The sequence below is a fragment of the Erigeron canadensis genome, chromosome 8, assembly GCF_010389155.1.
Source record: "Erigeron canadensis isolate Cc75 chromosome 8, C_canadensis_v1, whole genome shotgun sequence".
Classification (NCBI taxonomy): domain Eukaryota; kingdom Viridiplantae; phylum Streptophyta; class Magnoliopsida; order Asterales; family Asteraceae; genus Erigeron; species Erigeron canadensis.
Window position 1 is genome coordinate 20,106,959 of NC_057768.1, and position 114,689 is coordinate 20,221,647.

Sequence of the window (114,689 nt, forward strand, 5' to 3'; positions counted from 1 at the left end):
CATCCTGTCGATTGGGTGGAACACGAATAGGTGGTGGGCTGAAGGGTGGAATCGGGTCAGGCCTCACAAACTCCGTCCCTGTATACTAGGCCTGCCACATTGGCTGGTAATAGTCAAGAGTGTAGTTTGTACGGGTCTGCTGCGAACCTAACCATGGTACCTCCTGATCCATGCGCCGCTGATAGTCATCAAAAGTCTGGCGGCTGGCCTGCTGCCCCTCATAAATCTGCTGGAGCTGGGTGCTCAAAGGGGTCAAATCAATACCTACCGGACCCCGCCTCCTCTGTGGCTCCTACGGAGCATCCCCCATCTCAACATCCTCAGGCGCCTCCACAACCGGAGCCGGCGCAGCAATAACCCCAGTATCATCAAGCAACCTCGAACTCTCATTCTTCGTCATCTTCTTCACTATCTTCCCCCTCACCAACTCACCCTCAGTAAAAGTCTCCTGAATAACCTGAGGAGAAAGATCTGTCTGGCACTCATCCGTGTCGAAAATACCCATCCTCCTGTAGATCTGGGTGATGAAGTGCCCCAAAACCAACTCCAAGTCGGAGTGGTTACACATCCTATCAAGCACAACTATGGGGGCCAAAGCAAACCTCCAGGGTGCCCCCTCTGAGAACAACTTAATCAACCATAAATCAGTTTGGTACGCCTTGTCCCAGTGAGTGGACCGCTGTACCAAGAAAGTAACAATCATCCGGTGGAGCATTCTCAGTTTCACACTCCTAATCTTGGACACACTAACGGTCCCACCAGATGGCCAAGCTTAGCCCCCAGAAATACGAGTCCAATAATGGGGAATGGACTCACCATCAATAGCCTGCTTCACATACAACTCTTGCCTCAACAAAGCCCTAAAATCTTTGTTCTGCAACTCATCCAGTGAGTACATACCAGTATAGTACCCAAATTGTGCCACAGATATCTTCCTCTGAACCCCTCCACAATAAAACGACACACATCTTTCCTCAAAAATATCTTTAACTTTATTCAACTCTTTCGAAAGTTTGAACGTTGAATAAAATTCTAAACATAGCTCCCTATATACCGGTTCCCTATTATTAAACACATTATGCCACATATCACTAACAACTGACCGGTCACCCACCTGAGCCTCTACCCGAAACCATCCATTAATATCAGCTTGGATGCTAAAATGTTGGGCTGTAGTTGGGTGGAGATACCTGGGAGGGCACTACCTGCTTGTGCAAAGAATACAACTTATTGAGGTAGATGTTTTTGTGTGGCTGCTTCACCCTCGTAAATTGAAGCCACGTATGTTTTTCGTTTAGTTGGCCAGGCCAAAATGTGAGTGCAGGTGGCTCAACCGTCTTCATAGCTACCTTAGCGGGTACCTCGGCGGTCCCACTTGATGATCCCACTTCGGGGTTCTTTCTTGTCGACACCGGTAGCATCCTACAATCACAAAGCATAAACATTTAAGCATGTTAAACGAGGAAGACAAAATGGGAACCATATTAATAACAAACAAAAATTTAGTCAGGAATGTGCCTCACTGCGGCGCAGTAGGAATCAACATCCCCTCACTGCGGCGCAGTGAGGCAAAGGTCACTGTGGGTCGAGGATAGTTACTGCGGCGCAGTGGGGTTCAAATCACATGCTGGTCACGAGTGATCGACTGCGGCGCAGTGGCCTAGAGCCAACACCACCGCGGCGCAGTGACCGGATTTTTTGGGTGAGTTCATCATTTGTTCATCACGATTTTCAAACTAAGGGGGTACAACAAATCAACATAATAGGCATCTTTCAGCAATTAACATCACATAATCACACATTAACCTCCCCCACACTTGTTTATCAAAAATCCCCAATTTTTTTTAAAAAAAACCCTAGTTTTAATTTAGGATCAAATCCGGACTAACAAGTGTTTGAATCGTGAAATTAAACATTACATTATCATCTATACCCCTTAATCAACGAAACCCACCAAACAATTTAACAATTACAACCTAAAAATTGAAAAACAAAAGTTAAAGAAAAGAAAAAGAATTAGTCAAGAAATCTTACTCCTCTTCCCATGATAGCTAAGAAAGGATGATAATCTAAAAGATAGAAAAGAAAAGTGCAAGATTTTGGGTGATTAGAGGATGATTTTCGGAAGCAAAAGGTGTTCTTGAGGAGGTTTTTTTTTCGGGTGTTTCCTATTTAGAGAAAAAGATAAGAAGTTTTGTTTGAGTTTGTGGTGAAAAACAACTCCTCTTTCCTTTTTTACTTTAAACCCCGCTCCCCCTTATGACCAGTCAACTTGCCCACTGCGGCGCAATGGGCTAAGGCCTTCCTCACTGTGGCGCAGTGAGGTTTAATGCTTTTGAGTGCCGAGCATTTAGACTGCGGCGTAGTCATCTCTTCACACCCCCACTGCGCCGCAGTGGGGTGATGGTCAAATCTGGACGAGGATATGGACTGCGGTGCAGTTTAAGTCACCACCCCCACTGCGGCGCAGTGGGGGACTTTTCCAGAAATTTTTTTTTTTGTTTTTTCGTTTTTAAACACAAACTTACCTCAATCCGTTTCACACCATATTTGAACCTGCACATTCTTGACAAAACAAAGTAAAACTATCTAGCAATATGAAAATCAAATTTGACAAAACAAAATTAAACACGGGTTGCCTCCCGAGAAGCGCTTAATTTATTTACGAGTCGTGAGCTAGACTCGACCATTTTTAAGTTTCTGAATCAAAAATGGGGACCTCCTCAATTGTCCCCTCCTCCTGCTCTTCTTCCAAATACAGTTTTAAACGATGACCATTAACAATAAAAGACCCATTTCCATCCCTTTTAAATAATTCAACATAACTGGACGGATAAACATGCTTAATCACAAAAGGTCCTATCCACCTAGAAGTCAACTTGGGTTGTTTGATTTTAAACTTTGACAAGAACAACAAAACCTTTGCCCCAACCTTAAACTCCTTTCTACGGATCCTTTTATCGTGATAAACCTTGGTTTTTTCCTTATAAAGCCTAGAAATTTTCATATGCTCCCAACCGAAGCTCATCGAGCTCGTGGAGCTGCAACATTCTAAGATCACCGGCTTCCATCATGTCGAGGTTCAAATATTTCAAAGCCCAATACGCCTTATGCTCTAATTCAACCGGCAAATGACAAGTCTTGCCGTAGAGCAATCGGTATGGCGTGGTGCCAATCGATGTCTTGAAGGCGGTCCTAAATGCCCACAAGGCATCATCAAGCTTTTTAGACCAAATTTTGGGGTTATCCCCGACTGTTTTCTCCAAAATTCTTTTTAATACCCTATTGGTGTTTTCCACTTGACCACTGGTCTGTGGGTGATAAGAAGTAGAAAAATAATGAACAACACCATATCTTTTTAAGACCTTAGCTAGTTGATGATTTGTAAAATGTGTTCCACGATCACTAATTAAGGCTCTAGGGCAACCAAAATGACAAAACAACTGTTTCAAGAAATCAATGACTACCCGAGCATCATTTGTAGGCAAAGCCTTGGCTTCAGCCCACTTTGACACGTAGTCAACAGCAACTAATATATATTGAAACTTATTAGACGGTGGGAATGGTACCATGAAGTCTATACCCCATATATCAAACACTTCACAAACCTGAATTCCTTGTTGAGACATTTCATCCCGTCTAGTGATGTTCCCTTGTTGTTGGCACACGTCACAAGTTTCTACCAAAGTCCGGGCCTCCCGAAAAATTGTAGGCCAATAGAAACCTGCATCAAAGACTTTCTTACCGGTAACTTGAGGACCGTACTGACCTCCAGTTGGACCATAATGACAAGCGTCCAAAATCTCTCTGGTTTCAGCTTCAGCTACACATCTCCTGACCATGCCATCTGCACAAATACGAAACAAGTATGGTGACTCCCAAAAGTAGTGCCTAGCATCGGTCTCGAGCTTCTTCTTCTGTTGCTTTGAAAAATCATCTGGTATCTCTCCTGAAACCAAATAATTAGCAATATCTGCAAACCAAGGACCATCATTAGTATTATAGATCACATTTACCGACTCATCAGGGAAACGATCATTGATCTCCCCCTCTTGAAGTTCCTCCCGGTGAGGATCTTCCAAACGACTCAAATGGTCGGCTGCCAAATTCTCGGCCCCTTTCTTATCCTTTATTTCTATGTCAAATTCTTGCAATAACAAAATCCAACGGATAAGTCTAGGCTTAGCATCTTGTTTCAAGAACAAGTACTTTAAGGCCGAATGATCAGTAAATACAACAGTCTTGCTTAAAACTAAATATGATCTAAACTTATCAAAAGCATAAACAACAGCAAGTAACTCTTTATCAGTAGTGGTGTAGTTCTGCTGAGCTGGGTTCAAGGTTTTACTAGCAAAGTAAATCCGCTTGAAATGCTTATCGACCCTTTGCCCAAGCACTGCTCCTACGGCATAGTCACTTGCGTCACACATCAACTCAAATGGCAAATTCCATTCCGGTCCAATCATGATGGGTGAATTGGTCAGCTTCTCCTTCAAAACCTGAAACGCACTTAAACAAGCATCATCAAATATAAAAAGAACGTCCTTCTCCAACAAGTGGGTTATAGGACGAGTAATCTTGGAGAAATCTTTAATAAACCTACGGTAAAATCCAGCATGTCCAAGAAAACTTCTCACCCCTTTCACATTGGAAGGCGGGGGTAGCTTGGCTATAACATCAATCTTAGCCCTATCAACCTCTATACCGGCCTTTGACACTTTGTGCCCCAACACTATTCCCTCGGTGACTATGAAATGACATTTCTCCCAATTTAACACAAGGTGCGCCCTTTCACACCGTGTCAACATTTCATCTAAATTATGCAGGCAAGACCGAAACGAATCCCCAAATACCGAGAAATCATCCATGAAAACCTCCATTGAGGTCTCAAGCATGTCCTGGAATATAGCTATCATGCACCTTTGGAAGGTGCCGGAGCATTACACAAACCAAACGGCATTCGCTGGTAGGCAGAAGTAACGAAAGGGCATGTGAAAGTGGTCTTCTCTTGGTCTTTGGGGTCGATGGGTATTTGGAAAATACCCAGAGAACCCGTCCAAGAAACAGAAATATTCATTACCTGCCACTTTTCCAACATTTGATCAATGAATGGGAGGGGAAAGTGGTCCTTACGGGTGGCATCATTTAGCTTACGGTTATCTATACAAACCCGCCAACCCGTGACAGTTCTAGTAGCCAACAATTCCTTATTCTCATTTTCAATTACGGTCATGCCCCCCTTTTTGGGCACACAGTGAACCGGACTTACCCATGAACTATCGGCAATAGGAAAAATTATTCCTGCATCTAACAATTTAATTACCTCTTTTTTAACTACCTCCTTCATATTCGGATTAAGCCGCCTTTGTCGCTGGACAATGGGCTTCACATCATCCACAAAATCAATCTTGTGTTGGCAAAAGTCGGGACTAATACCTGGAATTTCAGTAGTCTTCCAAGCAAAAGCCCGCTTATGGGCTTTAAGAACCGCCAAAAGAAGCTTTTTCTCGTCACTCGTAAGTGAGGACGAGATAACAACGAGCAAAGAGGACTTACCTGCCAAGTATGCATATTCTAAGTATGAAGGTAACGGCTTAAGCTCCAAATCTGTAGGGGGTACCATCAACCGAATTCGGTACCCTTGAGCTTATATCAGCTAATACCTTCTCAAAGCTCCCATCTTCCGGAGGCGTATCATACAAGCTGAGCACCATCACCTCTGCAAACAATTCTTCATCATCAATAATACCCGAACCTAAATCAGATATCTCTTCATTTTCCAAGTCAGCTTCCATCAACTCCTGAAATTCCTGATCCAAAGCATCATCAATAACATCAATCCTGAAACAAGATTCGTCAGTAGAATATGAATGCTTAATGGACCTTTCAATATTAAACACAATCCTATCGGTACCCACACCTAACGAAATTTCCTTATCTTTTACCCGGATATCAGCATCCGCGGTATTCAGGAATGGTCTACCTAGAATCAAGGGTACCTTAGTGTCTTCTTCCATTTCCAAAATCACAAAATCTACAAAAAACACAATGTGGCCTACCTGGACAGTCATATTTTCAGCAATCCCAATGGGGTACTGAAAAGAATGGTCTTCTAACCTTATGCTCATATGGATAGGTCTCAAGGCTCCTAACGCCAATTTACTCCAGACTGAGTAAAGCATTAAATCGATACTAGCACCTAAATCGGCAAGTGCCTTACAAGTCAAAGTACGAATAGAACAAGTGATAAGGAAACTCCCTGGGTCTTCCAACTTAGGTGGAATGTGGTTCTGAACAATAGCAGAAAACTCGGCATTAAGAAATGTAGCTTTAACCTCATTCAGCTTTCCTTTATCCGTCACAAGTTCTTTGATAAACTTGGCATAATTTGGCATACCCTGAATCAAGTCAACTAAAAGAACATTAATGTGAACATTTTTAATCATATTGACAAACTTATCATACTGTTCCTTTAGCTTAGCCTTCCTGAACCGCTGTGGAAATGGAACCTTAGGCTTATATGGCTTAGCCTCGGGTGTCACAGCCAGTTTTGGTTGAGTAACCGGAGTCTTCACAGTCAATTGATCTTCCATCCCAATTTCCTCATCAGCATCAGCATCTCCATCATTTCCTGTATCCTGCACATCTGAAACAATATCATTAGGATTAGGAGGAGGGGCATAGGATCTACCTGTACGAGTAGTAATGGCTTTCGCTTGCTCCTGACGAACAGGCGGTGGAGTGTACTTTTGTCCATTGTTAGGACCTTGATTCTGCTTCGGATTCTGTTGAGTGTTACTAGGCAAAGCACCCTGCGGCCTAGTGATAGCAGCCATCCTACTTTCAAGATCCTTAAAATTGATATCTTGATTTTTAGCATTCATTTCCACTTTACCATTAATCCTATCCAGCCTCTCACTCAACTGCCTAGTATCCTCCCTTATATTCTGGATACTTGTGTTTGCTTCAATTTGATTTCTCATCATCTACTTCATCATTTCTCTCAACTCGGCATTAGGATCGATAATAGAAGAAGAAGAACCCGATCCTTGGCTTTGTTGAGTCTCCTACTGTTGTGGCTGACTTTGATAATTTTTCCTTTGCCACCTGTTACCAGAAAAACGAGAAGCATTAGCAGGAAAAGAAGAGTTATAAGAATTGTTACCTGATGACCGGTTCTGAAAACCGGTGTTTCTCTGAAAACCTCCTTGTTGATTCTGCACAAAACTAACATCTTCAGGTCCCCGGTTGGGACACTCTTCAGAATAGTGTGTCTCTCTAGAGTGATCACACACATCAGCAAGGACCTTCACATCACGTTCAAGATAACCAAAACGAGATTCTTGAGCTGCAAATCCCTTATCTATACGTGCAGACAAAGCTTGAATCTCATCAATTACAATAGAGCTGTTACTACTATCAGCTCTTGCAACTTTACTTTGCTTAAATCGGCCCTCGTTCTTCAAAAATCTTTTATCATCCATGGCCGCATTATCTTTCACCATACGCTCCAAAATGCCATAACCTTCATTTGGAGTGATCTTGCTAAAACTTCCACCGAAAGCATACCCCATCTCTCTTTTAGACCCCTTATTCAAACAATCGAAGAATAATTCAACATAATTTTCCTTAGTCAACTCATGTCCCGGAAAATTTCTCAACATCTCCTTGAATCGGATCCATGCATCAACAACATCTTCCCCATCTTCTTGCACAAAAGACCTTATCAAGTTCTCCAATTGCCTTTGAGTTCCAACCAAATAAAACTCACCAATGAAAGCTTCCTTAAGTTGATCCCAAGTAGTAATCGAATTTTCGGGAAGATCATTGAACCAATCTTCGGCATCTCCGGTGAAAGTAATAGGAAAAGTCTCAAGTTTGACGGCATTCATTTGGTTTTGGCCACATTGACAAAGTCGTGCTAACTTCTCAAACCTCTCTAAATGCTTATAAGGGTCCCATTTCTTCTTACCATCAAATTTCTGATCTTCAATGCTTTTAAGATGGTTTGGCTTCAAGTTGAAATTTTGATCAACGCCCGGTGGTCTAATGGCGGAACCACGAGCCGCAGGAATAGTTCGGGTTCAGTCACCATACCGGATGTCATTTGGGTCTCTTGGTGGATTGTCACCCATTTCGTCTTTAACAAGTGCAAGATCAAAGAATTCCTCTAGATAGAAGCCTTCTTCGTCTAAATCTGGTGGTGCTGTAAAGTTGATCCTGCGTCTTGGTGGAGTTTTCAATGGACTAAAAAGAGATCGCCCCGAAGAACGCAAAATCATCAACTATGAAACAATCCTGCAAAACACAACTAACACCACACGTCAAATGCACCTGTGATAATACAAGAAAACAAATCTAAACTAATAAAGCAAATAACTCCCTCACGCGTGAGGAAAGGTCAAACCACTAAATTAACAACTAAATCGGCAAACAATCCCTGGCAGCGGCGCCAAAAACTTGATGTGCAAAATCGAGCTTTAAATTTATAAAACTTAAACTACCTAAAAACTCACTACTACGCACTCACGGGCGGTGGACCCGATCGTTTGTAATATAGTTAAGAGATAAGTCTGAGTTCGTCCTCATGGATTGGAAATGACTAGTTGCTTATGAAATGGTTTGGAAAACGGGTGTTGCTTTGAAAATCATCTTGATAATTAAAGTAAAATGGGTTTGCAATATAATTGCATAAATTTGTAAAAACTTCAGACAATATAATTAAAAGTCATTCACCTTGACTTCCCTCGACTTCATATGTGATTGCATTTAATTAAGAACAAATTCTCTAGAGTTTAAAGATAATCGTGACAAGATTAAGGTGCTCACGTGGTACCACCAACCGTAAACAAAATATCGAATCACCTAACTGCTAGTTAAATTACCCAAGCCGGTACCACCAAAGCAAAGACAATTCTTCTAACAATCAGTTTTATTGACTATCAAATTATCAATTGAACCTAAGTGACCATAACGTGGTACCACCAACCGATATCAATCACGTTGACAAAATTAATCTTTTCTTAAAATGATATTCACTATCATACCATGAACTAGTGATAATTACTCATAGACAAGTAACCGTTTTAAAATCACATATACATTCAACTGGTACCACCAACGAAGAAATATATGCAACCAATATCAAAATTAACTAATAAATAGAATTAAAGTCATCAAGATCTCAGAACAACGATAATTAAATAAACTCTTTTGAATTAAAATATTGCAATCACATTATCCGTCTCGTTTCATCAAGGTGGATGATTAAACGTTTAGCCACTCATGATCATTCCACAATAATAATTAAAATAGAAGAGAAACATGATGTACCAATCGTTTGAAGAAAATAAATTGCAAGACAGTAAGTAGATACGATCTAGATGGTGCCCGTGAATCTTCAACGAATCCGCCTAAGAAATTATCTTGATTGGAGATTGAAGAACCCTTGTAGAGCAGCTCCTAGAAAGATTTTTTGATAATCCCATTCGACCTAGGGTTTTTTCTTATATACTATTTGAGAATCTGATGCAAAACCGATCCATTGCTTCAGACCCCGTGTTCCCACTGCGGCGCAGTGGGCTTTGTCTTCCCTCACTGCGGCGAAGTGAGTCTTGTTTGACTTCGACTTCAAGGTGACTGCGGCGCAGTGGGCTTACGAACCCTCCACTGCGGCGCAGTCTTTTTCCACGTCCTATTTTCCTCTTGCAGTGACTGCGGCGCAGTCATGAAGATGCAACCCCCACTGCGGCGCAGTGGGGTAATCCCCGATTGTTTCCGTGGGATTTGGCTGCGGCGTAGTGGGCATAGCCTCCCTCCACTGCGGCGCAGTCATAACTTGTGTAAAAATTCTTCCTGTTGATCTTGAACTTGCTTAACTCGCCGTTTCTTCAACTTGAATCAACTCTCGATATTATAAATCACTTCTGGGCCAATAATTCTTTCAAAATTGCACCAATCGAACGCGTGACCTGTTTAGAGCCTGAAAACACTAACAAACCCCATAAACGCACCAAATGCATACGAAAACGACTTAAAACACATAATAAAATGGCCAATAATGTTGTGGGTAATGGGTATAAATTAGTCACATCAATTGGTCTCGCTTAAGTCCACCAAAAAGCTTGAGCCGACACTGATTATGACAAAAAATATCTTTTTTCCTAACGCCAAACAATGAGGATATGTTGCTTAATAGTATGTGAACTTGAACATGTATGAGACATTGTTAAACTTGGTTGTAAGCACGATATAATGTATTTGGTGATGCACATGTAAAATGTATTAGTCGGTGGACGATTATATTAATGAATTTAGCATGCTAGTTTTATTGCATGATTGTGGGAAAACTATATCCATTTAATCTTGGTTTTTATGCATATATAATGGAAATAGGTAATGCGGGTGCAGGTGTGTTAATCGACAAGCACTTTCATGAATGGATTGGTGGACTAGTTTGCTAGTCTTAGCATGTATAAATTATGTTGTTAAGCTAAATTATGTACATGAGATAAGTGAATACGGTGGTGCGTGTATAAATATTTACTCAATGGGCAGTTTTATGAATAATAGTGGTAGACATGTTTAATAATCCCAGTATGCCCAAAACTTTATTTCTTAACTTAGTTATAAGAACGAATTTATAATTTATGCATAGTTGTACCTAATATATGAGAGATCATATGTATGACTTGGTATGCGGGATTAGTTGATAAAACATGCAAAATCTTACCTCCTAACTTGATTATATGGATGAATTGTTAGGAGATGTGGTAGAACAAGTATGGTTGCCATGATATTCTAATTAATAAATATGCTTGAATTAATAAATATGCCTAATAATTTGGTGAGATAAATCGTTAGGACTTGGTAATACATGCGTAAAGGTAATCGAAATCTTGGGACAATTGTATGTATAGGTTGCCATGCTAGCCTATTTATTTGAATATGTCGGAATCTTGTTGCCTAACTTGCTTATTGAATATAGAGTTAGGAATTGAAGATGCATGCATATATATAAATGGTCACGTGAGCAATTGTATGTATAATTAGCAGGGCGATTAAATATTACTTGGCTGAGTTATCCCCCTAGTTACTTTATAACTTAGCTAGCAATGTAGAGATTATAAGTGTAGTTGTATTATGATTATGAGAATCTCATTGTATTATACGCCCTTAAGATTTAACCTTAGGACAATGCCTATGTTAACTAAGGTGGGTTGATTAGAATAAACGAATAACAGTGGAGTTAACTGCGGAGTCAATATCGATGGCGACAACGGGACGTAATGATTTCATTTTAAGTTGTTATACAACTATAAACTTATTTAGTAAGGAGGAACGACCTGGGTTAGGCTAACCATAAATTTGAACAAATAAATTAAAAATCTAAAAGTCTACCCAACACGTAATAATTCACAAACACGAACGTCGCAGAGATGAAGTTGAGGTCTTAACGATATTAGGTAGTATATATACGCGAATATGATTGGTGAAAGTTGATCTAATTGAATGCCTAGCTTAACGCGGAACCGAGAGTTCATAAGCATGGAAACGATGAGCCAATTAAGTGCCATAGTGCGAGTCACGCATAAGATGTAAGAAGCTCAAGTGCTTATAGTGTCCGATTCTCAAATCTTCTCGACCTTAAACAGATTGCTAGATCATTGTCTATCACACGAATGAGGTGCCATCAGGATTGGATGTCGTGGACATGAACCCTCCCATTGTCAGATAGATGGTCAGGAGTGGGAGCAAACACGTGATTTCAGCGAATGAGTCGCTGATCACTGGTGAAACACGTCACGAGTGCGCTGACTATGAGTCAAATCGTCATAATAGGTGTTACCTGTTTAGAACTAATTTCACTTAATGTTAATCCGAGCGGGAGAAACTCTAACCGCGATATGAAAAGTGTATATATATATATACATAATAATACATAATAAAATACTGGGAGTTGACAATAAACTCGTTTAAGAAAATGGGATTATAACCCGGAGATCGATGAATCATGGCAAAAGATTCTAACACTTGGCATGAAGGATGCGTACGACGTCACCCGGTTTTAATAATCTAATGAGTTATAAACTAAAAACTTGTTACATAATACGACTCATATGATCGTATGAACTTTACTAGTACAATAGTGAGATGTTTTTGAGACAGATGTGATGAATTTTAAATGAAAGAGACCAATGAGTTTGATAGATGTCTTTCGCAATTTTCAAAATCCAATTATGTAACAAATGGTAACTTATGAAAGGACTTTGATTAATTACATTATATTCCAAAAGTTTGAGGATTTTCGATCTTGTATGAGAATTGGTTTTAAGCCTACAAAGTGTGCAAATGTTAAGTTAAGATTGACAAGATAGGAACGTTAAAAATCTCCGTTTGAACAAAACAATGTGATGATGTCTAAGAACGAGCAAAAACTTAAAAACTAGTGAATACTGACACGAGTAAACGCAAACATTTGAGTCATACAAGTTGGATTAGTAAAGTAAGGTTCGGAAGTGAAGGGGAATTCTTTTAACTGGGGAATGCCCCATGGTGTCAAAGTAAGATCTCGGTCCGAGAAGATTTCCTCTTAACTAGGACTCAACCATGGCGTGCGTGAGACGAAGCGATTAGGGGTGAACGACATGTGAGTGAAAACTTAGACTCGCATGTGATAGTGAACGGGAGCACATACTACAGATGATTAGGACATCTTTGGATGTTTCATATAGTACTTGTTGTATTCATAAATTGTTGTGATGGAAACTTTGGACAAGTTTCCGTTTTGATGCTTGATTCCCCCGTATGATTGGTATTCCGTGGTGACTTGTGAGTTTGGTGACCATTGTGGTTGTGAACCTGAGAATTGACGAGTGTGGATACATCGAGGGAACTTAAACCTTGTCGAGAGAGAGAATCATTGTAATTTCGAGGATGATATTCTTTTAACTAGGGAATGATGCAACACCCGCTACTTTGAACGGTCAACTCTAGCGAACCCGTAAACGGAAATTAGTCAATTTGAAGTAAATAAACTTTTGTAATGAAAAAGTAGGCATATGAATAATCGTTAGAAACATAATTTCGAAATAGATAATGATATATCAACGAAGTATTTAAACGAGTTTCGTGTTAAAATTCTTAGCTAAACGAATCATTTCTCGGGAGAAACCGAAACTAGTCACGAGAGCTTAAGAGGGGAACAAAACCTCCCTCTCTCCCTTTCATCCTCTCATTTCTTCACTCACACTCTCTATCTACCCTATCTCTTCTCCCCCTTTTCTCCCAAATCGTAAGAACACACACACCAAAGACTACGGTTATCATTAAAAGTGTTAGAAATTAGTTTAATAATAATCCTTTCCTTTAAAACTTCAAGATTTGTGGGTATAATCAAGTGTTCATCCTCTTTGAAGCTCCAAAAATCGGATTTGAGGTTTCGGGTCTAATTGGTAAGTGTTCCTTAGCTCAAAATGTTCCTTATATCTTGTAGATAACTTCCTTGTTGTGGATCTAAACGATTTTCGGTAGATTCGAGTGTAAAATGGTTGTTTTTAGTCAAAAACGGGTTTGAAATCAAAGGTTGAGAAACCGGAAGTGGGTTTATGAATTGGTATGTTTTTATGGTGTGGTTATACTTGAATTTGGTTGTGTCAAAGTTTGAAGCTTTGATCTTTACGTTTGGATGGTCGATTTGTATCAAAAATAGGTCTTTCGTAACTGGCAATGTTGCACCGCAACTTTCCAAGGGTTCACCGCAACTTTTGGGTGTCCATTTTTTCTGAGCTCAAAGTTGCATCGCAACTTTGACATGGTTCGCCGCAAATTTTCACACTTCAGCAAAAACTTGATTTTTGATAAGATCGTTACTTTTGAACCATAAATCCGTTTTATACGAATGAGATATCAATAGAATCATGTGAGAGTCTACTTTATCATGGGTTCATCAATTTGGGATGATTGTAAATTCATTTCTTAAAATGTAATCCTAAAGTGTCATTGTTCTTGGGCAGGGAAGCGTTTAAAGCGTTTGTGGCATTATGACATGGCTTAAACTAGCTAGACCTTATCGTTAGAATATCTTGTGATAATTTGATATTGTAAAGTAGGTTGTGATCGTTGTTGAAGTTTCGGTTGTGGACATTTGACGATCGTTGGACATTCATAGCACGATCTTAACTTGTTATTGTTTGGCAAAGGTGAGTTCCGTAGCTCCCTACTCAATTGAGATTCGGGCTGAAAAGTGTACACATACGTGCTTAATTGTTTGATTGATTGGTTGATTGGTTTGAGTTACGATTTGTTTATTGCTTGATTGATTGTTTAACTAATTTGTGGAACGGTTTAACTTATTGTTGTTGGATTATGTTTTCGATTTGGATTATGAGATGTGATTAGGATAGTTGTACATACATGGAAGACGATGATACATTTAATGAGTTGTAGATGTGGTGTGAAGGCTGCGGGTGACCCTATATATAAGAATCTATGGTTCCTTAAATGTAAAGTTGTATGAAATGTATGTGCTTTGTGGGTTCGGTTGGTTGTGGTACGATGGACTTGTGAATGGATTTGGTTACGCATGAACCTATTGAATTGAGCGGTTTACACGCAAGCATACTTTATTTGTGCGAGTTTACACGCAAGCATACTCTATTTGTGTGGGTTACACGCAAGCAAACCATTTTGATGTAGTATACATTATTACATTTGCATACATACGATACCTGATTTGGTTATTGACGTCACTTGTGCTCATTTATTACACGTGCTTATTATTACATTGTGTGATCTTGTCGTGGTTGATACGTGACACTTTAAGGCTACTTGTAATACACTTTGTACATATTGTGACTCACTTATACTTTATACATATTGTGACTTGGATGGTTCCTTGTGAACCATTACTATGAAACTCACCAACCTAGTGTTGACCTTGTTTAGTACACTTTTCTGGTAATCAAGCGAATCTTGGACGTGAAGTTTGATTGTTGCTTATATTGGACTTGGATTTTGACTTATGTGGATCAAGGATTCATTAATTGCCCATTGCTTCACTTTGTGCTTAGGATTGATAGCCATCTTTTGATTGTTTTTTGTAGAGTTTGATGGTTACTTTGCTCCTCGTGCATTTTGTACTTTATATTTGATGTTTGGATTCACCTGATCCCTTTTATTCATTTAGACGTATTCTACGATAATTTCATGCATACACTATATCTTTTCGGTGATATTTCAAGCCTAGCTCGGTGTGTTACATGTAATTATATTCTAAACATAAGAAAAAATAAGTAGGAAATAAATACAAATGTTACCTTTGTTGTCATAAGCTTATTCTTTGGAAGTCATTGGTTATCGAAGTATTTATTTTGAGATAAATCTTTTCATCGGGAGAATAAAAAACTTGAGTTGTTTTGGTTTTTATTAGAAAGAATCAAAGAATGAAAAAAGGTTTAAAAAAAAAGTTTTCTCTATTTGAGTATTTAAATATGTAATACATTAATAGTGTAGCTATTTGTGAAAAAATTAATTTTTTCAAATTATTATATATATTTATCATATACAACTAGTAATGATAATCATAATAGTTATGTAGAAAAGATAATTTTACAAACTAATTATTTCCTAAAAAGTATATTTTTTTGGGTTTCGTACATTATAATTAAATACGTTTTTATTTAATAAGACCTTGTCCAACACATGTGGTCTTTATATATTAAAAACTGGTATAAATATGAGTGTTACACCCGGTGTGAAAAAATAAATTTATTTGAGGGTCCATTTTTTTTACATTCTCAGATATGACTTTTCTAAATATGACAAACAATTTTTAAAATTGATCCCTCACATAAAAATTCCTTGTTCCGTCTCTAAAAATGAATGTCTAATAATATCATGAAAAATATATGATAATCACTTAGTCACATATGTATTCCACCAATTATATATTGATCAATCATTTTCCATTTATTAAACATGATATATTGATATCCAACATTTTTAACATGGCACGAACGTAAAACAAATCCACACACGTTTGCATTTAGTCTAAACAGATTGAGATCAATCATAAATAGATCGATCCGGTTTTAAACATTTTAGTTCTTCAAAACTTAAAAAAGGAAGGGGAAAAATAATTATTAAGATTACTTTATTCTAGGGATGTGCATGGTCCAGTTTGGACGTTTTAGCCAAAAATCTTAACCAAACCAATGCATACGGTTTTGCGATTTTTTCAAACCAATCCGTCCAAGTTGTTATGTCAAACCAAACTAACTAAAACCAATTAATCCGGTTTGGTTTGGACGGTTAAACGGTTTTGTTGTTGTTGTTTTTTTTTTCTTGAAATTAAATGTATAAAGCATAAAATAATACGTAACATTTAAGATTCAATATTATGACATAACAAAATATTCACAAGTCCTATTAGACAAAACAAACATAGCAATTTAATATTCGAAATCATGTCTACAACTTTGACAAATAATAAGTATATATAAGTTACAATATTAACTATTAATATAAATATTAATTAGAAGTGTGAAACAATTAATATAAATATAAACTTACAATTATTATAGCTTATTGGTCCGGTTTAGTTTTACCGGATTGTATAATATCTAAAACCAAAACCAAATCATACAAATGGTTTATGGAAAAAACAAATCAATGGTTCAAAATTTTGACTTTAAAACCAACCAATCCGTCCAAATACCCCGATTTAAATGATTTAGCCGGTTTGAACCAAACCGTGCACGTCCCTACTTTGTTCCCAAACGTGTTGTGATGTCTATATCTTTGTGAAAGGTCGCGACATGTGTATCTCTGTGTCGTTTTAATTGGGTATTATAAATACACGTAAGAACTCATGAAAGTAGTGTTGTCATTACGTAACCTTCACCGAAGTAGTGATCTTCTTCGCGATCTTGCATGATGTTTCTCCTTGATCTTTGTCTAAAATTTTAGCCTTGTTCAAAGCTTTAAGATTGTTATTGTTAAAATTTTAGTTGATTTATAAAGTTTTTAGGAGGAAACTAGTTTTTTCTACACGGGCGATGTCCGGGAAACATAACAAAACATGAAACTTGTAACGTGTTTAGGTCGGTGGTACATATATAACGTCATAACGATAAAGGTATATTACAAGAGTATATTATTAAGCCAAAAACACGTGAGTATAACGTGAATCAAATCAACTTGTCTTAGTACAAACACCTTTGCAATAATTTATAAAAGAAATATAAGTTTTGATGAAAAATCATAAATAAAAAATGTTTTTTTAACATTATATAGAAAATGACCCGATATGTCTGCAATTGTGAAGTCCATACATTTTCTGTTGTTCGAAAAAAAAATATAAGTAGTCATTTTACATAATACGGATTTTAGACAACATAATTTTGGATACAAACAATAAATAGTAGTATAAGTGTAACACAAATTAATTTATGCTATATTTTTGAACCCATGTTATATATAAGACGACAATACAATAACAATACAAATAACATATAAGAATATTATGATGTATAAAAGCATAGAAAAAAATAATAACTGTATTAATGCGAACAATGACATTTTCATGATGGTGATGTATATCTTACTTTAAATGTTATATGAACGTAAGATGTAAATATAATACAAATTATTATAAATTAGAAACAGTTATATATACGAAACAGAAGAAATTAATCAAAACTAAAGGTTTACACGTGAAATTGTAATTGTTTGAAAGTTGTTTAATGTAAATATGAAAACACAAAAGTTTAATGTCAAAAACTGAAAATGATAACCTTAATGAGTGCAAAAGCTAGAATATAAAAACTTTAGGAGTTAAAAGGTAAAAAATTTAAAATTTAAGGTGTAAAAAAAGAATAGAGATTTACTATGATGCACGGAAACGGCAGTTAGAGTGGAGTACCCGTTTCGGGGACGTCATGGGGACAGATACGTGTAGATTTACTATGATGCACGGAAACGGCAGTTAGGGTGAATTTTAAAACTTTAGACGTTTTTTAATTATTTTTGTTAATTATTGGTATGTTAATAAGGTTTAATTATATACATTTCTCTGTATTATATGATATGTAGTACTAAATTAAGTTTTATTATAATAAACATTCATTTGTTGAGTCTTTACAATATTTATAATATGATATATTAGATAGATTATTATTTATAATTTAGTTATATATTATCTCTTTGGGGATTTTTTAATATATAGATATATATATTTATTGTCGTATCTTCGCCGTACCCGTATCTTGAAATTTTTAGTTTTGCCGTTTCCCGTATCGTCCCCGTACCCCGTTTCCGTACCCGTATCCGTGCAACATAGGAGATTTACATATATGTCTCATTTTAAAGACATAATTACATATATGTCTAAAGCATGCTTTAAAGCATTATATTTCTTTTATTAATTTTCATCCATTAATATGGTAAAAACAAAATACCATACTTTTTCACCATCACCATTGGACCATGTAAATATATAATAAAATAAAAGTCAACACGTTCGAGAACTAGATGCAATGATCACCAAACTGGACCAGCACACCGGCATTCGTAAGAGACGACATCGATGAACGGGCTTATTTGTCCAACATAATTGCAACAATTCAATAGTTATCAACATAATTGCAACACTTCAATGGTTAAATACAATACAAAGATCTGGTTTTATTAAAAGTAACAGATTTTATCCTTAATTCTTATAAATTACAAATTTGATCCATTATTTTGGAGTCCCATCAACAACTTTGGTTTATAAGTCCTTTAACCAATATTATTGACTTTTTGACTAAAATTATTAGAGCAAATTACATTTTTCGTCTTTAAAATTGGCACGTTTTTCATTTTTGATACCTAAACTTAAAAATTACAATTTTGACCCTAAAGTTGGCCAATTTTTTCAATAATCGTCCTTTGGCCTTACGGCGTTAAAAAATGGCCGTTAACGTACGCACGTGCTAGACATGTGAGGGCACTAATGTTATTTCACCTTCACCGAGGGACCAAAAGTGAAAAAATAGCTACTTGAGGGACGAAAAATGAAAAAATAACTACTTGAGGGACGAAAAATGAAAATCATACAAATAAATTTATCCTTTCATTCTTTCTTTTCCGAGCATCTTCTTCGATCATTTTTACCGATGGAATTTTCTGACTAGACATTTATTTTTCGATGATACCTAATAAAAACTCGATTTTGAATCCAAATCTAAACCACAAACAAAATCATTTACTCAAATTCATGACATTCAAAATACAACCAATCAAACAAATTATAGTTCAGACATGTCAGTCATCTTTTTTTTTCTTTTCTAAATTTTGATTTTAATTGAAAGGGGGACGGTGGATGGTGGTGATTCTAGGTGGCTGCGGTTGGTTGGTGGTGATTCTAGTCGGTGGCGGTTGGTTGATGGTGAATGTAGACGGCGGTGGTTGGAGGTAACTATAGACGGCGGTGTTTGGTGGTAATTGTAGGCAGCGGTGGTAATTATAGGTGGTGGTGGCTGGTGTTGATTATAGTGGTCGTGGCTGGTGGTAATTATAGGCGGCGGTGGGAGGCAGTGGCTCGTAGTGGTTATAAACGGCGGTGGCTGTTGTTGGTTATAGACGGCGGTGACTGGCAGCGGCGGCTGTTGTTGTTGTTATTAGGTGGTGGTGATTGGAGAGGCTTGGGGGTAAAGGGGAAATAAATGTCTAGTCGGAAAATTCCATCGGAAAAGAAAGAATGGAAGAATAAATTTATTTGTATGATTTTCATTTTTCATCCCTCAAATAGCTATTTTTTCACTTTTCGTCCCTCGGGTAGCTATTTTTTCACTTTTCGTCCATCGGTGTAACGTGAAATGACATTAGTGCCCTCACGTGTCTAGCACGTGCGTACGTTAACGACCATTTTTTAACGCCGTAAGGCCAAAGGACGATTATTGAAAAAATTGGCCAACTTTAGGGTCAAAATTATAATTTTTAAAATTTAGAGATCAAAAGTAAAAAACGTGAAAACTTCAGGGACGAAAAGTATAATTTACTCAAATTATTATTGGGTCTTCGAAATTAATGATTAAAATCGTAATTTATTAAATGTATGAATGAAACATGTAATGTTTAACAAATCGAAAAAACAATCTTTGTAATTAACTTACAAAAAAAAGTTTGTTCACTATTATTATTGGACCACGTAAAAAATTTAAATCTTATTTCCGCCACAGCAATTTCAAAAACTCTACGTGATGAACGGGATTATTAGCCAAAAATACCAACAATACAACGGTTGAAGATGGTCTAAATGAAGCGCGTGACAGTGATACGGGACAAAAAGAAATTACTGATTTGGAGGAGACGCGTGGGCATAGTATGTACCATTTGGTGGTACCTAAGTATTGGATATTGTGTAGCCACGTGGATTATTAATTCATGAACATTATCTTTCCAGCCAACCAAAACCCAATTAACTCACACACACTATCACTCCATTATCTCATCCATTTTTCCAACCAAAAACAACTTCCAAAATATCATACACACACCCCTACTCCTACTCCTACTCCTATTTGCTGCATTCCTGTTCCACACTAGCAGTATGTTTTCCTTTCTTTCACTTCATTATTATTTTTTAATTCAATTTACCTTTTTACTATTTAATCATATACCATCACATGGATATAACTTTTGTTACACACAATTACATTACAAGTTTACAACTTTATACTCGTATTATTGTTCTATGTTATGTTACTTTTGTTGGAAATTAATTAAGTACTATTTTTCTTTTTAGAAACTTTTTCATATTATTCTTGTGAGTTGCGATATATATACAACTTCTGTTACACACAAGAGACAAGTCATTACATTACAAGTTTACAACAATATTTTTGGTCTATGTTACTTTTTTTAGAAAATAAGTACTATCTATATTCTTGGAAAGCCTTTTCATGTTATTCTTGTGATATATAGGGAGTATTTGGAAATAGAGTGGTACTAAGGAATTTTAATCTGTAGTTTTTTGTTAAAGTACATATTCTTTTATTTAGTTATTTGAGCTAATTATTTTTAAGGTCACATCAACAATTTAAAATATTTTTAAATCTATAGAGATATTTTACAGACTGTGAACTTTTTTTAAAAAATAACATGGTCATAAGTAGAAGTTTGTCATCATCTTTCCATGCAATAGGTTGTGTCAATTTTTACAAATGATACTTAAAAAATTATATATATATATAATATAATTAGTATATTATATTTTTTGTTGCCGTAGTGAACTAAATAATTAAGTAACATCAATACTTTGAAATTATTACACGATATTGATTACTGTTCATATCATATTATATAAAATTAATTTTGATGATGGGAAACTTAGAAAAATAATTCTTATATTAACACGAGTTTAATAGTTTATAAATCATTTGGATGATTCGTTATCATTAAACATACTTTTATGGATTATCTTCTTACCAGATGAATAACTATTAAATTATTAACGCAATAATCACGTTGTGTTTTGGTTGACTGGCTGCTGGCGGTATTGGGTTTGATCTTATTTTGTTAGTATCGTTTTATTCTTTGTTTTATCATTTCATTTGATGCTAAAGACGCCTGTTTTTTAGGGATTTTAATATAATTTTGTCGTTAAAAAATATATTAGAAAGTTGTTTTTATCTTTTATTGCACTTTGTACCGACAAAGATGAGTTTTGTTAATTTGTCAAGATATATAACATGTTCATTTATGTTATTTCATTATCAACAAGGAGTGCCTTTCAAAAGAACTTGAGTGGTTCTTTATGCATGTACAAGAAAAAGCATAAGGCTTTCTTTTAAATGTTATATTATATTGTCATAGATTATAGTCTATACTCTATACACAATAAAGTTATATTAAAAACATTCAAATATATCAATTTTTTTTTTTAATTACAATGTAACATTTTAAACACAATACATATTTTTATATTTTAAATAATTACAAGTTCTAACAAGTAAATAATTTAAATATATGAATTTTGACATTAATGATTGAAAGTCTTTCATTTGACTAGAAGAAAAATTTTTTTTCGAACAGTTAAAATTAGAAGAAATGAGCATGGTACCTGTGCAATGCGACGGCAATAGTGGGGAAGACGATTTGCTTTATTAGGGATTTTAGGTAGTTACGTAAAGAAAAAAAACAATAAAGTCCAAGGGCAAATAAGGTATTTCAAAGACAGAAATATTTAATAGGGGGAGATTTTGCTTTATTTGAGAGTAGAGATGAGATGGGTAGGTTGCAAGAGATGTACAATGTCCAAGGGTAATTTGGGGTTTTCAAAGGCAGAATTTTCTAAATTAAAAAAAGGCCCTTTTGTGTTATTAAGTAGTATAGATATAGATAGTTTTATATAACGAAAATTAAAATCATTTAATACATCATCGATTTTTACTTCTATCTTTTAGCTTTTATTCTGTTTGAATTTATTTTCAAACCATCAGTTTTTTGACTTCATATGAGACGATCCGAAAATGCAACTCTACGTCTCTCTACAGTCAATGCATGCATTTGAATTTTTATAGGTGGAGGGACAGCAAACGTGACCAATGGAAAGGTCAAATGCTGAATCAAGTACAACAGGTGAGTTGACCAACAAATGGATGGCATTTGACCAAGGTTCGAACCAAAACAAGCCTCCAATAGCCAGAGTCACTCCACCGGAAGACGACGAATATGACATAACAAAAATAGCTGAAAGGACCGCGGAATGGCCTGGAGGGGCTACGGTAGCTTATGCAATTGGGGACGAGGAGCGTAACAAGAGGAGGAGCTCTTCAGCATCATGGAGGTCATCTCGTGACAACTCTTTGTCATCTGTCGAGCCACGAGTTTCCCAAGATTTGAAAGATGCACTTGCCACGCTTCAACAAACGTTTGTCGTGTCTGATGCCACAAAGCCAGATTGCCCGATCATGTATGCTAGCAGCGGTTTTTTTACAATGACTGGTTACTCTTCCAAAGAGGTCATTGGTAGAAACTGGTTAGTATATATCTCTACTACGTTATCAAGTAAGCAAAAATGTTAACTAGAGCCAAAAGCTGTGGTTAACGTGTATACAAAAAATTGTATCTTAGATATCAGAATTCCACCTCCAGAATTTTATGATAAAAAGTACAACTATTTATGCACGTTAACAACAACCCATAAGGCTGTCATTAACAAGACCCTAAGTAAAAAAATATTTGGCTAGGTATCGAATGATAATTTTAAAATCTTGATTTTCCTAGTAGATCCTTGTATAACTAAACTTTTTTTAACGTCTTTTAACTTATTTCACAATCCTTAAAACTTTACACTTGTTTGTCATAAAATACCAAAACAATTGATAATATTGTTGATATTTCGCTATTTTTCTAGTTTCATATAATTGTATATATTGGTGTTTTAAGTATAAACGAGTAAACTTATGAGGTTTTTCGTTACTAACTGGAGAAAGCAAAGTGTTTGACTAGATGTAGGTGGCCTAAATGTGTATCTAGTGACCATTTCCAAAGTCCAAATCTTTTCACTGTCCATCCCTGAGATGTTTATTTGGTAAGGTTCAAAACCGAGACCTCTTGTTAGGCCACCGTGGGGATGGTTTTAGGTAGTAGCAGACACGAATGAATGTTAATGTTATACGTTAATGTTATTGCATTGCTAAAAGAGATACGTACTGGCTGGTTGGTGCAGCCGCTTTTTACAGGGAAAGGAAACAGACCAGAAAGAAGTGGATAAAATCCGGCATGCAGTTAAAACAGGAACTAGTTACTGCGGCAGGCTCTACAACTACAAGAAAGATGGCACCCCTTTTTGGAATCTACTCACTGTCACTCCTATCAAAGATGAAAATGGCAACACCATTAAATTCATTGGGTATTTTCTTCATCTTTAAATCAAATTATCAGTTTTTGAAACCACTTGATCAGTTCAAACGTTTGCAGTTTTTATTACAACATGTCACTCATAACTTATTTAAGAAATGAAGTTAAATAGCAATAAATTGAATATCTGAATTCTTGCATCATATGAATATTTAGTATAGATTATGTAGCTCTTTAGCGAATCATTGTGTTAAAATGAGTGACATGTATATTATGTATAATTTGCACAGAATGCAAGTGGAAGTCAGCAAGTACACTGAAGGAGTGAATGAAAAGGAATTGCGACCAAATGGATTGCCAACATCACTAATTCGTTATGATGGTAAGTAAACCGGCGTTACTTCTCCATGAATTCCATAAATGTAAAATGTCTGTTGAAGCTTGAGTTTTGCCCATTGGCAGCTCGTCAGAAGGAAACAGCACTAGGTTCCATTGTGGAGGTTGTACAGACTGTGGAACGTCCTCGTAATCAATACCGATCTAGTCTAACTGAAATTCAGGAGAAAATTGTTGAATCACCGCTTGTTGGACCAACAGAAAATCTGAGCTTATATACACCTGGGAGAGAAACACCCCTATCAGACATAAAAGGCGATTTAACCCGTACAAGCTCCTGGAATTCATCTCACCCAAAATCCAGGAAATCAATTCGCAGTTCCTTAATGGGGTGAATGCTTTATACATTTGTTGGTGTTACTTATTTCGTTTCTAGAGGTCGCCAAATTGTTGGGGTTGGATTTTGGGTTAAAATGGTCTAAGTTCAGTAAGGTCTGGGTTGACCGGAAACCTCTTTTTTCCAATTTTCTAGGTTTTTACATGCATAATAAGAGTTAAACACTTAAATGTGATTACAAAAGTATATAACTTCAGTTATTATCTAAAGTTATTTAAATGTGATTTTGGGTTAATGGTTTGAATAAAGTTATTGAAGAATGCATTTTGGGTGACTTTCAACCTGTTTGTCCATTTTGATGCAACCCATATGACCCGTTATAGATAAACCATAACCCAAATATTGTCTGTGTCTGTCTTTACAGGTTCAAAGGAAGGTCTTCAGTCAATGAGCCAACTCCTCCAATTATTGAGCCAGAGGAGTTAATGACCAAAGATATAGCTCGCACTGATAGCTGGGATCGTGCAGAAAGATTTAGGGACATCCGTCAGGGAATAGACTTAGCAACGACCCTGGAACGCATTGAAAAGAATTTTGTGATAACTGATCCTAGGCTCCCTGATAACCCCATTGTAAGTGCATATAAACATCTGGTCCTCATCCATATACTTTTTTATCAGTTCTTACTAGTAGAGATGAAAACTTTGACCCATTTAGTTTTAAATGGTTCGCTTTGGGTTAATTTTAATCTCATCCAGTTAAAATAAAAGGTTTAGCTTTAAAGTGAAGGGTCAAATGGAAATAATGTTTCCCGGAGTGTCGTTTTTATGCGCACAATGTTTTAAATCATTATATCTGAAGATTTTAACAGTTATCGTAAGACTTCTTTGGTATATCATATTTGATGCGTTAATCATATACATATTAAAAATCTAAAAAAGAGAAAGTAAAGAAGAGAGCTTTTTAACTGGCCTTTTTTGACCAGTTATCCAACCCATCCGACCTGCCCACTTTGCACTTGTAAGGTTAATATGACATATATCAGTGTTTAAAATTAATGTACCAGTCTTTTACAATACACACAACAGAAAACTGAATTACTGCTTAAAATGCAGATCTTTGCATCAGATAGCTTCCTTGAATTGACAGAGTTTACGCGTGAGGAAATTCTAGGAAGAAACTGTCGGTATGAAGTTCCAGCTTTTATGATAGCTTGTAATGTGACAATATGCTTGTTCAATTTTAAGTGTGCTTCTGTGGTGTGTATGTGTAATCTTCACAATTTACATTGTACAGATTTCTGCAAGGTCCTGAAACAGATCAAGGAACTGTTGATAAAATAAGAGCTGCTATCAGAGAACAAAGAGAAATTACGGTGCAATTGATTAACTATACAAAGAGCGGTAAGCTATGCCCTCAATTAGAGGTGAAAAAGTGGGCGGGTTGGTTAACTAGTCATAACTGGTTAGGTTAGTTGCACTATTGTAAAACAATTTAACTTCTTTATTTACAGTTAGTCTGTCGAATACAATTAAAAGATACTTTTACTATATATTTTGACCCGTTAAACATTTATCCCATTTCTTTTTTTCTTACATACCTTTTATCTTACCCATTTGAGATATAACCTATTCGCTTGTTTTTAATTATATTGGTCGAAATGGCCACTTCTACATTCAACGTTTTGAATTTTTTATATCTGAAAGTATGGTGCTACATAATGGGGTTCTTGTGATTGATTTGTTTTCTCTGTATGGACTAAATCTGTTACAGGAAAGAAATTCTGGAATTTATTCCACTTGCAACCTATGCGTGACCAGAAGGTATAATGCAAGAATTATAATATTACTCATTTCTTTTTTATTAAACTTGAGCAGTTGAGCCAATCTAATATTTTCAATATTCAGGGAGAACTTCAATACTTCATTGGTGTCCAACTAGATGGAAGTGGTCACGTGGAACCCCTAAGGAATCGCCTTTCAGACACTACGGAGAAACAAAGTGCTAAGTTGGTATACTTATATTCCTTATTGTAATTCAATGGCAAGTTATACACGTCGTCTGTGATCAAAACTGTAAATCAAAGTTAAAAAAAGAGTTGAATTTCCCATTAAGAATGACATCAGACTAGACTGATCTTAGCACGGTTCTAGGTTATTTTTTTCCGAAGATACAATATAAAGAACAACTGTCAAGTGGTTATAGTATTTACTGTTAAAGATAAATGACAAATGGGTCATTCTGATTTTGGTTTACTTTTGGTTTTTGTTAAAGGTTTGATTTGCATCTCTTTCACCAGGTAAAAGCTACGGCAGAAAATGTTGATGAAGCTGTTCGAGAACTTCCTGATGCCAACTTGGTAAGGTACTCGTCTTTCCTTAGTGTTCTACTTGATCTTAATGTTTGTTTTAGCGATGAAGTATAGTACAAGAAATTTTACTTGAAATGGTCATTGCTCAGATTTTTCATGTATCATAGTGATGACTTTTTTTAACTAATATGTTTTACCAGAAAGTTTTATTATATTATAAAGGATTATAAAGCCATAAATTCATTATATTTCAAAATAAAGAGCAATAGTTTCCATATCTTATCCCCCACGATGGTAGCCTAGTGGTGGGGACATTTGCAGAGGCCGGGGATTCAAATCCCACTCCATGTCCCTTCAATCATCGTGTTATATGGTTTACCTTCTCTAATGTTGACCATGGGATCTGTCGGCGAGGGGCCAATAATGGGTTGGCTATCTTCTCTTTTTTTCTTATACCTGAATATAACAATAATAGATTAATGTTTTCTTATCTAACCAAAATAAATATATGTCACTTCAGAGGCCAGAGGACTTGTGGGCTATCCACTCTCAATCTGTCTCTCCGAGACCTCACAAGAGGTACAATACATCTTGGAAAGCAATACAAAAGGTAATGCTCCTTAAATTATGCATTTAGAATTCTCATTTCTGTAAGTTTTCTATAAGGTTACATTAATCAGATGCTTCATTCTGCTACCTCTGGCTTTGCAGATCACTGCAGGTGGTGAAATAATAGGACTTGGTCATTTTAAGCCTATCAGACCATTGGGAAGTGGAGATACTGGCAGGTGCATTTTCTAATATCTAATTGTAACTGTACTTTTAAGATGATTTTCAGTGTGACGTCAATTATGATCTCCATATTTATGATTTATCTGGATGTTGCAGTGTCCATTTGGTTGAACTGAAAGGTACTGGCGAACTTTTTGCTATGAAGGCAATGGATAAATCAGTAATGCTGAAGCGCAACAAGGTATGATCATCGAAAGCCATTTCAATTCAGTATGTAACTTGACAGATATAAATTTTGTAATTGTTACTGTTATATAAGTGTAGTTATCTATAATTGATTATTCATGTAGAGTATGAAACTTGGTTATTATCTTGTAAATGAAGGTTCATCGAGCTTGCATTGAAAGGGAGATAATAGCACTACTGGATCATCCTTTCCTCCCAACACTATACACATCTTTTCAGGTTTTAGATTTCCCTCTTTTGAATCTGTATTTTTACAGTGTTTGATACAAAACAGACAGGAATATATCTTATAATAAGATTCTATTGGAAAATGCTATTCGATCTAAGTACATAAGAAAGATATAATGTATTAGTACTTTTTAGTTTTAGGTGTACGATCCATAACAACGAGAATGTAGTATCATTGGATTTATAAAATCTAATGAGAATCATATCTTGTGATATGAATCTATGCTCCATCACTGAACAATTAATAGAATTTTATTTGTTTGATAAATTTATAATCAGATTATATTACATAGAACTATATACTAACCTGTCTTTGTTTGTGTCTCTGCAGACTCCGACACATGTTTGCTTGATAACAGACTTTTGCCCTGGAGGAGAGTTATTTGCTTTGCTTGACAAACAGCCTCTGAAATTATTTAAGGAAGAGTCTGCAAGGTACTCCCAAAAATACTATCATTACCTAAATTTTATTATCAACTTGAATATTCATACAACGAAATCTAAGCTATGAAATCTTTCTAAGCGATAATGGAAATTATTTAACCCATTCTTTCCTCGTAAGGATTACTTTAGAGGTCTGTCAGTGGGAAAAAGATGTTTAGCTCAATTAAACTCCGAGCATAATTCTTATTTTATGTGTATCTGCAGATTTTATGCGGCAGAGGTTGTAATTGGCTTAGAGTATCTCCACTGTTTAGGTATCTCTTCATTCAATGTTGTTAAAGATTGATTATACTTTCCGTGTAACTTTCTCATCTTGGCCCATCAAAGAACACCATCTTATCTATATAAATCAGGATTTTTATTACTAAAGAAATTCCCTTTGCTTTGGATCTTCATATAAGTGCTTGTCATTTGCAGGTATCATCTATAGGGACTTGAAACCGGAGAACATATTACTTCAAACGGATGGGCATGTTGTATTGAGTGACTTTGATCTATCGTTTAGGACACAATGTAAACCTCAAGTATGTTGTCAATCTATCTCAAACGTTTTATGTCAAATCTTAGAAGTCATCAATAACATCATTTTTTTACATGAAGGAAGCATTTCCTAGTTCATGTTTTTATAAATTCCGGTTTGTTGTCATATGTTGTAAATTGTCAGGTAATAAAACATGCTCCATCTAAAAGAAGAAGATCTAGGAGCCAACCCCCACCGACATTTGTTGCAGAGCCATCTACACAATCAAATTCATTTGTTGGGACAGAGGAATACATTGCTCCGGTATGTCACCACTTCTTATCCAAGTTGTATTGTTAGCCAATGTTCATTACAAGTATCTTAGTCATCTCAATTTTATTAAAGAAATCTCTACTCATGGTTTACCTGTGGCACACCTTCAATACTGAAACAATTCTTATACATGGCAATTTTTCAGGAAGTCATAACAGGAGCTGGCCACAGCAGTGCTATTGATTGGTGGTCTGTCGGTAAGCTCCTCAATGTTCGTACACTTTTGACATTTAAGTTCAATCTATGATCTTCTTACTTGATCAATTTACTTTTAGGTATCCTGTTATATGAGATGCTTTATGGCCGCACACCGTTTAGAGGAAAAAACAGGCAGAAGACATTTGCAAACATTTTGCATAAAGACCTAACATTTCCAAGTAGCATTCCGGTAAGAATAAAGTTTATATACTGATTACTCGGATTTTCATTTGGCTTCCATATCACATTATCTACTTGAGACTAATTTTTATCTGCCAATGGATGTTCAGGTAAGTCTTGCTGCAAGACAGATGATTCATGCATTGTTAAACAGAGATCCTTCCGCCCGGTTAGGATCAAACGGTGGTTCCAGTGAAATAAAAGAGCATGCCTTTTTTCGTGGAATAAATTGGCCTTTAATCCGTTGCATGGTATGTACTCTTGATTTCTACTTTAAGAAAAAAGTCAGGTGGAAAATAAACTATTTTACTCACGAACAGGTCAATTTGGCTAACCCTTATTTCTAGCTGGTCAAATTCTTTATAATTTTTTTGATAAAAAGGAAATGGGTCAAATTGTTCGAATTGGATGACAGTCGGTCAATATGTGTTTTATCATTCTGTATAAAAGACTGAAGCTATTAAAATAAAATAAAATTTGTAATCTTATACTATGACACTAGTTTTTAAAGCATAACATGTTTTTGACAACAAGTGTTTTGAGTCAACCCAACCTGTACACTAAAGTTAGCTTGTTTTGACGAGTTATCCAACCTGACCAATTTGCTATATCCGGAGAAAGCTACTACTAGCAAATAAGAACATATCAGATGGCATGATTACCTGTAATAGTACTTGATCATGTCCTTCCATGCAGATCCCTCCACCGTTAGATGCACCTCTTGAGTTAATTGAAAAAGACCCAAACACGAAAGATGTACAGTGGGAGGATGGTGCCTTGCTAGAAAATTCTTTGGATATATTTTAGAGGTTTGCTTTCTTATTTTGCCTGCTCCCCTTTTAAAATGTTATAATAATATCACCTTATATAATTATATTTTCAACATTTCAGCTGCAGGAAGCTAAATGTAAATCACGAATAAGAAACATTGTTGTTGCTCCTTCTTCGTTGTATCTCGTCTCTTGTATATGTGTAACCAGCCTTCATATTTGTACAAAGAACATGCCATGCCCCGTAGGTTTGGCGTTTTCTTATAGGTCTGTGGCTCTTATACATTCGGTCTTTTAGGCAGTTGTATGGGTTGTTTATTTTTCCGGGTTCACTCTCTCAGGTGACGTATTTAATTATGTATTTTTTTCAACTACTACACATATCGAATGTCATAAAGCAACATATGCATAAGTAAATAATGAATAAATGTGTTGTGAAATTAGGCAGGGGTCGTTTTGTAGCTTTTATTGGTAGTCTCATGTATCGCCGGTAGAGCCGCAGAGTTACGTAACTATGTATGACTGTATGCATCTCATTTTCCCCATATCCCGCCTTTCACGAGTTTGTTGTTGTCAGATGTTGGACTAGCTCATACGCTTCACTATATCATCAGTAGGACCATACTCAGGAATGTAAGGTTTATGGTGAACTACTCAAGATTGTATAATGGAGACATTTTGAACTTTCATCACTGATTATAGGCGTATCAAAAACTCTAAGATAATCATTGTGCAATAAATACTTGATTTTTAGATTCGAATGATATATTTGGATTTGTTAGCACTTGAAAACGCATGATCAAACACAGAACATTTGTCAAGTTCTCATTGAGCTATATTTTTATACTTTTACCTAGACGTTTATTCATGGAACTATGCTTTGGTTCTTCATTTATTTCTTAGGAAGGCAAGTGTGTATCAGTTCTTTCTTATCGTTAAGTAGCATTGACACATTTTGGCACATTGGACCATTGGTTCCATTGTTCCCTATTTATTGGCAAATATTGACAAGGAAGAATTGACACCATGGAGCCGTTGCACTTGCACATAACCGTTGTTAACATGCATTAATTAACTTTTTTGTTTTTATCTTTTTTATGTTTTGTCCTTTTTTTGTGCCAAAATTTATCATTTGGCATCGCAAACTGATTACCCCTCACAATTTGGTAAAACTTGGTAAGTTTTGGTTAGGAGTTTGGAGTGTCACGTGTAACACAATGATTGGCTTAAAACTTTATTAAAATGTGCCAAAATGACACTATACCCTTGTCCCGATATTTTTTTTTTCCTTCCAAACTTTATTATTATATTCAAGAATTTACGAGGTACAATCTGAAATTTAGAAAAGTACAGAAAACTAAGTTTGCTTTAGCTATGACCATTGCATGACTTTTATGGAGTTAGAAGATTTTTCTTGAAATTTAGATATTACTTCATTGGAATTTGAGGATCACCTTCTTTTTTTTTTCCATGGAACATCCATGTGTCCTTAACGTGTTATTCATGTGTCCTTCGCGTGTTATTCATGTCTCATGTCTTCTTATTGGATTTCTACATTAAGTAGTCATGCGTTTTATGAATTTTCACATTTTTGCAAATTCAAAATTCTAAAATTTATTATTTTAGTAAAACAATAATAAAGCACATAATTTTACCTGATGAATGGGAACTTAGTACCCTAATAGAAAAAGAATGTTTAGTTCTGATTTATTTGAAATAAGTCTAGAACAAAACTAAGCATAAAAACTCTATACAATGAACATTTTTACAGATGTAGTTCTGACTATATCATTTATACGACATTATATCAGTGTTTCAACATAATTTTTATTTGCATCAACGTAATCTCTTGATTTAGGACTAGTAATCGAAGATATGCTAACGTCAACTTCTTGGCTTCTTCGAAGTTTCAAAAAATACAACTCTGCCACAAACACATATTAAAAAAATACCTCGTTTGGTACAAAAGCAACCTAGTAACTAATTATAAATTCGTCTTTGGTATTGTGAATAAGATTGTTCCAGATAATTTCCAAGGTGCATTATAAGAACAAACATAACTTTAACCATCAAGAACAAGATTCAACAACAATCTATAGGCACATGTATTAGTAGTCAAACTACTCAGAAAGAGATCTATGGTGGTTTTGAAACTTGAAAGACCGAATTGCATCCTAACCAAGTGCCTTCACATTAAGTCTAGTGTTCGGTGATATCAATTCAACATCTCAAGGACTGATACAATTTCACAACCCATTGTCTAGGCTTTGGTCAGTTGTAGAAAAACACGCATTATTTTTTAAAATCTTTTTCCAAAAATACATGAAAACAGAAAACATGAGCACTTGTAATGCTGCAATTTTTATGCTTAATGCAGGTGACAATAGTGCTTCTAACATTTCCTTGTATTTTGCAATAATTTGATCTTGCATTTGTATTTATACCAGCATTTAGTCATCAACTTTATAGTTTATATTGTATTTCTAGTCTTGCATTCTTAAGGCCAATAACTTGTATTTTTGCTTTCAACGTTCATCTTGGATAGTCGTCTCTGGTTTCTTTTTCCTACATCAACAAAGCCGCCTTTTTAGCCTCATATACTCTCTCTTATTTGGTCTGAGGCAGAGGATACCAACAGCACACGGAGCTCCAAAATGAGTGAGACCACTTGGGTTTTGATTAAGCTACCGGTGTTGGTGAGATAACTAAGCTGCAGGTTCAATTTCCGCCACAAATTTGCGGCAAAAACGTGAGAGCACATTCAAGCAATTCAGAACTACTATGTATCTCCTAATTAATCGTCGTAAGAAGATGCAGTTGTATGAACTAACATTTGGGTGAAGGAGAAAACACATAAAACTATAAATTAAAGAGCATGACATCTTGTTATGATGTGTGTGCCTACAAAAAACTAGTAAACACATAAAACACATGATCTCAGTGGTTTTACTTTCTAAAACCCAGTTATCCTTCAAACTATTTCGTCAACGTTGTTTTGTAATAATCCATGCCAATGCTTAATTCATCAAAAGTTTATCATACAAACTCATTGTAAAACAAAAGGTTAATTACCAGTAAACCCACAAGGCCTCTTCAAAGCCAATCGAAGAGGAGACAAGTAGCACAAAAACACGCTCCGATATCAATGTGGTTAGCTTGATAAATTAAGATATTGGATAATGAATCAACAAAAGAACTGAATGTACAATATCCCTTTCCATAGAAATCGCGTTTGATCAGAATCAAGCTTTTGAAGGTAAGTAGTCAAAAAACCAACCTTGCGTGATAGAAGATCTACTATGAGTTTTGTAAGTGTTTGAACTCCTGACAATTAGCTCCTACTTCATTGAGTGCTGATAGAAGTTTTGGCACAATCTTGGCTAACATTAGTTTGAAACCAACTGAATTTGCATTTGCAATACTTGTTTCACATATAGAAGCGTCTTCTGTAAGAGAGCCGATTAGGTAACCCTTCATGTAAGCATCACAAGCCTTGAGAATGTAATAACCACGATCTCTGAAATGCTCACTCACAAGATCTTCAAAGTCCTGCATAAAAAAGAAGTTTAGTTAATGTAACTTCAAAACAGACTAAGGTGTTTGAATCGTGAGTTTGAAGTGGTTTGGTCATTTTTATTTTTTGTTTTGGAAAATGCAACTTTTATTAATCCCCTGCCCAGCTAGGAGAAGGGAGCCAACATTTCAAAATGGTTCTTCAAAGGAGAGAAACTAAAATCCACATAATACATGATCTTACATTAATTCATCAAAAAACGATTTTTGGTCTAATATAATGTAATATAAAATGGAAGTAACAATCTCCCCAAATAAGTCAAGGATACATAAAACAGCTTTATCCTACCATCAAATAATTAATAACTAGATTTTAGACCCGTGTCCAACAATGGACACGGGATTTACGATATTATCAATATTTAAAGCTTCATACATTTAAGTCATAAAGGCTTATAATTTTGAAGAAATACGGTTTTAAGTGTTATATCTTGCAAGTTGTAGTACAATAATAATAGGTTTATCACTGTCATTATTAGCCTAGACATATTGATGGAATTGTTTGTCGTGGTCATTCCACAAGGCATAAGCTATATATAATAATTTCTCCATTATAGAATATTTTAAAACCAGATGTACTCATAATGTTATATTATTATGAAAGATAATTAAGAATTAAAATATAAACATATTTGTGATCCTGTACTTGACATTCAAGTATATGTATTTAATTATGATGCGCGTCCATAACACGCATAGGTTTATTTTCAATCACTTGTTCTATGATAATATGATAACAATTAGGATCGTTTTTATATTCTTTGATAAAAATTAGGACTCTTGATTTGAGTGACAACAGTAACTTTAAACATTAAAATGCAAAACTAATATACAAAAAAAGAGAAAATTATGTACCTTTTTTATTGAGAGATAAAATGAATCTTGAATGAAGTTTATATTGATTTGGATTTAAGATTCAAGTAACCCTCTGTTGTAAATTATGTTTGGTTCTATGATCGTCTCATCTCATGTGATTCCTATTGTGTTTAGGATAATGATGTTGTATATCGTTATCTGTTATTATGTTTGAGATATGTATCTAGAGTTCACATTGTATTTATATCTAATATTCAACCAAATATTAATATTTATAATTATAAAAATCTAATCTAATATTTGTTAATAAGTCATTAGGTTTTTAAATAATTTTTTGTATAAAATATTTCATATGTTAAAATATTTTTTATTTAATTAAATGATTGTAAATTTTAAAAAATTCTCTCAAGTTGATGGCTAAAAATAAATATAAATTAAGTATTCAGGGTTAAAAAGTGTAAATTATTGATGGAAAACAAAAAAGTGTAAATTAATGAGACTTTTTCTACAAATTAATATAAATATTGATATAATAATATATTTGGACTAGCACGATACTCGCGCAATGCGGAGGTAGTCGTGGCGGCGACGGTGTGATGGTTGGGCGACGGTTAGTGATGGAGCGACGTTGAGTTGTGTATATAATTGATGTAAAGGGTTAATAGATATATTTTAAAACATAAAGGATTGATAGTGTAATTTAAGCATTAATGTTAAGGAGGTAGTGTATGTGAAAGTATTTTAAGGGGTGCCAAGTGAAAATATTACATATTTTCAACATTACCTAAAATAAAAAAGGCTATTCTTTCTATAATATAGTATATAGAAGTATAGATAATGATTATTAAGATTTTTAATTTGTAGCTTATCTAAATGATGACATCATCAAAAGTCAATTTGATGAAATCGAACGATGTGATTGGTTAATAAGTCATTAGATCAACTGTCTTATAGTATATATTAAGATTAAGATTAGGCTTTGTTGCAGCGGTATCTGACTGTGCCCGCCATATAATCTTAAAATTAGTGGTAAAATCTCTTTAGTTTACCACTAAAATCTGATTATTCGACTTCAAGTCATGATTATCACATATCTAACTTCAAAACACTAAAAGAAACAGTCCCTAAGAATTTCTAGGTTCGAATTCAACTAAATTGTCGACGCAGTGATCATCTACATAGCTTAAAGCAACATCTGAACCAACTTTAGCAACAACCTAAATGGCAATTCACTGTATGGTATAAACTACTGATACAATTCATATAAGAGAATATAGTTCTCGTTGTTGTTGCATTTTTCATTGTCAAATCCAAAGAAAAACAAGTAAAGCTATTTAGAATTATCAAAAAATTTTATAGTGCCAGATAATAATTATAGTTACAAAAACTAAAATGTAAGTATTAATGCCCCACCAGGAGTCCAGGACCTACCCCCAACCTAGAATAGCTAGGTGGGCAAGTAAAATTAATCATTGTTCACGAATAGGCTTCTCTGGTACCAGATAAATTGATAACTATCACACTGTGATCACAAACCGTATAATACGCAAGAATATATCACAGTAGAGATGGTATTTTCAGCCCCTCTACCCTGAAAAGACCAATGGGGGTTGCATATTCTCACAAACGGGTCAAACGAGACAAACATAATAGCTACCTACGAAGGAAAGGGATCAAACTCGATCAAACAGTTACTTTGTCCAAAAACACCCTAAATCATTTATTCATAAACTTGTTTTATTATTGCATGGGTATAGCTTTTGTGTGTGTATTTAATGTGTTAAAATTTTCAAATATAGACAAATGTCTATAGAAGAACCCAGTAAAACATGACCCAGCCCATTTGATCCATTACCTAGCCTGCTCAACCCACCTATCTTTCCACTTCTACTTGTAAACACACTTAAAAGACTTAGAAAAATGTAAAGACAAAAAATAAACTGGACGTAATGAATGTGTTACCTTGGGAGGCCTTCTCATGAGATACATCATCGTTTTGCAGTTAAGTAAGAAAGTATTTTCATTGTAGGACAGAGAATTTTTCTCTCCTTCTGCAGTACCAAGTTGTTTGTCATACCCAGCTTCATTGAAGTATGGTTTGGAATTAAGCACAAGACCCTGGAGTGAAACAAGAACTTGAAGGATGCTAGACGATGAAGGGTCCCAAACTTCATTACCCCTTCCTGACCATGTATTTAACAGGCTAAGGCAAACTTTTCCTTCCTCGTAAAGATTTGGATTGATTCGCCACCCCCCTGAATGATAATACGCTGACTGCATCAATATCACAAACAATTAATAGAAGAATGATGTTAAACAAATTATACCAAGGAATAACCTGACTGTAACCAGCAGAAGGGAAATAAGGTAAAAATATAACATCAACGGGGAACCTTTGAACTGATTTTTTACAAATAGATGGTCAGTTTTGCAGTTTAGTCCGTCTTTTTTACTGTAATATTTATGTAATTGTTTCTTGCTTTGGCGTTTTGCCGAAGTTTTGGTAATAAAATTTATAGCCGTTCAAAAAAAATAAGGTTACAAAAAATAGAAATAGCTAAAGAACAAACAGATAAATAGGTTGATTGTCATCCAGCATTTATAATGCAGAAAACATCGAAACCTCCTGGATCATTATATCAGGATAAGATAATAGATTATTACTAAAAATAAAATATTTTGTATAGCCCAAACTCCACCATGGTTTACACAAAAAGGGAAAATATAACACAAATAGTTGCTACATCTACAATTCCACAATTGTCCAAAATCACTCATTCTTGCAAGCGAGACTAATGGTTTTTAGCATTTACATAAAGAAAATGATAAGTTTGCAACAAAAAGACAATTAAATTAACTCAGAAATCCAATCACAAAAATATACTATATAAAAGAGAATAGGTGCCTTACAGGTGGAACATCAGGGTATTCTGGAGGAAGATGAAAGTCAAAGAAAAAAAGACCATTTTGATAAGGTGTTCCATATGCTCCAACTATCACAGCCCTTAATAGATCCATTCTATTTTCATAAACTCGAACATAAATTCCATCTGTATACAACACGCGAAAAACTCAACTAGCTGAAACCTCACAAATATGAGAAATGGAAATAGAGCACTAACTCAGAAAATACCTGGCAAATTCTTTTTGAGGCTGTTCCAATCTTGTTGGACTTTCTTTAGCCATCTCCTTCCAGCGTTAGTCTGCACATATTAACAATGTTGTACGCTATTAAACAAAGTAGTAGATTGAGAAAATTTAGATATGAAATCTTTGCTTTTCAATTAAAAATAGAATAGAATAAGAAGGGAGATAGAAAATTCGGATCTGAAAATGGTAGAAGCAACTGGCAAAGGAATGTAAATTTGAATTAGTTTAGGGACTTTAAGTTTCAACACTTGGTTTTCATATCTATTACTCATCATTTGCACGATTTTTGAATAATTACGTATGACAATATCTGAAGACAACAGCGGAGAACACACCTTTAAACTTGATATATGAAACTTTAACAATAAAATTTATAATTTGGTTAAATATTGTATAGTCAAAACAATGGCCAATTTTGTATTCTAGCGTGCCACAGAGATGAACCCGGGTAATACCAACCCTCAAATTTTATAACCACCATGAAATATTGTAAAACCATTAGAGCATATGGTTGATGAACTCAGAGTTTAGCTTTCTTAAGTAAATTACAACCTTCATCTTGAATTACCAACTTAAGCGCGTTATATCAATTAACTACCCAACACAACTAAAGTGATCTCGAAAACTTTAAAAATGCCTAATTAGAGGCAATATCAATGCTATTGAATCTATATATCAAGACTCTGATTACACCCTATACAAGGAGCCCAATTTCCAACAAAATGCATGAAACTCTTACAAAGTTGGCGGCAAGAGGTGAACTTGCATTGCTGTGACACTATAAGAGTATGAGAAACGGCTTCTTTAGGTAATTCTAATTATTTTAAGGAGATACTCTTTAAGCTGTAAATAAGAAGGATGATCTATGAATCCTCATGTCTTCATACCAATAAAAAATGAATTGCAAAACTAAAGATTGGTCATCTGTCATACATCAGCATCTCATTACTCTTTCATGAAGAAGTTCCTATAGATTGTTGGAAGCCTGCCCAGACCTCTACTTATCTATACTATCTTATAAAGCATTTTACCCCTTTTTAAAATCTCAAAAGATTATTTGAACTACCTATAATACCCTTAAATCTCAACCACTCATTTTTCTCTCTCCTCAAATCTTTATCACTCATTTTTTTCTCTCCTCCATAAATGATTTTATTCCTTTAATTTATTCAAAATCTTTTATCTCAAAAACCGTATATCGATAAATTATAAAAATTGCATGGGTGTTCTTAAAATTTCATGCTCTTTCATTAGAGATGTCATTCGATATACTTTCGACGAATTTTTAAATCCGAGCACAGAGTCCGTACGACTAAGGCATTTGGCTATTACACTGTATGACTTATCACCTCCTATGACCTATCACTCTCACCATCTCACCGCCGCATTGCACGGGTACTATTGCTCATCAATGTAACAGGCTTTCAAACTAATGTTAAACTTCATTTGGGTGTCATTCCTAAAAATACAATCTTCCCCTTCGCATGTTTTGAAAGCATAGCCTATACACATGCTCACTCTCAACTCGCATAGTCGCATTCTTTGGAAGCATAACAACCTATACACATATTCACTTTCAAATAGAGGGGACTCCATGAAAGAAAAGATGAGAGATGATTATCTACTTTCATCTAATGAAAAGACTTGGTAGCTTATATTTTCACAAAGGGTTGGCAAGTTAGGAATAGGAAACATCCAAGAATCAGTTTGAAGAGAAGTGTGAATATTTAATACATATATAGATGTTTGAACTTTGAATAAGACTATTGTGGTATTTAGCTGATAGAAGAAACTTCATATAGAGTTGTATATATCTGATCTTTTATGATCTAAGACAGCTTGGAGACACTATTGTTTCTATATGTATTATCTTACTCTCAACTAGGGTTGAGCAGAATTACCGTTGAGCAGAATTACCGAAATACCGAAACCGAACCGGTACCGCTACCGAAAAACGGTACCCAAAGGGATTCGATATCAGTATCAGTTTTTAGTTTGGTTAATTTTCGGTTTCGGTACCAATCGGATTGGTACCGGTTCGGTACCAGGGAAACCGATTTGGGTACCATTAGGGAATATTAAGGTTTTTTTAGGTACATGCTTAGTCTCTCTATTGTTTCTGCCTTTGCCATTTCATAAACAAACTGTCATGCATGAACCCATTGCATTGGTGTGCTAAATGATTATCTATAAAAAAAAAGATGCATGGAAAACTCGGTTTTTGTTTAGCCTTAGCTATTATACGACTATGCCATATCTGAATTCTTGTTAGTGACTTCTCCACAATTGAACTTAGCTATGTGACACACGGACACTAGAAGTTGGTGCAAGTCCAAGAACAAAAGAATGATCAATTAATGTTTCTGATCAATCACTTAATGCTTATGCTTAAACTAAGATCTTAGACATCTCAGACTCCTACTCATACAATATGCTTTTATGCATAAATCCTTATTGCCATTTAAAGAACTCTCTCTGATACTATATATATATATATATATATTCATCATGAAAGCCACCGTCATCTTTTTAAGATTTAAATTAACATACATAGAAAGCGTCATACGAGACGGGTAGCTGCGGTAGCAAGCCTATGATGTGTATCAGTTGATAGAATCACCCTTTTGTTATCCGATTTCTATAGTTTCGGTACGGTATCAGTTTTGGGTTTTGGATGGTTTCGGTTTCGGTACCAATGGGTTCGGTACGGTATGGTACCGAATACCATCCCTAATTGATGAAAATCTCACTGAATGAAAAACATTTTTGCACCTACCATGCATCGTAACTCTGTTTTAAAAATAATCAAGATGGGAGACATCACAGAAGGAACTAAACCAACAGGTAGTGAGTCTCAGAAAAGAACTAAGCTAGAATAACAAAAAATCAGTCAAATGTGATTTTAAAACCACTTCTTAACTATCAGACTTTCTAAAACACTTCCTAGAAACTGCATAAACCATATAATTCAAAGCTATAAAAAACTAAATAGATCCTAGATTTTGTTTTTGAAGTTAAAACTTCAAAAATTCTCGAACACACAAGGTCTCCCAGAAAGAAACCTTGTCTTCAAATGGAAATGTGCAGTATTACTTTACAAAGGTCAGAATATAGAGCTTTATAGAACCAAATATGAACTACTACACTGAACAGGTAAAAAAACCAACATAAACCCTAATTCTAGTTCTGCAGCACATAACAAGCCAGATAAAGCGACTCTCGTATTGAAAGTTTCAGAGGTGGATACTGAAGCGAACTTCAAAGCATAATAATTAATGTGCAACTTACCTGTCCGTTGGCACCAAGATAGTAATGATCAAGAGGGTCTTTAACTATATCAAATCCTTTAAATCTGGAATGGTCAACCTCCGATCTTAGGGAGTCACTGATTTTACTACAATTCATGCTATTGAGTTCTGCAGGTGCATTAGATAAACTTGATTCCTTGATAACATCATTCTCCACTCCTCTATCAGGATCTGGCATTTCAACAGATGCGTCTGTAGCACCATTTCTCTCCACCAATACTTCAATGTCACCCTCAGAAGTTATACTTAAATGATCGTTATTTCTTTGACCCCTAGAAAATATTCCACTCGCCAATCTTGTCATAAATCCAAAAGCAGCAAGAGGTATGGAAAGTGGACCATTCGTTTGAATATTTTCAGATGTATTCTCCTCCCCTTCAAGACTGAGGTCAGAGCCATTTTGTATCCCAAGATCCTGAGGAAAAATTATATTTTGCATCAGTCTTGGAAGCAACTAGTAAGAGAAAGAGAGGGTGTTTCGATGTGCATTTTGATAGTAACTATGTCAATTTGAATAAGCGGAACCAGATAATCAGGCAATCAGCTGTAAGAAAACAGGTTGCAAGATTTATCTTGTATGTGCATTCGGCTTTTGTAGTTGTAATAATCAAATAATCATTCATATAACTGTATGGAAATTATAATTATTAGAAAATTAATAAAACTGTATGACCAAGAGAGACATTCTTGTGAAAAAGAAAAAGCCTTCTGTGAGATGAGAGTAGAAGTTTCTTCAATAAGGTTACATGAAGTAATTAGGTATCTTCTTTAAAGGCTTTTTTGCAGCTAGTATGATAAAGTAGCTAGCACGAAATTGACTATCCAAAAGACTGAGTAATTAACACTAAAAACGAAGACGTGACAATTAGATAATAGGACTAGATTAAAACTAGTGATGAGGTTGAATGTAGTGCTTTGTTAAGAAATAATAGTAAAGCATAATCATTATATGTGTACAAAAAAAATATCAGAATAGATAAGGAAAAAAGCGTTCTAGACTTCTAGCCTTTAAATTAAAAAAGGTGATAAAAAATATGATATCGCATAAATAAATAATATATATAAAGAATATCATGGGCATCATAAGAACTTTGAAAGAAATGAACCTCTAGTGTCTTCTGAAGGTTTTCTGTTTCTGTATCCTCAACGGTTTCCCAACTGGCTGCATCATCACTGACTTCACTTGCACCAGCAACAGAATCATCATCATCATCACGGCCAACAACATAAATTGCTTGCGGACCAACCTGGTCCCACGCAAGAGTATATCAATAAAGACTGCTTGAAATTAATATCACAAAAAGAGTAACCTTATTCCATTTCCACAAGTACACACAACAGAAAACTTATAATTTGCGTAATGGTATAGAGAAAAAAAAGAATTCGTGCTTAATGACTATTGAAAATCTGAGTTTTTTGACTTATCTTGTTAAATTAAGAATAAATTTTATCATTATGAGTTGTACCTATACATAAGAGTGTTTTCTTTCTAATATATGGTGGATATTCCTGCACAAATCCCCATAACATAAAAGAAATTCCAAGCTTCGGAATTCCTACGAAACTAATATCTTATTTAAAGATGAATTTGTGCTTTTCTTATTCAACAAGATAATAAGGGATGACTGTAATAAAGATAATGTGATGTTACTAAAATATGCTAAATTTCAGCGTCAATTGTTAGGTTAAGACTTTAAGTCGTGCGTTTAACTATCTTTTATGCTTTCTAATTCTGCTGTAATTAGAGCTCAAGAATGTTGCCATGTGGTCCAACATCAAAGTGACATTTTATGGACTCTTAATGTCATGTTGTGTAGCCAACAAAGTGGTCATTTCATTAAGCTTCAATAGTAGATTTCAGCATTGTCTTAGACAATGTCAATTGTTTGATTGTAATTTGTATATCTTACACAAAAGATTTTTTGGTACTCAGTTACTCTTCTTATGTGAGGATGGCAAGATTTAGATTACAATTTTTGTAAGAGATGTTATTTTGTGGATTTTTTATTGATACTTTATAAACAAACAAAGAAGTGTGATTCAGCTCAGCCTGTTTCAGCCCATCCTAAATATGGCCTATTTTGACCAATCACCCTGCCCGCCAACCCAGCCATCTTGCCACCTTTATCTCGCAGCATAATATTCAGGTATCATGCTGATAATCTGGAGAATGTTAAATAGAATAATGGGCCTACGTTTCAGATATATATGGGAAAGCTTACCATTGATACCATTCCGTCAGCCCAAGTAACTTCAATATCACCATTTCTGAGCCCTGTAATATTTCCAACCCAAGTGAGGTCTGAGAAGTTAGTTGGTAAATCTCCTTTGACATCATTTCGATCAGTCAGCTCTGCCACATTCTCATTACCACTAGCACCTGCAGAAACAGAAGGCAGCCGAACAACTACATCCCCATAACAATAATCATAATCTTGATGCCCTTCAAGCTCATAAACACTCACAACCTCCTCTTTATCAAATTCTCTAGGATCTTCTGCTCTAGCAACCTGCTTTAACCACCTCACACAAGCTGTGCGTTCTTTTGCATTAACACTCCTCACAACCCCCACACGGCTGATCTCACCACTGTCATCATCATTGTCATCACTCGGTTTTTCCACCACATATTGTTCAGACACAAATTCATGATCTCCAGGGTTCTCAATTGGTATCAGAGAAATTGAATCTAATTCACGTTCAATGGTTCCATCCTGCCACGCTACATCAACTCTTGTTTTTGTATTGATAATTTGGAGGGCCCTTTCAAACTGTTCCTCTTTTTTCCGTGGCCTTTTATCCCTCTTAAGCACAACCTTACGAACCTTTTTCCGGTGTAAAGGCCAATTTTCGTGAGCTGGCACTTTTGAAACAGTCATTGAGCTACTGCATTGACTAGTTTCAATTGAAGGGTCAGAATTCTTGGTGGAATCCTCATCAAGGACCATTTCTGAATCACTCTCAGATTTATCCACGGAGCTTTTGCCATGACAAACTGAAGAGTTTAGTTTAAGTGATGGGAGAAGACACCAATCACCAAGTTGCCAATTCGTATGTGCAAAACAGGACAATAACCTTAAGTTTTTGGGGTTCTGCTCCTCAGGCGGGGTTATTGAGGAGTCAGGCCCATAGCCTGCAGAAGCAATCCAATAAACGAATGCTGAGCCCACTGTAACATTTGTTACGATTCCTTCCAAACGTGAAGCTTTCCACAGCCCCGATAACCATCTAGAATTCTTAAATACAGATGAGGAACTGGCCTTTACTCTCTGACCCGGATAATACGGAAAATGTACATCTTCTTGAACCTTCTTGCCGACTGCTTTGAGCCGCAGTGGATCAGCCTTCATAACTTTGCAAACAGAACCATCATCGAACATGACTGTTACATTATCAAGTACATCATCTATTCGTCCCAGCCATGGGCCAAAGACAACATAATCACCCACTTGAAAGTCCCTTACACGCTTTAAATCTTTTGAATTGACATTATTTATGCAAGTTCCATCAATAGATTCTAAATCAATAGACATATTGACATCAACCACGACACCCACTTGCCCTGTTGCATTAGAAGCAGCAGCAACATAATCTCCATGTAAGAATCCTCGGTCAATAACTGTGACGTCATTAAGACTTTGAGTTGTTTCTGTATCATCGTTCCAAAGTACTCTAACATGATCAGCAGGAAGTGGTATGCTCTCATCATCATCATTGTCATCATCGTTATCACTATTTTCATTTGAATCTTTGTTATCACCCTCATTGGGACCATCTGCTTCAGTTTCTTCATTCTCATCATCTTCATCATCACTGGAGCTATCCGAGTCCGAATCACCCGCAACTTCAGTCACTACCCCAGTCTTCCCTTCAGTTTTGCTAATTACAACATCTTGCCTGTAAATATACGTTATTGCCCCTGAAGGATTGTCCTTCTCTATCTTAGCAACGGAAGACGAATCATCCGGATCATGACCATGTTCTGTATCTTTATGAGAATCACAATCCAGTTTGGATTCCATCTACAAAATATGAAGAAAAAAAAAAGGGATAAATGCTATGAAAACGGCTCTTCAAAAATAGTCAGTATTGTCATATGTATGCATGTGAGAATGAAAGTAAACAAACAAATCCATACGAACTCATGCGGCGCCTTTACTTCAGTTTAAAATTTCTTTTTTCATACTAAGCATTAGGAAACAACAGACAATCAAGTAATTATTGCTAATTAAAGTAAAGTAAGAGGTATTGCAACTATAGCTACTATAACTGTAAACTTTCAGACGGCACTAGCCGTCATTTCTACTCAGATACATTTTTATATCATTTGTTGTACTACATTTATCTTAAAGGCATGCAACCTGCATCGGGTTATAACAATTTCTTTGACCTTAGATTCTATCATGCTCTTAATTTTCCATTTTAACAATAAAATAGAGCAAGAAGCTGTTACGAAAATTCGCAAATATTATATTTTTATAACTTTATTTAAGATAAACGCGTAAAAGTAAGAGAGTGTTTGGGATTACGTTTTCCGGCAGATTGTCTACTTACGGCATTACGCAACACAAATAATCATAAAACAGTGTTGGGCAAAATCACATTAAAATAAAAATGATTGTATTTTTATGGAAAAAAAAACCCCCGAAGATTACGATATGCAAATGCAATCATAAACAGCCTTAATTTCCATCACTAATTGTTAACTAGGGTTTCATATAAAGAACATATACCTCTAAATTGAGGCAGTCAGATGAGTATCAGATTTTGGGGGATATTTAAACCTAGATAATACACATTCAGATAACAATAATTATTAATTAAAAACTTTATAAAAAGTAATTATTCAATCTTTGAATGGATACAGCAAGAAATCAGCTGCTGCTGCTGCTGCTACTTTACAATTTACATACAGATATACACACACACATTAATTAATAAATATATACAGATATAGATATATGAAGGAAAGAAAGAATATAGACAGAATGGAGAAATCGTGTACGCTAATGAAAGAAGCAAGTAATATAGACATAAATATATAGATATACAGATATTTGCCTTGAACGCAACGAATCTTTTACCTTTGATATTAATATTAATTTTAATATAATGTAAAAAAATATATATTGATTGATCGATTGTGAAGATGAAGAAACAAAAGTAATCAAAGTAGAAGAAGCTCAACAATTGCGGTGAGGCTGTATCTATTTAATTTTATTTATGTTGTATCATGTATATATGTATATATGTATATGTATATGTATGTATGTGAGTTAATCTTTTTCGTAGTATTATATACTTTTCATTTAAATTTAATAAAAAAATTGTTAAATGCACCACTCCTAAGGGCTACTAGTAACTTTTGACTCGACCTGAAACTATGATTTTTTGACTCGTAACTCGAAATGTGACTTGACTAGTAAGAGTAATGACATTTTTTAAATGTTACTCGTATAAAATATAGTATTCCGTATAATGTATATGAAGAGGCATGTCACTGAGCCTAAATTTACCGTTCAAAAATTTATATATATATATATATGTATATGTATATATATATATATGACGTCTTTAAAACCAAATCATAAGTTGATTATCTTAATAAGTTTACCAAAATATTACATATTTGATAGTTTTAAATCATAAACTTATAATTAATCTCCTTATTCATACTAAAATGATCCAAAATACATAGATAATACACAAAATAATGTAGCCATAAAAATAATATATAACATATAGCCAAAAGTATCAAACTAGAATAATTATAAACTTGCAACTCGTATTGACTGGGTCCAAATTCACACTGTGACTCTGATATCGCCTATTTTATACATATTTATTTTATGTGATATCATCTTTTTATGTTTACATTTATTTTATGGACTTTTGATACTTAATATATGATTTATTGGATTGTAGGCACAAATAATCACTGATGAAACAAATGAATTAAAAGATGACTTAAAGTGTGATTAATTGTTCTTGACGGAGATTATACATATGGAATACAAAAGGGGTCGAGATTTTTATGAGCTAAATGCAAGTCTAATGTAAAGTGGGCTTTAGTATACCAACAAGCCTCATCCATTCGTGGGCTTCTATAACAGAAAGAATAGGTGCTAGGGTGGTCGGTTAGGAGAGCCGCGAAAAGGAGTACAAGTAAATCAATTGGACAATTAATTTGGAGGTGCTTAGTTTTGTGAGGGTTTTGGTGTACGAGGAAAAAAGTCAGCCGCAAAAGACAAAAGGGGTATACTTTGTTTTTGGTTTTCACAAGGCAGCAGCAAATCGTAGATACACCTAGAGTTTTTCTGTTCTGACTTCATCATCACAACAGCCACAATTTCTCGTTCAACTTCCCTTCTCTTTTATTACTATTATTATTAGTTACAATATTACAAGACTTTATTACTATACAATTAATTTTATGGATTTCATATATTTGATGATTGTTAGTTTTATTTATCTTGTTAAGAGTGGCTATATCTCTCGGTACCAACTTGGATAGTGAACATGTCATAAGGTTGTTCGATGTTACCTGCGATTGTTGAACAAGATTCCTATGTTTAATCGAAGAACCACATTTATTTGAGTTTAAATATTATTTTTATCTTGTATATTTATTGATTGATAATTGTAATTAGAAGTTCGGAAGAAATCTATGTCATTGTCAATTGGTTTATGAAACGGTTAATCGATCTTTAATTAACCTAAAGTCGTTGGAGTTCGGAAGAAACTAGTGATAAGGAATTTTAAACAATTAAATTCATTTTGAGAGTGTAAACATCTATCATAGAGGAATCTGATTAAGTGAATAAGCAGTTCGAAAAAAAGCTTTTTAAGATTAAAATCATAAAATCAACTTAGGTTCTTAATGCTTAATTGTATTTTGAGTAGAAATTATTCGCGGAAGCGATAACTATATTTCAAACAATTAAAGTTTCAAGTATAACGGAAGTTCATTTTGTCTACCTTTTAAGTCGCTCAACAAAGCAAGTAAACCCGATGATTGACATGTAAGCTGATCCAAGTAGATGTCATTTATTATTATTATTATTGTCATAAAAATCATTTTTACTATCGTTCGAGGACGATCCCTGCCCCGGTCATACCAGATTCTTTTCGATTAATCTTTCGGGATTACTAACAAATTTTCTAACTTTTGCAAAGTGACAACTCGGTCACAACCCCCCCCCCCTTTCTAAATTACTTTATTTTAACAATTGTTTTACAAAGTCCTTGTGTTCGACCTCGGATTTACCAAGTCAACTATATTGCATATAATCGGGTACATTGCCCGTAAGTGTGTAGTACAAAGTAGCTAGGTAGTTCGTGTTATAAATTTAAGACTCGAAATTACACATGAGACTCGTAAGAGTCTGGACAAAAAAGAGTCTCCCAACGAGTCAACTCGTTTTTGGTGTAAATCGACTCGACTTGTAAGATTTGACTCGTGACTCGTAAGAGTTTAACAACTATGACTACAAAATGCTCAAAAAACTTATACTTTTCATTTTAAAAACCACCTTTAAATTTTTGCTAAGTGTACAACTATTTAATACAGCTTCATCACAACTCTTAGTGCATTTAGCAAAACTTAAATTTAATATACTGTATTAAGTATTCGTTATAACAAGAACTAGCTTTTTAATTCGGACGTTGCCCGGGAAAACATAATGAAACATAAAACTTGTAACATGTTAAAAAGAAAATTTTTTAAAAATATTGCATTATAGTGTTATGTGATTACCTGGTCGTTGCCTATGCAAATATCAACTGTTTTCTTATATAAAGAAAACCATAGAAAGTCCGTACAAATTAATATATTAATAAATGAGTAAAGATTAAAGAATAAATGTAAGGTAAACACGGGGGAAAAGTATTACACAAAAAGGAAAAAGATAAAAATCAAAAATCAAATACGCATTCTTATAGGTTCTATGGTCGTAAGTTGTGGATTATCTGAACGTTGACCGGGGATAATAAATTGGGTTTTGTTAACGAAGGCACTTAGGGTTGTTAGTATAAACTATTTTTGTGCATTAAAGTTTGTACTTTGCTATGAGAAAGTTCTGATAGTGGTTTTTATCTATGAAGTACATGTAATATGATACTAATGACAAAAAGGGCTAGATACGCAACAACATGTCAGATAGGATTACAAATAAAATACACACGTTTAGAGCTAAATATGCAACATTAAGATAATTAAAAAACGAATTCTAAAAGAAAAAGTAAACAGACTGGCAGACTGCTGCGCAGCAGACAACTTGCTTCCTTCATTGACTTGTTTCCTTCACTGTTCGTTAGGTCATTAAATAGTAACAAGAAAACAAACGACCAAAATATATGGTACTTCAATGTAAAAAAACTAAATTTATGTGAAAAACGAAAAAACAAAAAAATAGAGGACAAAATGTTTATATATAAAAAAAGTTTGTGACAAAAGTGTAAGGGGTATCTAAAATATGTGACCAAAATTTAAATACAAAAAGCTAAGTGGCCAAACAAAAAAAAATCCAAACTCTGTTATAGTCAAGGTTGTAAATAATGTTTCGCGATCACTCGGCGGTCGACTACCTTTAAGGTTAAATCTCATTTTGCGGAGTTATTACGGCGTTATAACGGAGACTATACAATATAAAGGAACTTATATAAAAAAAAATATACATATTAGCAATTTTCTAACAAAATTAGTCAAAAAGGATGTCTTTTGACCGTTATTTGGCCGTTTAAATCCGTTATTTAACCGTTAAATTCCGTTATTTGACCGTTAAATCACGTTATAACGGCCGTTAAATCCGTTATTTGACCTTTATTGACTCAGACCTTGAAATTTACCCTCCAACACCCTTAACGTAACTGTGGACCTCCGTTACTGTTATAACGGCCATTAAGGTCGTTATTTACAACATTGGTTATAGTTAATAGCCTCTTCAAATGTATTATATAATAATAATGTGCGTAAATAATACTTTCCATTTACATTTAATTTATTTTTTTTTGAAAGAAAATGTGAGTAAAAAAATATCTTTTAGGTAGTGTTTAATTAATTTTAATTGTTTGTCGCAACATGCACAAAGGAATTCAATATATAAAAAATAACTTGATAAATGTATTTCTTAAAAATAATACTATCTTGTGGTAATTTACAAAACCATAATACAAAAATTTGACATGTTAACAAAAACTTAGGTGGGTTGGCCAGAGGTATCTTCTAAATCAACTATGTGGGCCTCGGAGGTGAGTTTTTTCCCCAAGGTTTCGAGTTCGAGTCTTGGGTTTCTCATCTCAAAGTATTTTTCATGAGGAGGGGGTTGGAGGTCCAACAAATCGTTGGTTAAAATTCCCTCCAGCACGTCTGAATCGAAACTAACTTTACAAAAAAAAAAAATTATTATCATCCGAGACACCACAATGAAATCTAATTCAACAGTATGTGGATCTCGAACCACACATGCTTGGATGAAACCCAGGACTCTCGACAACCCCATCTAATAATCCATTCCTATAAATGTAGGAAGTGAGATTCGAACCCTAGCTGATTTTTTGAAAGTCTTAGACCTTACCAATGTGCTACTAATGTTTAATGCGAAACTTAAATTATTGTTTATGCCATACAGACACATTACTAAATTATCACTAGCACATTATTCGTGCAATATGACGGTGGTCGTGGTGGCGACGAAGTGGTCGTGGGGCGACTATTGGTGGTAGATGAGGCGCCAAGTGATATAGATAATTGATGTAAAGGGTTAATAGATATATTTTAAAAGATTGAGAATTAATTGTATAACTTAACATTAATGTTAAGGGGGTAGTGTAAGTAAAAGTATTTTAAGGAGTGATAAGTGAAAATATTATATATTTTTCAACGCTTGTAATAACAAAGTGTTATTTTTTTATAATATAGTATATAGATATATATAAAATGTATTAAACTCTTTATACTAAATCAATAGTAGGATGAGAGATACGAGGGACAGGTTAAAATAGATATTTCTCATAGGTTACAAGTGGTGAAATCATTATAAGGTTACCAGTTTTGTTGGGTTGATATCTCATGTGTGAATAGCTTCAACTTGAACTAAAATGCACATTTGAGAAAGCAAAACAATACATGTATAAAAGTGGATGTAATGTTAAGGTATTCGACTATTGTTGTTATTCCTATCAAGCACATTAGGTTCGGTCTTGTCAATTCCTTATCACTTCAGCAATGTTGTTAGTATTGTTTCGTTGCTTATGCTCGTTGTTGTGTGTGTTGGATTCAAGTTATTCATACATTACATGATAGATTTGAAGATGACAAACAACTCAAAGAAATACTTAAGTCCTGGTTAGTTAGCCTAAACATCTTCATTGAAAGATGGTATCTCTCAAGCTGCATCAAAATAAACAAAGCACTTGGTCTGAATCAAAGATGAAGAACAAGGATAGAAGATCAAGCTGATGGGTGGAAATCAGCTTAAACCTTACAGTCAGCATGAAAGGTACATATTCAGCCTGGAGTCTTGCAAGTGCTCTAGTGTTGTTACAACTTTGTATATATCTTCAATCAACTGGATAAGCATCAGAAAGGACATTCTCGGTGCCAGTTGTTGATTGTAAACATTCTATGAGGTGTCCATTTAGTTGTTGTTGCACGATCAACCTTTGTATGCACATGGGGAACAAAAAGGACAATGTCACTATCACCATGTACTGATCATGCAGAGACCATTAGATCAAGACACGTAGAAAGAAATGGACGACATCCAAGGCATGGTTGATGCCTATATAAACCCTCCTTAGTGTCTCAAGAATGTGTCCATCCTTTCATTAACTCACACAACGATTAGAGCTATCAGCTTGGATCTGTGTTGTACTCAGCTTAGGCTAGTAGAGTTATTTGAAAAAGTTGTAGCTTGCTATTCAACCAAGTAGTTAGATTTGTAGGCTAATCTGTTCCACAACTACTTGTGATTTTTTTCTTTCATTAATAAAAGAATCAGCTAAAAATCAGCTTGCACTTTGTTTTTGGACTGCACTTTACTTTACTGTCTTTATATTTTGTTTATTTACCTTTTGTTTCATTAATATGTTTAATCTTAAGCTGAATATGGACAAATACTTTAATATAACTTAAATTCCGCATTAAAAGTATTTTCAGGCTGATTAAGTTAAAAGTTGTATTCAACCCCCCCCCCTTCTACAACTCTTTGAGACATCTTAAACCATCTTGTTATCTTCTTGGGACCTATCTCCTCCATTCCATGGTAGAAAAAATCCGTGTACCCCAAGTCATGGCAATATGTTTTCTTTCTTATCCTCATCACTATCAACTTCATCCGTTCCCATGACTCATCTACATCTTCATTCTCGTCTTGTTTGAAATTCTGCATTTCCAAGACCGGGTCGGTTGTTCCAAAGTTGAAGTCGAATTCTCTAAGCATGTGAGCATATTTGGGGAGGTTGTCTTCCTTATTGATTTTTGCATTCCCCGCTTTCTTCCCTTGTTCCATCCTCGCCATCCTTTGCCTTGCTGCTTCCCAATCATACTTCCTTTCCTCCGGTTTCAATCCTATGATGGTTTTCAGACTCCCTTTGTATAATCCTTCTTCCTTGAGTCGGTTTATGAATCCTTTATCCTCGTTGTACTCGAGCACCTCTCGATGCACTTTTTTATCCATGAACTCAAATTCATCTCTAGTCTTATTCAAAAACAGGTTATGGGCTGCTTCATAACTTAGTCTAGCTCTTTCTTCTTCGCGCAATCCATGGTAGAACCAAGGAATGTAATTGGTAGTCTTCAAATTCTTATCCCCGAGGAGGGCAACCATCTCTTTCATCCTAAGCCATGCGTTTTCCCAATTCTCAAACCATAACTGTTCAAAACACTCCACATTACGCCTAAGTACGTTTTCTCAGATGTTGCCACGAGGTCCTGAAGCTGCAGATGCGTGAAACAAGAAACCTGAAGCTCTACCAGTGTGCTCCAGCGGCTGGTGGGTGCTCCCAGCGGCGCTGGTTTCCCTTCAGCGGCGCTAGTTTGCCTTGTGCAGAATCTGGATTTTTGCTTTGCCATTTTCGCGTCTTTGTTCATGCTCCACTCGGGTCCTTCAGGTCCTTCCCAATCCATTGCACCTAATTAAGCTGAAACAAACTAGACAATTTCTAAAGAAAAGATAAACAAAGATGAAAACAAAACAAGAAAACACGAAAACGATTAGTAACTTCTAAAACAAATCAAATCTAAATTAACTAAAATGCAAACTAACTAACTTAAATACTTAAATGATGCAAAGAAAATATTTTTGGGTTTTTCGTTTTTAAGAAAATGAAATTACTAGCTAAACCTAATTTGAACTAAAATGAACTAAATTAATTAACTAGTCCTGAAATGCGAAACTGAAATTAACTATCTTGTGCCGAAACACAAAATAGGGTCGAGTTACACTAACTAAACTAAATAAAACAATGCGTCGCGTCCCCGGCAGTGGCGCCAAAAGACTGTGATGTGCGTTTGTTTTACGGGTCTTTAAATTTATATGTTGTACAAGTAACTAAACTAAACAAAACCACACTTACAGGCAGCGAACCCGGTTGATGTAGTATAGGCTAGTGGTAAGCTACAGTATCGTTCGCAGGGACATCTTAGATCTCATGGTAATCCTAAAGGTTGGGGGTTTGTCACGATTTCCTATTTTAACTAATTAATTGCAGAAAATTAACTCTAAGCCACACACTAGTAGTGAGAGGCTTAACCTGAAAATAGAATTGAAAAAAAGCAAATAACAGTAATTAAATTAAAATACTTGTTTGGACATCTCAGATCTCATGGTACGACCAAATACTAGTTCTACTGGTTTGTTAGATTGTTGGAAACTTCGTCAGGGCTCGGATTCTCATTAGATTCACCTTACCTAAGTTACTAGTGTTGTCGCTAGACTCACACTACTCTATAGACAAATTCTCGTTAGATTCATTGTCTAAGCATTAAACGACCTAAAGTTTGTGTTACTAGTTCATCTTTTAGTTACTCGGCTCTTAAGCCATGACCAGATATAATTCCCTCCGGTGACCACAGTGCTCGTTTCCAAGTCAAAGGATCGCGTTTGACATTGTTAAACATCATGTTCAATTCAATCTAGTTATTATGGTTCTGGATCCCTCGGTTACAAGTGAATCACTTTTTACTTCTAGTTAAAGACCGACTAGTCGTTTTCTGTCCTAGCATGTAAGTCCTAGTGTATGATTATAGACAAGCATCAGAATTAAACTAACATATTCAGATATAAAACCAATAATAACATGACCTACTAATAAATATGGATCTACGATGAACAGTAAAAATTACACTCCAACAGTAAACTAACAAACACAATAAAACAATAAACGTCTACATGATCACATCGATTCCAAACAAGTATCCAGCCCTTAGCCTAGGATTATTAATGGAATAACAAAGTCTGAAAATATGAAAGACATAGTTCAAACAAATAAAAGATAAATAGAAAGCTAGATCTAGACCGAGGATGAAGATCGAAAGGCGTTAGAAGCTCCAAAACCTTCTTGGAATCTGCAAAATCAACCTAGGGGTGTTGCTGAGCGGCTAGGGCTGCTGTTTCGGCTCTCTCCTTAGGGTTTTGAGGGTTAGTTCGACTTTAATAGGCAGCAGAGTCGGTCTCCTGAACTGGACTCACCAGCGACGCTGCTGGGCTTACCAGCGGCGCTGGTGAGTGGGCCTGATGGACCAGCGGCGCTAGTAAATGACTAGCCAGCGGCGCTGGTGGCTCCTGCTGCACCTCCCGCGTCTTCGTTCAGCTCCGAATCGCTTCCTTGTGTCTTGTAATCATCATAGGCTTCCTTCCTGAGTTACTTGATGCCATTTACCCTCTCTCGCATCTTCCGTGAACCTATATAAACATGCAATTCATTAAGTACCAAAAGTTCTGGAATATTAACTCATTTAGACATAGAAATGAAGCCTTTCAATAGGGGTTTTATCACAATTTGGACGCTCATCACATGCCATGTCATTAAAAATTCTACGTAAACATCCAATGTGGAATCTATTACATTATATATGTATTAAAAGAAGTTAAAATCAACTTCTCTCTTAGTCTTCTTTTCTTCCCCAGCTCTTCAAACATAAATCACAAACCCTGTCAATGGTGATCATCCAAACCATCTTTATCCTTTCACTAACCATATTCCTCACATCCGCCACTTCACATTCAGATCTATTAACAAGTTAACGGAACTCAAATCCCTCCAATCGCGGTTTCCATCCAACATCATCCACTTAAATGACAACTTTCTCCAAGCTTTTTCGCCCAAACAATAAATTTTGGTCAGCAAATTGTCAGAAAACGATATCTCGCCCTCGCCATTGATACTCTTTGGATCCAGATTTTGACTGTGTGCATGTATATACATATATATGGATTTTTTGAATCTTTTTTTTATTGTGTTTATATATATGTGAAATGTTCATTTACAAACTAAAAATTTTGTGAAAACTAGAAAACAAATCCTAGCCATTCAATTTATTGTTATAAGGGCTAGCATTAAATACCCTTTCTCCTCCCTCCTCTCCGGCCACCACCATCACCATCTCCGACCAGCACCACCACCACCATCATCCTACGGCGATGGCGACAGCAACTACCACCACCACCACCACGACCATCATCACTGATCCAGATCTGTCTCTCTCTTCCCTTCTATCCACAGCGCTGACGCCGGCAACGGCAAGGGCGGAGCCCGTACCGTATCCAACTGCCACCATCTCTTGGATCGCCGCCCATCAAATCTATATCATTCTCATATGCGTCCCGTGACAACCCGTTTAGAACGGATAAGGACAACGCCCGTACTGTATTCACCGGACAACGAAATTGATTCTCGCCGGAGATGTTGTCGGATTCTGGAAAACGAGATTAAAAGGGGAAGGGAAGAGAGATAATGTAGATTTGGATCTTGAAAATCAATGGTTGAGATTAATTTACTAGTTTTCATCAATTTGTTGTTTTCAAATGAATTCAACTCTTAAATATATAATTGTTACCATTATGATGTTAACCCTTTACTTTTTACACAATTAATGGTTAAGAAACGAAGATGATGTACCGGAAGGTCCGGAAACTGCAATTGTATTCATTGTAGGTATATGTAAAGTGGTTAAGAAATAGAGATGATGTATCAGAATTCGCCCTCGCTGAATTGTTGTCGGAATCTAAGAAACAGATTTTTGAAATATTCAATTATATTCTATATGTATATATAATGTGTCGACACCTCTCTGAATCGTGTATTAATATAATAGATACCAAATTGATATATTACATTTATGTTTAATTCATAAATTATTATATACATTTAGGGTGCATATAAATTTGAGGGAAAGGAGAAAAGGGGGAAAAAACAACTGGGAGGGAGAATAAGAGAAAAAAAATGAGTTATCCATATAAAAAACACATATATGTATGTCCACGTAAACATTATATAATGACGTGCCAAGTTGACTTGACACTTAACGGAAGGCTGGCGTTAAAAACTAACAATGTTACCTTCATTGAGAATGTTATATAAATGAGTGTTGGATAACCTTGACATTAATAGGTCTTTTATGGTTTCGTTTTCTAGTCTTTAAGTTATAACGTTTTTAAGTATTTTAAGTTGGTCTTGTTTGTCATGTCATGTTATGTCCTTAGCAAGTTAATTAAATTGAGTCTAGTAATTATATATCAATGTGATATATAGTGGTCAATAAGTTTTATTATTTAAGAAGTCATATGTTTGACAAAGTCAGAAGATGGTAAGTTGAGTGGGGAAGTGGTCCTCTTCCATGTACCATTCTTTTCGGATGATAGTTGTTTCGGTCAAAAATTACCTAAGATAATTTTAGAAAGGATTTTAGACAACTTAAGAACCAAAGATTTGTAAGTGGGGTTTGGTGTTCGAGGATCTTCAATTAAAAAGGAAAGTTTTCTTAATAAAAATAACTAAACTATGAATTTAGGTTTAAAAAGAGTTTTAAGAAGAACTTTGAGATAGAAAATACTTTGAGTAATTAAGAAAACGGTTGAAGATAATGTAAAGTAATGTAAATTAATACTAAAATCTTAAAGAAATGCGATAAAGAATAAAGACACCAGAATTTTGTTGACGAGGAAAAACCCTTGATCCAGTTAAGTGATCTTAGGTAAAAAACCCTGGGAGGATGCAATCGACCCTCCATCTGTCACTTTTATTATTGTTTTGGTTTGACTACAATACAATGAGAGTGAGAGTGATTTGATCAAGCTAATGAACGAAAAAGAAAGTAAAAATGCAGTGAATGAGCGTGTGTGAGTACAAGTGTGTGAACAGATAGCCTAATCTCGATCAATCACTCGTTATTTATAATGTAAAATGCGAAATTATTCAGCGTGTTGAATTTGAAAAATAGACGTTGAGTCTTCCTTGACACATTTATTCTTCAAGTCTGTTGCGATTTTCTTGGGATTATATGTTTACTTTCTCGCTGAATAAGCTGAATGAATGTAGACACTTATTTTCGACCGTTGGCTATGTTCTGAATATCCTGGATCTTGATGTTAAATTCAGGATCCTGCAAAGTACAAAAAGTATTATCGTGTACAACAAAACTTATGTTAGTAATATCATTGGTTAGGATCATAGTTATAGAAAATCTGACCTAAACAATAGTCCATATTCTTGAGTCAGTTTATTTGCATGGCTATTTATAGCCTTTATTTTGTTGAACGTAGTAAGCTTTTCCCTTTTGCATTATAGACACAATTCTCTGCACATTTCAGTTTCTGTAACACCAGTCATTTAAAAACCTAGATTTTCAAAAACTTTCGTCTCACGGCGTTTAATAATAGCGGAAAAGGATCTCATATAAATCTGCTCATTCGTAACCAGATGAAACATTTGAAAACATTTGGTGTTACTAAATACATCATCGAAATAATAAAGGAAAATCCAAGTATTGGCACCAACATAAATGCCAAGCATTACATAGTCTTTAATTATAATATCGTAAATGAAGTAGCCAAACAAAAGGCTAAGGGTATTTTAAGCATCAAGAACATAAATGCTATCGTCTTTAATGTCTCTACCCATCCTCACCAAGCTATACTTTCTCTAGCTCCAAACTCATCTAATCTGATGACACAACATTTTCAAAGAGCAAGTATTAACTAATAAATTAGCTAAGTAAAATTAACATATTTGAAAACATTTATCGATTAGATATATTAACAAAATCATATCATCGTAAGATGTTAATATCACATGAGCATCATAAACATAAGAAACATCATGAACATCATAAGCATCATATAACATAACACATTAGGAACATCATAATCCTAAGTGTGCCTAACTTTCTTACACAACTTTCTTTACTTCGTATTTTTTCTTTATTTATTTACCTAGACGTAGGCTAAGTGACTTATGCCACTTACATAAGGATGTGGGGTTGTATGTAGGAGCTCATAGACCATACAGGGAGCCCTCACACCCGACATGATGGGTAAACCCTAAGGTGGTCCATTGACGTCGTTAAGGAATGACAAAGTCAATCCAACTGAATAAACCGTTTATGCCTTTATGCAATGGTGGTTAGTTACTCCACCCGGAATACTCAAACATAACTATGCCACAAGGAGCAACTCAAGTGACCACATACGCACTAGCTTTACAACTAGCACGGGTTAAGCTTAACACAACTTTAAATATGCTCGAGACTTCTTTATTACATTAGTTTAGGCTACACTTTCACCTAAACTAATCACTTTTATCTTTACATTATATTAACGTAGGCTACACTTTCACCTAAGTTAATCACATATCATCTTTACTTTAGGGCCCTTAACGTGCACGTGAACATGGCAATCCTAATCAACTGACTAGTGACTAGGTGATCAAGCCACACATGTAATCATATCATAAACATGTCACCATTACGTGTTGACATATCAAAAGCATAACATTATATCATGATCATTTAGCTTAAGCATAACATCGTATCATGATCACATAACATAAACATGGCATTATATCATATTCACATTTCATAAGCATATCATCATTCCATAATATGGGAACTTACCTTATGCCTTTGCAACCTGCATATACATGTCATTTATCATAGAAAGGTAAGCATCATATCTCATATCAACCTCCTATAATCCCCTTTACTTTACTTTTATTCATACATAAACGTTTGGAAGGTTTTACTTATGAAAAACATGTTTTGTTGTACCACCAGGTGACAAAAGATGTTATCTTACCTCGGTACAGCTTACCAACCTGTTATGAGTTTCTTATAGTGCTTGCTAAGTGCTACCGACTACCTATAATCATTAAACGACATAATGAGCCAACAATTACCTGTTACTTATGGTCATGCCTTGATGTGTAAAATCTAGTCTTAAATTTATAAACAAGAAATACCTTAGAACTAACTACTACACACTCTCGGGCAGTGGACCCGTTCGTATGTAATATAGTTTAAAGGTAAGTCCAGGTTCGAACACAGGGACTGATAAAGAGCAAGCGAGTTTAATATAGCTTTAAAAAGAGTTTTGGATTTTAAAGACTCCCGTCATATTGAATTTTGAAAAAGCAGTTAGTAGAAAAGAAGTTAGTAATTCCGTAGAATTAATTGAAAAGAGATTTATTTAATCAAAATTAATTAAAAGATCATCTACTTCGACTCCATGACACAACTTATTTAGGTTGCACTAAAGTTAAAACCAATTCGATATATTGATTTAATAACGAGGTTAGACAAAGAACTCACTAGTTGGCCACCTAGCTTATTACCCTATCCGAACCAATACCAATTATTCAATCCCTAAGATCCGGTTACCACCTTCCCTATCAAGACCTACTAACTTGACTAATTTGATTTGTTATTGCAAACAATTTCATCTACCGATTTTACCAAACCGTTAACACTTTAAATTCTATTATCTATTGTTGTTTATTTTCTTGTTACCACAAGTCAAGACCTATTAATTGTACCCAATTAACTAGAACAATGTACTCCTAAACTTAGATACCTCTAAATCATTCATACATTATCAACAAATCAATAGATAAGATTACAAGAACTCAAATCATTAAGATCTCGACAAAACGTTTAACTATCAATATTAAATTTATAAAATATGCAACCTTAATTCATTGTGTCACTTCATCACAGTAGATGATGAAGCACTTAGCCACACATAATTAAACTATTAAGACTAAAAGAATTATTAACGTAATAGAGTTCATAAATTATATCAAAACGATACGTAAAAATAATAATTGTTAAGCTACTAGAAAAAAAAAGGAACAAACATATAATAATTATGATGATGATGAAGTACTCCTGTTGCAAATGTCGAAGAACCTCCAAGCACCTCACCCGTAAGGTACTTCTCCTTGTGCGGCTCCTAAATCCCCACGAAACAAGCACCTCACTTCCCTATTAAATTCTTGCCGACCTCTCCCTTCCTACGAATTAAAATAGAGCTGCTTCCTCTCAAACTCTTCCCCCAATACCCTTCTCGACCGACACCTCCTCCAAAATTGTATTCCATCTCCCTATTATTATATCTTGGGATATATATAGTAATTTATATATGTATGTTGTTTCTCGGCAGCAAGTCACAAAACAAGGCATCAGCCCTTTGGCTTTTCTTTTGGGCTCACGTTTCATCAAGCCAAAGTGGGCTGCCCCACTTTTTAGCCTATTTCTTTCTCTCTTCTGCTGGGCTACGAACAACCAGGCCCAAAGGCTTTGGGCTTTTCTTTCTTCTTTTCGGCTGGACACAAGCACGAAACACCACCATCATTTTTGGACTTATACTTTTATCAGTCCATATCATATGTTGCACAATTTAGCCTCGTCTTGCCGTCTTGTAAACTTCATTAACCAAATTATCTTCTATGAACATTTTTAGTCTTTCCAGCTCCAATCTTCATTTTTTCCGTAAATGATCTTTATTCAACATACTTTTGTCAACTTTCATCTTGTAGACCTATAATCATATAAAATCACATATTAAGTATAAAAGTCTATAAAAGTGACCATAATACAAACTTAAAATAAATAAAAGAAACGATATCACGTAAAATAACTATGTATAAAATAGGCGATATCATGCCTCAATCCTAGATACCTATAAACCTGACCCATGACAAGACTTGATCCATCGGGGTTCGTTTGATACTTTAGAGCTTACAAAACTCGACGAAACTCGGCATTCACTCACTAAATTAGCCTTTCTGGAAAATTGACATCATAATCATCTTTTAAAAACATTACTATTAGAAAGTATACTCTCTCACGATTCCGAGGATAACTTATTTGTCAAAAACGGAGTTACGGTTCAAAAGTTATAGCCATTTAAAGATTCTGTCGCAAATGCGTCGCAGTTAAAGTCGCGGAGAACCAACTGCGTCGTAGTTTAGTGATTGCGTCACAGTCATCCCCGATACTGCACAAAACACCTTGTTTAACCTCCAACACTTAACCAAACACACCCCAAACGACCCCTAACCTAATGAATGACTTTTGTACCTCAAAATTCATCATTTTAAGACCATAATGATGCAATGAAATCATTGATTAACCTCTACTTATTTGCATCACAATAACAAAGGTTTTAGGTTACCAAATCAATCAAAACACTCGTTTAAGACATCAACTGATCCTCTAATGACCTAGATCAACTATGGATCTGATTATATGATTGAAATGATATAAAATAAATGTGGTTATACCTTTACTACCCGGAGATTACAAAAAGGATATGAAAACTTGATCAAAATGCTTCCGAATCAACCAAACGATGATGAAATTAAACAAGGAATTGATTGTGACAATGGGTTGTGACTAGGGCTCAAAGAGAAAATGATATTAAAAGTAATTAGAAGCTAATGACCTGCTCCTATACCCTAATCCCGTTTTTTAGCTTTCACCCATGTCAAAATTAGTCCCTAGACTTTCTTATGGCTCATAATTAGCTCAAAACACCTATAGGGAGTACTTACAACACATTAAACATTTCAAGCACCTCTAAAGGTATATAGATACACCTTAAACGCATTAGTACATCAATCATTAAAGCATTAAAGTCTTACTCATATAGCACATTAAACACATCTAAGTATTAAACCACACTTAGGGCACATAAACTTAACGAACTTAACGTGAGCTAATGAAAAGCCAAATAGTCAAACACAAAATGTTTGGGATGTTACAGTTTCATTTCCTTATCATAAAAACATAAAGTTACACCTTAAATAAGAGTTTAGATCCTACATGTGGTATCAGAGCCTTATGGCTCGTTAATACAAGATGTAGAATAGCAAGTTAGCAAGAAAACAGCAAGGCAACAAGAGTTAGTAACCGGTTAGTAAGTGCAGAAAGTTCCAGCATTTAGAAAGAAGAAAGGCGCGCAATTGATAAGAGTTTGATTGTACGTGAACAAGAACAAGCGAGTGATCTACTTCAGTGCCCAAAATTGACAGAGCCAAAGTATGCATCGTGGTCCATCTTGGTTGAAACAGTGTTGAAGGCACATGGTCTTTGGAAGATGGTGACGGGAGAAGATGAAGATGAGAAGAGAAACTACACCACAAAAGCCATAATTTATAACACTCTTCCTAAAAATGTTCTTGCAGGTTGCTAAACACAAGAATGCACAAGATGTTTGAAAATCTATCAAGACTCGGTGTTTAGGAACCGAAAGGGTGCAAAAGGTAAGACTACAAACATTGAAGGGCGAGATGGAGAAACTAAACATGAAGAAGGGTGAGACGATCAATGATTTTGAGGGCAAGATGGGTAGTATAATTGAAAGGTTCAAGTGTCTTGGCTTGTGTGTTGATGAAGAAGAAACCGTGAGAAAGTTTCTCAATTTGGTTACAAAGAAGTATTTACCAATTGTTTCTTCTATCGAACAATATGCCCCTTGTTGAAGCCGTTGGGAAACTAAAAGCATATGAAGATACGCTTGACGGTTTTGAAAAAAAAAGAATAAAATCGTAACCAACTTATGTTCACACAAGGAGAAATTAGAGGTAGGCACTATGGACAAGGTAGAGGATGTGAAAGTGGACATGGTAGAGTTGAAAGAGGACGTGGAAGAGGTTCAAGTCGGTTTGATTAAAGTAAGTTTAGGTGCTATGAGTGTGGAGAGTTTGAGCATTTTGCAAATGAATGCACTAAATGGAAGGGTAAAGAGAAAGAAGCGAACTTGATCGAGATGGATGATGAACCAACTTTGCTTTGAAGGATTTATGGGTTGATGTCAAGATTATAAGGGTGATTGTTGGATAATCTTGACATTAATAGGTCTTTTATGGTTCTATTTTCTAGTCTTTAAGTTATAACGTGTCTAAGTATTTTAAGTTGGTCTTGTTTGTCATGTCGTGTCCTTAGAAAGTTAATTAAATTGAGCCTAGTAATTATATATCTATGTGATATATAGTGGTCAGTAAGTTTTATTATTTAAGAAGTCATATGTTTGACAAAGTCAAAAGATGGTAAGTTGAGTGGGGAAGTGGTCCTCTCTCATGTACCATTCTTTTATTTTGTTGAACGTAGTAAGCTTTTCCCTTTTGCATTATATACAAAATTCTCTGCACATTTCAGTTTCATTTTCTTATCATAAATAGGTTCACCTTATCAAAAACTTTGTATAAATATGTTAACTTGTTATGGATTTTTCTCAATACTAATGATACAGTGTATGTGTATTGAATTTACTTTTAGATGATTATTTTTCATTTGTAATCACTTGATACCTCGTTGGGTCGGCTCATGATTTGCTGGGTCAGGTTCAGTCCGACTTTGATGTCGGGCCATTTAACTCATGCTAGGCCCGAAGCCCAAACCAACTCTGCATAAATGCTTTGCACAACTCATCGATGTAAAGTAGCATAGCAGGTTGCTAATTGGTTTGTTAAACATGGTAATTGCGTAAAAAGGTAGCCTAACTTTTTGTCCGATTTCTATTCAAGTAATTCGTCACTTTTTTTATTCAAATAAAGGATTGAACATTCAAGGGAAAAAAATGATGATTTATAGTAACTCGAATACGCTAACTTCGTCCTTAATGTGGCACAATGATGATTTGAAAAGATATTAGATGGTAAATGTTCATGTGAATCCTTAACTTTTCTTGAAATCCAATGGCCAAATCCTGGCCATTTGATCATCTCAATCAATGGCTAGGATTGGAACTTATGTCTTAATTTAAAAAAAAAAAACACGGAGGGGCATTTATGTAAATTTCTATATAAAAAAAAACTCTTCTTTCCCCTTTCCTCCTCCTGATGGAAACGCACACATACACAAACACACACACACAAACACACACTTTCCCTCTCTATCCCTCTCCCTCTCCCCCACTCTCCTCTACTCTGGCGAAGGTAACCACCACCACTACCACTACTACCATCATCTCGCACTCCTCGTAGTGTCTGGATCTCCACCTCAAACCACTAACAACAACAACAAATGGATGATGATGTTCTAAATATTATTAGAATGAGATTTTATGTAGTTGATGTTTTTTATATAAAAAGTAGATAAACAAACCATTTTTATCCATGATTTGTAATTCTTTTCTATTATTTTTGTTTTTAGATAAGAAGTTGTATCATTGGTTGTTGTTTAAAATTTTTTTAAAGAATTTTTGCCCACAAAGTGTTTGATGAAATGTTTAAACCAAAGTGTATGTACTAAATCAAATTTGATTATATACGTTTTTACTGATTATACATCAAATCATACTTGATTGTACCTAGATCTATTCTAATATTCGAATTTGTTAACTTTACTTAGCTAAATAATTGACTTTGTTGTTTGGTACAATATTACCTACAAGGTGTATGATGAAATGTTTAAACCAAAGTATAAGTATGATGAAATGTTTAAACCAAAATTTAATAATAAGATTTAGTCACCTTTATGATACAGAACAAAATTAAATTTGATTGGTCAAATCAATCAAACTTGATAGGTTCTGACAAACACATATGATACGAAATACAAAAGATTTAAGCATACAAACAAATTTGATTGTGTATAGGTTTGTTGATATAAGCACAATTTGTTTGTTTAAATGTATGAATAAAATCAAATTTGTACTTTCATTTCAAAAAGCTACACAAAATCATATTTGATTTTATGCATACATTTAGAAAAACAAATGGAGTCCATATCAAGAAACATTTACAAAACCAAATTTGATTTTATGCATACAGTGTCAAAAAGCTATACAAAATCATATTTGAGTTTATGCGTACATTTAGAAAAACAAATAGAATCAATATCATGAAACCTAAACAAAATCAAATTGATACGGACAGTGTTAAAAAGCTATACAAATTTGATTTTATTCATACATTTACACAAACAAATGGAGTTTATATCATCAAACCTATACTCAATCAAATTTGATTGTATACATACGGTTTCAAAAAGCTATACAAGATCAAACTTGATTTGAATCATACATTAACACAAAACAAATGTAGTTTATATCAATAAAGTTATATACAATCAAATACACCTTCAAAAAGCTATACTGTAACACCCGTCATTTTAAAACCTGGATTTTCAAAAAGTTTGTCAAACAACATTTAAACGTAGCGGAAAAAAATCACTTAAAACTTCTTCATCCATAACGGATGGTACCTTTCATTAAAGTTTGGTGTTACTAATAGCATCATCGTAATAGTCAAAGTAAAATCCAAGTTATGGCACTAACATAATTGCCATCAACACTACAAGAGACATAGATCATAAATTAAGTAGCCGAACATATGGCTATGGGTGAAGTCTAATCATAGGGAGACTAATGATAATCTTCCTTTATTCTTCTACCCATCTCACGCTCCACGCACTTCACTAACTTATACCTGATTATCCTGAAGGACACAACATTTTCATAAAAGCAAGTGTTAGCTAATAAATTAGCTAAGTAAGATACACACATTTTGATAAAATGTTCTTCATTTTACTTTCATAAAAATTCATCATATTTTACTTATCAAAACGTAACCACATTACATATCATCCACAACAATCATAGATCAACCCATACTTCCTTTTCTCACATTGCATCACATTTCATTTCATATCAACATGTACATCTTATCATCATATACCCACATCTTAATCAATATCTTCTTAAACGTATTTAGCTATAGCATTTCCCACGTATTTATATCATTCTTACTCTTACGCACTAACACTAAGGCTAGAACGATTTCCCACATTTCACACTTTGCTTTAACATTAGGTATATTCATTACCTAACTAATCCTACATCTACTTTAACGTTTTATCCCACTAACGTGCACAACTCATAGCAATTCCCACGTGTATCTAGTGAACTAGACATATCATACTTAAGTCCCACATATAAGCAATCACATATCAACTTCAAGGCATATCAACGACATTATCAACAACACATATCTTAAACATATCATAGCAACGTCATTATAAGCATCATACTTCATATGCACATATATACTTCTACTTTAAACGTCATCATATCAACATAAGTCATTTCAACATGCATATATTCCCACATAACCTCCCGAAAAACCCAACACACATAAGATAATCTGATTAAGAGGTTAATTATAGAAAACCACATTTTGTTGTGCCTCCAGCGTGAGAAAAGTCATGTATCTTACCTCGTTGAAGAGCACTATAAATGATAATGTAAGTTATCGAGCTTTGCAAGTATTCCGACTACCTATAATCATTAAACGACATAATAAGCTAATAATACCCACTTACTTATGGTCATAAATCAGGTCTAGATACTTATAGACATGACCTATGACAATACTTGATGCATCGGAAGTTCGATTAATGCTTTAGAGCTTACATAACTCGACGGAACTCGACATTCACTCACTAAATTAACCTTTCATAAAACTTGACATCATCATCATCATTATATTTTAAAAGCATTACCATTAGAGAGTAGACTATCTCAGGATTCCGTGGATAGCTTATTTGTCAAAAACGGAGTTACGGTTCAAAAGTTATGGTCGTTTAAAAATGTTAACAAAATCAGTCCCTAATGGGAGTTACGAAAATTGTAACGGGATTTACAATGTAGGTATTATCACAAGTTACCCAGCTAACGGGAGTTACACAACCGTAACGAGAGTTACGACGACCAAACGTGAAAAACAACCATTTAACCTCCAAAACCTAACCAAACACATCCCAAATGATATTAACACATCTCCAGGTCTTATGAACATCAAATACACTCAAAATAAGACCAAAATCACTCATTGAAAACACCAATTGATCCTTGAATCAATTGCATAAATGAATCCCTCTTGTGATCATCAAAACGACTCAAAGCCGCAACTTTTGATTCAAAAACACAATTGAACACACATGGGTCTCATTAAACACCTGGAATTCACTTATTTACATATAAAAAACATTATTCAACATTAAACTTTGCATCTTGGCATAGTTAATCAACTCTATTAATGATTTTACTCACGAAAACGTTGTTTTTAACCGAAAACATCAACTTCCAACAACCCCAGCCCTCATGGTCGAATCTACGGGGACCAAAACTTACTTTAAAACTTAATAAACAATCAATTTATTATATAATGCCTGTAGGGTTGATCAACGGATCGAAAACCAAGCAAAAACCTTTCTGAAATCCCCCGAAATCGACTATAACTTGAAGAATTAACCTAGGGTTTTGTGTGTGAGAATTTTCTAGGGTTTAGATCTGATTTCCCAGCCTTTAGGTAGTGCATAAGCTCATATATATAGTGGAACAACTTTCAAAACTTTATATCTAGGCCCTCGCACTTTGTTACAACTTGTTTCGCCCCTTAACGGCTCTTTTAACGCCTATGGGAACACTTATCGACCCTTGTATCTTATCGGGAACATTAATTGACTTTATTAATCATTGTCAACTTTAATTTCATTACTTTAAATCACTTTAACACATATCTCATGTAGATCATTAAATTAACGTAAGCACATATAAAACACATTGTAACTAACGGTTGCTAACGGCAAGTTAACGGTCAACGTAAAAAAGTTTTGGGATGTTACATATACAAAATCAGATTTAATCTTATTCATACATTTACACACACAAATGGAGTTTATATCAACAAACCTATACACAATCAAATTTGATTGTATACGTATAGTTTCAAGAGCTATACAAAATCAAATTTGATTTTATTCATACATTTACACAAAACACATAGAATTTTATATCAACAAACCTATATACGATTAAATTTAAATGTGCTTGACCAATCAAATGTGTTTTCCTTGACCAATCAAATATGATTCGATATACTTTGATTTAGATATTTAATCAAACACCTTGTGGGCAAAACTTTTCTAAAATTTTTTTAACAATGATAACCAAGTATACGACTACTTATCATATCAAAAAACAAAAATTACCAAAAAAAAACTACAATTAATGCATAAAAATGTGTAAGTAATATCAATATTAATTAAAAATACAAATATGTATAAAAATGTGATTGATGAAATTATAGAATGTAGCATAATAGTGTGTTGCTGCTGTTGAAATGTTTTTCCAACTAATTTCATTTATTGTATCATCAAAATATGATTAAACGACGAATTTGTTGATTACATTTGACGACGGTGATGAATTGACGACATTGATGAATTCTTTCGCCGGAGACTACGTTTTCTATAATGATGATGATAATACACATAGGGTTCCGATGAAAGAGAACCGCAAGATGATCGTAGAAGATGATGCCCGACGTTTAAAGGCGATTAATGAACACGATGACATGATCGATCTTCGGCGGATCGATTAGGTTTTTCCGGCGATAATCTCAGGCGAAAAAAGAGCTGGTTTTTGAGAGGAGTGTGTGTATTTCTCAAAGAAGTGTGTGATTTTGTGCGTATGTTTATCAGAATGAATGACTGAGCTTTTTTTAGATGCAAATTGACACAAATACCCCTTTATTGTATTTCTTGGATCTAATCGTAGCCTTAGAATAATGTGTTTGATCCAAGGGCTCATATTAGCTCCTTGGTTTTCACCAAAAAACAAGTTTGTAAATGAATACAACTCATGTTATAAAATACTTATTATGTGGCTATCTACATTTCTACCTCCCAAGCTTCTCATATTCTTTCATTATTATTATACTTATTGTATAGACTTTTATAACTTTATATATAGTCATTGTAACTAAGAGTATTCAAGATCAATGGAAATATCCTTTCATTCTCTTATTCTCTCTATATCTTATTAAGTTATGTTGTTAGGTCGTTGTTTTACAATACATTATCAGCACGAGTCTATGTGATATACAACTCATAGTAGTTGTATATCTGATTGAGCATGCAATCATTGAGGTTTGTTGTTACGATACACCATCATCGAGGTAATATTGATAACTATGAATTATATACCTTAGAAATATATTATACAATCTACATACATGATACATATATGTAATAAATTATCTATTTTGGTTAACATACTATATTCTATATTTTAGTTATCTTCATGGCAAGATAATCAACAACTTATTAAGATTTTATAAAATCGATGAATAGAAAATAATGTTAGGACATATTGTATCATATGATATGTATGTCCATCAAGTGATTTGGTTTATGTTTAATTTTATAATGAGTTTTACGTGATATAATTTATTACTTAAGCAAAGTTTTTGTGAATTTTTAATTTATTGAAATTGGGTTAAGATCCGTTTAAACTCCATGATTTAATTATCAATCAAGTTCTGATAACAAGAAGAGATGTGATTAAGGTATGACAAATGTTTTTCTTTTGGCTTTTACGATTTTGAGTAATACTAGAAAAGGACCCATTTTCCAACGGAAAAATCTGTCAGAAATCTGTCGAAAATTGCCATTTCCGACAGAATTGCGACAGTTTTTTCTGTCGGAAAAACCCTTGTCACAAAACTGTTTTTGACAGAATTTCCGACGGCCATAATAACCTTCCGACAGATCATTCTGTCGGAAAAACTGGTCGGAAGTCTAGCTTGCAAGTTCAGTAAGTCTGTGGGAAAAACATTAGCGACGGATTTTCCAACGGACTTTTTGAACAAATTTTGTCGCAAATTTTTGTAAATAATATATTGTTAATTTCTTTATATATAAATATACCCCTCGAAATAACTGTCGGAAAAATGTTTCGATTCATGAGAAATTTATTAATTAGTTTAGAAAAACGTAGCTATATCGTCAAATTATATATCAAGTAAGACTAGGCTGATGTCGTAGTCGACTTTCATAACATAAAGTTATAGAACTCCAGAATTCACAAAAGAAGAGATACAAAAGAGAGGTGTCATCCACATTTGATGATTGCTAACATCAACATATCTAAAAGATTGACAGCTAGATAGCATAATATATTTCATATTCATAGATAGTCGGGATAAAAGTTAGGTGGATGGTGGAAACTTTTCATTGAGGATTTTGGTTAACTTAGCCAATTGTCCATGCATTTCTTTAACTTCTAAACGGGTTTGTCGTTCTTGTTCTTGTAATTGAGTCATTTGTGTTGCCCGCTCTTCAGATTCTTTCCTAAGCTCTTCAGCTTCTTTCTTAAACTCTTCAGCTTTTTTTTCTTGTTCTTAAAGTTTTTGTTTCATGCTTTGTACCTACAAAATTAACTACACATGAGTAACAGGGCAATATGGGGTATAATTACTGCAATTACCAGCAAACAAGAACCCTTTTTGGTTGACTTATATGATTGAAATACATGACTGAACAGTTCTGTTATTGAGATAGAATCAACATAGTTATAGAAGTGTTAGTTCTCACTTAGGATAGTTTTCCGATACAATAAAGGACTGAAATTACAACTCTACTCCTCATGACCTCATCAAACAAGTTCATAATATGTCAAGTGCATAACAGCAAATTATAGATCTACAAACATGTAATAAACCAAATCCAAATCTAAAGACATTCTATACTTGTTAAACAAAATCCAAATATAAAGATTTAGAAACATAAAATGTAACATTCAGTTATTCAGGCCTTTCGGGTTTTCAATTATCCATTGGCCAGAACAAATCGTTTACTGAGAACTGGACTGTTATTGACTTTCACTAGTAACTACAAATAAAAAGAGAATAGTAACTACAAATAAAAAGAGAATTGTAAGCTAAGAAGAATAAGCTAACCTCATTAGATGTCCCACCCATGTTTGGACCAGAAAGTCCAGCAGCCCATGATGTTGTCAGTGACCTCTTTTCATTGGATATCCCAAACAATGTTCCCTTCTTGATCCCTCCACTAGCCTGCTCCCATAACTCTCTATAGATACGTTTTGGATGAGTATCACGCTCTGACCCAAACCTCTCTGTTGCAAGTTCTAAGTATTTTTCCTATGTATAACCATAAATACTAATTATTATATGATAAAACCATGAGCCAAACATATATAAAAACTTGCTCATGAATAAACTAACCAGCACCATCCCCGACCACAAGGTAGTATACTCAGTAGGTGCACCTGCAGCCTTCTCTAATGCCTTAAGTGTCTTAGTGTGGGTCTCTTTGTAAACATCTACCTCGGGAACCGGGTCACCTTTTTCCTTCTCCTACAAAATTCACAATTAAAAGAAAATGTGAAAAAGAAGGAAAATTAGTAATGGGCAAACACAAAAATAACTACAACTTTAAATAGAAAGTATATTTACCATTCTCAATTGATGATGATCAAAGCTAAGTGATCCACTTGAATGTCTAGACATCTGCCCTTCTATTAATGTGGCTCTATTGCCTTTGCTTGATTCTGAGACATTTTTCCACTCACTTGTATTCCATACATCGTCAATCACTTTTGCAAAAAATTTTTCATCAATCCACTCCGGATAAAAAGGCTTAACATTAGTCAAATCTCGAACATTCACACCCGCTTTTCTCGCCATTTTAACAGCATCATCTCGAACTGTGGACATCATATCAGAGTATCCCTTCTTGATGATATGCTCCCAATTTTCTTCAACAATAACGTCTAAACTTGAATCCCATTGATATGTTCGCTAAATTACAACATGCATTATTAATTAGCATATGTACATATATAACATTGTCGATTTTATCAAGTTAAACAGTTAAGTAACAACCTGGAATGACTCGAACACCAACTTATGGTGCCCTTTAGGTACATCAGTCCATCTTGGCCAAGGCCCACTAAACAAATATATGTCAATTTGTCAAATATAGTATCACCGTCTCTTTTCGTTTTAATAAGTTTGTGTTTTTTTGTTAAAAACTTGAACATTCTATACATGTCTTTTAAATTTTCATCATCTAATAGTTTTATCATAATAGATTATAAACTATCTACATATTATGCGAGTTAATAAGCTCATTATGTATATTCGAAATATAAGGTATACTATTTAGAGATTATGAGTATGGTTGAACTATCTCATAGTTCTTACATATCAACGAACTTAATATTACAAAGTTTTATTAATAAGTCTGGATTGAAATCGAGTTAATTAGCTAGTATTTAAACAATATATTATAAACATAGTTTTTATACTTATTGTTGGGTCCAAAAGGACCATTCAATTAACATTTGTCCAAAAGTATCTAATCATCTTTAATATATATTAAAACAAAACCAACAAAAAAATCATCTACGGAACTAAGGGATTTCTAAGCATTTACCTTTTTTTACACACTTATTGAAATATACGTGTTTCATGCATATTTTTTATTTTTATGGCTGAAAACATTATTTGTTAACATTTTTCAATGACAATAAACATGATATTATTATTGCGATTCAAAAGTTTGTAAATATTTATTTAGATGTTAATCATTTTCATATAGTATTAAAAGTTTTTTAATGTAAAAATAATGTACAACACTCGCGTATTACGCGGGTAATAAGCTAGTTAATATCATAAAAGACAACGTTCTGGATTGATCATTGGCTTGATGGTGTTTAGTGTATATATTGACACGATCTAAAGAGTTTGTTATATGTAATTTTTTGATGGTACGACATGGAGATAGTAGTGGCGTCGAGATATTCGTAATGGCGCAAAAGAGCAACAACTTTTGGCATTCGGTAATTTGTTGAAATAAGTAAAGAAAAACGGCGCATGGACCGTACTCGAGCTTCGGATCAATATCCCCAAAAGCAAGGAGTACGTCCGCGTGTATCAACGAGAACACCGAAAAAACTTAATTCAACTCCACGTAAGATGACCAAAGTACGGTTGAGCAATCGACATGATATATTAGCTATTATGTTGATTCTTTTTCAAATAGGAACCACCAATTTACACTTTTTATTAACCCAAAAAGAAGACAGCAACAATTTAGCTCCTCGTACTACTTCTTTTCCAAATAGGACCTCTATATATTTGACACAGCTTTGCCGTAATGCTAAAACTATGGCGAATGCATCTATCGTCATTAATGCATAAATAAATATACCAATTAGTAGTGATTGAATTCCTTTGATGGACCTATTACGTAAGGGAGACCTTCGGCGGGATAAAAGTGAGTGCGGGAAAAGCAGCTATAGATACATGACAAATGGAGGAGTGGCGCACTCCAAGTATCCATAATCGGTTTGAGTGAATTAGTTACCGAAGTCAAAGCCAATAGGGAAAGTCAGGTCAAGGCTTAATACAAGATAGGTGGGTGTGGAATTATATATATCAAGGTTAGAGGTCCATTTATGTTTGAAATATATAAGTAACGATTGATATCTATACTCCTCACTCCTCATGTTGCTAATTACATTATCAGAAGGAACATATATATTCTTGCAAATATAGGTAATTAAGTAAACATCTTCTTGTGACGTTATTTCTCGATGCTCTTTTTACCTGTGTTAATCTTAATGCGTGGGGTATAGAGTTACAAAGGTTTGACCATTGTGTATGTTGAGAGTTTGTCGAGACTGGTGCTCGTTTGTTTTTGGATTCCTAAGTTGCATCCCTAACTAGAGCAATACTAGCTAAGGTCGGTGCTTATAGTACTTAGTGGCTGCGTCTGTTGTGCGTCCAACGCCGAGCCGGTCCTGGACGCTGGTAGCACGGCTGCGTCTAGGCCGGCGTCCGGTGGCGACTTCTGTTTTTGAACGCAGCTTCTTGTGGTGGTGGTGGGTCCCTATGTGAAATACCCGTTAGTATTTTTATAAAAAATATATTTTTTTCAAAACCAACGGCTAGTTGGTTTTATTTTTTTTATTTTTTTCACACTCCTATATAATCACTTCTACACTATCATTTCAAATCACACTATCAAACATACATACTTCACTCATTTTCAAAGCATTTCAATTACAAACATACATAATTCATCAGCATCATCCTCCTCTAGCTCTCCTCCTCTAGCTCTGATTACGAATCAACCGCATACGAATCAATCAATCGGGTTATTTCACAGATGAATGCAGTTTTCAATCCCAAGGCAATCAGCGCTTATCTTAACGTTATCTTTGACAAAGAAGAAAACCAGAGCCAAGCAGCTTCAAGTTCTTCAGCACCCAAGTTGACTAGAAGGGTGATCAATCGAGGTCACCTTGGTGCTGCAAAACTTTTATACGATCATTACTTTGCGCCTAACTGCACTTACCCACCAGACATGTTTCGTAGAAGGTTTAGAATTCAAAAGGAAATGTTTATCCGCATAGCGCGAGATATACACTCCTTTAACAACGTTCAACCGCTACCGAAGCACTTTCAGTTTTTCCACAAAGGGGCGACGGATGCTTCTGGTCGTCCCGGTTTTAACATTTTCCAGAAACGCACTTTTGCAATACGCCAGTTAGCGTATAGCTATAAGGCTGATGCTTTGGACGAGTACTTGCAAATGGCACAAGATACGGGGTACCCGTGTTTAGACGCTTTCTACAAGTATGTGATACACCTGTATCAACACGAGTACTTGAGAAGGCCAACAGAAACAGATATTGAGCGGTTAAGTACTAAACATGAGCAGGTTCATGGTTTTCCAGGTATGCTTGGTAGCATAGATTGCATGCATTGTGGGTGGAGGAACTGTCTGGTGGCATGGCAAGGGCAGTTACACGCGAGGCGACAGGAGGCACCCACAATCATGCTTGAAGCAGTTGCTTCATATGATTTGTGGATCTGGCATGCTTACTTTGACCCTGCTGGTTCGAGCAACGACATCAACGTCCTCAACGAATTAGATTTGTTTGACGATTTGCTTTAGGACAGGGATCTTAAAGTAGAGTTTTCGGTGAATGGACACCGGTTTGGAAAGGGATATTACCTAACAGATGGTATTTATCCTGAATGGGTCACTCTTGTGAAGTCTTTCAAGTGCCCAAAGGACCCAAAAACCACCAAGTTCAAGAGATACCAAGAAGCTGCAAGGAAGGATGTCGAGCGAGCATTCGGGGTTCTTCAAGGTCATTGGCAAATTGTTGAGCAACAAGCCCGGGCCTACAGTGTGAACAAGATAAAACGTATCATGTTATGTTGTGTGATTCTGCACAACATGATCGTTGAAGATAACGGGCGCGCATGCAATCACATCGTTTGAAGAAAAGTTGATAAGCTAATACTGTCCTCCCAACTCGCACGTGGAATGAAAGGTGTTCAACACAGCTTCGTATGTACGGGGAGTTGCGCGATAGAAGGACTCGTCATGAACTCCGCAATGCTCTGATTGAACATGTTTGGAACCTCCCAGAACGCGGCCGTCAACGTTGATGCGTAGTTCTTTATTTCCTAATAATGTGTTTTTTCACAATTTATATTTTTTAGTTTATTTTTTAAGTTTTAAAATAAATGTAATGTGTTTTATGTTTTTTTTTAGTATTGTAATGTGTGTTTTAATAATTAAATGTGTTTTAATTATAATAAAATGTGTTTGTTTAGTTTTGTGAAAAATAAAAATTAAATAATATAATAAGGAGGGGTGTGTCTTGGTGTGTCTAGAAGAGAGAAAAACTGATAAATAGTGTTAAACGTGGGTTAGAAGTGGTTCCTTATAAGGACGGGCCTAATTAAATTCAAATCGATCTCTCTTTGCAAGGCAAAAAAATTATTATCATAATTTGATAATTGGAACTTTCATGGACAATATTAGATGAATTGGAAGGTATTTTATGTGCCTCAGTATGAAAATATCACAGCAATATACATTTTCAGGGTAACCAGGCAAGGAGGGATGATGTATATCATATTGTACCGGGTTTGCTTCCTTGGATTAGCACGCGTTATAACTATATCTCTTTATTCTGAATTTTATGACGAATTAGCCTGAGGTATTTAACGTAATTTTTTTCTACATGGGTGCCTTACCAAAGCATTTAGTAATAAATTCAGTAATTTCAAAATAATATGTAAAATGATATCCTCGTCATTTTTTACATCTTTTCTTCATATTCGTTCAGATTATATGATTATCACGCATCAAAATTTTCTTTAATATTACTCGAAAAATAATCTAATTAATTATGTGAAAAATACAACATAAATAATGACCTTTAGAATATTTTTTTAACATATACATTACTTCTTTTATGTTATTACAAGTATTTTGTATTTTTAAATAATAAGTAAAAATAAAAAGATAAAAATAGAAGAACCCGGTAATCACGGGGGAGTGTTAGCGTGAGTCGTGACCATCCAAATCATCGAAGTGTCATTGATGTGATTGCAAGATGACTTGATTTGTTTTATGAAAGAAACGAGGAAAGACGTCTAGGAGACAAGACCTTCATTTCACATTTCTTACGTCATCCATGTTAACAACAACCCCCATCACTTGTCTACTTTTCCTTTCATTTGTACCAGTCTACCAGAGGACGGAGACATGAAGTTGATAGTAAAGTTATACAAGTATTTAGTATCTAAGACATATTTTAACATAAATCTTAAGGGACAAGGGTGTAGTCGGCAAGCAGGGGAGGCCCAGAGGAGGGCAAGCAAGACTTCCGGCCGGGGCATTAATCATCCTGACACATTTTCATCCATACAAAGGGTATATATTGAGTTCTAAAAAACTAAAAGTAACATCAAAAAGATTTAGATTTACTCTTAGTTTTTAGAGTTATAATTATGTTAATGATCTTTTCTTGATTAGATTTTATTATTTTTTATTTCGTGATTATATCTTGGTGATTTTATTTAGAATTTCATTTGATATAATCAAGAATTTTATTTGATTAGAATTTTTTTTATATGTTCATCTCTAATCTGATATAAGGTTTAATTCAATTAGAACAATAAATAAATAAGAAAGATCGGATATTGATGCCGATGAACTTTATATGGAGTTGAAGTTATTTGACACGTCACAAATTGATTAACTTAACAACCCTATAGATGTTTTGAATGTCTTGAAACAACTTGGTTATTTCCCGAATGCAACCATTGCATATTAAGTATTATTGACTATTCCAGTCACGGTTGCATGCATCTGCCGAAAGGAGAAATTAAAGTTATTAAAATTTTATTGTTATAACATTTCACTTATATATATAATTTGGATTCCTAAAAGTAAAAGGCATTTTTTTCCACAGCTCGGACCGGGCACCCGAATTCAGGGCCGCCACTGTCGGCAAGTTGGGTCGGCTAGCATCGGCTCTTTGGCAAGGTTGTAGCATATGTATCGGCAAATATTGACAAGTTGGATCGGCTAGTTTTGGTCGATGCTAGTGAACGTTGGTGCTGCCAAAAGCTATGGAAAAATATGTGGGAACCCTAACATAAGAAAAATGTAGCAACATCGCCACTAATCGGTTACTTTTGGCATTACCTCCTCAAATTTGGCAATAAATTGGTGGATTTTGGCAAGAAATTGAGAAGATACGTGGTACATTTCTATTGGCTTAAAAATTAGCCACAACTTGTCAAAGTGTCAAATTGTGGCATTACACCCTTGCCCCTAATACTCCTATTAAGTTAAATTTACTCATATTTTAACATAAATCTTAATTTTTAAGTTTAATTTCAAAACAAACTCATTATAAAAAAACACTCAATTCTTATTAGCATTTTGTTCATATCGGAATTTGAAATTATAAGAAATGAAAATGTAATAAAGAATGAAAATAGTGAGAAAAAAAATGAATCTTGTTGCTTAGTAACAACAAAGAATGAATATAAAAAAAATACAAAAAATTAATTAACAATTAATATTAATACATATATAATATCATCAAACAAAAAAGGGTTTAGTTACTAGATGATCAATGTACTTTTCCTCATTTACATGGTTCCAACAAACTTGTAAACTTTGTATACGGTTTACCAATTGTTGACTTGTTTACCTACAATAGCAAGTTAATTGGATTTTCTTAAATTAATTAAAACTATTATGCGTACACACCACCACCACCACCACCACCACCACCAAGTGATTTGCTTCTCTTCCTTACCAACCTGCTTCTCTCTCTTGTACATATTCATATATCATCATATTCAAACATCATACATCAAAAAAGGGTTTATTCTCTTAAACCCCTATATACTTTTCATTTTGTCCCTTCCAGACCATCGAACTTTTTTATTCTTCCTTAGGTCATTAAAAGTTGTCAAATTGTCCCATCTAGGTCATCGAACTTCCACCTTTTATATCGCCACTATCATTTGATTCTCAATCAATTTTTAAGAGATTTGGAGTATATGAGCCATAAATTAGTAGTTGTAGTTATAGGATTTAACCGTGATTATGTTTTATTTAGGTTTTCAATTAAAAAAAAGTCCATTGGTACTTAAGGATGCCAACAGACCTAGTATGGGTAGCGTTTAGGTAATCCTAAACCCAGACCCGATTAAAAATCCCTATCCAAGACCTGGACCCGAATCCGAACCCCGCGATACAATTTGTAAAACTTAATGACATCTTTTAGTGACCTATTAGGAAATTAAAAAGTTCGATGACCTAGATGAGACAATTTGACAACTTTTAATGACCTATTAAGGAACAAAAAAGTTCGATGATCTAAAAGGGACAAAATGAAAAGTATATGGGGGTTTTAGAGAAAAAACCCTCAAAAAAATTTATGATAAAAATCATAAAATCTCACGAATTACTACAAAAATCACCGAACACAAAGATCTTTTGATAAAATCTGTAGAAACGCAGAATTACATCGAATTGATACAAAAATCAAATTATACATATTTAGTTACAAATAATGAGATCACGCACAGGGGTGTTCATTTGGTCGGGTTTTGGGGAAATAGAGTTATTCGGTTTGGGTTATTCGGTTTTTTAAGAATTAGTAAACCGCCCATTGCCCAATCCATATATGTGGCCACCTAATCCAAACCACCCAAATAAAGTTTGGGTTATTTGGTCGGGTTTTGGATTACCCAAATAAAAAAAGTTTTCAAGTTTTAATTTAATATATTTGAATAATCATGCAATCCGAATGTTAATGTACACCATTTTGTTTATTCATGATAAGGTTATTCAAATAACTACATGTATTATTATTTTTTTGGATTAAATTATTAAAATAATTGAAGTTGTATTTATGTCATTTAAATTAGGTTATTATAGTTTTATTAAGCATTAAATGCTTAATCGGGTTTTGGTTGGGGCCCAATTGAAATTTTTCTAAACCAAAACCGAACCATTTAACAACTTCCTTAACCGGTTTTACCCAAACACCAAACCAAATCCGAATAACCCAATCCAAATAATACACAAGTCAAATGGATTGGGTGAGTTATTTGGTTAATCCGAATAATGAATACCCCTAATCACGCATAATAAGCAACATCGAACAAGGCTACGGAATTAAATGTTGACAAAATTACTCGTGTAACCCCAATTCATTATTAAATAAATTATTAAATTCTTGAAGGCATGAGATCCGATCTCTACTATCACCGAATGAAAATGAAATGTAAACAATAAATAAAAGGGTGTTTGCAGCAGGTATTAGATCCGATCTTTGTTGGATAGATGTGTATTTCTTTTCTCCTTTCATGAAGATGTTAAAGAAGATACATTCAAGACTTCAAATATGTATATAATTGTTACCGAATTTGTATATGAATTGTTTGGTGGTGGTAAAACCAATTTCGTTCGTGATATACATTAATATTTTCAGTTCAATGGACAACTATTTAAATAAAGGAAAGTACATTAATACCCAACAAAAAAAAAAGATATTTTTTTTTTATTCCTACTCATTCTCTTCAATTTGTAGAGAATTGAAAGAATGAAAACCATTTCCACTTCTTCATTCTCAAAACAAGAAAAGTGATTTTCATTCTCTTTCTCCCATTTTCATTTTATCGTACCAAACACCTCAAAGGTCCCTAGCCGGCTAGGCCTTAGATACCAATCAATCTATTGGTGGTTATAAAATCCTATAATATACATGCATGAACATCGTCATTATCTTATAACATGTATGTAGGAAAACCGCTCACTAATAAAATTATTTCCTCCAATTTCACAGTAATGAAAAAAACTTTAATAGTACTCAAACTAAATTGCAATAATAATAAAAATATTTCCTCCAATTTCACAGTAATGAAAAAAACTTTAATAGTACTCAAACTAAATTGCAATGATTACACGAAAATCAATTTTGTAATATTCGAAAAGAATACAGAGAATATCAACAAGATAAAACATCTACCACAGCCGGAGTTAACCTAAGTGAACAAGAAACCATAAACAAATTTCAAACCATCCAAGTGAACCAATCTATCTCATAGGGTACAACAGTCAAAGCAGTATGCGCCTAAACCATACCTTCGACGAGTGAAGGGAAAGGGAGGATACCATATTCCATAAATGAATTTGTGACAGTGTTTATTGTGTGTGAAAATGGCTAGAGCGAGACCTAGTGAAAAACGGAAGGTGCCTCTTGGCGATGCAAAGGTGCTATATGCAATGTGCGCAACATTACGCCTCATTGCCTTCAACTCGATTCCGAGGTCTTTGCACCCTTCGTGGTTGTCACTGGGTGTAACACCATATTAAGGATTATCATTCCACCAAACTTGACATGTTAAACATGATTAAAGTTAATTAATCCATGAGGGAGTGCCAAATTAATAGGCATCTCGTTTATGTAGTTAATTAAACTCCGTATGCATTATATTCCTCCTATAATTTTCTCCGTTAAAAAAAATAATAATAAATCATTGATCATGCATAATACAAGATTAAATAATATCTAGGAAATGAAGATATTTGATAACCTATATATTAAGATTACAAAACAATTTTTCTAAGAGCATACAATGAAAAAGAATAACATACAAATTTCTAAAATCTTGTTCCATAAACTGTGAAAAGATTTTACACAAGAATAACGAAATTTAGGCTGGCTGATCTAGACTATACAAAATGGGAGCGAAACAATCTGATTATTCGCTCTAAGAGCCACTGTGCCCACAGCTCCCCGGACCGCCCAGTGTTAAAACCACACCCTGCAGTTCATTATGAACCTTGGGTTGTTCTCTCCCTAATGACAGAGCCGGAATTGATCTGACCCTCGGAGAAGGCAGTCTGACATGACGATCTTGTATGTAGCTATGATGATGACTTGCTTCTGGTGCATGGTTTGAGTGCCTAATGAAAGCCCGGTTTATATGTAGATTTCTTTGAGACACATGGCTTGTTGGAGATCTGCGATTATGGCCACGAATAGCTCCTCTTGAAACAACTTCAGGACCCTGCAGGTTAACAAAATTTTAAGTATCTGTGATACAAAAACAAAAAACCGTGGAAAGAAGCCGTTTAGGAAGCTTACAGGAGGGAATAAGACTCCTCTAAAGATTCGACCATTGACTGTTGCAGTCATCAAGTAACCTGAGTCGAAAGCTCCATCAACCTTGCCATGAACTTCTGCCCCAATCTGAGATTCATAATTCTGTTATATATATCGTAAATGGAACGTGTATATATATGTATACATATATAAAATCTTGGAATGTTACTTTACCAAGTTTTGAACACGCAATGGCTCAACATTTCTGTGATCCACTCGACTTGCATGGTTATTTTGATGGTTTTTATAGTGATTGGATTGTTCTTGAACGAAATGTGGATCCTGTGAAGTTCGACTAAGAATCGTTATATCATTTGATAGGGTACCCTGAAATTGTTTGCAACTACTTGAAATTTGATTTTGATTTTGATTTTTAAACAAGGGCAAAACTTGAGGAGACGAGTTAGAAGGTATCTTGACAAGTGTTCTTTCTTGATCAGAGTGTGATGGAGATGAATGTTGTGAGAGAGAAAGCGAATGTTCTTCTGGTTCTGATTCTATCAATTCACAAGCTTTTGAACTTGACATTCGTCTTCTCTTGGTATGCATTGGATCTTCAAAAAACACGAAAGTAAAATGAATACGTTGTAACTTTTGGTGTATATGTTTCGCCATAACTTGTTGTAAATCAAACCTGAACTGAATGGCAACGACTGACTCATGCTGGCTTGATGTTCATGTAAGAAGTGCCGTTTTTCTTTGCTGCATTGACTTCCTAACAGTGTGCACCCAAAGTTGTTGTATCGGTCATTTGCATGGTCTGATCCAAGCTGCAAGATCAGTAGTTCGTTCAGAGGCCGTTCATCCTCACCACATCTGTAAGGTCAAAGCAAAGATAGAAAAATGAAAACATCTATATATACATTTGCTTCCTTTATAGTTCTATCACATATATCCTAAAAAATTTTAATGTGTATAAATATGTTAGATTTCAGATTTGACCGTCTGCAAGCTTTATAGGTTTGAACTTTTTTTCTTTTTGATAATACACTTGCCAGTGTGGACTTTATTTGTAATTTTAACAAATTCAGAAGGTAAATAAAGTGACTATATATGCAATTATAAGTGTAATAACATATATCATCTCTGCTATTTATGTAAACAATGAAGCCATCACATATCTTGTCATCTAAGTTAATGAATACATACCCTCCGTAAATGGCAATGTCAGAGTCCGTGACAATCGCAGTGTGGGAAAAACGCCCTTGTGGCTGTTGACCGTGTACCTCTAGTTGAGTCCAAGAACAAGTGATCGTATCAAGTATCCAAACGTCATTATAGTACTGTTTATCACCAACACCGCCAATCATATATACCTGCAACTTTGAATGACGATTCAATTAGCCAAAATCCAGTGTCAATTAGGTAGAGGCGGCAAAGTGGGTGGGTCATGCAATAGCACAACCTATTAACCTTCAATAATAGTCTCAATAGTTATTTTAAATAGCATTTACTTGTTATTTTAACTTCTCATCTAACTTTTTACATAATGTGATTGTCCCACATAGATCAAACATTAACCAAATTCAGCCATTGATCAATTGTAAGTGGGTCAAATTTTAAATATCCTACAATATATGATAAATGCTTGCCTTTGTCCCGATAGTGACCGCAGCATGTCCTGCTCGAACCCCAGGTGATTCTCCTTGAACAACAAACTGAACATTCAACGAAAAAGTTTGTTCAGTTTGCGCTTTACAACAAAATTTAACTGATAAAAGACGAAAAATTAGTTGAAGCTCATATTACGTACCCTTGACCAAGTCAATGTGTCGACATTAAAAACATCAACATCACCACGGTAACGATCCCCACAATCACCACCATAGACAAAAAGATTATTGCATACAAAAACCGCAATGTGACTATCCCTGGGGACGGGAATATCACCTTTTGGTACAGGCGAACTCCACCTCATTGTTTTGAGGTCCAATACATGCAAATCATTTAAGTAATTTGCATCACCCTCACCACTGCCACCAAATATTACCATTCGATCGTGACTGATCATGGTTGCGGTGTGACTTTCTCGGGGGGTTGGAGCAACTCCTTTACAATTCGGTCGTGTCCATTCACGAGTCAAGAGATCCAAAATGTGAATGTCGTTGACCTTCTTAGTGCCATTTGTTCCTCCAAAAATGATCATCATGTGGCCTACTATGACTGCGCTGTGACTATCTCTTGGACCAGGGCCCGCACCGGTTGTCGCTATATTGGTCCAAGCCATGGTTTCGAGGTTTAGCACAAGAACATCACTGAAATGTAGACCACCACAGCATCCCTGTTTATTACAAGTACAGCAAATTGTAAAGCATTTGTTAACATTGTATACAGTATTCCCCCAATAGAAAAGACAAACAACTTAGAAAGATTTAGGACTAGTACTTATAAAAAATAAAAATACACTGTTTTTCTATAATTTAGAAAGATTCACTAGCAAATGATCAAGTATGGCCTATTAAAAATAATCACAAATTATCATTCACTTTGATCTACGTATCCACAGACAAACCTATAAACGGACGAGGTTTTCATGTTCATGTTCCCAGGAGGGGAAGTCTTTAACTCAGATGTACACAGCGGAATTCATAACACTTTACTTAACCACCCCCAAACTATTTACTCAAACCCGAGACCTCTTGTAACATAATGATAGGACACATGACGCCTAATTATTAGGTCACCTTAGTAGTGGTTAATTAAGAAGTTTTATGGTGGTCTAAAAAAATTAAAAGTTATTATTATTATTATTGGGACGTTAATCCTTGTTACTTGTCTTACTTCCGAACTCATGATTATATCCTGCTATCTCAAGCAGTATCTCCTATAGTGACTTAGTGGTGTTAAAAGTTGGTAAAACAATAAATTTTTATCAAAAAACGTGTCAGTCAAAACATGCATTGTGTACTATAGAATGTTGTTTAATTGCAAATTAAATTAGTATATGCTAACTCATTTCAAGTATCTATCTTATGATCATAAAGTTTATAATACTGTTAAATTATTATTATTGACAAACTGGGTTTGTTCTGAGTACTCATGCTAGATTAACTTTCAACAACAAAAAAGATCATCAATTTTTTTCATCAATTTAAGTTTTGCCATTTTCTAGGTCCATTTTGTGTCAGTTATATTTTTTATCTACACCTTTAAAGTATGTAAAAAATTAAAAACCACCAAATTAGTTATGCAAAACAAAAGGCTAGCTTATATGAAAATGGAAATGAACCAAAAGCAAGTTAAGAAAAGTGTTTCTTGTTGTTGCCTCACTTGAAGCTATAAATGCATGAACCATACAACATAGAAATAAATATATACGAGGACATATATATATATATAGAGAGAGAGAGAGAGAGGGAGATGTATACATACACCAAAGATATAGAGAAAGCCATTAGAGTAGCAAGCAGAATGCCCCCATCTTTCAGAAGGGTTAAAACCCATGAACTTTGGATACAACCACATTGTTGCTTTCTTGAATTCACCATTTCCCAGAGAACCCATATTATATATATCTTTTTATGATATGATGAAGTAGTTAGTTTTATTTAATTTACTCACAATGGAAGAATGAAGGTGTAATTAATTAAATGATGAGTAGTAGTGACACACTCACACACACACAGTGAAGAGTAGTTGAAAGTGAAGAAAGAAAGATTTGCACCAAGCAAAGCAGCTTCAAGTACTAGCTATAGGATATGAGAGAAAAAAAAAAAAAAGAGAGAGAGAGACATGAAAAGATAGGAGGTTTCACGTCGACCATCACTGTCTTACCAATAAATATACTGCAACACACATATGGGTTTTGAGGTAAGAATAGTTCTTGTCAAACTTATGGTGCTTTCCACTCACCATTATATTATTTTATCTTTTGGTTAAATTACAATTAAAAAAGATTGTGACTTTCAAAGGTCGAATATAACTTTACTTGGATAAACTTGATCCTTAATTTTGATCGATGTCTAACTATTGAATCAGATCAATGATTAACATTTAATAATAATCTTATAATTTTGAACTTTAATTATAATTTAATAATTAAAATCTGTCCAACTATAATTTTTAATTTGAGAAATCCAAGTTCAAAAAGTAAATACTAGTTTTCATGTCATATGATATGATTACTATTTAAAGTCACTACGATAATAGTATACGTACAGTAATTTGTTTTAATTATTTTTGGAGTCTAGTGACCCAACCAATATTTTAGTAAACTGACCATACTTTTTGCAGCGAGGATCGCTGCAAAAAGTCCATCGTACATACCCGTATACTGTGGACCATCAAGTCCACAGTGTACGGACAGTTCTATATATGTAAACTCGCGTAGCGTCATTTTCAAACCACAATCGTTTTCGTTTCAGGTATGTTCTCTATAGGCTTTCAATATATATATGTATATGTTCATGTTTTCCATTATATATATAGATATAGGTGTATATATGTATGTTTTTATATATATATATATGTTTAAATATAGTAAGTATATATATATACTAGTTATAAAGGTTCGTTTGTAATCTTTAAAAAAATTTAAGCATTGAATTTTTCATACTGTTTACGTATATGTATATATATTTCAGATGGATTTTGAAAGTATATGGGGCGAAATGGGTGCAGAAGGTTTTGAGCTTCACTTAGAAGAACCTGATGAAGAATTTGAGATACCAGAGGCGACCCCTCATTTTGACTACAACGCTAGGGTTTTCCACACCGATCAGGTATCCTTGTTAACTTTTATAATCACTTACTTTCCCACTTAATATAAAGAATACTTGCATTAAAAGAAATCATTTTACTTTTTATACCAAATATCATTAAACAATTTATATTTTAGTACTATTTAATTTGTGTTTCGTTGTTAAATTTATTGCATATTTAAAATGTTAGATATTTATAAGTATACAATTTAATGATAATTTTAAATTAAAAAAAACTAATTTAGGTGTTCCATTCACACGAAAAATTGTTCAACTAGGCCAAAAGTACAGCATTGCAGCTTGGTTATGTGTTAATCAAACGACGAACAAATTTCAACTTAGCTGGTGTAAAAAATAAAGTGACGATAGTCTTTAATCTTTCTGAGAAAATGGATGATATGATAAGCGGGCTCGTTAAAAAGACACTTAAATGTCAGTACCCCTTTAGATTAATCGGCCGTTTGATTGGTTGGAGGGTAACTGTTATAGACGACACACATAATCACTACCCAGCTGAGAATCTGGAGGGTTACGCGTACGCAAGAAGGTTGACTGAAGATGAGAGATCATTTCTAGAAGATGAATATCATCGCGGTACTACGCCCCGTAAGATGTTAAAGCTATTGACTGAAAGATTTTCAGGAAACTTGACCCGCAGCGAAGACATTTACTATTTCCAAAAAGCTATGCGGAAGAAGGCGGCCGAAAAACATGGGAACACTCCAATGCAGGTTTATTATATCAAATTTACATATCTTGAATCGACTAAGTATAATTTGTTCAAAATAGTTGAAGCTCAGTGAAGAAAGCTTGCTCAGGATTCTGAAGTCATTCAGAATATAGCTCACTGAAGCTTCACTTCAGATTCAGAATCAACCAACACTGAAGACGTTCAGACGGAAGTCAAAGACTGAAGACTGAGGAAGAAGATCATCTCAGAAGCAGAGCTCAGAGAAGATCTTACCTGAAGTTGAATCTGAAGAGGCTCAGTGAAAAAGTACTTACAACACTTTTTCACTGATTACGAGGAAAGTCTTTTTGCAGCTTTAACTACCTTTACTCGGTTAATTACTATCAACCTGGGATTGGGAAAGTTTTAGCAAAAGGTTGGGAATAAAGTATGTCAAGTCACATCAAGAAACTTACATACTTTACCTTAAACAAGCATGTTATGGATTTGTCCCACGAATCCATCCAACCATATTTAGTACGGCATATTGCCATGTCATCAGGACATGTTTGCCTATAAATATAAGACTTCTCACACTTGCAATATTGCTTGGAACTTTGGCAATTGCAACGTGTGATATTACTCTAAGTATTCTTACGAGTAATTCCTCGTTACATAGATCATTTGTATTTCTGGGTTGTTTAGATACTTTCACAAGTGTAATTATCTTTGTTCCGCAACAACTCTTGTATTTTGTTTATAAACAATAAATAAAATACATTGAAAAATACATCTCGACTCATTACCATAATACTTGATTATATTTAGTAATTTATATAGTTTCAAGCAATTATACTTTATTACTCTTATCCATTATCTGGATCGTAATTGTAACTAGTCCTATCTAGTTTCGATTTACTTGCCAATCGGGTTACTTGATATAACTTGAGATTATTATTGTCTAACTTTATATCTTGTTATATCGTGATCTCGTGTACATCTTGTTAGGTGGACTTACAATTTCCTTATGTTATCCAAATAAACGCCACGTACAAAACCAATTTTTACAACATGCCGTTGGTCGAGATCGTTGGTGTCACTCCAACAAACAAGACCTTTAGCATATCATATGCGTTTATCATAAGCGAACAAGAGCATAGTTATAGATGGGTGTTGGAGTGTTTGAAGTCGACGTTAGGTGAAGGGTTTGTTGTGCGCGTGGTACTCACGGACAGGGATTTGGCGCTAATGAAAGCATGCAAAACCGTTATGCCGGAAGCATACCATTTACTGTGTAGAGTGCACATGTGGAGGAACATAGACAAATTTAGCATGCCATCGTTAAAAGGGGAAGGGAAATGAGGGCATTTTTACGGATGGTGGAAAAAACTTTGCGAGTCCCGCACACTAGAAGAGTACACCAAGAACGAAAAAGATTTAAAAGAGAAGATGGGTCCCCGTTTAGACAGTAAGTGAAGTGCACATGAAGTTTTTTATTTTTTAACTTTTGGTAAATCACAAGCTAACCAAATGTTAAATTGACAGAGGTTTACAAGTACCTGCAGAAGGAGTGGCTTTTCCCGTACAAGGAAAAGTTTGTGTCCTTTTGGGTCGATCAGCACCTCAACTACCGTAACTACACTACCAACAGAGTTGAGGCTGAGCATTCACTCCTCAAGTCCGAGTTGCAGGGGAGATGTACATTTCAAAGAATAATTCAATGTGTTATAGATATCCTCCTCGGACAAGATTCAGATTTCAAGGGCCAACTAGAGGAAAGCAGGATTTATAGAGACAGTAAACACAACTACCCATGTTTGAAACACCTGCTTTGTGTTGTATCTGTGACAGCTCTTGATATAATGGTCGATGAAATTAAATGATTAAAAAATGAGATCGGTAAAGACTTGAGAAAGTGCGGGTGTAAGGTGTGGATTAGTTGTGGCCTTCCATGTGCCTGCCGTCTAGCTGCGTACATGCATTATAGTAAGTTTACTGAAATATAGGTAATTGATGTTTTTTTTTTGGTAAATGCACAAATATTGTAATTATTTTTCGTCAAAAATGTAGGCAAACGTGGTGAGGTGCATAACATAAATGACTTTTGGAGAAAGCTAGACCTGACACCGTCGACATGCCTACCGGACAATGATCATCGAAAAGACTCTGACGATGACGAAGCTATCGACGAATTAGTAGAGGATGTTAAAGTCCAGTTTAAGGAACAACCGAAGTCAAATCGCAAAAACTGGATTTCTAAATTAAAAGATATCGTCTATTCGGGGAGAACGAAAATTAAGGACCCTTCTGTTATTAAGAATAAACGTGGAAGACCAATCGGGTCAAAGAAAAATATACCTCAAGTATGTCGGATCATAATTTGAACTACAGTTAATTGATTTCTTATATTTAATTGCCCCCTATTTGTTAGTATACTTCTAAGTGTAATTAATTGATTTTTTATTTTTTGCAGGTGCCCGAACATAACAGACCAGCGACAAATACAGCACCCTCCGGTCTTCAAAAATCCAAGTCGGTTCAATTTTCCTGACCGATTTTTCAGGATACCCAGTCCATGGGGGAGTTCTCCGATCATTTTTCGCAACCGTCATTTGTATTTGGAGAAGGCCAGTATGCGAGACATAGTGAATACGTGAGCACACAACCATAATCACCTCAAAGTGGGAGACAAAGTGATCATGTGGGCACCAGTTCTTTTTTCGCAGAAACACAATCACGTTTCTTCAATGAAACTGAAAGCCAATCACAATCACCTCAAAGTGGGAGGCACAGTGATCATGTGGGAACTAATTCAAATTGGGCTCAAAGCCAGCCCAAATGGGGTCAAATTGGGAGACAAAGTAATTATGTGGGCCTAACAATGAACGTGCCAGACAATGTAGACGAAACAAAGTATACTGGGGTCAAAGTGGCAGGCAAAGTGGGTATGTGGGTTATGAGTTTAACATCCCGGGAAATACAGATTTCTTTGGCAAACCTTATAAAAAACTATACTGGGACAAAGTGGCAGACATAGTTCGTATGTGGGTAGCGATTCACGTTTCGCAGACACACAAAGTTATTTCGAAGACCAGAATAACCAAACGCAAGAAGAAACGTATAGCTTCGTTGATCAATTATTTTTGGCACCCATTACACAAAATACACAGAACAACCCTAAACCGTTTACACACAACTTTTTCCAGACGGAGTCAACATCGACTGACATGAGTCATTACTTAGGGCAACTCCCTAAGTACTTTCAAAGATACGTTGTCAATATAAAAAATGTAAAGTCTGATAGTAAATGTTGGTTTCGGGCACTAGCTGTTGCTTTGGGTGAAAACGAGCATTTGAAGTTCGAGTGGATTCGCAAACTAATGCTAGAGGAGTATGAGTCCAAACGCGGATACTATGAGGGTGCATTCGATGGTGACGCTAAACACATACACACTTTGCTATCAAAGTCTTATCCAAATGGTCGCCCACAAGATTACTGGATGATGAATCCATATTGCGCCATGCTTCTGTCTAATGCTTTGGGTGTAATAATTATCTGTTTAAGTCTAGAGGAGAACATCACATGTTTTCCTTTTTGGAAGGGGCCAGGCGAGCTATACATAGACGACCCGATATGCATTGCCCTAGTATCGGGGTCCACACATTTTGTTACGGTTTTTTTAGACAAGGACTGCCCAATGCCTTACACCTCAGCTTGGGGACATGATAAACCTGCATCGCAGGCCTGGGTAAGACATCCGAAGTACAGAGACCGTTTAGCTGAGTACCACAGACACATTCAAGCTAATAAGGCACCTACGGGATATGATATCCTTGAATAGTTTACTTATATTGTATAACTATTTGTTTGTAATTCTTTAACGTATGTAATAATAGTTATTATAATTACTAGATATAGTTGATGTATTTTTTTACTTATATTTGTTATCATGATTACTAATAATAGTTGAAGTATTCTATAGCTATATTTGTTGTTTTTGTTATTATTTATTTATATAGTTAAGGCATTTTTTTTACGTTTTTTTTGTTATTATGAGCATCATCATCAACACATCCGAAAAGATAAACACATATACACCACAAACATAATTCATACGACACAAAATATATTGTTCATAACCACAAAATACTAATGATGAGCATCATTGACCTCATCATCATCATCCAAGTTGACATGATACGATCTGGCTGAGAATTGAGGGGCTGTGGGCAACTGCTGGGCCGGCTGAGGAGGAAAAGGAGTCTGTGCATAACTAGCATAGTTAAAATAATTCCTCAAATAAGGAGGAATTCTGGCTAGTCTGAGGTGGGTCATTGTTCAAGTCGAATTCTAGACGTGTCTGTCCCTCTGTAAGATGCGTATAGTCATACGCCTGGGTACCCATCTGCCTGATGACCCGCCCTATGCCTCGAGATTTAAGTTCTGACAAATTTTATTCAACACGTAACAAAATGAAGGTTTAAGAAAAGATCCAAAATTATCACATATACATATAACAAAATGATCAAGGTTAAGAAAGATCCAAAATTATCAAATATTTTATTCAATGTAACTTTTTTTTTATTACTTTTATATATATCTTTTCAATTATATTTTTTTATATACTTTTTATGCAAACGTTTAGTTAACTTTATAACTTAATTTTTTTATTACTTTTATATATATCTTTTTAACTTTATAATAATTTTTAGAACTTCATTTATACAATATATATTTACTTTTATACTTTTAATTTTATTCTTATTATTTTTACTTATATATTTACTTGTGTTGTATACTAATATAGTTTACTTATATGTTTTTTGTACGTAATGTTTAATATTCTTTTTATACTAATATACTTTACTTATATCTATGTTTTTATATTAACTTTTTAACTAAATTTTTTATACGTCATATTTTTGAACTTAATTTTTATATATAGTTTTATCTATATTTTTGTTGAACTAATTTTTTATACGTCTTAAGTAGTGTTTTTAATCAATATTTTTACATAATCTTGGCTATTTAGTTCTATAATATATTTTTAACAAACTAAATTTTTTATACGTCATGTTTTTTAACTTAATTTTTATATATAGTTTTATCTATATTTTTGTTGAACTAATTTTTTATACGTCTTAAGTAGTTTACTTAATCAATATTTTTACATAATCTTGGCTATTTAGTTTTATAATATATTTTTAACTAACTAAATTTTTTACACGTCATATTTTTTAACTTAATTTTTATATATAGTTTTATCTATATTTTGTTGAACTAATTTTTTATGCGTCTTAAGTAGTTTATTTAATCAATATTTTTACATAATCTTGGCTATTTAGTTCTATAATATATTTTTAACTAACTAAATTTTTACACGTCATATTTTTTAATTTAATTTTTATATATAGTTTTATCTATATTTTTGTTAAACTAATTTTTTATACGTTTTAAGTAATTTTTTTTAATCAATTTTTTTACATAATCTTGGGTATTTAGTTCGATACATATATTTTTAACATAATCTTGGCTATTTATTTTAATCAATTTTTAACAAATTTTAATCTACGTAATTTTTCATCTAACAATATATTCTAACCAAACACTAAAACACCTAACACTAATGACTAAGAATTCTAACAAATAACTAATAAAACAAATTAGTGGGCTCCTAACAAATCACTAAATTATCAACAAAACAAAACCAACTATACTAACAAACCTATTAAAATCCCAAAGTAAACTAATAATCCTAACAAAACTAACAAATTAGTGGGCTCCTAACAAATCACTAAACATTGTAATACAAATCACTAAATTATCAACAAAACAAAACTAACTATACTAACAAACCTATTAAAATCCTAAATTAAACTAATAACCCTAACAAAACTAATATTATACTAACATACCAATATAATCAATTAACTATCAAAAACACATATAATAAAAATCAAAAAGCAGAAAATACATACCATAATTTGAGATGCCTGGAAAATTTGGGGGAGGAAGACCGGAAATTCAAACGGTGGCTGGCTGGAATTTGGGGGAGGATAGCCGGAAAATCAAACGGCGGCCGGGAAATAGCGGGCTCCTAAAAGTCCAGATGTCGCTGCTAATACTACTTCCCTGTAAGACCGACGGTGATGGCTGGCGGTGGCTGGTGGTAGTGCCTGGCGGTGGTGGCTGGCGGGGGTGATGATCCCAAAACTTCATGGTAGCCGGATTGTCACAACAAGGGGACTGGATTGTTAAAATATGAGGTGTTTTGGTGGTGTCGTGGTGGCCGGATTGTTAGTAGCCGGAGGTGTTTTGGTGGATGGACTTGGTTGAAATTGTAGATGAAAATCGGATGAAAATGATGGAATGGATGGGTGGATCGCTTTTATTTCGAAAATGGGTCCGGCAGACTTATTGCAGAGACCCTCGCTGCAATAAGTGAATTTAAAGCGGTCAACCATTTAAACCGTGGTTAGGTGAAAGCTGACGTGGCGTTGTTTTTGCAGCGAAGGTCATTGCAAAAAGTGACTGGTCAAAAAAATAAAAACCGTGGTCGCGATACGAGGCGCGTTATTTTTTTATGAATATATATACTATTCATACTTTAAAAATATAAACCAATTGGGTTGAATCAAGGGTTTTAAATATCAAGAGTTCGATCCTTATGTCCAATAATTAGGTGAAAGATCATTTTCAATACATAAACAATCGATTGATGTAAACAAATACACAAGTAATTTCTAATTGGTTTTCAGTAGTGGTTATGATGTTCGTGATAACAATTATAAATGTGTCGTGAAAAAGGCTAAAAGAGATTGAAATGATGGTCAAGGGATAAATAAAAACGTTAAGATGAGTTTTGAAATTAATGGTCATGGGAGAAGGAGTCGGTTATCTAAGGGGGGTGGGAGTGGTTTCCCCAACCCCAAAATTCCCCAAATTTCCACATCACCATCTTCCAATAAAAACCCTCCACCTCAAACTTCCCCAATTCACCCCAAATCACCCCAAAACTATGGCGCCACTCACCCCAACCCCAATTTCCAAATCATCATTTTTATTTCCATTTATTTTTACTCTATAAATTTAAAACATAAAAAAACATTCATTAATAATTAAAAAAATACATAATAATACTTGGAAAAAAAAACAACAAAACTAAAAACAAGTCCAACAGTTATTCGAATGAAACAACAACGAAACTTGGCGATATATTGATTTGTTGAATGGACTTCTTTTGGTTTTCCTTGGATCCATTGGTGATGGGTATTTATTTTTTATTTGGATTTGAAGTGTTGTTTTGTTTAAAAAAAGTGTTGGTTAAAAATGCAGTAAAAATACAACATAGCTTTTGTTTCTTGCATAGTAAAGAAAAGGAAGGGGTGTTTGGAATTTTGTATAGTGAGATAAAAGAAATAGATGGTGAGATATTTGGAAGAAAAAAAAACAAAAAAAAACAAATGGTAACATTTATCCGTAGGGAGTGATCAACAGGCCACGTGGCCACATGTGATTCGCTGCTTTTCCTGCGCTTGGCCCCACGTCGTTTTCTCTCTCTTCGGTGAAACAACCCCAATTTCCCCACCCCAAACCCCTGGCGGTGGTGTGCCCACACGGGGTGACTTGGGCCCAAACACTTCCCCACCTCCACTCCTACCCCCCTAAAGGCTTATAATGATGCCCTCCTCTTCAAGATAGGTTTCTTAAGCAATTAAGGGTGAACTGGTTACGCGTAAATGATTTCATTTCGTCTTATTTTCATAAGGTTGTGAAGGCTAGAGCTGCAAAAAGTCGAATTGATGTGATAATTAGCGCATTTTGATGAAGAAGACGCAACTCTACGGGAGTGTTTGATTGTAGAAAATGTTTTCTAGTTTTTTATTTCTAATTTTCTATAAAATGAAAGGAGTTTTTATTTTCTAGAAAACAAATAAAAATTTTGAAAACGCGTTCTAATTAGAAAACTTGAAAACATATTAGAGATGTGAGGGGAGGGGGAGCAATGAAATGGAAAATGAAAATGAAAAATGGAAAACAAGAAAAAGATGTTTTCAAGTTATCTATAGAAAAATGGAAAACATTGTTTTTGTTTTCCTAGAAAACATTCTTAGAAAACTATGATTAAAACGCGTTTTCTATTTTCCATGTTTTCTTGGAAAACGGAAATGGAAAACAAGGGGTGTTTTCCGCAACCAAACGCCCCATACATGTTTCTACCCATTATATGAAAATAAACGAAGGTTCTACAAGGTGTCGCAATTACGGTATGTTGGTGTTTGTGGAAAGCTATAAATGAGACTATCTTTTCGAGCTTCCCAACTGTTTCTTTCAAAGTCGTTGAGGACATTAGCTCGTTAGGTGTTCTTTGAATTATAAATAGATAAAATCACTAGCTAGTGTTTTGTAAGGTAAAATGGAAAGCAAATAAATGGAATGAGAAAGATTTTTTTATTTTATAGAAATTTGTAATAGAGAATGAAACAAAGAAAAAAAAATTTATTTACATTTTATCATTTCTATGATTTTGGAGAGAAATGATAAGAATGAAAAATTAATTTTCTTTTTCTAGTTTTAATAAGAATTTATGTATTAAATGAAATTTTAGTAAAGTAATTGAATTGTGTATCTATATAATTTTTCTTTATGAACTTTGTTTGCTTTTTATATTTCTTTTGTGTTAATTTAATTTTTTATTTGTGTTAAATAGAAAACTCTATATTTAACATTATTTTAATTGTCTATTACGTTTATGGAAATGATAAATATATCTAATAATATGCTTAAAAGTATGTTTGATACATTCAATTTTTGACACATGGATTCTATATCTTCTCTTTGATAATCTTTACCATTAAATTTGTCATGTGTCAATCCCTCCTTAGAGCACAAGGAGTCATATAGCCCAAAATTCCGACCCTCCCAAATCCCACCAATCACATCTCTCCAACTCATTTTTCCTTTTTAACCCTTTCAACCAACCCTCCCAACTTATTTCTTAGGCATTCATCACTTTCTCAACCCTCCCAAAATTTTTTATTTTCTTTTTCATTTAAATTTAATCAAACATTTTATAATAAAAATTTAAAACATTTTATCTAAATAAACTAAAACTACATAAACATTTTATTAAACATTACATAACCATAAACTTAATTTAAAAACAACATAAACATAATTTAAAAAATACATAAACTAAATAAAGACACCTAAATCAATGCCTCAATCGGTGGTGGCTGCGCATTTGGGTCGTCAAGGTATGCTAAATCCAAACCCGATACGTGCGTTGTCAGATCATACCGGAGGCGATGATGGACTTTTTCGTCATGTAACTCCCTTAGCACGTTCCGGTCATAAACAATCGGGGCGGGTGGATCCATAATGCGAACCGGTGATATCGCCCTCCCGTCGTCTTTTATTATCATGTTGTGCAATATACTACATGTGCTGACGATCTTCCCAATCTTCTCCTTTGTCGTGAACCGGAGGGGACACTCCAAAATCTTCCATTTCCCTTTGAGAACACCAAAAGCCCTTTCAACATCCTTTCTTGCCGCCTCTTGGAGTCTTTTGAACTTCTTCTCATCCTCTTCGACTGGATGGGGATATGCCTTAACAAACGTAGACCACCTAGGATATATTCCATCGGTAAGGTAATATCCACGCTTGTAATTTCATCCATTTACGGTAAATGAACTGTCTGGTGCGGTTCCATTATGAGTGGAATAAAACAATGGCGACTGATTCAAAACGTTGACATCATTGTTTGATCCAGCGGGACAAAAAAACAAATGCCAAATCCACAAGTCGTAAGAAGCAACACACTCAATCATAATAGTCGGCACCTTATGATCTCCCCTCGTGTATTGCCCTTTCAAGTATTTAGGACACTTAGCCCATTCGATGTATGTACAATCAAGACTACCAAGCATTCCTGGAATGTGGTGTCTTTCTTCATGCGCTTGTGTGATGAGAGCAACATCGTGAGATGTCGGCTTGCGTAAAAAATCCGGCTTGTATAAACCAATGACCGCATCACAAAAATATTCGAGGCTCTCACGTGATGTTCTTTCCGCAATGCATAAATACTCATCATACGCGTCTGGTGGTTCACCCTTGGACAATTGTGTGATCGCCGATGTGCATTTTTGTAGAGCCGTGAAGCTTCTTCTTCCCCGAGCATCATATCGTGTTTGAAAGTACTCGAACCTAGCTTCAATATCATTAACAATCTTCAAAAACAACCTTTTGCTCATGCGAAAACGATGACGGAAAAATGGCTCGTCGAATTTGGAGTCTTCAACAAAGTAGTCGCGCATTAGCCTATCATGCGCATCTTCCCGATCTCGCTCGATGTACCTACGGGTGTTGGTGGAGCTTCCGGTGTCTTTGTACGCGTCTAAAACCGTTTGGAAAAATTGAAAAGTGCTCCCGTTTGATGAGTCGGAAAGGGAAGGGGGAACACAATATGAAGACGAGTCGGAAGATGAATCCATTTTGTGATAAAAGTGAGGTATTTGGGGTGAAAGTTTGGTGTGAAAAGTGTGTGTAAAATGTATATAGTTTCGTTTGTTGTTGATTGTTTAAAAATTATGGGTTTAAATAGGGAAAAGGTTTTTTTTTTTTATATCCGTTGCTTGCAGTCGAGATGGGGCCCACGTTTTTTGACCGTTCAACGGTCACTTTTCCCATTCAAATCCTTCAACCCTTCAATGGCTTAAAGCCCGCTCCCACCCAACCCTTTGAGAACCCGCAGCACCGGCGGCGGTGTTTCCCAGCGGGCTAGGCCAACCCTTTGGGAACCCGCAGTCGACTCCGTGTGCCCTTATTAGACATACCTTTTAGGCCTATTTTTTAGTCACATTAATTATTTTCCTTAAAAATTAACAAATACTTGTACTATTTACACAAATATCGGATTAAGTCTAACATATGATATGATGGTTATGTAGCAACTCATTAACGTCAACCTATTAAATCTTATATATAAGACAATTGAACTAATGATTTATTAACCAATTAAATCGCTCAATTTTTATTAAATTGATTTTCGCTTATGTCATCGTTTAGATTTACCACAAATTAAAAGACATAATAATCATTATCCAAATATATTATTAAATTAGTATTTACATCATTATGTAGAAAGAGTCTCATTAAATTATACTTTTTTATTTTCCAACAATAATTTACACTTTTTAGCCTTTGATACTTTATTTATATTTATTTTTAGTTATCAACTTGAGAAAATTTAATAAATTTTACAATCATTTAATTAATTAAAAATTTTCAACATATGAAATATTGTCTTTAAAAAATTATTTCAAAACCTAATAACTTATTAACAAATGTTAGATTAGATTTTTATAAATTAAAAGTATTAATATTTAGTTAAATATTTAATATAAACACAATTTGAACTCTAGATACATATCCCAATCATAATAACAGATGACGATATACAATATCATTATCCTAAACATAATAGGAATCACAGAACATGGGACGATCACATAACAAAACACGATTTACAACAGACTTGAACACTATATTCAAATCAATATGAACTCCATTCAAGATTTATTCTATCTTTCAGTCAAAACGGTACATAGTTTTCTCCTTTTATATATAGTAGCTTTGCGTATTAACGTTTAAAGTTACAGTTGTCACTCAAATCAAGAGTCCTAATTGTTATCAAAAAATATAAAAACATGACTAATTGTTATCTAATTATTATAGGACATGTGATTAAAAATAAACCTATGCATGTAATAGGTCTGCATCATGATCAAATACATATACTTGAATGTCAAGTACAAGATCACAAGTATGTTCATATTTTAATTGTTAATTTTTTTCATAATAATATCATATTATGAGTATAACTGGTTTCAAAATATTCAACAATAAAGAAAATGTACCTTGTGGAATGACTACGACATACAATTCGATTAATATGTCTCGGCTAATAATGACGGTGACGAACCTATGATTATTAACTACAAGTTGCAAATATAACACTTGGAACCATATATATTCAAAATTATAAGTTTTTATGACTTAAATGTATAAAAATCTAATAATTAATGATAATATCATAAAACCCGTATATAATGTTGGATACGAATCTAAAATCTAGTATTCCTACTATATACATATATATTTATACAGAAATGACATGCTGAATTATTGGAGTTGGATTGATGGGGTTAATAAAATAATAGCCAACACATCAATCACTCAATTTCAATGTGAAGGATGTCATTCACAATTTTCAGCACTTTCTCTTTTTTCACATCAAACGTGAATAATAGTGTAGTGTATGAAGCTTTATTATAAGAAAGGAAAATAACCAATCATCTTAAAAATCCTTCTAATACTATAAGAAAAAAAGTGACATATAGTATTCACTAATTCTTTTTTCAAAACATATACGCGTATTATATTAATATTAAAACATTATATTATGTTGGTGTGATTAAAATTATGATGTTAAAGTAATCAAATTTAGAGTAAATGTATAATTATTATAGTGGTTTAATAATCTATCTGTAATTGGCATAAGTGTTTTTTATCCCTTTTACAATCTTTACAGTTAAAATTTCGAAAAGAATCTAGTTTGTAAAATTGTATCTATTTCTAAATTGTAATTGTATACTTTGATCAATAGTACCTTGCTAGTGGATCGTTTATAATAATAAAATCCTTTTTGTTATTTGAAAAAAAATATTCTCAAGTTTGATTTATATTTTTTTAAAATAAACATTTAAAAGCGAGATGAAATTAATGCATGTTAATATATATATATATATGATTAATTCATTTAGTATATTATATGAGGTAGTTGAAACTAACTTTGAAATTCACTGTTAAATTTAAAGACTTAACAAAAATTTGGATTTGAACATCTCGAAATTTATTCATCGATCGCTGGTATCGTGTGATTTAAATTATAGTAATAAATCAATTTGCAGCAACTCTATTGCTTACACATGCATTCCAATCCATTTGAATTGAAGCTGTACGTATTGCATCTGTATAGAAATATATAATCTCGTTGAATTGCCAGTCGCGATTTAAGTGGAGAATGCGTTTACGAAGCTATCGTACGTGCCAAACCGCACATATTGTGGCATTGGATTCCATGAACATTATAAACATACATATCTTTAATATTGAGTGTTATATATAACCAAACCATAACTATTTTGTCGTCCAGAATTCTAACTCTAAGATTCATGTAGTTATATATTATTTTGGATAGGTTATTATAATATTATAGATTTGCCGTTAAAGTAAAAAACAAAAAACAAAACCATGAGTAAATTAAACTTTAACTAAATAAACATTGAGTGTCTTGAGTTTGCAATAAAAGGCACGTGGAGTTATTTAACGACACAACTAAACATCTTCAAGTTGAGGTATGATTTGAGTGAAAACTTGTAAACCATGGATATCATCGGTATAATTTTGATTTTAAATGTATGAAATGAGTAATTTTGACAAAACACTTACTGTTAACTCTAAGATAAAGCTACCCAATGAGTTCGTCCCTGCGCTCGTCTGGTGGAGAGGGACGAGTCCCACCATTGAGTAGGACTCGTCCCTGGTTCGTCTGGGAGTCTGGTCCGATGCATTCGTTCCTAGAGGGACGAGAGAGGAGCGGGGTGTTTTGTTTTGTTTTTGTTTTTGTTTTTGAATGCAACGGCTATCTCTAGGAAGAAGACAAACACTTCAAGTTTCAAAAGTTGGCAAAATAGACCCCTGTAACGGTTGTTTTGACCAAAACTAGTTCTAAAAAGTGTCACTTTTAGTCCTTAACAACTAGTTTTTCAAAAAGGCTATATATACAATTCAATTGAACTACCATATCACACCACTCTTTCATATATTCAGATATATTATACCAAAACATACTTTTGTATACACAAATCATCATGAACTACATGTTTCATTCGATGTAACCACCCAAACATAATTGACCTTATATAATAAATATATTGAACAAGTTGGGAAAAATTTTATACTTAGAAAAGTATTATCCAAATTCGTCAAAAATCAAAGTGTTTCAAATCAAAAATATGACACCCAGAATGTTCTTAAAATGATGTGAAAAGACTAGTTTACAAGTTTCGGGAATCGAAAAAGTCAAACAATGGCTCAATAAAAATGTGTGTCGAGGACAGCGAACGGCGGATGCTTTGGAGGATGCATGTTTGCCCTAAACTGCGGAAGTTAAGGTGTTAACCTGCAGGTGCTTTGGCGGATGTTGTGCAAGCATCCGTATTTTTCTGCACATAAAAGCTTCACCTTTTCATAAACATTTGACCTCAAATACTTGAACCAAAACACAAAAATTGGAAGAAAACACATAACTCAATATAAGAAAACTTACATTTCTTCAAACATTTCAATTTCACAAACCAATAACCAAACGGTTCAATTTTTCGCATTTACCCAAATTGTCATAACAACCAAAATACCATTTGACATCCATTTCCAATTGACATTAAAACTCAAGACTCTCAATTTTGATATCCATTAAGAACGACATTAACAATGTCAAAATACATGTATCATGAGCCAATAGTCTAAAGGGTTACTAAGGGTTCTAACGTCAATAGCATTCTCCGTAATTAGCCAAAATTTCCAAGTTCCATAATTCAACTTCAAAGTACCATTGTTCCCACTTCTGGGACAACGTATAAAAAGGGATACAACTAAAAGAATAAGCCAAACGCTTTGTAAATGCATACACATACAATCATAAACAAGTTAACAAATTCAAATGACTAGCATTATAGCCTTCAACATTTTCCATGCTATTTCTTGCATACAGATAACAACACATTTATAAATATTATGGATATATAATCAAATTGCTAGTAAGACTTTATCCACTTACTAGTCTTTCACAACAATTTGCTAGTAGGACTTTACCCACCTACTAGTTTTTAAAACATATTGCTAGAAGGACTTTACCCACCTTCTAGTCTTAAACACAAATTGCTAGTAGGACTTTACCCACCTACTAGTCTTTAACAAACAATTATGCTAGTAGGAATTTACCCCTCTTCTAGTCTTTTAATATCAACAATCAAATGAGTCATAGGAATTTACCCACCTATGACTCTAATTAACATGAATATGAGTATGTGTATACGCGCTCACCTTAATCGCGACGACAAATGCAAGATGACCATAACAACAAACGTATTTGCAATCAACCTATCAACTCACATTTAAAAACACATATATGGTCATGTATCACATATAAGGCCACCAAGCCATAATCACTAGCATTTCCACATTCAACCCATCTTTTACATAGCTCACAATGTTGTTAGGTTTTTATATGTTTTCTCAAATATCTTATTCATGTTATTCCTCAATTCAATCAAATATGGCCATACCATAGTTCCCAAATTCATATCCTTTTTATAAAAACTTGATCAAACATGTCAACGCCCATTTCCATATTCACCACATTAATATGTCCATTCTACATGCTTACTCAAAAATCATTATTTTCTTATCTTGAACATAATGTCATCAACTTCATATTGTCACAATTAATCTTTTAACTCAATAACAATTCAACCAAAAGCATTATTATCAAAAATCATCATTTTCATAAACACCACAAATTAGCCAACCACCTTATCACTTAAAAATTATCATTTTCATCTCTTTGCCTTTAAAAATTACCAGCAACATAATCACTACCAAAATCCATATTTTAATTCATCAAAAATATACTCAATTACAAAAGAAAATTAGGAAACCAACAACAACATAATCATCTCAATTAAAAATTCCCAATTTGATTTAGTATCAAGAACCCTAACTTGAATTAAAGCAAAATGACCCCTTTTAATAAAACCCCAAATTTCTTTAAACACATGAACCCTAATTTCAAATAGTAAAATCATTAAAACTCATACCTTCATGAAGAATAACTAATCTAGGAAATTGAAGTTACAACTTCTTCTTCTTCTTCCTTTCTTAAACAATTTAACACATACACATACAAATACATCAACCCATCAATTTATCCCTGTTAGGGAATCTTAAACTTATTATTATTATTACTTGGAAATTTTCTTGAATTTACATGGAGCTGAGAGCTACCTACTCAATTGTAAGAAAATTATATGAGAAAAAATGAAGAAAAAATTAGGGGATAATGGTGGTAAAATAAGAAATGATTCATCACAAGGAAGTTGGCTGACATTTTCTAAAGATGCCGCCTCATCTTCTTTTTGAGAAGGTATTATACCCGCTATCCACTAAAGTTTCAACTATTTTAATCCCGTAGCTCAAAACAAAATACTAGGAAATTATTTTAAAGGTAAAACTATATTAAAATTACTTTATTTACCTTTTTAAAATATTGGGGTGTTACATTCGAGTGTTTCAACGTACACGAGACCGTTGTTGTTTCCATATGACGACAATGATGATGTACTTATGGGCATCATGGCCAAATGCGTTGATTTGCCTGAAGAAGGTGAATCATCAAGACAACATACCTCGTATGCCCGTCGAGTGAGATCGATATGGTGCTGAACAGCGCCTAATGGAAGCTTATTTTAACGAAAACCCAAAGAGCTTTAGGCAACGATTTCGTATGTCGAGACCTATGTTCATGTGCATTGTGAACGATATAATATCATACCCATCTCGACATCCAGGTCCTATGCCCTTGCATTTTCAAAGAATGCAAGACAAGCAGGTTGATGGTCGAGGAAGGGTTGGTTTCAGTACAATCCAAAAGTGTGTATGCGCCATACGTCAGTTGGCGTATGGCTACAATCCTGACTCGCTTGACGAGTATCAACAAATGGGTGAATAAACAAGTAGATGTTATCTAGACTATTATTGCAAATGTGTGTTTGAACTTTACAGGGATGAGTAGACCAATACTGGCGGACATAGAAGTTTGTATGCTTGACACGAGGAGCTTCATGGTTTCCCAAGCATGCTTGTTAGCATTGATTGCATGCATTGGCCTTGGAAAAATTACGGTCATCCAACCTCATGCTTGAAGCGGTAGCTTCGTACGATAGGTGGATTTGGCATGTTTTTTTTTGGCACAGCTGGTTCAAACAACGATATAAATGTCCTCAACCAGTCGCCTTTATTTAGGTAAGTTTCAATTTAGTTTATTTCATATCTTCAAATTGTTCATATTTTTATATCTTGGAATATATATTATTTTAGGGAAATCATGGAAGATCGTGCGCTATAAACTCACTCGAGGAAGGAGACGACAACGATCCAATCGTCTTACCTGAGCATACATTCGAGGAAAGGATGGCACCTCACTAACGAACCGGCACAGAGCTTCGAGATCGACATGTGAATCATGCTCTTCGTCGTGATCTTACAAAGCATATATGGCGCCTCCCGTGAATGTTTGTTGTTTTTAATGTATGTTTTTTTTAAATAAAATATTGTAATGTTATTTTTTTATGTGTGCTTTTTTAATTAATAAATTATGTAATGTTTTTATTTTTAATGAAGTGCTTTTTATTTGTGTGTGTTTTAGTTTATTATAAATTTGAAGGGTTAAAAGTGTAAGGTTTAGATAAAATGATAGAATTAAATAACTAGTGGATTTAAGACTAGTATTTGAGAAATGAGTGTGTGTTTTGAAAGAATTAGTCTTTGAAGTATTTTTTTTTTTTTTTCCTTTTTTGCCAATGTGACGTTTACAGAAACTAATCCTTAATGAGGATCTGACTTTGGATGGAGTCTAATAATAACATTGTAAAAAAGAAAGACCAAAATAAAATAATTAAATATAAGTATTGGGAAAAGACATTTGAGAGAGAATAGTGATGTTAGATGGTCCAAGTCAGCTGAATGGGTCAGTGGATCACGTACACACTACCGCCATCTAACCCCCCGTGTTTGTCGCCTCCATTTTTACGCTTTCCTCCTTTCCTTTTTATTTTCTTATATTTATAAATCTTAAAAATATATACATTAAGATAGTCCGTAGGTTTGATATGCTGTGCCAACGTCAATGCTTCTTCCTCTGCCGGTATTATTTATTCTTTCCTCTTCCTATATTAATTTTCAGAAAATAATTAATTCTTGTATGTATCTTCTTAAAAATCCTTCTAAAATTTTTAAAATTTGACATATAAATTTCACTAATTCTTTTACATAATCTTATCTCTTGATCTTGTTACATGTCATGATCTTATGTAGGGCTATCAATTTCAATCCAACCCGAAACCCAACCCGAACCCAACCCGAAAAATCAGGTTAGGGTTGAGTATTTTCGATCCACCAGCCCACCAACCCACCAGCCTGATTTTTTCTGAGTTGGGTCAGGGTTGGGTTGTTAGGTTGTCAGGTCGACCAGCCAACCCTATATCTTTAAAATAATTTAATTATATATAATAGTTCATACTCCACATTACACTAATTCATACGTCCTATTCTCATTTTTTATATTTCTAACCTAAAGTAACTTCAAATATGAAATAAAAGGAGGATTCAAAATTCTGTGAGATGATAAGTGATGTAGGATGAGGCGGTAAGTTTGTTAACTTTGTGCAAAGTATTAACAATACCCTCGTATTTCTTTCTTTTTTGTACCCTTCGTTTTCGGCTTACACCATCAATGATAAAGCTTTATATTGGTTGATTTATTCCATTTTATATTTATATATATGTGCTTCTCGGGTCACATTGGTTGGGTCATGGGTTGGCGGGTTGTGGGTCAGGGTTGAAATTTCTGACCTGAAATTTTTAGTGGGTTGGGTTAGGGTCGGAGTTTTTCAACTCACCAACCCGCCAACCTGAACCCGAACCCATTGACAGCCCTAATCTTATGATTAAGAAAATTTTTAAAATTATTAGTTAGAAGGATTTATCATTCCCTTAAATTTTATATTAAGTGTACAACTACTTAATGCATCTTACATATAATCAACAAAACTCGTATATGCAACTCTAGAACATTATATATATATATATATACACGAGATATGTCACTCGGGCGTTGCCCCGGGAGACATTACATTTGTTAAAGATTTAATAAAAAATATTATTCAAGAGATAATGTGTCATAAATTTTTTTAAGAAAACATGTATTATTCAAATTATTAAAAACTCACATTTGTCAGTTAAAAAATGAACTGTAAAAGTTTTGTGTGAAAGTGAAAGAGTTTAGTGCTAAAAGTGTAAGGGACTTAAATATTATGGTGAAAATAAAAGAAAATGAAAAAGTATAAAAATTTAGTGCTAAAAGTATAAGCGGTTAAAATGTTATGGTGAAAATAAAATGAATAAAAAGTCTATTATTCTTTACAAGTTTTCATGTACATTTCTTTTTAATATATGTGTTAAAAAGTTTGTTGTTAAAGTGTAAGAGGTTAAAATGTTGTAGTTAAAATAAAAGATTATCAAAAAGTAGAAAATTTAGTGTTAAAAGTGTAAGGAGTTAAGATATTGTGGTGAAAATAAAAAGATTAAAAAGTTTACTAAGAATTATAAAAGTTTTGTTCTAAAAGTGTAAAGAGTGAAACTATTGTGGTGAAAAATAAAAAATAAAATAAAAAGTATATTATTCTATACACACTTTCCCGTACCTTAAATAAAAGAAAATTAAAAACTATGAAAGTTTAGTGCTAAAAGTATAAAGAGTTAAAATATTGTGGTGAAAATAAAAAGAATACAAAGTTTACTAAAAAATATTATAGTTTAGTGCTAAAACTGTAAAGATTGAAAGTTTTGTGTTGAAATTAAAAAGAATAAAAAGTTTACTAAAAAGTATTATAGTTTAGTGTTAAAAGTGTAAAGATTGAAACTTCCGTGGTGAAAGTAAAAAGAATAAAAACTATACTATTACTACAAAAAATATTATAGTTTAGTGCTAAAAGTGTAAAGATTGAAAGTTTTGTGGTGAAAATAAGTAGAACAAAAAGTTACTAAAATGTATTATAGTTTAGTGTTAAAAATGTAAAGATTGAAACTTATGTGGTGAAAAAAAAATATACTATTCTTTACATGTTTTTCAAGACTTTGTTTTTAATATATATATATTATAATATATATTTACTCTAACTGCTACTTTAATATTATTATTTTGAACTAGTTTTATAATTTTTATTTGGAAAACCAAAATCTTTATATATAAAAAAAACTTTAATTTTATCTTTATATATATATTAAAAGATAACTGATCACATCTCTCATTTCTATGAAGTTAAATTTTAACTATAGATATTTAATTAAGACAGAGGGTAACACCATCAGGCAAAAGTCAACTCGACCAAAGTATTTGCGGCGACGTCACCGCTAATACTCTGACACTGACAGGGGCCCCGCTAATTTCTCGTTCAAATTTACCATTACAGACATGGGGGCCCGTAGTATTAGCGGCGACGTCGCCGCTAATACCCTGTGTGGTGGGGTTACAAATTTTTCTCTGGTGGGGTTACACATCCCGTTAATTAAATAGGATATTTCAAGAAAAACTTACGTATCTATCTTTCTTATATAGCTAATATCCAAAACAAATAATGTATATCTATCTTTTCATAACTAATATCCAAAACAAACGTTATTACTAGATTAAATTCCATTCTAAATTAAACCAAACAACCTTTCACTTGAACATCAGGCATTCTGACCTTCAACTCAAATTTGTAATGTCAGATTATACATTTATACTTCTTCTAAATAGTTAAGAATTTGGTGGTATGTATGTTTTTAAGTTTTTCTCCTTCGTTTATCCATTACATATCAAATGTTTGGAAATCAAATATAGCTTACACCATAACAAATTTGTAAATTGTAACCATTAAAAGATGTTTCATCTAAGAATAAAACATATTAATTCAAATACGTTAAATAAGAATGTAATACATTATGTATAACAATAAAATTAATAAAATAATAGTTACCTATTACTCTTTTCGTCCTACAAGAAGTGTCCAACTTTATATATTCAAAGTATTTATTTTTAAAATTTGTCCTTAAATATATTTTTGTGTTATATAAACTTGATAAAAGTTATACAATTAAAAAATACGTCTAAAACATAATCACTTCATATAACTTTTATCAACTATTATTTAATACAAATAAAATTATTTAAGGTCAAAATTGCAAATGTTAGACTTTGAAAATTAAAAACCTGACACTTGTAGTGAAAAGAAGGGAGTATGATTTTTAATATTAAAAGATCGCTAAATATGTCATGATCTATAACTTCGATAGACATATCATGATCTTGTATTATTTAAATATCATTAAGCATGTTACAATAAATAATTTCGATGCACATATTTTTAAATAATACTTCAACATAAAACTCAAAGTTTTAATATACAGATGATTTTTCAAAAAAAAAAACATTGAACTAAATTTTAAACCATCATAAATTAACATATCTAAATATTGATAATGTGTAAGTCTTTGTATTAGACACGGGGCAACTGACCTAACCTTAATTGATCCATTACAACCCTTGATTTCTCAAAACCAATTAAATTAACACATGTCTAAATTAATTTACATCTTTTGATTTTTATCACCAATTTACACTTTAACCCAATCGAAAAATAATTAACACTTTGTTGCATAATGTCTATCTGGTACGAATTAATATTTATATCAATACTTTATTTTATATTATTAATTGTAATCAGACTAATTGTAATATTGTTGTTAGTAATTGTTATCCGACTATAATTAGGAAAACCATTGTTATTAGTAATTGGAATCAAACTATATTTAGGATACATATTTCTTTTATATAAACTGAACCCTACAAATAAAATTATAACACACGAAATCTTTGAAAACCCCACGAATCAGCCGCTACTTTTATTGTTTTTAACAACTATGGCTAACAAAAATAAATCTATTTTTTATGCAAGAAATCAATGAAAACTCGGTCAAATTGTGTAATCAAAGTTCAGATATTGTTTATCTGGAAAAGTTTGTATAAAAGAAACTCTATTACACCATACAACTTTGAAATGATTTAACATTCAGTATTAACATTTGAGTTTCAATTTCTTTTAAGTATATTTTTTCTTTTTAACGTATAAATATTTATTTTTTCTATATAATAATTCTTATATTGATAATATTATAAACCCGTGTATTTGACACGAGTCTAAAATCAAGTATAGTACTATATTATCTATACTCCTTTAACTTTCATCAACACCACTAGACCGTCGTTTCCGCCACCAGCGGTACATTGCGCGGGTACCATGCTCGTTATCCTTTAACTAGTACTATTGCGTTACAATGCCCATATATTTTCGACGTTGCAATCAAACGATTCCATACGGCAAACCGAACTTAAACTCAGATTTTGTTGATGCACCGTTCACGAGTGTTTTGAGAGAATACCGATACAAGAATCAAAAAGACTCAAAGTTCAAAGAGTACAAAAAACGAGGAAGGTTTTTATCTTGGATGGGGTTCAAGGTTTGAGAAATAAATTGGGTTGTGTGTACTCTACTGAGTTAGTATCACAAGGAGTTATGGGGACTCGGTTTGCAGCAACGGAGTGGCGTGACGGGTACGTGCAGTTGACTGACCAAAGCTCCAACTCCCACGTCTAACCCCCCTTAAAGAATATATAAATAAATAAAAATCCCTATCGTTAATGTGTTTTGGATTTAAACTGTATTTTTTTTACCACATTGCCACAAGATTGCGAAGATGAAACGTATATGATTACGAGTACCGGCCGCGTATTGTGGCGAATACCATGGATAAGGTATCTCATGTCACGATTATCTTGTTTTTGACTCTTGATTTTTGGTCAGTTTGTGTATTACTTCCTTAAAAGGAGAGTGTTTCAAAAAAAAAAAAAAAAGAGTTATAGTATATGAAAGAGGAGGGATAGAGAATAATTAGTGTGTAGGGACAAATAAATAAATTCGTATGTCCCAAAAATTCTAAATTTTAAGACCACACAATAATTTCTATAAAAGAGTGTAAATATAGATAATATTATAATACATTTATAATATTGTTTTAGGTATTCATACAATTCCACATTTGTACCACAAGTAGCTCGTGGATTCATGGTGGTAATTTTGGTGTCTTGTTAACTTGTATAGTTGATGTTTATCTTCGTTTTAGTGGTTGTAATTTCGGTCTTTTAGCACCTTGCTAGTTGACACTTATTAATAATAATTTTTTTTTTTGCTTTTAAAAAAAAAAAAAAACTCGTGGATTTGATATTGAGTGTAATCCTTCTAAATTTGACAGGAAAATCCAAAAACTTGTAATTATTTCTAGTCTTTCATGAGCAACAACATGCCACCAATGATAGCTTTATGAATTTTTTTTGCCTTCCAAATACCTTTTGTTAATATATGTAATATATAGGAATAGTTGTTTAAGAACAATGTTGTAAAGAACATAAAAAGCAATGTCCTTCATTTTTATATTTCGCATGTGTGCAAACATACTTTTGTTACAAAACGTAGCTTAATATGTACAAGTTATAGTTGCATATGCAAATGGGGGTTCAAAATAATTACTGATTTATGATTTCAACTTGCGAATAATATTTACTTTTTATGTGGACTATCCGCTTTTTATATAAAAAGTGTTAGATGTATACTTTAGTATGATGATAAATGTGCACAGATTGTTTCACTTAACCTAGGGGTTATATATTTGAAGGATGATCTGTATATTATCGTTTCTTACTTTATATCACTAAACATGTATAAAGTGTTATATACCTATACGGTACAATAATGTGAATTGTGAAATATATAAGTATGCATTGGTCATGTCAAGCTAGTATGCCTCCCATCAATCCGTTGTTCATGTCAAGCTATTATGCCTCCCATTGCTTCTCGGACTCGAATTGTAGTCAAATTTGCTACAGGTGCAAAGATTTCATGAAAACTTATGCTTCTTTATGGTATTTGTGAAATTAAGATCTTAAAAAGCACAAATTACGTTTAATAATTGAGTTAACATAAATTAGTACTTAAATTGGTACATAACATAATTTGAATTATTACCAACTTAAAACACATAAATTATTGGATAGAGGCTCTCTTTTATTAATTTATCAAAAACAAAAATTATTATATAAACAATCATGAGATTTTCGATTGAGTTTTTTACGTCATATTCACGTTCACTCCATATTATAATCATTGATCATTATTATTCTATAAAAAACACAAAAATACTACTAAAAAAACATCAAATACCATTGAATATCAAAATAGTCGTGTTCTTATCCTATTATATAGCGGGTCATTTAAGAGCTTTAATATCTTTAGGCATCAGCTTCATGCTACTTTGGAAGTTTTGGATCCTTTGCTACATGTGAGATGTTTTTGGGCTCATCTTGGGCCGTGATGGTCTCTAAGAATACACGATGGGCCTTAACAAAATTAAAATATATACATTTAGGAAGCTCTTACTCTTAGGGACGTTTCTTTTTTTAATTATATATATATATATATATATATATATATATATATATATATATATATATATATATAAGGGTGAGTTATTTATAGTACAAGCATTTAAAAAAGTACAAAAAGTACATGTCTAAATTAACTTACACATGTTTGTTCCTTCCATATCCGACCACCACCACAACCACCATGATCATCTCCGACCACCACCATGATTCTCCGGCGATGGCGACCATCTCCGGCGAGACTTACACATGTGTAACTACAACTTACACATTTGTAAGTTAACTTTCCGACGAGAATCAGGTTCGTTTTCGGGTGGATACGATACGGGCCAGAGGCCCTCATCCGTTCTAAGCTGACCGTCAAGAGACGCATATGGGAATCGTATGGATTTGATGGGCGGCGATCCAAGAGATGGTGACGGTTTGCTACGGTACGGGCGAAGTCCTTGATGTCGGCGCCGGCGCCGTGGTTGGGGTGGTCGGAGATGATGGTGGCTGGTGGTGATTGTCTCGCGAAGGAAAAAGCCTAGAAATTTTAGACCCTAAAATGCTAAAAAAAAGTTTTACTTACACATGTGTAAGTTAGTTACACATGTGTAACTCTCGCCGGAGATGGTCGCCGTCGCCGGAGGATCATGGTGGTGGTGGTGGTGGTGGTCGGAAATGGAAGGAAGAAGGAAGAAAAAGGAGGAAATACCTTGTACTTTTTGTACTTTTTTAAATCCTTGTACTAAAAATAACTTTCCTCTATATATATATATATATATATATATATATATATATATATATATATATATATATATGTGGTTACCACTACAAAGAGAAAAAAAAAATTTATCATTTAATCTTGATCATTGAAATTCAAAGTTAAATTAATCTTAACCATTAAAATTGAAGTCAAACTTTTTTTTTAAACATGGTAACTAATTTATTTTATTTAATTTATAGTTTATATTAATGGTAACATAACAATTAGTCAATTTCTACACTTGCTGTCTTCGTAAAAAGAATGCAAAGTCTTCATGTTGTATGCATTTATTTTCAACCAAATTTATATATACATAAAACTTCAATTTTATCCATGTACAAAAATGAAAATAACAAAATCCCCAGAAACAACAAACGATTAATTATGAAGTTGGTGTAGTTATATCACTATCTAATAAAATTTCTTTTTAACTTTTAACTTTTTTATTTATTATAAAAAATAAAAATTAAGTTTTTAAATTTTAGTTTATAAATTAGCATTAGTTCATTAATATATAATAATAATAATAATAATAATAATAATAATAATAATAATAATAATAATAATAATAATAGTTTGATAATTATAGCCTTTTGCTATCGATAAAATGCAATAAAGTATGATAGTTGAAATTTTATATATCTGATACAGTTATTTTTATGTAAAATATTTTACCTAGACCTATAAATAAGTTCTATTAGGATCGGGTTGACACGTTGAAAAGTTTCTGACCCGAACCAAAATTGAGTCGACCCAATCGTCTCGATTAATACATGGGTTGACATGTCAAACGAGTTGTTTTAGGTCAAATGAGTTATTTTTCGTTGACATGTCAAATTGGTTGGTTTTGGATCAAATGAATTGTTTTGAGTAATGTGGGTTGATCGGTCGAATGTGTGATACCCATGTAAACTTTTTTTATTTCGTCATCCAATGTGTAAAAAGTGAAGTTTGCTCTTTAAGTTTAAGTCAAATGGATTGTAGGTTGTTGGATCAAATGAGTTGATGGGTCGATGTACTATCAACATTGTATAAAATTTAAATATTTTTGGGTTGACGGATTAACTTACTGACCCAAAAGGTCAAACCGACCCAAAAAATCAAGTTGATGGGTTACCGCGTCTAAATATCACAATTCTAAACTGACTATATATATTATATTATAAAAAAATGTACAAAGTTGAAGGTAATTTATTTTTTCTTTTTTGTTATGGGAACCATATATTTATATAATATATTAAAGGATTTAGTACGCGAGAATGAAACAAACTATGCCCAAAAATTTATAGCGTGCACGAACTAACTTTTTTTTTATTGTATGCATAAACTTAGTAAAAATATTCAAATCATGCAGTGTGTATACGTGGCATCCCATATAATCTATCACGTGAAAAAAAATAAATTGAACATGCCACGTGTAAGGTTTTGATTGGTCGGTCACAAAAAGTTACATGATTTAAACTTTTTTATTAAGTTTATGCATACAATAAAAAAAACGTTAGTTTTTGCACACTAAACCCTATATTAAACCCTATAAATAACTTTCTGGGCATAGTTAGTTGCATTACGGCGTACTAAACCCTATATTAAACCGACAATAAGTTATTATTTTTGGGTAAAAAACTTTTAAATTACTTGGTAACCAGTCGGTCATGCTATAATGAGAAAAATATATATATATATATATACATTCAAGCTTTGATTTCCATTTAGGGTAAATGCCTATGAACCCTTAGTCCCATAGATAAATTTCTTCTCTTAAGCTATCTAAAATAATACAGAAAACAATCATAGCCTGTAAAATTAAAAGTCAAACTTTTGGTAAATAAGGTAATTTTTTAATGTTATATAAATACATTTTCTAATTACGACATGTATTTATTTTTTTTAATTTAAACTTAAATATTTTACATAGCTAACAAAATTAAAATGGTGTTAGACTTGACGAACCAGTAAAAAGAAAAGAATTTAAAACAGCGTAAAGTAATTTTCCTCTAAAAATCTTTGTATCAAGTGTAAATTAGTTTTGTTGCGTGGGATTATCGGTT

The 114,689-nt window shown here is 34.0% G+C and overlaps 7 protein-coding genes and 1 long non-coding RNA gene across 11 annotated transcripts; 3 read left to right on the plus strand and 5 right to left on the minus strand.

Annotated features, from left to right (window-relative positions):
- Positions 1 to 20,486: 20,486 nt before the first annotated feature.
- Positions 20,487 to 30,862, plus strand: LOC122578067 (phototropin-2). Of its 2 annotated transcripts, XM_043749936.1 has the most exons (24): positions 20,487 to 20,591; positions 22,566 to 23,023; positions 23,717 to 23,899; positions 24,138 to 24,229; positions 24,310 to 24,574; positions 24,945 to 25,152; positions 25,636 to 25,706; positions 25,817 to 25,923; positions 26,294 to 26,343; positions 26,428 to 26,532; positions 26,820 to 26,879; positions 27,352 to 27,441; positions 27,543 to 27,619; positions 27,720 to 27,804; positions 27,948 to 28,028; positions 28,369 to 28,472; positions 28,686 to 28,735; positions 28,899 to 29,005; positions 29,146 to 29,265; positions 29,420 to 29,471; positions 29,550 to 29,662; positions 29,763 to 29,903; positions 30,349 to 30,461; positions 30,544 to 30,862. In XM_043749936.1, exons 2-23 carry the CDS (start codon positions 22,590 to 22,592, stop codon positions 30,457 to 30,459), a joined length of 2,706 nt encoding a protein of 901 aa, XP_043605871.1. In that variant the 5' UTR covers positions 20,487 to 20,591; positions 22,566 to 22,589; the 3' UTR covers positions 30,460 to 30,461; positions 30,544 to 30,862. The 2 variants fall into 2 exon arrangements, with proteins under 2 accessions (XP_043605871.1, XP_043605872.1); XM_043749937.1 differs by lacking the exon at positions 20,487 to 20,591 and having other exon boundaries at positions 22,078 to 23,023.
- Positions 30,863 to 32,809: 1,947 nt separating this feature from the next.
- Positions 32,810 to 46,464, minus strand: LOC122578391 (probable ubiquitin-conjugating enzyme E2 23). 2 transcript variants are annotated; one of them, XM_043750347.1, is made up of 9 exons: positions 46,354 to 46,464; positions 43,492 to 45,291; positions 42,376 to 42,516; positions 41,250 to 41,684; positions 37,945 to 38,014; positions 37,722 to 37,861; positions 36,774 to 37,085; positions 33,700 to 33,971; positions 32,810 to 33,132 (listed from the first exon to the last, which is right to left on the minus strand). In XM_043750347.1, exons 2-8 carry the CDS (start codon positions 45,289 to 45,291, stop codon positions 33,720 to 33,722), a joined length of 3,150 nt encoding a protein of 1,049 aa, XP_043606282.1. In that variant the 5' UTR covers positions 46,354 to 46,464; the 3' UTR covers positions 32,810 to 33,132; positions 33,700 to 33,719. The 2 variants fall into 2 exon arrangements, with proteins under 2 accessions (XP_043606282.1, XP_043606281.1); XM_043750346.1 differs by lacking the exon at positions 32,810 to 33,132 and having other exon boundaries at positions 33,402 to 33,971.
- An 11,697-nt stretch (positions 46,465 to 58,161) lies between these two features.
- Positions 58,162 to 60,803, minus strand: LOC122609843. 2 transcript variants are annotated; one of them, XR_006325401.1, is made up of 2 exons: positions 60,649 to 60,803; positions 58,162 to 58,432 (listed from the first exon to the last, which is right to left on the minus strand). It is a non-coding gene; the product is annotated as an uncharacterized LOC122609843 (long non-coding RNA). The 2 variants fall into 2 exon arrangements; XR_006325402.1 differs by having other exon boundaries at positions 60,620 to 60,803.
- Positions 60,804 to 71,378: 10,575 nt separating this feature from the next.
- Positions 71,379 to 74,625, minus strand: LOC122610388. Its single transcript, XM_043783380.1, has 5 exons — positions 74,617 to 74,625; positions 72,029 to 72,373; positions 71,798 to 71,929; positions 71,510 to 71,713; positions 71,379 to 71,441 (listed from the first exon to the last, which is right to left on the minus strand). Exons 1-5 carry the CDS (start codon positions 74,623 to 74,625, stop codon positions 71,379 to 71,381), a joined length of 753 nt encoding a protein of 250 aa, XP_043639315.1.
- A 122-nt stretch (positions 74,626 to 74,747) lies between these two features.
- Positions 74,748 to 75,872, plus strand: LOC122610389. Its single transcript, XM_043783381.1, has 2 exons — positions 74,748 to 75,457; positions 75,545 to 75,872. Exons 1-2 carry the CDS (start codon positions 74,748 to 74,750, stop codon positions 75,870 to 75,872), a joined length of 1,038 nt encoding a protein of 345 aa, XP_043639316.1.
- A 5,677-nt stretch (positions 75,873 to 81,549) lies between these two features.
- LOC122580531 (RING finger protein B-like) lies at positions 81,550 to 85,631 on the minus strand. The gene is made up of 8 exons (XM_043752805.1): positions 85,453 to 85,631; positions 83,834 to 84,361; positions 83,673 to 83,738; positions 83,230 to 83,396; positions 82,715 to 82,896; positions 82,255 to 82,634; positions 82,063 to 82,167; positions 81,550 to 81,985 (listed from the first exon to the last, which is right to left on the minus strand). Exons 1-8 carry the CDS (start codon positions 85,582 to 85,584, stop codon positions 81,686 to 81,688), a joined length of 1,860 nt encoding a protein of 619 aa, XP_043608740.1. The 5' UTR covers positions 85,585 to 85,631; the 3' UTR covers positions 81,550 to 81,685.
- Positions 85,632 to 90,677: 5,046 nt separating this feature from the next.
- On the plus strand, positions 90,678 to 91,292 carry LOC122610390. The gene has a single exon (XM_043783382.1). It carries the CDS (start codon positions 90,678 to 90,680, stop codon positions 91,290 to 91,292), a length of 615 nt encoding a protein of 204 aa, XP_043639317.1.
- Positions 91,293 to 96,660: 5,368 nt separating this feature from the next.
- Positions 96,661 to 97,947, minus strand: LOC122610392. Its single transcript, XM_043783383.1, has 2 exons — positions 97,138 to 97,947; positions 96,661 to 97,062 (listed from the first exon to the last, which is right to left on the minus strand). The coding sequence occupies exons 1-2, from the start codon at positions 97,945 to 97,947 to the stop codon at positions 96,661 to 96,663; spliced, it is 1,212 nt and encodes a 403-aa protein (XP_043639318.1).
- Positions 97,948 to 114,689: the final 16,742 nt, after the last annotated feature.

Bases quoted from the DNA above. Each gene is read 5' to 3' on its own strand.
- LOC122580531 (XM_043752805.1), bottom strand. From the start codon at position 85,584: ATGGGTTCTCTGGGAAATGGTGAATTCAAGAAAGCAACAATGTGGTTG. The intron at 83,739-83,833 runs GTACGTAATATG...TTGAATGTTCAG, and splicing joins ACACATTGACTTGGTCAAGG to TTTGTTGTTCAAGGAGAATC. The intron at 81,986-82,062 runs GTAAGCTTCCTA...GTTAACCTGCAG, and splicing joins GAGGAGTCTTATTCCCTCCT to GGTCCTGAAGTTGTTTCAAG.
- LOC122610390 (XM_043783382.1), top strand. From the start codon at position 90,678: ATGAGTCATTACTTAGGGCAACTCCCTAAGTACTTTCAAAGATACGTT.
- LOC122610392 (XM_043783383.1), bottom strand. From the start codon at position 97,947: ATGGATTCATCTTCCGACTCGTCTTCATATTGTGTTCCCCCTTCCCTT. The intron at 97,063-97,137 runs GTAAATGGATGA...ACGTTTGTTAAG, and splicing joins CACCAGACAGTTCATTTACC to GCATATCCCCATCCAGTCGA.
- LOC122578391 (XM_043750347.1), bottom strand. From the start codon at position 45,291: ATGGAATCCAAACTGGATTGTGATTCTCATAAAGATACAGAACATGGT. The intron at 41,685-42,375 runs GTTCATTTCTTT...ATTTTTCCTCAG, and splicing joins ACCTTCAGAAGACACTAGAG to GATCTTGGGATACAAAATGG. The intron at 33,972-36,773 runs GTAACACATTCA...TTTTTTATGCAG, and splicing joins TCATGAGAAGGCCTCCCAAG to GACTTTGAAGATCTTGTGAG.
- LOC122578067 (XM_043749936.1), top strand. From the start codon at position 22,590: ATGGAAAGGTCAAATGCTGAATCAAGTACAACAGGTGAGTTGACCAAC. The intron at 29,266-29,419 runs GTATGTCACCAC...GCAATTTTTCAG, and splicing joins CAGAGGAATACATTGCTCCG to GAAGTCATAACAGGAGCTGG. The intron at 29,472-29,549 runs GTAAGCTCCTCA...ATTTACTTTTAG, and splicing joins TATTGATTGGTGGTCTGTCG to GTATCCTGTTATATGAGATG.
- LOC122610388 (XM_043783380.1), bottom strand. The intron at 71,714-71,797 runs GTTAGTTTATTC...GGTTATACATAG, and splicing joins TGTGGTCGGGGATGGTGCTG to GAAAAATACTTAGAACTTGC. The intron at 71,442-71,509 runs GTTAGCTTATTC...TTTTATTTGTAG, and splicing joins TGGGTGGGACATCTAATGAG to TTACTAGTGAAAGTCAATAA.
- LOC122610389 (XM_043783381.1), top strand. From the start codon at position 74,748: ATGAATGCAGTTTTCAATCCCAAGGCAATCAGCGCTTATCTTAACGTT. The intron at 75,458-75,544 runs GCATGCTTACTT...GCTTTAGGACAG, and splicing joins TCATATGATTTGTGGATCTG to GGATCTTAAAGTAGAGTTTT.